Raw genomic sequence first — 112,979 nt, forward strand, 5'->3', positions numbered from 1 at the left:
TTCTGTCGCTCTTATTTCGGCCGCACACTCCAGCCGCGGGCCGTCTGTGGCCGGAGCCTTAACCCCTCTTTCAGCACATGGGGACGCGTGGCTCCGTGACAAAATGATGGAGCTGGGCGGTGAGTGGCTTCCCTTCTGATCAACAGGATCCAAAAGCATCAATCCCTGGACGGATCCTTTGATGAACGGGACGGGCTGCTAGGGTCTTAAAAAGCAAACCATTTCTCGCCAGCTCGATTGCCTCATTGTGTCTTAGTTCGTGCGTTTGGTCCCCCCTTGCTGTCCCCCAAATTTTACTTTAAATGTCCTCTCTCGGCTGTGCTATAAATCGTCACTAGTGCCTGACAGAAAGACCGTTCTTTTCTATCTTTTCTTATTTTGGCTCACAGAGGTTGGGCTGCTCTCTCCTCTTCGTGGAAGAGTGTTGAAGAGAACGTGGCTGGCCTTTCTCTGCCCCCTTCCAGGGTCCTTCCTCCGTGAGGAGTGGTGATCGTGGACTCATCGTGATTCACCATGTTATGAGTTATAAAGTTAAAATGAGATCAATTAAATAATTGGGGTGTTTCTTGCAATGAAAGCCAACTCCCTCCACCCCCAAACCGGTTGGAGGTATTTAGAAGGACATTGTCGGGGCGCCTGGGTGGCTCAGTCGGTTGAGCGTCCGACTTCGGCTCAGGTCACGATCTCACGGTCCGTGAGTTCGAGCCCCGCGTCGGGCTCTGTGTTGACAGCTCGGAGCCTGGAGCCTGTTTCGGATTCTGTGTCTCCTTCTGTCTCTGCCCCTCCCCCGTTCATGCTCTGTCTCTCTGTCTCAAAAATAAATAAACGTTAAAGAAAAAAAACTTTTAGAAGGACATTGTCTGATAGAGTGGAGAAAGGGAATCACCTTCTCTGAGATCACGAGCTTTGAACTTTTCAGATTGCTTACCATTTTTTGGAAAGCAAAGACATACGGTTTTCTACTTTACCTGTCTCTGGAGATACAGAGTTCTGCTTATATCGTTTTCACGAATCATCCAAATATAGGTTCTCCAGGGCACATGAGGTACTGTTCACCTAAATACTTTACTCAGAAATATTCCAAATTTCATTTCTTGATAAATTAGCTTCTGGACCCACACACCCAATGGGAAAACATTTCTTGTTGAAGATTGTAGAAATTAAGATACACTTTAAATGTTTTTTAATGTTTTATCTACTTTTGAGGGAAAGACACAGAGACAGAGCACGAGCAGGGGAGGGGCAGAGAGAGCGACACAGCATCCGAAGCAGGCTCCGGGCTCCGAGTGGTCAGCACAGAGCCCGATGCGGGGCTCGAACCCACGAAACGTGAGATCGTGACCTGAGCTGAAGCCGGACGCCCGGCGGACGGAGCCACCCGGGCACCCCAAGATGTACTTTAAAGTCAACCTGTATTGACTATGTCCATCCTGTACAATGAGGTCTACCTAATTCATTTAAGTGCTTTGTTTTATCTTCTTTACACTTTATGCTGTGTGTTTTCATCTGTCGTTGGTGTTGTTATCGTCGCTCTTCTGTTTTAAATCCTCAGTTCACAAAAAAAGAATCAATGACTCCAAAGTGGTTTGTTAAATAAGAGTGCAATGAGGGGCGCCTGGGTGGCGCAGTCGGTTAAGCGTCCGACTTCAGCTCAGGTCACGATCTCGCGGTCCGTGAGTTCGAGCCCCACGTCGGGCTCTGGGCTGATGGCTCGGAGCCTGGAGCCTGTTTCCGATTCTGTGTCTCCCTCTCTCTCTGCCCCTCCCCTGTTCATGCTCTGTCTCTCTCTGTCCCAAAAATAAATAAAAAACGTTGAAAAAAAAATTTTTTTAAAAAAAAGAGTGCAATGAAAATAGTAATACAAACACTACAGCTCGAAATAAAATTATAAATATAACTAGGAAAGAGGATTCCAGTCTAATTCAAATATAGACTATGAATGTGCATGTGCTAGGAGAAGCGATAGGCAAGGAGATCTCTTGCAAACAACCCCAACTGAAGACCTGAAGGGGAAGTCTGACAAGTTTTAAAATTGGGTTTCACTGGGGGCCCCTGGCTGGCTCAGTCAGTAGAGCATGTGACTCCCAATCTCGGGTTCATGAGCTCAAGCCCCGCGTTGGGAGCGAGATTATTCAGAAATATAAAAAACAATAAATTAAAGTTGGGTTTCACTGGACCAAGGGACTTATTTGTTCTACTCTGCCATGATTTGTCTGTTTAGAAATTTTGTTAGACAGGGGACGGAGATTTTGCATCGTTTTCCAGCAGTGACCTTTTTCGTAAACCTCCTGACAATGAGTTTTTTTTCTGGAACCAGCACAAGATCTTGCTTCCCGGTTGTAAATTGAATATTTTTTTTAATCTAAGGAGCCGAAAAACTTCAAAGCCAACATTCAAAGCCGTCTCCAAAGCATAAACAGGCTCGACTCAAAATATTTTCCCGAGGTTTGGAAAACCAGCTTCATAGCTTTTGACACATTCGGGCTTGGCGAGGAAGTCCAATAAGCATGTGGAAGTCATTAGTGCTGGTCGCTACCTATTTCCCATTCTTCACCTCTGTGTGTCCAACAGCCACGCATCTCTGTGCTGCCTTTGAAGCGAGGCATGGCTGTGGGCCCTGCGTTAGTCAGAGAAAGGGGAGTGGGAACACGACTTTAAAAGCCGGCGTGCAGTCCGCAATGTTCTCTCTCCCCCTACGTCCGTGACACCTCGTCCACATTCCAGGAGCGGCCCTTCCACCAGCCTGAATCCACCAGCCTTCAAGTGACGTGAGCCAGACCTGCAATTCGCCCGATGAGATGTGGGGATCCTTTGTTACCGCAGCGTAACTTAGCCCGTCTTGAGCAATACGTAGTCATGGAATTCTTTAATCAGTGGCCAGAAGTTGAATGAAGCAGAGTAATAGCAGCACACGACATGGAAACACAACGTCACGGGGGGGTGGCAGCAAGGCTCGTGTTTGTTTTTGGCTTGTGGTTGGGTTCAACCACCGATGCGCCAACGTTTGAACTCACTCTTGGAAGATAAGAGACATGTAGTCAAGGAAGAAGAGGCTGGTGACGCCATTCTGTTGGAAACTACGGTGCCGGAGAAGACGTGTTTATTTTAGTTGACAATTATTTTGTGAGTCATGGTGGGGACTGGAAAATGTGTGTTGGGGTCAGGTACACGGAACGCTAGCGAAGGAGGCATCGAGGAAGGGAGTTGCCCTAAAAATAAAAGAAGTTGCTCCGAAAGGGCAGTCTTCTCAGTATTGCGCTCACTGAACACCCCACAATAACACAGGAAATGCACTCAAACTGGAAATTAAAATCCAGTGGGGCCCATTTGAAATGTTTCTTCAGTACGTGGTGTGACAGTAGTAGCAGGAAGTACAAGACTTTATTTCGGGGGCGCCTGGAGGGCTCAGCCCGACTTCAACTCAGGCTGTGATCTCACGGTTCGTGAGTTCGAGCCCTGAGTCGGGATCTCCGCTGTCCGCACGGGGCCCGCTTCGGATCCTCTGTCCCCCTCTCTCTCTGTCCCTCCCCCACTCACGCTTTCTCTCTCCAAACATGAATAAACATTGAAAAACAAAGACTTGATTTTCTACACAGACTGTATTGGAATAAAGGCACTCAAACGAGTATTTGAAATTACAAGTGAGCTCTGTGTGTGTATGTGTGTGTGTGTGTGTGTGTGTGTGTGTGTTTTAAAGAATTACTTCATGGCCTTTCTAATATCAATCAATTCCTTAATTGATCAATTCCTTCAGTGATGTCAAATGACTTGTCCATGTGGCCAGTGGCATACCTTACCTGTATACTTGGCAATTGATGAGGATTCTTTTTTTTTTTTTAACGTTTATTTATTTTTGAGACAGAGAGAGACAGAGCATGAACGGGGGAGGGTCAGAGAGAGGGAGACACAGAATCTGAAACAGGCTCCAGGCTCTGAGCTGTCAGCACAGAGCCCGACGCGGGGCTCGAACTCACGGACCGCGAGATCGTGACCTGAGCCGAAGTCGGCCGCTTAACCGACTGAGCCACCCAGGCGTCCCAATGAGGATTCTTAAAGAGTTGGACGCTCGATGCAAATAACTCAATTGCAAACCATTTGACTCCTCAATATTTGATGATTTTCTCCATTAGTTCTACATCAAATGTTTTCTAACAGAACCACCTAGAATTTGCTTCTAGTTTCGTTGGCCTATAGCTGTGAGTTAGAATTTTATGCTTTTGAGGGATTCCTAGGTAGCTCAATTAAACGTCTGACTCTTGATTTTGGCTGAGGTCACGATCTCACCGTTTGTGAGTTCGAACCACGCATCAGGTTCTGCACTGACGGTCGGAGCCTGCTTGAGATTCTCTCTCTCTCTCTCTCTCTCTCTCTCTCTCTCTCTCCCCCTCCCCCGCTCTCTCTCTCCATCTCAAAATAAATAAACTTAAAAAAAGTTTTATGCTTTTGATATGCTTAGATTAATATTAAATTTACCTACGTTTTCTTTGAGTACTTTCACGGTTTTTAAGACTCCGTGGGGCACCTGGGTGGCTCAGTCGGTTAAGTGTCTGACTTCCACTCAGGTCACGATCTCGCGGTTTGTGGGTTTGAGCCCCACGTCAGGCTCTGTGCTGACAGCACAGAGCCTGCTTGGGATCCTCTGTCTCCCTCTCTCTCTGTCTCTGTCTCTCAAAAATAAATGAACATTAAAAAAAAAAAACAAACCTCTGTAACCAGCTACAATTTGTGTTAGTGTATCACATGAAATTATAACCTAATTTTTTTGCAAATAGCCAGTTGCTGAATAATCCATTTTTTTCTCCCGCTGTTATGACGCATTGATTTTATCAGATCCACATGTATTTGTGGGACTGTTTTTGGGCTTCCTGATTCATTGATCTGTCTGCCTATCCCACTTTCAATTACTACAGCTTAAAAATACTGCTTCAGGAATAATAAACAAGTAAGAAGGGTTGAATGAGTATTGTTTTTAATTTTTTTGAATGTTTATTTTTGAGTGAGAGAGCAAGCACGTGCGAGCGGGGGAGGGGCAGAGAGAGAGGGAGACACAGAATCCGAGGCGGGCTCCAGGCTCCCAGCCGTCAGCACAGAGCCCGACGCGGGGCTCGAACTCATGAACCTCGAGATCATGACCTGAGCGGAAGTCAGACGCTTAACCGACCGAACCACCCAGGTGCCCTGAGAGAGAGTGTTTTGTTTTTTTTTTTTATTTTATTTTAAAGACTGTGGAGTGTGCTTCCTCTAGTCTGTGAAATTTCTCACTCTGTCCTCTGGCTTCTGTCCCTTTGCTTACAAATGTGAACATGTTTTTTTCTGTCTTGAAGAGACTTGTGCTGACCTCCTTGTGTTTTTCTGGTTATTGCTTCTCTGCCCTTCCTTTCACTGCCCATCTGCCCCCGCGACCCATGGAGCATAGTCCTCTTTCCCTTAAATTCCTGTGTTATCTGGCCACGCTGTGCTCCCCAAAGAGAACTATTAAAAGTTATCAGCCACCTCCCTTATGTCCTTCACGTCTATTTCTGATCTTCAACCTCCTGCGACCCCTTGCACAATGTCACAGCAGTCACTACACCGCCCAGACTCACCTCGCTTCTCTCTCGCCTCCGCCTGGTTCTGGAACCCCGCTTTTTTTTTTTTTTTTTTTTTTTTAATTTTTTTTTTCAACGTTTTTTATTTATTTTTGGGACAGAGAGAGACAGAGCATGAATGGGGGAGGGGCAGAGAGAGAGGGAGACACAGAATCGGAAACAGGCTCCAGGCTCCGAGCCATCAGCCCAGAGCCTGACGCGGGGCTCGAACTCACGGACCGCGAGATCGTGACCTGGCTGAAGTCGGACGCTTAACCGACTGCGCCACCCAGGCGCCCCTCCGCTGACTTTTTTGAGGGCAACCTCCCTGCCTCTTCGTTCTTCCTGTACTTTCTGTACACACTTCTCTTCCAAGACTGGCTGGCTGGTGGCCTTGAACGGGTTACTTAACTTTGACTCTCCCTCGATTCCAAAGAACATGGCTGGCGTGGTTTGCTCTGTGTTCATCAGGCGCCAGCGGGAACTTTGTGCAGCTTGGTCCACAGCCCGTTAAGGTCCTCCGGACCTAAAAATGAGCTGCTGACTTTCTGGCGGACTCCTAGAACAGAGCTTGGCTTTGACGTGCCAATGCCACCACTGTCCCCAGTGCCTCTAAGACATCTTCTGGGTATGAGAGAAAGGCCCCCCTAGGTCACAAAACCTTGATACGTGGTTCTCGTTGAAGCCCTCCTATCTCTCCATTCCAACACCACTACTGACCCATTCTTCTTACCTCCCGCTTCTTCTGTAGCTTCCACCGAGAAGTTCATTAAAAGCTTCTCTGGCTGACTGTTGCCAATGGATCGAATCCGAATTTCTTAGCCTGGCACTCAAGACCACCGTGCACAGACTATGTTTATGGCATCGGTACCCACCGCTACCCTAATTAATACTGGGGTCCAAAGGATCTGGATTTCATTTCAGACTCAGACTCTTGGTAGCTGTGTGGGCTTGGACGAGTTACTTAGCCTCACTGTCACCAAACCCAAAGACCTTGGAGTGTCACAGCAGAGGAGACTGACTGCATGTAGCTTGTGTGTGTCAAGCCCCAAAGAACCTCCAGGGATCAAAGAGACTTGTCTGCTGAACACAGAGGCAAGACTCGATCCGTCTTGGGCAACAGCCATAGTAACACCTCTGAACTCTTGAAGGTGAACACAGCGACTGTCCTTCTTCTTCTTTGCTTTTAGAGGTCAACAGAGTGATCCTCTGCCCTTTTTGCTAACCCCTTTTCGACCCAATGAAGCTATCTTATTTCTTGGCATCCCCAAAATACCTAGGGCGCCTAATAGACACTCTATAAACCTTTGCAAATAAATGCTTGTTGAGACCACCCATCACGGTCTAGGGAAAAGATCACCCAGAGTCAGAAGGCCCAGGCTGATTTCTGGAGTTGCCCTACGCTGGCTCCATGACATGGAACAACCAAACTAGCACTCCTGAGCTTCGGTGCCCTACATTTTCACGTGGAACTCTGGTCAGCGTTCAAAAGCCACGCGTGGTTGGTTGCTACCATGTTGGATTGAGAAGCTATGGAACATTTCTATCACTGCAGAAAGTGCTGTTGGACCGGGCTGATAGATAACACATCACAAGGATAGCGTGGCTGGAAATAATGTCATAAAATAGTACTTATCGGAAATGCCCGGAATGGGAGCTTCACTGGCAACAGAAACGCAGCTGCATTAAGTGAAGGAGAGAGCCGAGTGACTCTGGGATGTGCTGCCTGTGTATCTGAGGAATTGGATTAGCGGAGATTCAGATAAACAACCGAGAGACCTCATCATAATCCTCTGGGAGTTATCTGGACTCACCGAACGATAAGGAGGAAGGGAGGAAAGTAGCCCCATCTTATATAGAAGCCTCTAGCATTAAGCTGAAGAAATGAGGCAATCCCAAAAGATATTGTGAAGCTCCAAGTGGGAAATGGCGATTTTCAGGCCTTTGAGCTTCTTCATTGACTTAAGAAACTGAGATTGAGTTGCAGAGGGGAAAAAGTGCTGGGTGGGATTTAGCTCAAAGAAGAGAAGTTTGGGGTGGGGGGAGCCATGGAGGAGGTTACAGCTTTTCCCAACCATGAGACTGTTTTAGAGGACCCTCCCTCAATTGTCCAGGATCCTTTTCAGTATATTTTTATAATGTATTGCTTTTATTTTTTAACGCTTATTTATTTATTTTGAGAGAGAGAGAGAGCGCGCGCGCACAAGCGAGGGAGGGGCAGAGAAAGAGGGAGACAGAGAATTCCACCTCCCTGCAGTGGGGCTTGAACCATGAGATCATGACCTGAGCCGAAACCAAGAGTCGGACACTCAACCAACTGAGCCACCCGGGTGCCCCTATAACGGATTATGTTGGTAATACCCTTCGGCCATATTTGGTTTTGCTAGCCGTACTCTAAGTTCCTAAAGGACAATCAGCGTCCAGTTCCATTCTTCACATCAAAACCAGAGTGGTCTTCCAGAAACTGAGGTATGTCCCTCCTTGCTTAAGACCTTCCCATGCCTGCATATCGCAAGTGAAATCAAGCTCAAACTCCCACAGTCGGGACTGGCTACAGACTTTAGGGGACACGGTAAACAATGAAACTTCAGGGCTCCCTGTTCAAACATCGTTAAGAATTTCAAGACTGTGACAGGAGAGCATTCACTAGGTACGAGCCTTTCTGAGCCCAGGGCCCTGAGTGGCTGACAGGTCTCATGCCCGCGAAGCCAGTCCTGGCCATAAACAACACCTGTATATAGCCCCTGGGTCTTTGGAAGCATATTTTTCCCAAAAAGCCTTCAGTCCCAGATAGGAAATGATTGTGTTCACTGACCACATACACCAGCATTTTGGTGCTAGTCCACTAAAATAGGTTCTTTCCCGCATGTGTGCATTTTGTGTTGTTGTCTGAGCTGGAGTTATAGACACAAAAATAGCTCCCTGACTTCCTCTGGAGGGAAAAGAGAATTCAGAACTCGGTCTCTCCCGTGGTTACCGCGATTTGGATTCTATCTCATCTTGTGGATTTTGAGACCCTTAGTCCACAACATATTTCTTTGCTCATGGGGAGCTCAGGAGACACCGGGACACCTTCACAAAACGAACACTAAGCATTGTGTTGTGACTGCGATAGGGAATGTAGGAAGGAGTCTAATTACGAAATATAGAGAGAAAGAGTCGATGAGTGAACACCTTCATAGTTTTGAGCTGTGTTTACTGTTCATCCTTCAAGAAGAGAAGGACGATGTTTATTTACCTCTTGAGGTGGAGAAGGCTCAGAGGTTCAGGGATGAGACAGAAAGACCCATCAGGGGCGAGATAATGACTGTATGGGGTGGTTTCCTGAGAGAACAATCTCTTCTAACTACATTAGACAGAAAGGGATACAGATCTTCCCTGACTTACGTTGAGGTTGCATCCCGATAAGGGCATCGTAGGTGGAAGATACCATCAGAAAAATGCATTTAGGGGCACCTGGGTGGCTCAGTGGGTTAAGCGTCTGACTCTTTGGTTCAGGTCATGATCTCACGGTTCGTGGGTTCGAGCCCCACATCGGGCTCTGTGCCGACAGCGTGGATTCTGCTTGGGATTCTCTCTCTCGCCTCCCTCTGCCCCTCCCCTGCTCGTTCTCTCTCTCTCTCTCTCCCTCTCTCACAATAAATAAATAAACTTTAAAAAAAGAGAGAGAAGAAAAATAGGAGCTTGGATTGAAGACCATTTAGGGGAACTAAGACCCAGAAAATAACTTTAAAAATACATAGCTACCAATCAAGAGAGATGACCTAACTCAGAGTACAATACACAAATATGCTGCACAAACAGCACGATAACGTAGTTTAACTCCATTTATGAAAACTAAAAGGAGCTTGGCATTCTCTAATGTTAAGTTTGAGATGGCAACGGGGAAACTAGAGGGAGAGGTTCGTGTGGGTTGCACGTAGTTGAAGGACTTTGTACAAGTTCCAAACTGGTCATTTTGAAGGACCCGGTGGCAAATATTCCTGCATGACTATAGAAATGAAACTGGTCGACAAAATCAATCCAGTGACGAAAAGCTAGATAAAGTCACTTATGTGACTGATGTAATCAAGGCGGCTGTTTATTTTTTTCATTTTTTAAAAAAATTTTTTAAATGTTTTTATTTCTTTTTGAGACAGAGAGAGACAGAGCATGAGTGGGGGAGGGGCTGAGAGAGAGGGAGGCACAGAACCTGAAGCGGGCTCCAGGCTCCGAGCTGTCGGCACAGAGCCCGACGCGGGGCTCGAACTCACGGACTGTGAGATCGTGACCTGAGCCGAAGTCGGACGCTCAACCGACTGAGCCACCCAGGCGCCCCAAGGCAGCTGTTTATTTTTAACATTTAAACTATATGTAACAATATATATTGATATTAAAACTATATATAACCATGCTTATAACTACATATATAACCATATCTATCTCTGTATATAGTCACATAGTAACTATAACTATAGCCTCCGTGGCTAAGTCACTTCAGCGTCTGACTCTCGATTTCTGCTCAGGTCATGATCTCACAGCCTTGAGATCAAGCCCGGCATCAGCCTCTGTGTGCCGAGTGGGGAGCCTGCATAAGATTGTCTCTCTCCCGAGGGGCGCCTGGGTGGCTCAGTCGGTTAAGCGTCCGACTTCGGCTCATGTCGTGATCTCACAGTTCGCAGGTTCGAGCCCCGCGTCGGGCTCTGTGCGGACAGCTCGGAGCTTGGAGCCTGCTTTGGATTCTGCATCTCCCTCTTTCTCTGCCCCTACCCTGCTCGCGCCCTGTTTCACTCTCTCAAAAAATAAATAAATGTAATTTTTAAAAAAATTAAAGATTCTCTCTCTCCCTCTTCCTCTCTCCTCTGTTCTCATAAATAAATAAATAGATAAATAAATAAAGCATCAATGCTTCAGTCTCTCATACTGTGGTATGGGTGGTGCTCTTAATTCTTGGCTGTGGCTCTGGCTTATTTTTTTCCTCTCAGGTTGCCTGGCCTCGTCTCTCTCAAAGAGATGTTACATACATCAAAGGGCCTGGGGTTGAAAGGTGAAACCGACCAGCTTGTTGCAAATAAACAGATACTCCCTCACCCCCTCCCAATGTATAAAATGAGTTTCGCTATCAGTAAACACATGGGTGTCCAGAAAGAGCAGGATCTCAGGCAAGCAGAGCACCATTGGGTGGGGGGCTGGGGGATAGGAAAAGCGTCCTTATGTCTGAGTGACTGCGGGGCTGACATACCCAAGACTAGAGTCTTGAAACTTCGTCCAAAGAGATCAACTCACCTTACAGGGAGGGGACGAAAACATAGTAATGGAGAAATACCCGTAATTTGTGCGGTTTCCAAGGCCCTATCCTTCCGTACACAATGAGATACCATTTAGAGCCGTAGTCGAAGCCTCCAGGTCCCCAACAAGCTCCCTCTTCCCTGTGCCATGAGGCCACCGGAGTTGATTTTCAGACTCGGCCAGCTCTTTTAGAAGGTCCTTTGGCTAAAGGGAAGAAGTTGGCCACAGAAAGGGTCTCCTATGAGCCCCTAGCAAAATTAGCAAACAGCAGGTTGCAGAGGGAATGAGCCAGAGATCACAAGACAGAACCTTTGTGATGCCGACAGAGAAAGATTTGAGCTGAGAATTCAGATCGTTGAGAGCAGAGCTGACAGTGTTTGTGCAGATAACTCTTGCCGATGACACTGGCCTATGGCACCTCTAGACGCTTACCTGTCCAGGCTCCCACGGGGCCTCAGAATCCTTCTTAACACTCCATAAGTGCACACTACTCTGATCTAGAGCTGGTCTGCAAGGTGAAACAGATTGTCCATCTCTGGTGAGGAGATTAAGTATTGTCTCTCTTCCCCACGGATGCATGAATATACAGGGTTCCAGAAAGACCATCAGCGAGCGCACTCTGCGTAGAAGGCGGGCCTTGGCCATGATGCCAACCGTGAACCCAGTGCTGCTGGGAACAGTGGAGGAGTCAGGGCCAGCAGAGTGGAGACTGAAGGGGAGCCTGGGGAGGCGACCTTGAGTGGCCACTCTGCCTCCTCCCGGGTGCCTTGGGTCAGCCCTGCCTACGAAGGGAAGGGCTCCGTCCTTGCTTTTGGAGCGAAACAAAAATTATAACCCCCAACTAGACCCCACCTCGGCTATTTACAGCCTGAACTCAGGACTCCAAAAAGTGCCAGGTGAGGCGTTTATGACAACACTTCCCCGGGACACAAATGGAAATTGCTATTTAGGGGGAGTTACGCGCATTTCTAAATCTGAACGATGCCTGGGGAGGTGGAAGCCTGTGGCATTCCAGAAGCCCTTCTTAAAGCCACATACTATGAAAGACACTTCGGGGCCCGAATATATAAAGCTGCATCACGGGTCGATATTTGCAGGCTGGTGATTCTTCAACAGGATCACACTTGGCGATTCTTGGCTGTTCGTGGATTTCAGCGTTCGAATATTTACCCTCGCGAAGTGGCCGCGATATTTAAGACGAGACACCGAATGTTTATTTGTAGAATTTAGCCTTGCCCACGGTTTACCAAAATTAACAAGAAAACCAGCCTTTTTCTGTGTCGGAACTACGTCGTCTTCCCATCACATTCTTGCAATTCCGGGAACATTATGTTTAAGTTAGAAAAAAGAGAAAAACTCCGCAAGCATATATTCCTTAAAAAAGGGAGCAATTCATGGAAAATGTCAGCAAGATTTTCCCCGAAGCATGTAACAAATAAAAGACATGCGGAATTTATGGTCACTATCGTCTAAAACTGATGACCATCCACACCTCATCGCTCGAATTGCCTAAGTGTTCGAGTGGCACTTAGACATCTTTGTTTCCATTAGAGGCGAAGGGAGAGGGTGCAAAGCCTACAGTCTGATTTCTAAAATGATATACTGAGACCACAAAAAGAACCCTGGTCCGAGCTCATCGTGTTTACGTCAACTCTACTAGCCTTTTGAGACATTTCGTGAAGTTGACTGATCCAGGTCTGAGAAAGTTTTAGGAAACGGAGAGAGATGGGGTTTGGGGTTAATCAGCGGTTGGATGAGAGCAGAGAGAACACACAGAGATGCTAGCTAGCTAATGGGAGACACGGGGCTACCCTAAGCGAGAATAAGGAGACCCAGAGAGAAAACCGTTCCCTCCGGTAACCCCACCTTCCGTGTCGGGGCTTCTGCATCAAAGGATTCAAACGCTGTCGACATCCTGTGAGGTTGAATTCCAGATGGTTAAATGCAAGTTCAGGAGGCAGTAAGGGGTGCCTGGGTGGCTCAGTCGGTTGAGCGTCCGACTTGGGCTCAGGTCACGATCTCATACTCTGTGAGTTCGAGCCCCGCGTCGGGCTCTGTGCTGACAGCTCAGAGCCCGGAGCCTGCTTCGGATTCTGTGTCTCCCTCTCTCTCTGCCCCTCCCCCGCTCATGCCCTGTCTCTCTCTCTCTCTCTCTCTCTCTGTCAAAAATAAATAAACATTAAAAAAAAAATTAAAAAAAGCACAGGCAGTAAGATGTTGACAAACCTCCGTGATCACTGCTGGGTGTTATGATAAGGGGTGTGTTTTAGGAGTCTGTGTGTGCCTGTGTTCTCTAGTTTCCAAAATACGGCATGCAAATGTTTTTCATTTACAGTAAAGAAAAAGTTACTTAAGCAAAACAACTCCTGAGATACCACAGGACCTCCTGGAATGCAAGCAATGCCCCATTTTGCAGCTCATCCAGGGTCAACGCCTCTGTCATTCCACACCCCTTGACGCTCAGTTCCCTTGAAAAGAGTTGCCCAGGTCCCTTCGATGGGTTAGAATATGCTTTGCATTTCTCCCTTCTTTGCCTCTACGGCCACCTCTCTGAGTTCATTGCTCAGTCGTGATTTCATCGGGCCATTTCCCCGCTCGGACCTCCCCCGACTCCTTGAGCTGCAGTTGAAGGCCTCCCCACCTCACGTGCCCCGCCATCATGAATCACAGCCTGGTCTCCTTAACTAGGGCTCCCAACGCACTGTGTATTTTTCCGCCCGTGTTTTGGCTCAGACTACCCCCAAGGTACCCCGCATACCCAAGGGTCTTTCTCCTTTTCTGTTTCCTTCGGGGCAGAGCTGAAAATCCACCCTATCTGTGATTCCGGCCCCCACCACCCTCAGAGGAGATACATTTCTACTTCGCAACCCATTCGTGTTACACAGAGAATAACGAGGATAATACAAATAATCCTTTCTCTCTCTCTCTCTTTTTTTTTTTTTTTAATTTCTCCTTTAGATCGGGTGTCTTTATTTCCTTCCCGTAGCTCAGAAGCCTAGTAAATAGTAGAAAATTAAGGTTTGGAAGGAAACATAAGACTTTCCAGGACAGGACGCTCGTACCTTTCTATCAACGCAATCCTTTAATAAGTGAATAGAGGAGCAGCTGATTTCAGTGCTGCCACCAAAGCCCTGGGGCTTTGGTTCTCTTTCCCCGGCTCCTCCTGGGGGGGGTGGGGGGGGTTCCCTAACAGAAGCCCACCAACCGGAGGGTGTTGGGGAAAGTCTTCCGCATGCTCATGCACTTTTCCTGGTCGATGTACAGGGAATTGGCTTTGACGGCCAGGTCGTGCTCCAGGGTGGCTTTGGTGTGGACCAGCGACTGCAAGGTGTCCTCTGCCTCCTTCAGACGCTGCTGCAAGGTCTGGATGGTGTCGTCCACCTCGTATACTTCATTGACAAGGCTGCGGAGGCAGAGAAGCGCCCGGTTAGGTTGGCGGAAGTCACTCCCCCGAGACCGGCTATGTGCCGAATTAAGGGCCTGCATGGTTACTGGATTCCCACTGGAAGGTGGCTGCTGGGCTGAGTTCCCCAGCAGCCCCACGGGGCACCCCGACGTCAGAAAAAAAGGAACCAGTGCTTGGGCTCCCTTGTGGTTGCGGTACCAGGCCGGGGCCACTCCCCTTAACCACACCCAGAATCCAAACAGCAAGGATTTGGTTGGGAGTTCAAGCCCCACGCTGGGCTCCGCGCTGGGAGTGGATTCTACTTTAAAAAAAAATATATTATATTTTTTCTTTAATTTTTTTTTTTTTTTACATTTATTTATGTTTGAGAGACGGAGAGAGACAGAGCACAAGTGGGGGAAGGACAGAGAGAGAAGGAGACACAGAATCCGAAGCAGGCTCCGGGCCCCGAGCTGTCGCACAGAGCCCGAGGCGGGGCCCGAACTCACGGACCGCGAGGTCATGAACCAGCTGAAGTCAAGACGCTTAACCGACTGAGCCACTCAGGCGCCCCCAAAATGTCATATTTTAAAACAGAGGCAAACTTGTAAACCTGTGACAGTGTGCTATTTTTTTAAATAGTAAAAATGGGGGGGGGGGGGAATCAAAGCTCAGCTGGACTTTCTTATATTTATTTCATCATCGAAATTATTTTCATTGGTAGGGACTTTACTCAGTGGCTAAAATGCAGCACAAACTGTCAACATAGCCTGGGGGCGGGGGGGGGGACAGTGGGAGGGGTTAGTTAACGGGACATTCCTCGGATCATAATGCCCCTGCCCCCCAGCAGCGTCCCCAGGTAAGGCCTCAAGTTCCCAGAGTCAACGTACTTGTAAAGGCAGGAAAACATAATAAACAGGAAGCTGATCGTGCTTGAAATCAGCTACAGAACACTGTGGAACAGGCTGTAGTTCCAATTACCTTGTGACGGTAAAAAGAAACATGACACGTTTTTCATTAAGATAAAAGAGAAAAAAAGATTCATTCCATGGAAAAACCTATAGCATCTCCTCAAGTTACATGGGTCAATATTGTTTGAATTGTTTCCTTGAGTATCAGTGAAACTTCCCCCAAACGTCTGTTGACCTTGTCAACGGTGAACTGCCTGGTCTGCTCTGAGCCGCTGCTCTCTTTTGTTCTCTTTTCTACTGGGGTATTACTTTTATCTTATTCATTTGCAAAGAGCTCTTTCAGTATTAGGCATGCTGATTTTTTTTTCTTTTTTTGCTGTTTTTTTTTGTTTGTTTTGTTTTGTTTTTGGTCTGCCTTCCTTCTGGCAAATGTTTTCCCTAAGTTGTTTTTTGCCCCTCTGATTTTGGTTATGATGTTTTTATTATACGTATGATTTCAGTTTTTTACAGTAAGCCAAATCTTTCCCTCTCTCTCTCTTTCGGTGATTCCTTCCACCGTGTTTGTATTTAGAAAGTCTTTCTCTTCCTGAGGAGCAGTTAAGCAGGCGCTCCTTTACCCACGGATTTGGCCAATTACACTGAGGAGAGAGGACTACGTGGTCACTTAAGAGAAAGAATAGGAAACAGTTTATAAAAAGACAATAATAGGGGCGCCTGGGTGGCTCAGGCGGTTAAGCATCTGACTCTTGATTTCAGTTCAGGTCATGATCTCACGGTTCGTGAGTTCAAGCCCCACGTCAGGCTCTGTGCTGGCAGAGCAGAGCCTGCTTGGGATTCTCTCTCTTTTTCCCCCTCTCTCTGCCCGTCCCTCCCCCCCCACTCATGCTGTCTCTGTCTCTCTGAAAATAAATAAATAAACTTAATACAATTTAAAAACCAGGGACGCCTGAGGGGCTCAGTGTGTTAAGCATCTGATTTCAGCTCAGGTCATGATCTCACGGTTCATGAGTTCGAGCCCCGCGTCGGGCTCTGTGCTGACAGCTCGGAGCCTGGAGCCTGTTTCGGATTCTGTGTCTCCCTTTCTCTCTGCCTTTTCCCCTACTCATGCTCTGTCTCTCTCTGTCTCTCAAAAATAAATAAATGTTAAAACGATTTTTTTAATTAAAAAAACAGAATAATAATGATAGCAACACACTTATTAACTACTTTATTATATATAAATATAGTATATAACATGTATATGTGTATTATATACATTCTATACATGTAGTGTATATATATATATATATATATACATATATATATATATTTATATATGCATATGTATACACAGTCCTAAGTACTTTCCATGATCAGACAATTTAATCCCCATAACAACACCACAAAGTAGATACTACGATTATCCCCATTTTACAGATGACAAAACCAAGGCATAGGAATTTAGGTAACTCTCCTAAACTCTCCTAGTTTTGCATGGAACTAGCCATCAGCTGCTTTTATTTTTTTTTTATTTTTTTAATGTTTTTATTTATTTTTGAGACAGAGAGAGACAGAGCATGAGCGGGGAAGGGGCAGAGAGAGAGGGAGACACAGAATCCAAAGCAGGCTCCAGGCTCTGAGCTGTCAGCACAGAGCCCGACGCGGGGCTCAAACTCACGGACTGTGAGATCATGACCTGAGCTGAAGTCAGACGCTTAACCGACTGAGCCACCCAGGTGCCCCTTTCAGCTGCTTTTAATTACCGTGCTGCTCCCCTGTCTGACTCTAGTCTGTTGAAAACACAACTTCAAATTTACCAAATTTTAACTAGTGATTCAATATTAAGGTCTTCTTAAAAAAAAAAAAAAATTTAACGTCGTCTTTATTTGGGAATTCATTTGTCAGCAGACTGGAGGGGCACGGAATTAATCAAAATCTACAGTAATATAGGGGCACCGGACTGGCTCAGTTGGTAGAGCATGTGACTCATAATCCCAGGGTCATGAGTTTGAGCCCCACATTAAGCATGGAGCCTACTTTTAAAAAAATTTTCTTAACGTTTATTTATTATTGAGAGAGCATGAGCAGGGGAGGGGCAGAGAGAGAGGGAGACACAGAATCCGAAGCAGGCTCCAGGCTCCGAGCTGTCAGCACAGAACCCGACGCGGGGCTCGAACTCACAAACCGCGAGATCGTGACCTGAGCCGAAGTCGGACGCTTAACCGACTGAGCCACCCGGGCGCCCCTAAAAACATAAAATAAAATAGACAGTAATATTATAAAGAGAACAGTGACAATGAACAGAATAAAGATACGGTGTCCCTAGAGATAGAAAGGGATTTCTCCATCATAGAAAAACACCCAGGCCATGAGAAAATCATTATACCAAGGCAACCGTATAGCTTCACAGAACCCTGCAGCTGGAAAATAAATGTGAGAGGTCATCAAGCCCGGCTTCCTTGTTTTGCAGGCAAGGAAATTGAGCTGGGGGACTGATGAACTGCCCTCTCCACAGGCAGGCGGCCCACATGAATTTATAAGCTTCACGCGGTTATCCAGGAAACCAAGAAGGAAATAAGGAGCCTCGCTGGCCATAATAAGGAACTGGGTCCTATTTCCTGCCCCTGCCCTCTCCGCTCCCTGCAAGCAAAGCACAGAAGCAGAGACCCGGGGAGCTGGCTTCAGGATACAGGACCCCGTTGGGTAAGACCGTCTCATTCCTATTTGTAATCCCCACGATGTAGGGTTGCCAGGTAATATACGGGATGCCCAGTTAAATTTGAATTCTGGATAAATGTGCAATTTTTTCAGGATACTAGTTTTTTAATTGCAACAGACGACACGCAACATAGAATTTACCATGTTAACCATTAAAAAAAAAATTTTGCAGTTTGTTTATTTGAGATAGAAAGCATGAGTGGGAGAGGGAGGGGCAGAGAGAGAGGGGGAGAGAGAGAATCCCAAGCAAGCTCCACACTGTCAGCACAGAGCCCCGTGCGGGGCTCGAACCCACGAACCGTGAGATCATGACCTGAGCCGAAGTCGGACGCTCAACCGACTGAGCCCCCCAGACGCCCCTTCTCACTCATCTTTCAAGGCCACATCTCACCCCTGGCTTCCTTGTTCTCCGCAGATCACAGAGAGCTGTTCTGCTGAAACCACTCATTTTGGGAGGGGAATTACAGAACTGAAAAAACATTTTGCGTTCAAATACAAATAAAGCTACCGTCATTTTTTTTTTTTTTTTTTTTTTTAACGTACCAAGATTATTTAAGTGAAGCAGAGCCTGGTCTGGCCTCCCACCAAAGATGCCAAAAATGTTTTAGCATTGCTTTTGAAAGAACCCCTTCGGAAAACTTGAAATGAAAACAAAAGTCTGGACACGAAAACGGCAATTTTTCACTCACTCCCCTGAGTCCACGGTCTTTCTCGTTTCTTCGTCTACACGGCCAAAGGGTTCCTCTCCGAAGGATGAGGATGAATAAGGAAAATGATCCCCTCCCTCAGTCGTCATCCCAAATTCCACGGCTGTTCCTCTAGGACCGTATCTTTTGGCAACGACACTTTAACGAGAAATCTTGACGGAAACAAAAGTCGGTTTTGTCCTGAGGTCAGGAAAGGGGCAGGGGCCACAGACATACTGTGGGTTCTACAGGAAGCAAAGGGAGAGTAAATTCTGCGTAGCCCTGAAGGGGGAAGAAGGTAAAAATCACGCAGCCCTGAATGCCTCCTTGTCTGCTTAGCCGACTTAGACGGCTGCTCAGAAACCTTTTAAAAAGCAGCCCCTTGTGTGCGGGTCGAATGGCAGTGTGAACAATTTTTGGATCCCCGTCTCCCCTTCTGGTGCCGCTGCAGAAACTCTCAGAGAAGGAAACTTCGCTCAGCGTCCCCCGATAATATTTTCAGAGAGCCACAACCTGCGAGCAAATCCTAAAGGGGCCGGATGGGCCTTGTTCTCACTCCCGGCGTCCTGGGAAGCAAACGGGCGCTGCAGACTGGCCGTCGGGGGACCTGCCTGGCCTCCAGGGTGGCGGAGGTCAGCTCACCCCGAATAATGCCCGAGCTGTGTGTGGGGAGGGGCTCCCTGGAACCCACTTGGGGAAGCGTGGTGCCAGCCTGGGTGCACTGCTCTGTGATGGCCCGGACGGCCGCCCCACCGGGAAAAAGGCAGCCGCTCCGTTGGCCTATCGGCTGAAGCAAGCTTCTTAGCATCCGACGCACCGGCCGTAGGGGAATGGTACAATCACCACCCCCGTGAGAGGCGGGGAGAGAGATGGTTGATTGGGTTGAATGGGGCTTGCGGTGCGGTGGGCAAGGACTCACTCTGCGTCTCTACCCGCTTGTGCCTCAGTTTCCTTGTTTGTAAAATACGGGTAGTCAGTGAGGTCCTGGAGGGCTGAGGACGGGCCCCGGCACTGAACGAGAGCCAAGCAGCCACTCTATCCCGGCCATCGCCCTCTTTCTTATCTTCACCATCATTGGATTGTTGGCCTCACAGCCATCTCCCTTGGCCTCCGAGGAATCCACACTTGTTTTAGCCCTAGGATAAATCCTTTGTGATGATGAGGGAACCCCATCCGGGAACCAGGCGGGAGACAAGACCAGCGGGCGGCCGTCCCCCCGCCACCCACCACCGGCACCAGAAAGGAATCTGGAAGTTCAAGCGCAGCCCCTTTTGGCCTCCCCTTGCTATAAGTTCGATTTGCTTCCGCACGGGGCCTTTCCTGACCTGAGAAGGGCAATGATGAAATCCAGAAAGAAAAGGCAAACTGGCAGGTGTTGGGAAATTGGACGTGAAGCCAGAATGTGGGGCGGAGCGGAGGGGGTGGGGTGGGGTGGGGGGAAGCTTTGGCCAATTCCCCAGGAACCCATCCCAAAAAGGGATGTTTGAAGTTAAAATCATCATCCTAATCAGATGCATCTAGCGTTCAGCGGCCTCCGAATCTTCCTGTTCCTGTGTATGTGCAGGACGTGACGAGGGCCAGCTGCTTTTGATTTCTACTGAGAACAAAATACACTGAAATGAGCCTAACAAAAAGGGTCCTAGGGGACCACGATGATGGTCCTAATGAGGACAAGAGATATTAAATGCCAAGAGAGGTCAATGAGAACAAGTGAGTGAGAGCAAATAGACAGGGGTCATTGGAACTGGTACCACACGCCCCTTTTCTGATGAGTCCCAGGCGCTGAAATACACACAGGAAACAACACTTACAAGAGAGGTACTTATAAGAGAGGTGTTCTGGAAACCCCAGACCCCAGGAGAGTGCAGAGGAACCCGGACGCCCCACTGGCCCCAATGAATGAGCCTCAGTGTTTATTATCATTTCTTTTTTTTGCATATAGTATTGGTATCATTTCCTTTTTTATTTTTTTGTGGTGGATTGTACATGCAAAAAATTTACCATTTATTTACTATAAAATTTTTTTTAAGTTTATTTTTGACAGAGAGAGAGAGAGAGAGAGAGAGAGACATAGCATGAGCAGGGGAGAGGCAGAGACAGAGGGAGACACAGAATCCGAAGCGGGCTCCGGGCTCTGAGACATCAGCACAGAGCCCGATGCAGGGCTCGAACGCACGGACTGGGAGATCATGACCTGAGCCGAAGTCAGATGCTGAACCCACTGAGCCACCCAGGCGCCCCCATCTCAACTGTTTATAAGCATACAGTTCAGTGGCATTAAATACTTTCAAACTGTGGGGCCTCCGTCACCACTACCCACCCCCAGAATTATCATTCATTCTCCTCAATTGCAACGTCGTGCCCATCGTGAATAATTACGAACACTTTTGAAGGAGGCTCCTACAGAATCAGCATCACTGTGCTCCGCGATCTGACCAGTGTGAAAGCAGGAAGCGCCTTCATGAAGACCACAGAGCCACCGTCGGGCTGGTGGGTTGCCCCCCAGGCGCGTCCCCCCCAGCCTGGCCCTCCTGCCAGGGGCGCTCTCCCGCCTCACCGTAGCTGAGCCATGTCCCGGCAGAGCTCTATGTTGGGTCTCCTGGTGCGCTCGTCCAGTCTGGTCTGAGCCACCTTCAGGAAGGCGGACTTGTCCTTGATGGCCTTCTTGATGGATTCTATGGTCATCTCAGTCTGGAAGATCTCCTGCAGGGTCTGTAGGGAGAGGAGCAAATGCCTGAGGCTTCTTGCATTTGAGGAGAGGGCCCCTTGCCCTCCCGTGGGGAGGGGGTTTCTCTGAGCTCCTTGATCCCTCCCAGCCCCATCCCTTGGGAATCTCCGGAGAGCTGACTGTGGGCATCTCTTCCCAGGGCCAGGTGCCACCTGCCAGGTGGGGAGAGTATTTACACGATAGAGATGAGCAAAGACTGCAAATTGGAGCTTCCTTCCCACCCACAACCGCTGGATCACCTGTTGTTAAATATTTAGCAGCACACGTGTGTGCCTAAGGCGGGAGGTGTGAGTGGCCCTTACTTCCCTCCTCAATCAGGACGTCCTGCCTCTTTGTCTTCTTACTAGCCTCATAGAGGCGTTTTCCTGCTGGTGGACGATTTGCCTTGAAGCTAATCAAGTTCAAGTTTCTGGGTGTCTCACTTGCGTGAGAGGGGCACTGGCAGTTTGGGGGTCCTGACTTTTCTCTTTTCGTAAAGAGGGTTCCCCCCGCCCCGAAACTGCATCACCCTGGATCCCTCCCTGGTCTCTTCTCCTAGACCCTGACAATTCCGCCTTCTGCCACAACCTTGACCTCTGCACTCCCAATTCTCCCCATCAGCCCACCACTCTCCCCTTCCTCGGCCACCTTCCTGTGGCCTGGAGACACATCCCAGGGTCACCCAACCTCTGAGTCTCTCTAAGATACAAGATGGCAGGACCAGTGTGTTGCCCATGTGTGTTTACCCCCCAAAGTGCCCAGCATAGTACTTCGAATGCAGCTGGTAGGGGCTAGGGGCTGAATGCTATTCTCTTCCACAGCCCCCCAAAAGTTCCTGTGTCCAAATCCTAACCCCAGTGTCTCGGAATGTGATTGTATTTGAAGAAAGCGCCTCTCAGAGAGGCAATTATGTTAAAAAGAGGTCATTGGGGGGAGGGGGGGCGCCTGGGGGCTCAGTCGGTTACGCATCTGACTTCTGCTCAGGTCACCATCTCACAGTTTGTGGGTTCGAGCCTCACGTCGGATCCTCTCTCCACGCCCCCCCCCCCCCGCCCCTTCCCCGCTCATGTGCCTTTTCTCTTTCTCTCAAAAATAATTAAAAAAAAATTTTTTTTTAATGAGGTCATGAGGGTAGGTCCTAGTCCAGTACGACTGGTGTCCTCATAAGCAGAGATTAGGACACGAGCAGGCACAGAGGGAAGAGCATGGGACACATAGGGAGAAGATGGCCATCTGTAAGCCAAGGAGAGAGACCTCAGAAGAGACCAACCCTACCCTGCTGACTCTTCAATCTTGGGACTTGCAGCTTCCAGAATTGTGAGAAAATTGATTTGTGGTGTGTAAGCCACCCGGTCTGTCGTGCTTTGTTACGACAGCCTTAGCCAACTAATGCAGAAGTAAATACAGGTTCGTTGAACAAAGGGACTCCGATCACGCGAGCCTTCTAGAGGCCTTTGGAATAGCTTCGGACTGCCCCGTGGACACCTTCCCACTGATGTCTCCTACTGTGTGGCTCCAGCCCGCCTTGGCAAGTTTCTCTTCCCAGGACACACGCCATCCGTTTACAGACCTGACCTCCGCCTCTGACCGGCCACCTCCTGAGGCTTTGCTGGAGACGTCACTCCGCCTGAATGTTCCCTTCCTTCCCCAGACCCCGGTGACACTTTCTGTATTAAGTATCTGGCGACCGCGGTTTATAACTTTCTATCGTTACTGATTGTTCATGAGCTTCCCGTGTGTCGCTGGGAAGCTTCACAAATACAAGCTTCCTGGGGACACGACGGACTATCTTACTTCTCTCTTCTGTAGCGCGCTGCCCGGCTCAACAGATCTCCTGCCCAAAGAAGACACCAGGAGAAGGGGACTTCAACTGCTGCCATCCAGGAGAGCCTGGTGCCCCCAGGGGGATAATATCACCTTCCAGCAACATGGCTGAATGCGTCAGGTTCTTAAAATAAGAAATGAAAACCCATACGCAGCATAATCCACAGAAATCATAACGGCTCCAAGAGAGACGCGAAAGAAAGAGCTCCTTGTTTATCTTGAAACACTCAACTTCTGCTGAAATCCTTCATTTTATTGTCATCGTAAAACGTTTATGCTTAGAGCACTTTAAGAAGTTCAATATCAGAAACACTTTGAACCACCTAATCGTTTCCTGGTTTGGGTTTTGTATGCCAGAAAAAGGGCCTGAAATAATTGAACAGAAAACATCCCTGCCATATGTTCTAATAATACATTTGCTTCCTAGTTACATCCAGCGATCCATTAAACTTTAACCATAATATTTTTGTTTCTATTAACTACTAGGAACCTTTCCATGCACAGTGCATTCTTTGTATTCCAAACACAAGTGGATTCCGATTTCATTTTGACACCTGGCTACGTGGCTAAAATAAACGGCGTGCTTTGTACCGGCTTTAATTTTTCTCAGTCTGGATGGCCAGGAGGTCATGCGTCTTACGGCATCTCGGCGGCAGCGGTGAGAGATTTGTGATCTCAGAGCCCCCTGCCCCATCTATCCGGGTCAGCCAAGGGGTACCACGGGCGCTTGATTTACCTTCGCTAAGTGAATCTGAATCTTATTTTTAGCATCTGCAGTCTCAGCAATACGATTGGTGAAAGACAAGTTCACTTTGTTGAACTGATTCCACATCTCGTTGGCAGTCACAACCAACAGGTTGTGAATGTCGTCCCTTAGCTTGGAAGAGGCCGCTCGCGTACTTTGGGAATGGAGAACATTGTCATCCGTAAATTTGGCCCAGGACTTGGGCACTGAGACCCTGGAGGGAAAAAAAAAAAAAAGTAGAATCATACGTGGGTGACAAGGATGAATCGGCCTAGATGGTCTGCAGGAAATCATTCATTTTGTGAAAGACAGAACCCCATAGCAATGAATCCTGGTTTTATTGCCTAAAATATAAACATCAGAGCAAAGCTTGTCGACACTTTTCTTAATTGTTCCTTATTTTCCTGCTAATGTTTCTGTAAATCCAAAGCATACACTAAGTCCAGTCGGGAGGCCTGGGGGGATTGATGAAGGGTATCAGCGTGTTGAGTCATAAGAAATGTGTCTCACTGGCCCACTAAACATATGAAGAAACATCCAACCTCAGGAGTAATCAAGGAAGTACTAACGAAAACAGTAATATAGTAATAACCCTTTACTGGAATAGCAAAGAGTGAAGAGAATGATAATGTTGTGGTGAGCATGTTTTAAACGTGTTTTAATGTTTATTTATTCATGGGGGGAGGGGCAGAGAGAGAGGGACAGACAGAGAATCCCCAGCAGGATTCCCCGATGCGGGCTCAAGCTCACGAACTGTGAGATCATGACCTGAATCGAAATCAAGAGTCAGATGCTTACCCAATTGAGCCAGCCAGGTGCCCCAAGGCAAGGAAAATATGCTTCATTTCAACTGTGGTCATGGTGATACAGGCATAGAAATTGGTCAAAACCCACCCAAATGTACACCAAATGTATTTCAGTGTAGGTGAATTTCACTTCAATCAAGTTGGGTTTTTTTTTTTTTTTTAAGGGAAGGATTGGAAAAAGACCATGAACCCAAGACTGCATCCAGGGGCCTGGCATGGAAACCACTGATGGAACAAGTTTAATGTTCAACATTTAAAGCAACAAGCAGTGATGGGGCGCCTGGGTGTCTCAGTTGGGTAAGCGTCCGACTTCGGCTCCGGTCGTGACCTCACAGTTTGTGGGTTCAAGCCCCAAGTTGGGCTCTGGGCTGACAGCTCGGAGCCTGGAGCCTGCTTCAGATTCTGTGTCTCCCGCTCTCTCTACCCTTCCCCCACTTGCACTCTGTCTCTGTCTCTCAAAATAAGTAAACGTTAAAAAAAAATTTTTTTTAAGCAACAAGCAGTGATGATAAAACAGGAAGCTGTTTTTTTATCCCACAGTTTCTGCTTCAAGTAGCTGTTATTTTCACAGGTAGAACTATAAACAAATAAAAAATAAATTAATTAATTAATTAAAAAAAAGAACTATAAACAAATATTCTTTTTTTGAGCTTTTAAATATATATATTGTTGAAGTAGAGTGGATTACAACGTCCTAATAGTTTCAGGTGTACAACACAGTGATTTGATGATTCTATACATTACTCAGTGCTCACCACAATAAGTGTAAACAACAAATATTCTTTTACAAAATAATACAGGATGCAAGAGTCAAGGCCTGACGGAGAAATATGCACGCTTACTGAAGATCCATCCAAAGCAGGGAGGATCTTTTCTCTTCCCATGTTTTCCACTTCTAACCTGCATCATTTTGAAGGGAGAGAGAACGAATCAAATGACGTCAAAATCCTAGAAGTGCTTCGTGCCCAACTTACGTCGCATCGACCCTCTCCACTCCGCGAAAGTAGCTGACACCATCCGACGTGTTACGTAGATGGTGGCATTTATCGTCGATTCGGTAAGCTGCCTGTTTGTCACTCAGGTCCTTCTCCAGCTCGTGCTGGGAAGCTCTGTTAGCTCTGTTAACACCGAGTGGGGGAAACGGAACTTCAGGTTTAGGCAACAATTTGATATGAGGAAGAGTAAATACCCTTCTGTGCAGGGACCCATCCACCACTGAGTTCTGGGTCTCTCCTCTCGCCCACAATGTCCAGCTTCCCAATTAACAGGCACCCTCCCCGAAGGTGTCCATACATGCGAGTAATTAGAACCCTGCCCACGCTGCCCCTCCCATGGTGTGTGGTGGGGCTTGGGAGAGAAGAGGTGCAGACAAACAGAAGGTTTGAAGCCCTGAGGCTGGGGCCCATCTTCCTCACACAAGCCCTGTTCCAGGAAGGATACTGGTTTAAAGTAATCTGTCCACACCTGGGCCTCTCTTTCCTTCTTCTTTTCCCTCTTCTATATCCTAATCCCCCCATTCTTTGAGTCTCACTCTGTGAGAAGTTTTGAGACATTTAAAGCCAGCTTCCCTCCATCTAAAAGTGACTTCAGTTTGTGCTCACGGGAGGCTGAAGAAGTTTGCCAGGAGATAGAAACCAAGAGTCAAAATTCAGCTCTGGGGCAGGGGAGAGAGTGCTTGAAAGCAGATCAGGAATTGGTGGCCCCCAGGCTCATATGCTCCAGCAGCCACCCTTCTGGGAAGGAAGAGACTCTCAGATGCATGGTGCTTCCTGCTCTGCCAAACAGAGAAGAGACCCAGCGGTTCACCACCAGAGAGATAGGCCCGTGGGGTGGGCATGGGTGACGGGTGAGCCACATCTTTACTCAGGCAGCAGTCGATTCAACAAATGCCTGAGTGTCCACTACATGTCAGGCATTGTTCTCCAAGCCCGAATGCATCCATGGACAAGGCAAACATCTCTTCTCTAAAGAAGCTGACATTCTAGCAGGAGGAGACAGGCAATACCCCTAAGGAATAAGGAAATCGTGTGGTTCGTTAGCAGAACAAGGCAGAAAACAAAGCAGGGAAAGGGAAACAAGAGTGTGAGTGATTATTTAAGTAAGATGGTCAGAGTAAGACTCCTTAAGGAGGCAGTGTTTGAGCAAAGACTTGCAGGAGGAAGAAATAGATCAGGCAGGACCTTGCTGGGTGTTGGAAGGAGTCAAGTTTTGTCCTGAGTGAAGGGAGAGACTGCTGGTGTACAATTTTAAAGGATCATTTGGTGCTGGGTTGAGAACAGACAGCAGGGGACAGGCAGACCCATTAGCAGATGGGTACAGTTAAGTTACGCAGGAGAAGGATAGTAGTGGCTTTGACCAACGGGGTAGTGGTGAAGGAGGTGACAAGCGTTCGGATTCTGAGTGTTTTAAAGAGAGAGCCAATCTCTCCTAGAAGCTTAAACATCAATGGAGAATAAGGAGGTGACATTGAGTAATTGGAATAGCAGAATTCCATCAACAGAGATGGGTGAGGCTGTGGGTGAGTAGGCTGGGGAGAAAACGGAAGTTCAGCCAATACATTGAGCTCAAGCGTCCATTAGACATCCAAGTGGAGCTACCAAGGAGCTTGTTGGAACTTGGGAGAGAGGTCTGGGATGGAAATAAAAATTGGGGGATCATTGGCATCTAGATAGTATTTGAAAACGCAGGACAACTGGATGGTCTTCATCATTTCGGTATTCCTGGCACACAGAACGGTCTTGGCATATGGAAGCCATTTGGTAGAGCCTGTGTTGAACTGACTAGACTAATCCCAGCTGCCTGTACCTTTAGGTAAGTCAACTGACCTATCAGAGCCGATTCCTTTTCCGTAAAATGGAAATGAGGGTAGCAACATGCCAGTAGTCTGCATTTTGTGAATCCTAAAACAATCTTGGGAACTCTAAAACACATGCAAAAGTTGAAAGATGGGAGAGTTGCCTCCCCTTGCTATTTCTGCGTTCAGTCTCCTGCTTCGGGTTCTTCTGTTGAAACTCTAAGATTAAGGCCTTTCTGACTTGTGGTCTGGGACCAAGATGCCCCATAGCCTTCCTCTCTTGGGCTGACATGCCCTGGACTTCCTCTGACCTGACCTCAGAAACTCCCTTAGGAAGGTGTTAGAAGCAGCATCCCATCAACCTATCTTATAACCCAAGATGGGAAAAATCCTGGCTGCCATATTGCTGCCTAATGACATTCCATTTTCAACTGAGATCCAAATTGAGGCCTTTGTTGTGTGTTCCAAAGCAAATAAAGTTGCAAAACTCTCCTCACATCGCCTTTCCTGGACCAAGCCCAAAGACCATGTAGGCAACCCCACAAATCCTGGAGAAACCCACCCAGGAAATGAGGTAGACATTCTGCCCACTGCGTATGAAATGAAAGCCACGGTCTTTAAAGCATCGCTAACAAAGGTTCCAAACGAGTGCACGTGTGGAGACACAACTTTCTGCAAAGGCCTGAACAGGGCCAGGAATGGCTGGGAATGAGACAATTTATAAATGAGACTGATAGGAAGATGTGGCTGTTCCACAGTAGAACAATCTGGGCAAGAAGCTTGAAGAACATGGAAGATGAGCTGCAAGGTTTTAGGTTATAAAGAAAACAGGATTGGGAACTGGACCTGGAGAAGAGAGAACAGACACGATTCTGTGAACCATGCTAAACTGTGGTTCTGTGATTCCCAGGGAACAGAAGCCAAGAAGTAATATCAGAACTGCACTGCCTTGTGGTTACAGCTCAGGAAAACTGTATATGGTCAACCAAACCATGTACAGTCAGTCATCCTTAACTAATCTTCTACCTCTCCTCAGCATTTCTGTACTAAAGAGCCTTTCCAATCAGACAGAGAGAGAGAGAGAGAGAGAGAGATCTCAGCCATCTAAATCTCGCCAAACTTCAGAGCATCAATCCTGATGGGCACAGTGAGCAAACAATACAGACACTATGGATACCTCTATAACACTTAGGTATACCCTGTAGGCTATCCCACATTATCCTTGATAACATTAATATAAGCAGAAGCAGCCTCTCCTTTGGATGACATATTCGATGCTGCTTTCCATGACCCATAACCAGACGAACATTAATTTTTCTAGTCATGTTAGGGAAGAGGCTCAACCAATGTGTTTTCTATGCTGACAGCTGTTTATCATTGCTTAAGACCTTCCTTTGATTATTATTCTCCCTTGTCCCAACCCCCACCATAAGTAGTAAATACCTCCTATCTGCTATTGCCAAGAAAAGAGGAATTTGTATTCTGGTAGAGAGTAGGATGGGCAAACAATTGTAATGCAATAGGAAGCAGTCAGTGCTGTAACAGCACGACCAGAGCACTGGGGAGCATGTGCCAGGGACCGTGGGAGATCAGGGAAGTCTGGGTCTTTAAGGATTTGTGGAAATCACCATTAAAGTGAACCACAATTCATTACTTCTCCAACTGTTGGGCTGAATATATACCAGTCACTCTCTCATCAAAGAATGAAAGCCTGAGTTGAAAGAAATCTTAGCCATGTCTCCAAATTAGGGCAGAAATCCTTTCTTTAGCATCTTAAAATGATTTCTTTAACTATGAACTTAAAGCAAGCACTCCAGGGCACGTGGGTGGCTCAGTCAGTTCCGGCCCAGGTCATGATCTCACAGTCTGAGTTCAAGCCCTGACTAGGGCTCTGCACTGACAATTCCAAGTCTGAAGCCCTTCCCCCACTGGTGTGCACACTCTCTCTCTCTCTCTCTCTCTCTCTCTCTCTCTCTTTCTCTCAAAAATAAATAGAAATTTAAAAAACCTCATTTCAACCTCCAAATAAAAATGTATATGGGAATGTGAGCTGGTGCAGCCACTCTGGAAAACAGTATAAAGTTTCCTCAAAAAACTAAAAATAGAACTACCCTACGTCCCAGCAATTGCACTGCTAGGTGTTTATCCAAGGGACACAGATGTGCTGTTTTGAAGGGACACATGCACCCCCATGTTTACAGCAGCACTATCAACAACAGGCAAAGTATGGAAAGAGCCCACACGTCCATGGATGGGTGAATGGATAAAGAATGTGGTTGGTATATATACACAATGGAGTATTACTCGGCAATCAAAAAGAATGAAATCTTGCCATTTGCAACTACATGGATGGAACTGAAGGGTATTATGCTAAGTGAAATGAGTCAGTCAGAGAAAGACAAAACTCACATGACTTCACTCATATGAGGACTTTAAGAGACAAAACAGATGAATATAAGGGAAGGAAAACAAAAAGAATATAAAAACAAGGAGGGGGACAAAACAGAAGAGACTCATAACTATGGAGAACAGAGGGTTACAGGAGGGGGTGTAGGAGCGGGGAGAGGCTAGATGGGTCAGGGGCACTAAGGAATCTACTGAAATCATTGTTGCACTAGATGCTAACTAACTTGAATGGAAATTTAAAAAAATTAAATTAAAAAAATTTTTTAAAAATGTAAAAAAAATAAAACTTTTTAAAAATAAAATAAATAAAATTAAAATGTATAGGTGCGCATGCACGTGTGTGTATGTGTATCCATCTACAACAAATCCTTACATAAGACGCTAAGAGAAATTTAAACAGGAGGCACAATAGCACAGTTTGGAGACGTGATTTTACGTTGTATATAGAGTTACAACTTACGCAAGTTGAGCGATGGCCTTATCCAAATGAAGCTTCATCCTTTCTTCACAGCACAGAATAATGTCAACCTCCTATGTGATTAAAAAACAAAACACATTAACGTTTTTCATCATCAGGTACAACATCCAACAACGTGACAACACATCAATAAAGGGCAACTTGGTTCCTGGGGGGAAAAAAAAAGAAAGCGTCAAATAAAAACAAGAGAACAGTTTTTACATCCACTTAATTACCGACATCCCCTCATGATGCTGCAATCTAAACATGAGAATGAGAGTTTCCCTTTTCTGGGGCTACCGGAAAATTACATGAAGGAACTAGTCGGGACGGGGATCAAACTGTCGCATTTTTCTTTATTTTTATCTCTGGTCCTTAATCAAAACAATCAAACGGTATGTAAATACAGACATTCTGGTGAATTTAACGCAGGCTTCTTTTATAACTATTCTTCAGAGACGATAAACTGGGGAGACAGAGGAACAGCCAATAAGGGACTTCCCTCTGGCGGGGCATGTAACCTCCAACAGACCCAGCTCTTTGGTCCAAATGGAAACTTGACCTCCACACCAGGAGGCCAGCCCTCCCTCGGCCCTGCCTGTGCCCTTGCAGTTCAGCTCTCACACTCCTACAAACACCTTTGTAGCCTCTCTCCTTGTCCACGCGCATGGCATTCAGATGCCGCCAGGATACATGCACTATTACATAGCATGTGTTGTATCACAGATGTTTTAAATAAACATTTCTCGCTTCCCTCTGAAGATCGTGTTCACATAAGAAAACCCAGAAACCCAAGACAGCAGCAAGAAGACATTTCAAGGGTGCCTGGGTGGCTCAGTCTGTTAAGCACCCGACTTCGGCTCAGGTCATGATCTCACGGTTTGTGAGTTCAAGCCCCACGTTGGGCTCTGTGCTGATGGCTCAGAGCCCGGAGCCTGCTTCGGATTCTGAGTCTCTCTCTCTCCCTCTCTCTCTCTCTGCCCCTCCCCCACTCAGGCTCTGTCTCTCTCTGTCTCGGAAATAAATTTAAAAAAAAAACATTAAAAAAAAAAGAAGAGAGAGAGAAGACATTTCAAAAGCGCCCATGGTCATTGCTGCCACTACTTCAAGCACAGAATGATCACACTAGACACACTTATTTGTGGCCTGCCTTTTCACTTGAACCTTGAACGTTTCCCCATGACATTAAACAATACCGTGATGAACACCCTTAGTCAATATTTGGACACCACCAAAGGGTATGCCTTTTGTCGAGGTTTTGACAAATACAGCCCAACTGCCCTTCACAGAAGCCGTGCCCCTGTATAACCACAAGTGAGGGTATACCTCATTACCTCACCTGTTATGTGGTCACCACCAGATCTTCTCCATTGTTCCCGGGGCGACAGGACCCCTCCCCCAAACAGCAAACGTGATGAAATTAATAGTTTGACTCATGTTTGCTCATCGTTCGGCTTTCTTCTTTTGTGAACCACCTGTGTCTCCACTTTTTCTGGGGCTTTTTTTCTTATTAATTTATATATTTAAAATGCAATCCTTTCCCATCACAGAAGTCATAACTGTATACATAAATACATATAGTATTAAAATATATGTATATTTTTAACTAGTTTGTCCCTTGCCTTTGTATTTTCGCGTAGTGGTTTCGACACATAGACAGTTGTGATTTCTATAATGTCAAATCTATTAAATATCCCCTTTTGGTATCTGCCTTCATTAATTTGACTATAAAGGCCTTCTTCACTCCAGTATCAGTTACTACTCAACTATATAGTCTTCTCATTCTTTTTTTAATGTTTATTTATTTTTGACCGAAAGAGAGAGAGAGGGAGAGAATGGGCAAGTAGGGGAAGGGCAGAGAGAGAGGGAGAGCCAGAATCCGAAGCAGGCTCCAGGCTCCAGGCTCCAAGCTGTCAGCACAGAGCCCGACGTGGGGTTCGAACTCACGAACCGTGAGATCGTGACCTGAGCCAAAGTCAGACGTTCAGCCGACTGAGCCACCTGGGCGGCCATTTTTTTCCCCTTAGACAGAGAAGACAGCACACAAGCAGGGGAGGGGGCATAAGGAGAAAGAGAGAGGGTGGCCAGCAGGGTGGGGGTTGGAGAAGGGTTCACGGAATAGAGAATGCCTAAAACCAAAGACCTTTGGAACTGTCCCCAGTGTTAGTTTATATATTAATAGGTACTCAAAGGTTCATTTGGCCTTAACTAGGTCAAGGAGTTAGCCTGGCCTGGGAGGACCAAAAAGACGGTACCCTGATCGGTTCCCCAAGAGAAGCCATTCTGGAAGAATTTGATGGCTGTCACTGAACGTGAGTCAGAGTCAACAGAATTCACAAGAAAATATGTCGAGGCACCCGCCTTCGCGAAAAGCAGACCTTTTAAGACTATTTCTTGTCTTTGCCGGTGCTTATTTAATTATTCTAAAAAGGTAGAGTCGTGCTGGTAAAAAGAGAAGATATGCTAATATTACCACTTGGAGTAAGATATGGGTGCCCTCGTTACTCGAATGGCAATGACCAAGGTACCCCTCAACTGATGAACCATTGTTCTAGCTGCAGATTTCGTTATCTGGATATAAAGCAGCCTCTGCTACTGGTCTAGACAACATTATCGTTCTCGAACTGGGAAGGGACTTGTAACTCTACTATATATTCAGGATACTCTATTCCTGATCACTCGTGTGCAGCAGTTGGGGTCTGTGGCTTTTACAAAGTAGATTGTGTGGCCTCTCTGTAGTGGCCAAATTTCCCTGAGTTTCTTATTTCCACTCATATTTCTTTCAGAGAATCGGGCAGTGAAGAAAAGCAGAAGAGCCAGGGACAGTCTTCTGCTTATGACCCTTCACGGCAAGAGATCACTAAAAATAATTTAATACAATGTTAAAAGGAACCCTGATAACTTGCGAGGATACAATTACTGATGGCCAGGCTGTTAGCTAGTCCAATTGCCCTTCTTACCAAGGATTCGTCTTTTACCAAGGACCAGTCACGGACAGGCCAACCGGTGGGACCCAGCCAAGCTGGTTCGGGGATAGTGAACCGATTGGCTGAGGCAGAAATTCAACAGGTCAGAGTAGGAAATGAGAGGGAGAAGGTGTAAGAGCCAGACAATGGAAGGTCCTAGAGATTCGGGAGTCCGGGAAGAGATTTTTAGTGGACAGAACCTCTGGTGATCATGGGTAGTATGGATCCGAGCGAAGGGAAGATATTTGGGGATTCTGCATAAACCAGCTAGGAAGGAGGACCAGTAGGGAGAACGGAATGGGAAGGAGAGGGCTGGGAATCAAATCAGAGGAATAATTTACAGGAGCTACAGACTGACTACCAAGGGTGAAGACGGTCAAGCGATGGCACCGTGCCTGGAGAACTGTGGTGCCGAAACTAGGAAGGGAAAGGCTGGAGGCATCAGGGTAGAAGAAAAGTACACTTTTGAGCTTCATAAATAGGAACCAAAAAAAGAGGTGGGGGAGGGGTGACAGGGTTATAACCCCAACAGAAATACCTTTCTGGGACTTAGGGACACAGGACTAAGGCATAATAGAGAATCTGGCCAAAAAAAAAAAAAAGATGAGGGAGGGCTCGAGGCACATCGTGGCTGACATCTAAAGGAATGGCAGAGATCTTCTGGGGGTAAGTCTGGGAAGTGAAGGCCGAAGAACTCAGAACTAAATCACATTTAATTGGTGGAAGGTTTGGAATATATATATATTATATATATATATGAATATATATATTGAAATATATATAAGGTTTAGAATATATATATTATATATATATGAATATATATATTGAAATATATATATAAGGTTTGGAATATATATATATGTATATATATATATATACTCATATATATATATATATCTATGTATATATATATATACTCATATATATATATATATCTCAGCTTCTAGATGGCAATTTGGTTATATATCAAAACTTCCCAAATGCATATGCCTTTTAACACATCGATTACGTCTCTTGAAATGTGTTCTAAGGAAATAATCAGAAAAAATACAGTTATCAATAATAATATTTTTGTACACTGCAGTGTTATTAAAATAGCAAAAAAAGGGGGGGGGGAGTGAGAAAGGGTGACAGCTTCACTATTGAAAAAGAGAGGACTCATTTTTTTTTTTTTAATGATAGCACCTTGACATTGTGGAACCCAATGCAACCCTTAAAATCACACCTTCATGTATATCTAATGCTATGGGAAAATGACCCCAATAGAATTCTTAATTAAATAAAGCACATTGGGAAGGGAAGGATAACTAGGCAGAGCACACAGGAGTCTTAGGGAAGTGAAAATACCATATACATCAGTGATGGATATGTTATGATACCTTTGTCCAAACCCACGGAATCTACACCACCAAGAGTGAACCCTAAGGGTAAAACTGGACTTTGGATGTTAATGATGGACCAGTGTAGGTTTGTCAATTGTAACAAAGGTACCACTCTGGGGGGGGGGGGGGGGTGCTAGTAATGGGCGAAGGCTGTGCCCGGATGGGGACAGGAGCTAATTGAGATATCTCTATGCCTTGCCCTCAATTTTGCTGTGAACCTCAAACTGCTCTTAAAAAATTAAGTCTTTAAAAAGAACGGTGGTGCCTTCCCTACAACCATATCTAAGAATAAACATCATTGAGCATTTATCCAGAAAAACAACCCACCACAATTCAAATTGTGTACACAGTATCATTCGCATCTTGAAGACCTGTTTGTGTGTCTTTAAGTTGGGTGGTGTCTAAGTACGACTAACAAAAAGAAATTCTCTGAAATTCTCTGGATGAACTGAAATTCTCCAAAATTAAAGGTGATTTCTGTCCAGCTGAACTTCAGATGATTTTTTATCTTTCTTTATCCTATACTGTATCTTTCAAACTCTCTTACATCTATTGAACATATAATGAACATATAATAAACATCTATTACATGTATAACCAAAAAAAAAGGTGTCTTTTGTAAATGCTATATACATTTGGATACTATAACTTCTTACTTATAAATGGCTTCATGTAATATCATTTTTTGTTTGTTTCTATACATTAAGGACATGTTTACAACTACATTTCTCCTTACTGGTGCATTTCCCCCATATTTACAGTCAGTAGTTGGATTTCCACATCGTCATGAACTAGATCAATTCCCATTCTCTTCTCTCGATGAAATAGACATTCTCGGGCTACCTACAGATACACAAAGAACAGAAAGCACTAATCCAAACTGACTAAAATCAGTGACCAGCAGCTCTAAGGACCTATTTCTAAAACAAGTCAATGGATACTCCCAATACCAATTTTTCAAGCCATTTTCTTGGAAATCTAGTATGAGACCCACCGTGACAACTAAGAAACTCCCTACTGCTAGTTAAGAGATAGAGTTAGCTCTTCACATCAGTGTGAAAAAAAACTCTAACTTGGAAAGTTGACAAAATAAAGCACATGACATTTACGTGATTCCCACAAATTAGCATCTGAGAAAACTACTTAGCATTAATTCTTCTACAGAAATAGTTCGACAACCTGAAACATAGTTTTCAAGATATTATTTCCACATATTTTCGACTGAGGGTGAGGAAGAAACAAATTATTACCTTTAAAGACGCCAAAATATTTGTGTAGCCAAAAATCTTAATGATTATTTTTCAAATTCCATTTATTGTTTCCTAATTACGAAAATAACGTGCCTTGTCCATTAAAGAGAAAAAATATAGAAAAGTAGAAAATGATCTAGCTATATTCCTATCCCTGTTTTGTTTGTTGTTTTTAATTTTAAAAAAGAAAGGTTATGGAGCACCTGGGTGGCTCTGTCGGTTAAGCGTCCGACTTCGGCTCAGGTCACAATCTCATCATTTGTGAGTTCGAGCCCCGCATCGGGCTCTGAGCTGACAGCTCAGAGCCTGGAGCCTGCTTCGGATTCTGTCTCCCTCTCTTTCTGCCCCTCCCCCGTTCACAGTCTGTCTCTCTCTGTCTCTGAAAACTGAATAAAAGTTTAAAAACAATTTTTTAAAGAAGGTTATAATGCCCTTACAATTTTAGAGTATGTTTTTTAGGATTGACATTAAATGGTAGGCTCCGGTCATAAAATATTCTTCGAGACAAAGTAGGTTAATGACTCCAGTGGAAAATAGCTTGGATTGCTAACAATAAATTATGTATGAAAGAACATTATGTAAATGTTAAAATACTCTTTTCCAAAGACTATTTCTTGACATGGAACAACTGTATAATCTTAATCTTTTAAGCATAAAATATAATAGCATGTATACTGTAATCTGGACATAGTGTCACTGAACAAAATCTTTCAGTGAATGCATATTTTTTAATAGGAAAAGTCACATTTACTAGAAGATGGATTAAGGGGTTGAGAGGAACGCTGATTACTCTAATGTGTATCACTAACCTGCTTTTCGTAAGTTTCTACTAACCCACAGTCTATTAGGACTCTACTAATCTTACCAGCCACATAGAAAGGTATCGATCTCCCGTACTTTGGCCAACTCTAGATGTCATCAGTTTTCATTGTTGCAGATATGATAGGCCAAAGATGGATACATCATTGATTTAATTTTCATTTTTATCCCTGAATTTTAACTTTTTTTTTTAATGTTTTATTTATTTTTGGGACAAAGAGAGAGACAGCATGAGCAGGGGAGGGGCAGAGAGAGAGGGAGACACAGAATGAGAAGCAGGCTCCAGGCTCTGAGCTGTCAGCACAGAGCCTGACGCGGGGCTCGAACTCACGGACTGTGAGATCATGACCTGAGCCGAAGTCGGATGCTCAACCAACTGAGCCACCCAGGCGCCCCAACTTTTTTGCTCATATTAGTTGATCATCTGTGTTTTCCCTTCTGAGATGTACCTGTTCATGTGACTAACTCTAATCTTAAATTTTTCTTAATGTTTTTTTTTATTTTTGAGAGAGGGACAGAGAGCATGAGCAGGGGAGGGGCAGAGAGACAGGGAGACACAGAATCTGAGGCAGGCTCCAGGCTCTGAGCTGTCAGCACAGAGCCCGACATGGGGCTCAAACCCATGAACTGTGAGATCATGACGTGAGCCCAAGTCGGACGCCCAGCAAACATTAATCTTAATCAAGACCTTCTCACACTGTGCTGATAGTAAACGTTCTAGCACACAGGAACATCCGGACAAAAATTGTATTAAAAAAAATATTCAAATTAGGCCCATCTCACTGAAAGGATTACTACTGAAAGGAAGAAACTGAATGTGCTCTGGAAATTCAAGCATAAGTGGCTGTCACTTCAAGGATACTCTGAAGGTCAGGTGGGATGCAGAACAGACCAGGAATCCTCAAAATGAGCCAGAGCGTGAAGAAAGTATGGAAGGGCTTCCGATCTTCAAAAAACATTTCATGACAAGTAAATTTAAAAGGACATCGTTCGTGCACCGTCACTCTTTCTTGGGATTTCTGGTGGTTGTGCGTGTTTGTGCGTACTTGTGTTTGGTGGGGGTACCGGGGAGGGGGGGGGGCAAGATAAGAAGTAACAATGTGCAGAGGTCTCCAACAAATTCTTCAACCCACTAGACTTCTGGCTCCTTAATTCTCTAAACCCTTCTGCCACAGATGTCATAACAAAGACCTCCTGCAAATGCTCATCACGTGGGAAATGAGTCATACAAGCGTGAAGAAAAATGGTGTTAGCTTCATCAGTATATATACACCTCCAGAAATAATTTCTGTAACTTACGCATCTTCAAATACAGAATGTCTTCTTTCAATGGTTGGGGGGGGGCATAGAATGAGCTTGGAGGGGGGCCCTCCCATCACACATTCGGGGGTGAGAGGTAACCAGAGGCCAGCAACAAATTAAAATGCTGCCCCCACGATCACCAGAACTGGCTTGACCTCAGGCCCATTTCTCTATTCAGTCAAACTCATTCTATCTCCTAAGATGGTCTTGAACGTTTCACTGTGCCCTCAAAAGGAATCAGCATACGCAAGGGAGGCCTTTCACGAGACAGATTAAAAGAACGGTACTTTTTTTCCTCAAATAATGGTACAGCAATGACCAAGCAGCCTATTTAATAGATGGGAAGATGGCATTCTCACCATAAAACGTTGTGTGTCTTAAGAATGTCCCTCAGGGCGCCTGGGTGGCTCAGTCGGTTACGCACCGACTCTTGATTTCGGCTCAGGTCATGATCTCATGGTTCGTGAGTTTGAGTCTTGAGTAGGGCTCTGCACTGATGGTGTAGAGCCTGCTTGGGATTCTCTGTCTCCCTCTGTCTGCCCCTCCCCTGCTCACGTTCACTCTCTCTCCCTCAAAAATTAAAAAAAAAAAGTTTCTAATTAGCCTCCTTTGCTTTGCATTCAGAATTCTTTCTATTTAAATAGTTGTTCTGTATGAAACTCGTAACGGTTTTACCAATGGTGAAATTAATTACAGATGCATTGATAGGAGGTTGGCTTCTACAGGTGAAGGGAAACATAATTCAATAGGCAATAACCTCAGTAATTCAACCAGTGGGTTACAATCATACAAATGCGTAGTGTTTTTTCATCAAAAGGTCTTATATTTACCTGAAGAGGGGCTTCTGTCTCCATCAAGGCCCTCTCCAATTTTTTCTTAACATCAGTGAGTGCATTTGTCTCTCCAATCATTGCATCCAACTCATGAGTGATCTCAGATTTCCAAAATCCTATGTCATTGACTCGTTCTCCCAAATTTTGCGTCGAGTCTGCCTGAGTTTTTCTTGTGTGTTGATACTTGTCTTGAATCAGGCGAGACGTATCTACCCTTAGCCTCTCGGAATTATGTCGGGAAGTGTCGGATTCGAGATAGTTGGTTAGATTGGACCTATACCAGTCATCAGGAGTATACCTTGTGAAGAGAGTGGTCCGGTTGGAAACAAAGGGGAGCATGGTATTGTCGCACACCTTCTGAGATCTGGTGCAGTACGGGCCCAAGGTTGGTGAGTTGGAGGCTACTTTGTAGTACGTGCTTGGTCTCCAAGGAAGGCTCAAGGAATGGGTTACATTGTTGTGGGGGAAGCGGTCCCTGTAGCTGGATGCCAGAGTACTGACGGCTGGTAGAAAATTGGTCGGTGTTGGTTTGGGATGGGCGTAAGTTGCTGTTAACGTGGAACCTAGAGGCTCCATGATGCTCAGACACTGTTTGTAAATCTCTCTGTTTAAAGGGGGGGGGGGGTAACATAAAAATAGACAGTCACATAAACTCATCTTTGGTGAAAATTTAAAAACTAAAAGCCACATTTGACTTAGTTTTAGTAGCAGTGCTCCCTAACATATTAGGTGTCTGTTCTAATTCGACAGCCACCTTTACCGGCGATAATATGCTCCAAAAGGATTTTTTCCCATCTCTGTTTCTAGAATACGCTAAATTCACAGTTTTTAGATGAGCCATCTGAGTTGCTGACTTTTTTTTAATTATGATTTAAATTTATTATCTTGTAACAAATCTACATGAAGAGCCTGAAATACGCATTTTAACAGACAGGGATTCAAATCTTGGGTCTGCTATTTACTAGCTGTGAGGCACTGGGCAAGTTACTTAAACTCTCTGTGCCTCAATTTCCTCATCTCTAAATTGGCAATAATAATAGCGCTTAATTCTCTGGACTGTTAGGAGAGGTGTTAATAAAAACGGGTTGCCTGGCAGAACCCCTCACACCAAGCGATCCTAAATGAGCACACGGTTTGGGTAACAACCGTGTGCTTGGTTTGCAAACACAGCTCAAGGCAGGTGCCTAGCTCCCTTTTCCTGGCAACTTGCCACCTCAAGGCACCTCCAGTATAGACATTCTAGGGCAATTGTGAAGCCCAAGAAAGACAATGGTAAGTATTTGGATTGCTTAGCACAGTTCTGGGCACAAATTCAATGTTCGATAAATGTTAGCTTTTTCAACTACCAATACAAAAGAGTATATAAAGTAAAAGATAAATATCCATCCATCCCCCCAAGTAGACATTGAATGGTTCATTAATTGTTGTTTCTTTCCAGATTTTTCCTATTCATATGCCAACGTATGTATCATTTTTTTTAATGTTTATTTTTGAGAGAGAGAGAGCGCGTGAGCAGGGGAGGGGCAGAGACAGAGAAGGAAACAGAGAATCAGAAGCAGGCTCCAGGCTCCGAGCTGTCAGCACGGAGCCCGACGCGGGGCTCGAACTCACAGCTGGTGAGATCATGACCTGAGCCGAAGTCGGATGCTTAACTGACCAAGCCACCCAGGCGCCCCACCATCTGCATCGTTTTTAAAGCTACTTTAAACCTGCATCTACTTATATCCCATTTGTACATACGAACAGAGCTTTTTAAATTTTTTTTTAACGTTTATTTATTTTTGAGACAGAGAGAGACAGAGCATGAACAGGGGAGGGGCAGAGAGAGAGGGAGACACAGAATCTGAAGCAGGCTCCAGGCTCTGAGCCATCAGCCCAGAGCCCGATGCGGGGCTCGAACTCACGGACCATGAGATAGTGACCTGAGCTGAAGTCAGACGCTTAACCGACTGAGCCACCCAGGCGCCCCTTTTTTAAAAATTTTTTTTTAACATTTATTTATTTTTGAGACAGAGAGAGACAGAGCATGAACGGGGGAGGGGCAGAGAGAGAGGGAGACACAGAATCGGAAGCAGGTTCCAGGCTCTGAGCCATCAGCCCAGAGCCCGATGCTGAACAGAGCTTTTTAAATACAAATATTGAATTACCTTAATCATTTTATGTATCATTTAGAGCACACATTTTTAAAAATATATGTTTCTGACTTCTCTCCCTCTTAGAACATAGAGCTCCACTTCCTCCTGCTTACCCCTTGAAAAGTAGTCTATTGTTTGGAACTTTTGATCGTTATTAGTCCAGAAAGGCAAGATGCCGTAGTCTGTGACATACTTTCCAGCATCTAAATGTCATTCTACTTGGGGGTCAGTGTCTATGGACCCATTTACTGAAAAGGAAAAATAAATCAGATCCAATTCCATACCCGTCTTGGGAAAAAAAAAAAAATATTCGATGATTATTTCAATAGCTATGTCTTGAAGCCTTTGGCCCCCAAACCACAAAATTATCTATTTGTAGAATTGTGGTCAAATCAAAATGCACTCGTTCCACATGTGGTGAAACAGCTGCCCACTGCCAGTGGTGGTGGCCCACACAACCCTACCTTCCTGACTTTTTCCCAATTCTTCCCTCCCTCAGTGCCCAAACACCTTGTACTGGCCAAGCCTAGAAGCATGACGGTGAAAAAGAAACCTTAATAATCAGTCACCTCTCTTCACCTCCGTTTGAAAGCTAAACGCTGTTTTTTGGAAGAGCAAATTCAGAGCTACTCGAGCCCTTCGGGTCCCCATGGCTACTTTCAGTTCTAAACTCTTCTCCAGTCAAATCTAGACATAATCTTGTCATCTTTCCTTCAGCAAGAAGCTTCAAGCAGGCACTGGACCCCTCTTACTTGGATTTTCTTAATTCTTGACAATAAAAGCTAGCGACTCCCTTGGTCCTTCAACCGAGGAATTCCAAGAGTAGAATTACCACATATGTTTGCCCAGCACCTATTATGTTGAGGTCCTGAGGCATCTAAACCCATGTTTGTCAAACCATGAGTCATCTACTCTGAGTGGTGATTTTTGAAATGCTGAGGTTCATAACCCAGAGGAGACGTACGGATGGAGAAATTCAATACAGTTTACAAAAGTTTCCAGTGCTATATTTTTAAATTAGGGACGGGACGTAATTTAAAAATCTGGAATCTGATGCATAAAGCTCAGTTGTTTAATGTTCACAGATGTAGAGCTCCTCGTGGGTGGCAGTAAGTTTCACACGGAGACACAATATTCTACATGATACACAATGTTCTATACAGTCACACAACAGAAGTTCTAGCTCCAGTCAGCCATCTCAAAAGTCATTCAGGAGGACCAACCAAAAGACAACAGCATGGCAACATCTTCTATTTCGAATCATTATTGGTCAAAGAAACTGAGAGTGTCGTGGCCTAAGCGATATTTAAAAATTCAAAATAGACTTTCGCCTCCAACTATGATAGAGTAATAAAGACTAGACTTAGGCTCTTACATCTAAAAAACTAGACCAAATATATGAAACACCTGTTTTCAGACACTGGACAATAAGCAGCATGAGACTCTGATTCCTGAGAGAAGAGAAACAAATAAGGCAAGCCTTCTGATTGTCCTGGCATTCTGCCTGGAGGCAACTTCCAGATTATGGGAAAAACAGATGAAAACGGATCAGAGCCTGTCAACATGTGTGAGTTGAGGAGGAGATCAGAACTTTGAGAAGCTGACACAGCTGGAAGGTGTGAAGCAGGATTCCAGAATAAGTCAAGCTCCCTAAGTCTATGTAGGCATCCGCTTGAGTTTTTGCTGAGCACCAGGCTGTACATACATCAAGGGATGCTCCACCAACTTTGGCAAAGAAGGATGCCAGGGTTGTTACTGAACAATTTCTAGAGATCACAGAGGGTGGAGAGACATTTTGAACTCAGACCAATCAGCGTGGAGAGTTGTTGATGATAATCTGGAGCATTCCATGGAGACCCAGAGGAGTCACACGTTAGAGACGAGGCTGACCCATCTCTGGAATGAAAGTACTGAAGAGTCATTCTAGCAAAGCTTAAAAAGAGGCCTCAAAGGGATCAAATTAATCTGCAAGTAATTTGATGGCCTGATGACATCAAGACATTCATGTATGTAACCTAACAATGTCCAGCATTGAATCAAAATTACCAAACATGCCAAGTAGCAGAAAAATGTGACATATGATTAGGAAAAAAAAAAATCAGTCAACAGGAAAGATGTGGTAGAACAAGGAAACAACATGGAAGTAGTTAAAGGAAAACAAGAACGTAATGAAGAGAGACGTGGAGGATTTTTAAAAGAACCAAATGTAACTTTAGGAATAAAACATAAAATATGTTCTCATACAGTATATACTTGAATAATTCCACTAGATGGGATTAACAGCAAATTAGACATAGTCTAGTCAGTGAGTTCAAATCTAATCAAACCAAAGTACAGGCTTTTTTAACTTAAAAGAGAGAGAGAGACAGAGAGAATCTTCGGGAACCTAGGCATATCATCAAGTGTTAGACTAAACCATGTACTTGGGAATGTCATATTGAAAGGGGAGACAGAAAAATATTTGAAGAAATAATGGCTGTATATTTTCCAAATTTGATGAAAACTATAAATTCCCAGGTCCAAGAAGCTCTAAACACTCCAAGAGGGTAAACACACCCTATACACATGCACACAGATGCACACACAACACTACCATCATCATCGCCACACCCACCCTCACCTCAAAGATCATCATAATCAAATTGCTGAAAATCAACGATAAAGAGAAAAATTTGAATCAGAGCAAAAAGACACACCACAAAGACATGAACAAAGGTAAGAATTAGTGCAAAATTCTTGTCAAAAACTATGCAAGCCAGAAGACGATCGAACAACATCTTTAAGTGGCTGGGAGAAAGTGTAGGCCTACAACTGTATATCCAGTGGAAGCATCCTTCAAAGATGAAGGTGGGGTAAAATTTTTTCATGAAAACAAAAGCCAAGGGCATTGATCATCAGCAGAACTGCACTGAAAGAACTGTTAAAAGAAATTCCTCAGGCAAAAGGAAATGATACCAGATAGAGACTTGGATCTACACAAAGAAATTAAGTATCGGAAATGGTAAGTATGTGTGCTAATATAAAAGATATCCTTTCGTAACTTTTAAATTTCTTTAAAAGACGGTTGTGTAAAGTGAAATAACAAAAAATTACTGTGGGGTTTGTAGCAAAAATAGAAATAAATTATATGGTCATAATAGCACACATGATGGAGAGCTGAAATGGAAATGTCTTACTGCAAGGGTCATAGCTAAAATGGAATAATGTTATTTAAACATGTACTTCAATAAGTTTAAGATACAGATTGTAAAATTTAGAGCATCAGTTCCCAAGATATGACCCAAGAACCCACAGACTTGCTTGAAACTTTCTCAGGGATGACAAGGTCAAAATTGTTTTCATAGTAAATACTCAGGTGCTGTTTTCTTTTCTCACTCTCATTCTCTCACAAGATTTACAATGGAGTTTTCCAGAAGTGATGTGATATGTGATATCACAACAGACTGAATACAGTAGACAGGAGAACCCAGCTTCTAAGACAGAGATCAAAGAACTTTGCCAAAAATGTAAAACAATGCTACTCTTCTCACCAGATGATCTTTGTTCCAGAAACATAGCTTTTTAATAAAACATATTATTTACATTACTCTATAATGAGTTGTATACTTATGTTTTTTAAAAATCATATTTTTAACTTTTCAATTTAATTTCTAATATAGTAAATATAAATAGGTGCGATCCACATAAACTAAAGCTCTTTGAGGTCCTCACCATAAGGTTATTTGAGTATAAAGGGGTCCTGACCTGGAACACTCTCTAAGAAAGAAATAGAACAGAGTTAAAACTAATCAGCTAATAGGATAGGGGGGAAATGGAAGACTTAAAAAGATGCATAATTAATCCAAGAGAAAAGAGACAAAAATAAGACAAAGAGAAAACAAATAGCAAGATAGTAAGCAAAAAACCCCACCACACTGATAATTATATTCACAATAAATAGTTTAAACAATCAAATTAAAAGGCACAGATTCTTAAGCTGGTTTTTATCAAGCAATATTGAACTATATGCTTTCTCAAAAAAAAACCACTTTAAATATAAAACACAGATAAGTTAAAAATAAAAGTATAGAAAAAGATGCAATGTAAACACAAATCAAAAGAATTCTGAAGTGGCTATATTAATAACAAACCAAGCAGACTTCAGAACAGTAGATATTATCACAAATAAAGAGAGAAATAAGGAGACAAGTATTAATCAAAGAGATGTAACAATCTTCAATGTCTATGTAACCATCAATAAAATTTTAAACACATAAAGCAAAAACTGGCAGAACTAAAATGAGAAATAGATCCACAGCTATGGTCAGATATTTCAACACTCAACTGTTAGTAATTGTTAGAAAAAATAGAAAATTGGTTGATAAATAAGTTATTTGGACCATATAACTAACTGGACATAATTTGCCTCTATAGAACACACCATTCAAAGCAGCAGATTCTTTGTACCTATATGAGATGATAGATATTAACCAAATATTGTGGTAATCATTTCACAACACATGTAAGTTAAGACATTATGCTGTATACCTTAAACTTATATAGTGCTATATTTATTTCAATTTGGCTCAATAAAACTGAAAGAAAAAATATCTTTAAACAGCAGATTACATACTATTTCCAACAGCACAGAATATTCACCAAGGTAGACCATATACTGACCATTGAACAAGTTCTCAATAAACATAAAATACTGAGATGATACAGAATATGTTCTCTGACCATATCAAACTAAATTAGAAATCCATAATAGAAAGATATTTGGAAATTTCTCAAATCGTAGGAAATTAACACACTTCTACTTATCCTCTAGGCCAGTGAAGAAATCACATGGGGAACTAGAAAATATTTTGAACTGAATGAGAATAAAAACAGAGCACGTCAAAATTGTGAGATTCAGCTTAAACAGTGTTTAGTGATTTTTCAGTGATTATTCTAGAAAATAAGAATTAGCTAAAATCAGTGCTCTCCACTTTATTCTTAATAGTGGGGTGGGGAGGATGGAAGCAAAGTAAAGCCAAAGTAGAAGGAAAGAAATAATAAGAAGAGAACAATCAATGAACTAGAAACCAGACAAACAGAAAAACAAAAGCAGTGAAATTCTAACAATAAAATGGATAAACCTCTCACCAGACTGATCAGGATAAAAAGGGATGAAAAATTACCAACATCAAGAATGAAAAAGAGGCATTGCCATACACCCTGCCCACATTAGACCATTAATAAAGCAATGTTACTGACAACTTTATGCCAAGGAATTTGGCAACAGAGATGAAATGAACAAAATTCTTTAAACATACAAACAACCAAAACTGACTAAAGAGGAAACTGATCACCTGAATAGCCCTCTGGTAGTTAAAGGAACTCCATCTATAGTTTAAAATCTTTCCTCAAAGGAAACCTCATACCTAGATGGATTTGTTGATGAATTCTACCAAACTTTTAAGGAGGGAATAATACCTCAGTTTTTAAAAAGCCTATAGCTTACTTTGATGATGTGCCTTTGACAACATTTAAATCTCTAAATTCTAACTCAGGCACATCTTAACAGGGCTCGTGCAGCATATACTAAGATAATCAGCTGATGCTATAAATGTCTCCTATTTGCAAGTAAACCGAGCAAATTCTTTGGAAAAATGACCGAAAATAGCTGTGGAAAAATTCAGACCCTAAATTATGCGATTGTTTTTTTTTTTAATTATACTTTTAGGCATGACCGAAAAACATTTTAAGAAATGAAGTCAAATACAGTGTTTGACTATATTTATTTAATGTGGAGGCAATAGTTATTTACCTACTGGGGAAAAAAATGCTATAATTGTCTTCTATAAATATTAACATGCCAAAAATACAATCAATCACACAAAGATTGTTAAGTACTGGGAGGCTCCACTGACAATCCAAAAGATGACCTTCGGTTGGATAAACATATTTTATTAGCATATTTAGGGAAGACTTTAAACTCATAAATATTTTAAGGTATAAAAACCTGTAGATCATCTTCTGCAGAAGATATGACAAGTAGAGTGGGAGTACATGACTTGCTTCACACTCTGCCTCAGATCAGTGACCAAGATAGGCTTGAAATAATCACATACAGTCCCCCTTAGCCCCCTTGGTCATAGCCATCTCATGACTGCCAGTTTCAAACTGGAACAGAAAGAAAACACTGCCCCCAATACATTAATGAGCAGCAGAATTTTAAACAAATTGTATCAGATTTCAGCATTAAAGCAGTTTCTTTTTAAGCAGATGTTAAAGAAGGCAGGAAAAGCGAAATAATCTTTCTTCCAAAAAAAAAAAAAAAAATGTTGAATAAGGCACTCCCGTCACCGAGAGTGGAAATATACGTGAGGATACACTGGAGAGCTATGGGGCAGTCTCTGGTAAAGTTGACAAAGCGCTTTCCCCTGGGGCCTGGGTGGCTCAGCCAGTTAAAGGGTCCAACTCTTGATTTCAGCTCAGGTCATGATCTCACAGTTGGTGAGTTCAAGCTGTATATCAGGCTCTGCACTGTGGAGCCTGCTTGGGATTCTGTCTCCCTCTCTCTCTCTCTCTGCCCTTCCCCCACTCACTCCCTGTCTCTCTCTCTCTCTCTCTCAACATAAATAAAAATATACTTTAAGAAAAAGAAAAAAGAAAAGAAAAGGCACCTTCCCTATGATTCAGCAATTCAACTTTTTGATATATACCTAGAGAAAGTTGAGTGTGTACACAATTAGAATGTACAAGAATATGTTTCTAACAATTTTTAAAAGCAAACGGTCGAAAAGTCTATCAACAGGAGTATGCACACATCATCAGTAGGAAGTTCATAAAGCATTATCACAGGGCAGTTAAAATGCATGACCTAGAGCATGTAAAGCATGACACCATTATATAAACTTGAAAAATAACACCATACGTTCATTTTTGGACAAATACATAAGTAGTAAAGGTATAAAAATACACAGAGTATAAGTAAACACTAAATTCTGGTAGGTACGTCTGCTGGGACGACCCCTCCAGGGTCCCCTTCCCCAGTGAGGCCCCAACCTCTGACCTCAGCATTTGGGAGCAGTGGAAACCAGACAGGAAAGGAAAAGAGGGGACGCGATTCCCAAGGGGGTACATAGGAGGGAGGCCTCATGATGGATGCACGGATGCTTGAATGTTCTACTTACTGCGGAAAATATTTCATTTTAAAAAGAAAAGAGTTGGGGCGCCTGAGTGGCTGGGTCGCTTAAGAGTCCGACTCTTGCTTTCGGCTCAGGTCATGATTTCACCGTTCTTGGGATCGAGCCCCACATCGGGCTCTGCAGTGACAGCACAGAGCCTGCTTGGGATTCTCTCTCTCTCTCCGTCTCTCTCTCTCTGCCCCTCCCCTGCTCATGCTCTCTCTCTCTCAAAATAAACATTTAAACATAAATAAATAAAAAGAAAAAGGAAACAGCAGAATATTTTTATCAGAAACCCAAAACACTTTGCCTAGTAGTGAAACAATTTGCTTGCCTTTTTTCACAGTGACCAGACAACTAATTTTAACCCATTTCTAAAATGCTTACCTGCATCATTATAAGCATCCAGGGGGGAAACATAAAGGGACTTGGTCTAAACGGTCAAAATACAAGAGCTTCATGGTCAGAGCAGGAACACAAATGGCCACAGGCCGCGGGAGAACACCTGCCTCGATGGGAACCTCAGGAACCCTCTCTGAGCGGCCAGGTGTTTGTAGGGCCCTCCCCTTGGTGGCACTTAGAAACCCGGCTAATGAAGCAGGACACAGCGCGACAGTGGAACCGCACAGCACTGAGAAATCACACGAGGGAGCACAGGGGCGGGGGGGGGGGGGGGGGGGGGGGGGTCGGACGCCCCTTTGCTGGTTCCTTATTTAGAAATAACTCCTCAATCCTTGCAGAGCATGGGAAAGGTAAGTTGCAAAGGCACCGGGTAGGGGTTGGGTAGTGGGTACCAGTGGGTTTGGACGGTTTCTATTTTGAGGGGTGGGAGCAGGGAGGTGCAGGTGGGGGAGAGGAATTCCAGGGTTTCCACTTCACCCCCAATTCTGAGGTCAGACGTTGGGGCCTCACTGGGGAAGGGGACCCTGGAGGGGTCGTCCCAGCGGCACTCAGGAGCCAGGGAGACCACTCACCTGTCGGCGCGCAGTCCTGCCTTTGAGGGCTGGGACCCCTACCGGTCCGGCCCTGGCCCCGCCTTGCCCACCTGTGACGTCAGCGCCCGCGGACCACTCAACGGCCGCCCCTGCCGGCTCTCCGGGAGCTGATTGGCCCGTAGGAGGAGGGGCGGGCGGCGGGCGCGGGAGGAACCCTGTGGCTGGTGGTTGCCATGGACGCTCTCGCGCCTAGTAACCACGGCTCCCTGGGAGACCTGCTGGGTCCCGGGGGTGACCGGGTGAAGCGCCACTCAACGGAGAGGCCAAGGTGATTCCCCCGCCTTTCCTGCGGCACCTGAATCGGAACTCTTCAGCTGCAGGGGACTTGGTGGCCCGTTCTACGTGCAGGATACGGGCAGGACTCCACATTCGCACCTGTCCTCTGTCTAGCAGAGCCTTCTCCCTTGGTGGCATTATCTAGTGATCCTCCCCTCCTTCCTCACTCTAAGGAAAAGATTTGGGCTCTCTCTCTCTCTCTCTCCCTCTCGCAAATATTTCCGTAAACAGTAGCCTGCCCTATTTCACCCAGGCACTGGGTCACCTGTCTTCCATATATCACTATTCACCCGTGCAACTTCCTTCCAACCATGCGGTAGGAATTTACGTTTTACACACACACAAAAACTTCAGGCCTGGAGAAGTTATCTGACATAGGCAAGGCCCCCCAAACAGTAAGTGGCAGAAGTCCCACTAAAACTCAGATCTGTCAGACTTCAAGGAGCTCTTTTCTACAAGGCAACCGTCTTAATGGGTGAACAGTGAGGCCAGGGAGTTACTGTTAACGCTAAAGGAAAAAAAAAAAAAAAAAAAAAGCCCCCGGTTAAACATTCTTGGTTGGTCTGGGAATCCCCGCGTGCCATCCCACCAAAGGGTGACACCAGGGGACTTGCTGCCGGGGTAAGGCATCATCAGGCTGGCCCTCGGCAGACCTTAGTGAGGTGACTAAAGGTTAGGGACCTCAGCTCTGCCCCTTCAGAGACGTGAATCTGTCTGTTTTCCAGGTTGATTAGAGGCCAACTCACGTGAACTGAACTAGAAAATCTGTTCCTCCGCCAGTGTCTCCACTAAAGCAACACAGCAGGTCTGACCATGGATACAAACCCAGAATATTATCCCCGAGTAGGAAAACCACAGACGGCATCCAATGATCAAAAGCTGCTCATCAGCCCAGCCACAGAACTAGACAGGACGAGTCTGGGCCCCCAGACCCCACCAGGGCACCAGGGCTCCCCCAACCCTCTCCTGTCCTCCTATGTTCCTTACCAGTGACTCTTTCTCTTTCTTGCCTAACACACATTTTACCCCGAGCTACCTTTTTTTGAAACTACCTTGTCTCACGAATAGTGTGCATTTTGTATTAATTCTCAGAATTCTGGCCTGCGGGCCATAGACTCGGTAAATGCTACATTGACCTTCAACTCATCAACACACCCCTGTGAGGAAGGTACTGCAGCCCAGCACACATCAATACCTGCTGAAGACCTGGGGAGTCGCTTTCTGTAACAACAGGTAAGGCAGGCACGGGGGCGAAGGTCCCCTGTTCGGAGGCTTTAAAGCCATCTTTTATAGGATAACACCTTTAATAAGGCAGTCTGAATAACTTTGACACCATCTAGAAGGGAGGGCGAGTGGCCCACAGATCAGGATTCAATGGCTGGTCCAAGAGAGCTTAAACACAACCTCCTCAAGGTTCTGGGATCAGAGTCTTTGCAGAAGATGCTTGCTTATCAGCACAAAGGCCAACGGAACCACAAGAGAACGGGCTTAGAAAGCTAGTGCCGGGCCACGGCTGCTTTGTGAGATCCTTTCAAAGTCAAAGATCACGAGGGGATCGCGGACAAGCTTCTGTTCATCCTGGAGGGCAGAGCAGGAGACGGGGTGGGAAGCTTGTCAAACATGAGCGGGAGTGAGAAAGTAAGCAGGGACCCCCATCACAGACCGCCGCTTCCGTCCCCAGAGGGGCAGCCCTTGGAGGCTGGGATGGAATCTTAGGGCTCCTTTCCTCAGCCCTTTAGCACGGAAAAAACAAAAGTCTTACTGCATGAGATGGGTGTTTCCCAAAGTGTGTTCCCCAGACCATTAAAGAGGCGATTGGTCAACTCAGAACGCTTGTTACCATCTCCAAGAACACTAGCTGTTCCACGGAACACAGTTTGGGCAACACTGGCTTAACATTAAATGTGTCCCCAAAATACGCTTCAGTGAGAGAAAGAAAAATCCATGTGCATGTCTAGCTAATTGCAGACCTTCTCCAAAGCAGTTGAAAAATACCTGGTTTATCTGTGTATCCAGTGAAAGGTTCTAAGTCAGTTGAGGCTTGAAGGCAGTTCCCCATCTGAGTATACTGTCTAGGAGTGCAGGGGGGGGGATTGGGGGGGGGGGGAGGAGAAGCCAAAGGGTGGCACATGGAAAAAAAGATGGAAGAAGGACCCACAGAGAGGGAGAGAGAGAGTAAGGAAGTGAAAGAGGTGTATGGGGGTGTGAGTGTGTGGGAGTGAGAATATTTAGGAAAATTAAACAGACAAATATACGATTCCACTCATTTGTGGAATTTAAGAAACAAAACAGATGAACGTAGGGGAAGGGAAGGAAAAATCGAAACACAGAAGGAGGCAAACCGGAAGAGACTCTTAAGTACGGAGAACAAACGGAGGGCCGCTGGAGGGGTGTTGGGTGGGGGAGGGGCTAAATGGGGGATGGGCATTAGGCGGGCACCTGTTGGGATGAGCACTGGGTGTTACACGTGAGTGATGAATCCCTGGGTTCTACTCCTGAAACCCATCCTACGCGGTATGTTAACTAACCTGAATTTAAATGTTAAAAACGTAAAAACAAAAAACATTTGCACTCAGGAAAATAAAAGAGAGTATATTGCCTTTATATCCGGCTGTCTCTTTAACCGGCCCGCTCTTTCTAAATTCTTTTCATTCCGTTAGTCCATCTAATGGCTATTTAGTGGGGAAATCGGAAGCATCGCGTTGTAAAAAACGTGAGAGCCGAAGTCCTAGGATAACGTAAGTCCTGAAGTGCGGTCTAAAATTACAGAGTAGTGTAAATCTTGACCTGCGTCCCCCTCCATTCGTTCTCAGGAAGGACGGAGACACAGATTTGCAACATTTTTTTTCAAACTCGCACCGCCCCTATCGACGGCTTGCCTTTATTTTCCTTGAGCGCTGGGCTGACTATGGGTGCTTGTGGAAGATGCACCGTCAACCTGTGAACTGGATAGGAGATCCACGTTGACTCGAGGGCGCAGAACACAGCACTCACACTTACAGAAAAGGGCTTCACAAGGCACTGGTTGGGCCATGTGAGTGTGGGACGCATTCGTTGAGAATTTTATCGTTTACAACCGCAGTAAGGCGAGATCAGCCGCCGCTGTTGTGTTTTGCTTAGTTACTAAGCTATTTGTAGGTAGGGGTGTGTATCATCTAAGCTTTTTCAACCGAATAGACTTTGTCATAGCCTGGAATTTGCAGGGCACGCCCTGTGGGGAGTGGAATACCTGGGGAGAGCCGAAGACACATAGACCCTACCAAGTTTAAACACCATCTTCTACTCCCTTGTGTAGCAGGTGACGAGCTGTGATTCTAGAAGCTACGTGCCTCACCGAGTGTCCCATTTTGGGGTGGCCTCCTGATCCAGTGGGACAGGCTCCCACAGGGCTCTCTTTCCTTGTGTTTCCATCAGAGTCATTGTCGCCTTGTCACATGCTTTTACATATCGTCTCTCCCGTGAGACTGTGAGCCCTTTGGGGACGGGGCTGATGTTCTTCCAGCCGTGGTCCCCAGAACCATTTTTGACGTCACTCTTGTCGTTCAGTGAAGTTCCAACACACATCCCCGTGCTTGTCTTACCTGTTCACATAAATGAAGATGCCGACCGACATTCAGGTTGGAGCTTCCTCGTTCATCAACCGCAGCCGTAGGCTGCCCAGAGACAGAAGAGTTTAGCGAAAAATCAGTGGAAAGCGCTCTGTGAAAATCAGTTGGCTCTACGGAACTTACAACACAGAGTATCGTATATCGTTATCATTTGTAAATTGTGAGCTATACATCCTTTATATCATTCAAGGATACAATAAAGTTGTGTGTATGTGTGTATAGGAATACACTCTACCCCGAGAGCCAACGGTTGAATATTTGTATCCCCGTGAGTGGGTCCCTGTTCGTATCTCTAAAGAGATTACCATCCGATGGGACACGGGAAAGCCCGGATGGTGCGGGCTCCAGTGTGGGGAGAGTCCCCAAAAGAGGGAACGCACAGTCAGCCAGGGACTCCTGAAAGCTTAGCTTCTAGGTGACACAGAATACTGCCGCTCCTCAAACTGAGGAGAGTTTGCGGAAATAAAAATGGAGCCGGCTCTATAGACAGACGTGCTGTGTTTGTATCAGGTATTTGAAGCGGTATTTCTCAGTGATTAATAAGGAAGTTAATTTCTCTTTGCTGACATGGTTGAAAAGAGTTCCTCCTTTCTTCCTACACTGAAAAGAGCCAGAGTCTGGTGAACGTGACCTTATCTGCTGTGTGTCGGCCTTTGATGTATGTTGGCCTCGGTTGGCCATTTCTGCAGGTGCCATACTGTAGACACAGGCCCTAGACACACGACTGCACGTTTTACGACCCGAACCTAAGCTCCCGGCTCGTTGGGTCGTCGTCACAGTCAGGCAATGTGGGGAAGACTTCAGTCAGCTTATGGCGTCAGCCACGACCGCAGCGCTCTGGTGAAGAGAGCCTCTCTAGCACATTCTTCAGCTGGCTGTAGCAGATGATGTCAGTGCTACAGTCCGCAGTCCGTCAGATGCTTTGACCGTTTCGTGAGCACAGCCTGTCAGAGCGCTGTCACTCGCAACACTGGGCTTTACATCTCCCTGAAGAAGGACTGCCTTCTGGCTGCCAGCAGCTACCTTGCCTGCAGAAGAAACGCTAGAAATGTCTAGGAGTTTGTGCCTCAGGCCAACCGTTACCCAAGACTAATGAGTTCACGGGGATGAATGTCCCAGTTGCCTTGCCCTGACTGGGACGACTCTGAGGTGGGACCTACCCTATCTCCAGAGCTCCCCCTGAGGCACTGAACCGAACCCACCTTCCTGGGGACTTGGCTAGATATTGTACCCCTCCTCTCCTGACTTCCCGTCTAGATGTCTAGATCTCACTTCCTCATTTCTCTACTAGTTTTTCCAGGGGAACACTTTCTGAATAAGTCACTTTCACACTAATCCTCAGGGTCGGCTTCTACGGAACCCAACCTATGACAGTGGCCATGGTTCCTATGATGGGCTCTCTACTCCCATCCAGCACTCTCCCTGGCCACAGCTGATTGGACCACAAGTGGGCACCTAGCTCAAAGGTAGCCCATCTGTAGTCTGGCCAGAAGACTGAGGTAGCCTAGCACCAGACCCAATCAAGGCAGAGCCTCTCTCTTGGAAAGTTTGGTTTTGAGTCACGCAGAGAGTATTTGAGTCGGCATGTTTGATGTTGCGAAATTCTGGCTGACGTTCATACATGTGGACTGCCAGGGAGGAACAACACAGTCCTGTCATTGAGGCGCTACCGTATCCTCAGCGACTCTCCAGTTTGCAAACATTTTCCCATTTCCATGAGATTTCTTATTTCTACCTGCCTCTCCTTCCTGCCGCCCTCAGCATTCAAGGTAGTTAGCTATCTCTGTTTCCCAAAGAGCCTACAACCCAAGCTGGAAACCACCTCGTCGGTGGCCCCGATGTTCTGGCCACTCATTGCCAAATCCTTCAGGGAGAGTTTCCTGAGAATTATCCAGAAGGCCATGATGATTTTAAATAGGAGCGACTGGAAGCCAAATCAGTGTCCAAATAAGTTGACTAACGGAGATGGGAGGCAATCTGTTTGAGATATTGAAAAGCTGAAAGGAGGCCGACTAGTGTCCGTGCTTGGGTAGAAAAAGCATCTGAATCGTCTTCCGACTTCCATAGCCACTTGCTATGGAAGTGGCTGTCACTGCAGCAAGTTCTGTCACTTGCAGCAACCAAGATGAGACTCCCAAACTAAGGAGGAGACAGAGAGTGGAAAGTCTACCAACCAGGAGGGTGGAGGGAACTATATATAAACCATAAATGTGGAGCCCTTTTGGCTTAGAGGTGACTCTGGGGGCTTTGGATGCCTTTGGATGCCTTCAGCGATGACAGGACCAGACTAGAATGGAAACTGAGGCACGCCGTCTGGGACTTGCTCCATGTTTGCTCTATGACTAGATTAAAAAGGGCCTTCTGACCTAGCCTGGCTCACCAGGACCCCAAAAAAGAGACAGGAGCACAGAGCAGACATCTTTGTTCACAAGTGGACGTTGAATGATCTTTGAGGGATCAGGCCAGGTAGGGTGTGGAGATGTTGGAATGGAAAGCCAGAATGTTACAGACACGAGCAAATGCAAACAGAATTCAAGCTTCCCGGGAATCAACATCATCCCCCCCCCCTCACCCCACACTTCTCTAGAATGCTCATAAAAATACCAAGTGCTCTTCATAGGCCAATAATTAGCTCATCTGAGTCACAATGCACAGCCATCTTTGCTCTGCTAGAACATTCCCAAGTACAGAGCATGACACATCAGAATTGCCCAGAGAGCTTTTAAAATGCAGACTTCAGGCTCTCATCCCAAGGGGATCGGATTCAGTAAGTCTAGGGTGGGGCCTGGGAATCCCTACAAACTTTATTGCAAAGGAGTCTACTTGGATCTGGGCAGTAATACCTTACTTTAATCTTAGGGATTTTTTTTTTATTGACGTATAATGAACATACAGGGTTATGTTAGTTTCAGGTGTAAAATACAATCAAGGGACGTCTACAGGCAAAGGAGATACTCTGCCTCCTGATTTCTTTTGCTTGGGATGGGTATTTCTAAACTGACATAATCGACATTATAAACAAGTTGTCCTTTCTCCTGCCTGTGAGTGAGATTTTTAAAATAGTTACTTATATTTCGAATTTAAATTAACTTCGTGTTGTTGTTGTTGTCGTCGTTGTCGTTGTTTTTAAGGATCGGAGGAGGAATTTTTGTATCTCTCTTGTATCTCCCTCCCCGGGCCTGGGAGACACATCACCAGCATCCTTCGATGACTCCCCCACACCCCGGAGGCCTGTGAGCATTCACCTCGGAGCTTCATTTCTGCTTCCACACACAGTACTTCTGGGTGAACCCAGCACAGCTCCAAGTTTCCCTGCGGAAGAATCTTCGAGATTAAAAACAAAAACACAAAAGCAGAGGCGCCTGGCTGGTTCAGTCGGTTAAGCGTCCGACTTCAGCTCGGGTCACGATCTCGCGGTCTGTGAGTTCGAGCCCTGCGTCGGGCTCTGTGCTGATGGCTCAGAGCCCGGAGCCTGTTTCCGATTCTGTGTCTCCCTCTCTCTCTGCCCCTCCCCCACATACATGCTGTCTCTCTCTCTTTCTCTCTCTTTCTCAAAAATAAATAAACATTAAAAAAAAAAAGCAAATTTCACCATGCCCCAAGATATTCTAATGTCTTCTCATTTACATAAATACCTGGAGCCTGCTTATACGTATCTGCTGGGAATATATGCCTATATGTTCTCCCTTGTCTCTCTATCTCTCTCTGTCTCTGTCTCTGTGTGTATAAGTACACATACGTATGTGTGTATATATATATGCACATATATATACATATACACCTATATGTATATACCTGTATGTATGTATATGTATATGCATACACCTATATACATATACACATATATGTACATATATGTACATACGCACCTATGTATATATATACATATACATATATATACATATATATACACACACACATACATACACACACATATATATATACATATACAGGTGTGTATGTATGTGTGTGTGTATATATATATATATATATATATATATATAGGTGTATATATATATACACATAAACCTATATAGTCTCTCCTTCCTTAGAAATCATTTGAGTCCAAAGTGAAAACCATAAACTCCACACTGTATTACTTCCTACTTCATTCAGAACAACCTGTGGATTGTCAATTAAAAGACAAAGAGAAAAGACAATGACCTGTGTTATCACCTGCAGGCAACCTCAGGCCACCTCCCCACCCCCAGGGACAAGAGGTCTTACTCATAGCTGCCCACGAAACAGGGTCCTCTCCCCCTCGTCCCCCCTACCTTTCAAAGTCCCCGGTGTTCCGAGGACACTCAGTCTGTCATCGCTGCAATTCTGCAGACGCCCCACCGCCGCAGCGGCTGTTCCTCCAGGAACAGTGTGATGGGCGCTGTGGGTCCCACCGCCCACTCCCCTCGCTCTACCTGGGGCGCAAGCGCGCTGCTGAACTTCAGCGGCTGGGACGGCCTTGGGCCTTTCGCGTCCGGCCTTGGGGAGCGCTGCTCTAGGCACACATCTGCTAGGCGTTTCTGAAGACCACAGTCATCTGCCAACACAGCTTCCCACACCCCCACCCGGGGTACCCGCCGCAGCTAAGGAGGTGTTTTCTGTCTAAGGTGGCCCCGGGCGCGTGGGTGAGGACACACAGCCTCAGTAACAAGACAGACCGAGCCGGTAGTCTTGGGTTTGCCCTCCACCGGTGCAAGGCAATGACCGAGTCATAACCTCTCTGAGACTCGATTTCCTCATCCATGAAGGGGGGATGATGCTACTGCCTTTACAGGTTGTTAGGCAAATTGAGTAGGAGCACAGGGGAAGGGACAGCCCCCCCTTGCCCCGCAGAAGAGCGCATGGCCCTTCTTACAGAACAAGACAGGGGTGACGGTGGAAGGTTTGTGAGACACACACGGCGGTATCTTCTCCCGGCGTCCTCCTCCCACGGCAGCGTAGCAGGAAGGGAAGCCTCGCATCATCTTGCAGCAGAAACACGGCAAGACAGAACTTAATTATATGTGGCTGCGAGTCAGCCACAACATTGGATGAGGTCATCAGTGCTTACAGAAAACGGCCAAGGCTTCTGGAAAGGTGACAACTATTTTTAAATAACTAGACTTAAGGGGAAAAAATTAGATTCGTTGGTTTCTGAGACACACATCCTGGAGGTTTAAATAATTTATTGGGTGCTGCACTGTTTTTTTGGGGGGAGGGGTGGAAGGGGGTGTCTAAGAGAGCCAGCAGGTGGATGGCAGGGGACAGGGGCGCTGTGAGTCTACCATGGCTCTGAGAGAGGTTCTCAGGAAACACCAAAGTGTCTGCTGGGTACAGCACAGAAACTCTGTGCAACCCGGTGGAGACTTCTGGACTGTTAGGCAAGCCTACTGGAGGCACTGGAACATTTTCCAAGGGGCGTGTCGGCCCTCAGATGGTTTCACAGCATCACTCTCCCGTCTTTGCGTCAGTACGTATTCATTCCTACAAGGGATCTGCCTTGAGGGGAGCAAGTTCAAGGGGTCCTCCTGATCCCCTCACCCTTCCACCAAGACCCTTCCTATTCTCAACAGTGTGTTGGCCTCAAGTGTAAAACATTCTGGGGAGCCTCACAGAGGGACAGCCCAAGCACTTGGCGATGGTCCAGAAAGTGAATCACTCCAATAATTAGGCAACGAGTTATTTTGCCAACCTCGCGGTTTTTTAGTTCGTTTCCTCCAAAATTGAAGGAAGACCTACACAGGTGTCCATTCATCAAACAGGTTTTGATGATAGATGATCTTGGGTTTGGGGGGGGCATATCACTCAGAAGGAGTTACATTTTAAATTGAGTAACCCTGAGGGGGGCCTGGGTGGTTCAGTCGGTTAAGCGTCAGACTCCTGATTTCAGCTCAAGTCATGTTCTCATGATTTGTGGGTTTGAGATCGGTGTCAGGCTCTACGCTGACAGCATGAAACCTGCTTGGAATTCTCTCTCCCTCCCTCCCTCTCTGCCCCTCCCCTGCTCTCTCTCAAAATAAATAAACATCAAAAAAAATTAAAAAAGAAAAAAGAAAAAAGGGGCACCTGGGTGGCTTAGTCGGTTAAGCGGCCGACTTCGGCTCAGGTCATGATCTCGCGGTTCGTGAGTTCAAGCCCCGCGTCGGGCTCTGTGCTGACAGCTCAGAGCCTGGAGCCTGTTTCAGATTCTGTGTCTCCCTCTCTCTGACCCTCCCCTGTTCATGCTCTGTCTCTCCTTGTCTCAAAAATAAATTAAAAGAAACGTTAAAAATGTTTTTTAAAAAAATAAATAAACATCAAAAAAATTAAAAAATATGGGTGCCTGCATGGCTCAGTCGATTAAGTGACCAACTCTTGGTTTCTGCTCAAGTCATGATCTCGTGGGTCGTGAGTTCAAGCCCAGCATCAGGCTCCGCACTGCCAGAGCCTCTCTCTCTCTCTCTCTCTCTCTCTCTCTGCCCCTCCCCTGCTCACTCTCTGTCGCTCTTGAAATAAGTAAATAAAACTTTAAAAACTTAAAAAATAAAATAAAATAAGTTGAGTAGCATTGATATAAAGATTCTCCTTCCCGTCCTATCTAATTTGTATGAACAAAGTTTCTCAACACCAGCATCAATAAAAAGGAGACATTGGCACAGAAATAACACTGAAACTCAGCTCAGTTTAACAGTGATCTGTGTACTAATAGTAAAATAAGTAAATCATCTCCCACCCATCTCACCGAGAGGTGCATTGCCAATAAAGTGTTGCTTTGGGAGTTTAATACTAAATAAAATAAAATAAAATAAAATAAAATAAAATAAAATAAAATAAAATAAAGTAAATCTATGTTTGACATTTTTATGCTCGGAGTCTTACGTGATGGAGTTACAAAGAATTTACAAATTGTTAAATTTCATTTATATACACATTTTTACTTTGTTTATATTTTATTTTTGTTTGATTTCTATACAAATTTTGGCAGAGAAGTACAAGAGGGTCATCAGTGGGAGATTTTCAAGCCTAACTGCACATCACATTAAAATGCATTTTCAGGGGTGCCTGGGTGGCTCAGTAAGTGGAGTGTCTGACTCTTGATCTCGGCTCAGGTCATGATCTCATGGTTCGTGGGACTGAGCCCCACATCATGCTCTGTACTGATGGCATGGAGCTTGCTTGGGATTCTCTCTCTCTCTCTCTCTCTCTCTCTCTGTCAGAATAGGTAAATAAACTTTTAAAAAATAAACAAATAAAATGCATTTCTCTAGGGAGGGAATTGGAATGGGAATGAGCTCAAAGAACTGAGGTATAATTTCTGACCATTGAGATAAGCTTGTTCATTTATTTTTAAATGGGTAATGGTGCGGGGTGCCTGGGTGGCTCAATCAGTTAAGCATCCGACTTCGGCTCAGGTCATGATCTCACGGTTTGTGAGTTCAAGCCCTGCCCGCATCGGGCTCTGTGCTGACAGCTCAGAGCCTGGAGCCTGCTTCAGATTCTGTGTCTCCCTCTCTCTCTGCCCCTCCCCCCTTGGACTCTGTCTCTGTCTCTCTCAAAAATAAATAAACATTAAAAAAAAGTTTTTCATGGGTGATGTGGGTATTATTCATTACGGCATGTAACTGGATATGTTACAAAGAACGATATGACAAGTTCACTTTTAAGTATCAATATTGACAGTACATAAAAATTAGTCCTTCAAAACTTCTTAAACATATACTTCTTTTTTAAGACATCAACTTTAAGAAGGGTGTGAGAGTACAAAATTTTTCAAAACCAAATTTTAAATTTACCTAAGCCCCATATTGTGAATTTTTTTAGTGTTTCCTTTTGAAAATAAACGTTAAATATCTTTTCATCATATCTTTCCACAAAAGGTACAAATCATATGAAAGTTTATGGTACTCTTTTCAGGGCATAAAAGGAGCGACAAAAGTGTTATCCAGAGCTAGCTACAATACGTGCAGTTCCTGGGACACACGAACTACATCTGGGATGGGAGAAAAGATGACCTTGGGAGAGGGGAACAGCAAGGCAGCTCCCACTCGTGATTTGGCAGGAACCAGAGGGGAAAGACCAGAGAAAGGATGTGGAGGGGACATGCCAGGACAGATGCTAACCACAAGGCCAATCAGCGTATTCCTCCCCCACGCATGCTCAGGGTCCCCAGCACCTGCAGACGAACCTGCCCTTTAGCAGCATTGCCGTGAGTCAAGCCTGTTATCTCCCACCAAAAAGTGGGTATCGGAGTGAATGCAACTGACTGGTAACAGATTCAATCCCGGTGTTGAGCAATGAGCAGGAAGTAGCCGCAGGAGACGCTGAGCCCCGTGACGTCGGGGAGGGGCCTTATTTTTCCAAAATAGGCCACCAAAAGCAGAAGCTGGACACGCTGTAGGAAAAGCTCATCAGTTGCACGGTGTTGCCAGGGCCTGGCTCTGTTTGCTTTCAACGGGGTAGAAGAAGCAAGTCGAATTGTACACACAGATGGCTTAGATCCCGTGCACGTCACCAGTTGACCATGTTAACAAAGTCTTGGCTCTTCCTGCACGGACATACACGCACATTCGTGTTCCTTGAGCACCTCTGGAAGCATTCTTGTTTGAACGTGGCTGCCTTCACGATCGGAGAGTTTTGTTGCCAAAGTAATGAGTAGTCAGAGCAAGAATGGGCCCAGCCCCACCTAACCCACGGCCGCGAACTTGCCTCGCCAAGTGTGGCCCATAGACCAGCAGCAACAGTGTCCCGGGGGAGCTTATAAGCAATGCAGAACCTGAGATCCTGCCTTTATGACAGAACTGCAGAATCCGACGTTTTACGGCACGTCGAGGGGTATGTACACAGAAGTGTGCAAAGCACTGGACAACATGGCACATAGTTCAGTAGATGAGGGTTGGCCGCTTGGTGTAAGTTGCAGAGACCTGTATCTTTCTCGAGAACCTCCACCGAGAAACAACAACGCTAAGGAAAACTACATCTTCTTGGTTATTATCCTTCCTGGCATATTGCATAATAATATACTTATTTGGGCAAACACGTTGTCTCGGGTGTTTGGAGCAGCTTGGATTTTTGGTGAATCATAAATGTGTGTGTGCATGCACGCAAACCCGCATAGCGTAAAATGGACGTGCACAGCACAAGGAAAGAAAACTACAGACCAATATCCCTTAGAAATACAGATGCAAAACTCCTCAACGCAATGCCAGCAAACCAAATCCAGCAGTATATTCCAAGGATTGTACAGCACGGTCAAGAGCGATTCATTCCTGAAATTCAAGGGTGATTCAACACGTAAGAAGCAGTCGAGGTAATACGCTGCATTCAGGGAACAAAGGGGAAGAAACACATGATCGTCTCGGTTGGCGCATAAAAATATTTAACAAAATCTAACACCCTGTACTGATTAAAAAAAAAAAAAAAAAAAAAAAAAACACAGAGAAAACTGGTACTAGAAGGTAACTTTCTCAATGCGATAAAGGGCATTTATGAAAAACCCATAGCTAGTATCACACTCAGTGGTGACAGAACACACATTTTCTTCCTAATATCAAGAACAAGACAGGATGCCCATTTTCACTCCTGCTACTTAGCATTGTACCAGAAGCTCTAACCAGAGCAAGCAGGCGATACAACGCATCCAGATGGGAAAGGAAGAAGTGAAACTGTCTCTGTTCACAAATGACATGACGTTATATAGAGAAAATCCCCAAGACTCCGAAGGAAACCTTCTAGAGCAACAAATGAAGTCAGCAGAGTTGCAGGATACAAGACCAATGCACAAAAGGCAGTCGTGATTTTATACAGCAGCAATGAACAATCTGAAAAGCTAATTAGGAAAACAATTCCAGTGATAATATCATCCCCAAACATAAAACACATGGGAATAAACTGAACCAAGGAGGTGAAATACTTGCGAGTTGAAAACGGCAACACATTGCTGAAAGAAATTAAACAAGACCTAAATAAAGAGAAAGCAACCATGTTCATGGATTGGTTATTGTTAAGATGGCAGCACTACCCAAAGTGATCCACAGAGTCTATGCAATCCCCTTCAAAATTCCAATGTCCTTTTTTGCAGAAATGGAAAAGCTGGTCCTCAAATTCATATGGAATTCTAAGGAGCCCTGAAGAGCCAAAACAAATGGAGAATGCAGTTGAAAGCTGCAAGACTCACACTTCTCGATTTCAAAACTTACTGCACAGCAACAGCAATCAAGACAGCGTGCTATTGGCGGAAGAGTAGGCACACTCAATGAAATAGAACTGTGAGTCCGGAAATAATCCCGGAGATCTCCGGTCAATTGATTTTCAACAAGGGTGCCAAGACCATCCGATGGGAAAAGAACAGTCTCTTCCACAAACTGTCCTGGGGCAACTGGGTATCTACCGGCAAAAGAATGAGGTTGGACACCTCCCTCATGCCATATGACAAAAATTAACCAAAATGGTCCATCGACCTAAAAGAGCTGAAACCATAGCCTCTTAGAAGAAAGCACAGTAGAAAATCTTCACGGCCTTGGATTTGGCACTGGATGAAAGAACTACATTGTTTGCACAGTGATTGCCAAGATTTCCACATCTATAAAATTTTACCGAGTACCTTAAGAAACTTGAATTTGCTTACGACAAGTGCTACAAAATAGCAAGTGTATGTTGAGCGCTCCATGTGTCCCAGATAGGACAGTGTGCTTCGCATGTATTATGTCACTGAAATTCAAAACCCCTGTACAAAGGGGTAGTGTTATCAGCCCCATTTTACAGGAGAAAAAAACAAGATTTTAGAGAACTCAATTAGTCCACTGTGTCACGGTGCTAGAATTTAAATCTACATCTCTGACATTTATCATTGTTTGCTTTCTCAGAAGAAACTTGATTTTATGGGGGTTTTTGGGGGGGCGGTGGTGTTTGTTTATTTATTTTGAGAGAGTGCATGGAAGGGGCAGAGAGAGGGAATCACAAGCAGGCTTCGCACGGTCAACGTGGAGCCTGATGTGGGGCTCGAACTCATGAACCATGAGATTGGACTGGAGTCGAAATCGAGAGTCGGCCACCCAACTGACTGAGCCACCCTGACGCCCCAGAAAAAAAAACTTGATTTTTACTCAGTGTCTGGGGATGCTTGGCTCTTAAATCTTGGTGGATTCCATCAGGCATGCCATTGGGCATGGTAGGAGAAAGCACGCCATCATCCCCTTGTCTGGAACCCAGAGAAGACAGCGTTGATTATTCTGTGACTCCTTCTTACATGGGATTTCAAGTGGTGACACCAGTCAACGGGGACTAGGGTGTGTTATAAAATATCACATGACCCAGAGCTTGAGGATGTTGGGTCAAAGTGGGGGGGGGGGGGGAGGGGTTACCTGTGTTTCCGCTCAGATGTTTGTTTGGTTAAAAATAACCGTAAGATTTAAGAACACGTTCTTGGATCTAAACATGGGCTAATATTTAACAAATAGTGTGTATGTTTGGTTGAGATGCCTCAGCCTCGACTAGGTCCATCAGAAGGGGCTCGGGCCAACACAAGACCTCAAGAAAGATGACACTGAGTGCATTTTTACTTGGCTTAGTTCAGTTTCACAATAGCTGCACGCACACAGACCACCCCAAATTGAACTCTGATGGTCACGCAAACGAAGGAGTAGTCGGCTTTTAGAACTAGAAGGAACGTCAAGCGGCTTTGTTTTTCTTTCCATCTTTTTCTGGTACCAACACTTCGTTCCACAGGAAGTGAAAAGTAGATATACCTGCACTCTCCTTCTGGAAAAAGTTAATCACTGACCTCTTCCTCTTGCTCTGCAAAGAATATTAGAAATCTAAGGACACTAAAAATTTATACAGTTTCGTCTCATTTCTTTGCAAACAAAGAAACCCAGGTGAAGCCCGGGGAGTTTCAGTGAGTGGCCCAAAGTCACACTGTTGCCAGAATCTGGACCAAAAACTGAGGCACCCTGACCCCAGGGAACATTTCCCTACTCAGTGGAATGTTTTTCTCAGATCACATGTGAGTTTCACTTCACAGAGCTGACATCTTGAGACTTGCAGGTGCCTTCTTTTCTTTTCCCCCTCTCCCTCTCTCTATTAAATATTCTCTTTCTTGGCTCCTTGGCTTTTTTTTTTTTTTTTTTTTCATTTCTAGTTTTCTCTTTCACTTCGGTGGAATAAAGATTGCTTCCTATGCGAAAGTTCACGGTCAGTAAAATGTGCAGTTCCTTGTCTATCTGAAAATGGCATCATCCTCCCCTCACTCTTCATTCACAGGTTGGCTCAGTAATAAAGTTCAGGTTGAAAAAAAATTTTCCTTCAGGATTTTGTCATCTGCCTTCCCGGTTTGCGTGATACCACTGTGATTCTTCATCCTTTCGTTTTCCCTCTTCTTCCCTCTTCTTCATCCCTACTGTTCTGGAATTTTATGAAGATAGATTTCTTAGGCAGTCGGCATTCGCTTGTTTGATCTGCCGTAATGCTGGGCACGTGGCTGGCCCTCACGATGTAGGCTGTCATGTCCATCAGTTCCAGAAAATCTTCCTACGCTATTTCTTGGACAATTTTCTCCTTTCTGTTTCCTCCGGAACCGGTATAAGGTGGATTTTGCTTCTCCTGAATCGAGCCTCTAACGTTCTTATCGTTTCTCTCCTGCTTGCCATGACTTTGCCGTTTAGTTTCTCCGCTGTCGGAAGACCTCCTCGACCCTATCCCCAGGTTTCCTGCCACATTTATTTTAGTGATACTTTTCATCTCTAAGAGCCTTTCGTTGCGATCCAGTTTTTCTTTTCTTTTCTTTTTTTTATGAGAAAGGTGTTCTTGTGTGGATGCAGTGGTCATCTCCCACCTCTTTGGAAACATTAACTGTGCAGTATTTTCAGTTGCCTTCTCTTCCCAGCATAATATCCTTCCTCTTCTTCTTTTTTCAAAGGTTATTTTTATTATTTATTTTGAGGGGGGAGGGGCGGGGGGGGGGGTAGAGAGAGAGAATCCCAAGCAGGCTTCATGCTGTCAGTGCTGAGCCCGACCCGGGGCTCGATCTCACAAACTGCGAGATCACGACCTGAGCCAAAATCAAGAGCCCAATGCTCAACTGACCGAGCCACCCAGGCGCCCCTCTTTCCTCTTTTCTTGTGTTGGCTTTGAGCACTTGTGTCACTGGTGATCCTTGACTGTCCATTTATGTTTCAGAGCAAGGTGCCAAGATGGCGACCGGGAGCTCTATGTGAACAAGTCCCATGAGCCGGTGGCCTCCGTACCTGGACACCTCCAGATTTCACCGGGTGCACCTGTTTTCTCTGGGGAAGAGTCCCCAAACCCTGACCCTTGTGAAGCTGCTGACACTGTGTGAGCAGAGCATCATGCCTTAAATGTCCAAGACCAGGGCTCCTTCTGTCTTATCTTTCCAGAATATAAACGCTCAGCTTTTTGTGTGGAGCAAGGGAGGCGACGTAGGCCAGCTGCTCTGAAGGAAGGTGATGGCCCTCTTGCCTATTTGCAGCCCCCAGCCTGCCTCCAACTTTCCAAGGTACCTAATGCCTCTGAGTCTAGGGTCTTCAGGGGACTTTACGGAATTAAATAGTTTTCTTTTTCCTTCAGTATTCCCTGCTTATATCACCCGAAAAGTTTCTTCTTTCCTAAGTCAGCTCCTCCCTCCCATCTGTTTTCCATCTGCCAGAACTGTGTTTAACTCTCTTGTCCGTGGGTGGCTTCTGCCTTCCCTCTTTAGCCTTATGAACATGTACATTGTTTTCCCTCCTATAATGTTATTTCAGAGTGGTCTTGGATGGAAAGATGGGAGAGAGAAAAGACATACACGTACATTTAGTCTGCCACCTTTCACCAGCTCTTTTTTTTTCCTTCTGTTCTTTTCCAGTTTCAACATTCAGATCATCGCACGCATTGGGAAGGTCTATATAGTTTTCTGTGTTCTGGGAGCGTTACTGTATTTCTTGGGAGAATTTGTCCAGAAAAGTACCTGGGCCTTGTATCCTTTTAAAGGCTAGATTTTTCATAGCCTTTTCGATCTTTCTATGCTTATTGGTTTCTTTGGGTTTTCTACTTCTTCTCAAACCTTCTCAGAATTTGGTGTTTGGAGCTTTGGGTCTCCAGATCTCTTACCTTTTGTCTTATTCTTTCTTCTGATCGTTTGTATAAAAATCCAGAACATGGCATGTTATTCACAATAGACAAAAAGTGGACACAACCCAAGGGTTCATCGGTGGAAGGGCGTATGTGCTATATACATACAATGGAGTATTATTCAGCCTTTCCTGAGAAGGAAATTTTGACACGGGCTACAACATGGATGAACCATGGAGACATTATCTAAGGGGGAAAAAAAGCCAGTCACAAAAGGACAAATACTGTATGAGTCCACTTGTACGAAGTCCCTAAAGGAGTCTACTTCACACAGATGGAAAACAGAATAGTGGCTTCTAGGGGCTGGAGGGAAGGGGAAAGGGGAAGTTGACGTTGAACAAGGACAGAGTTTCAGTTTAAAATTTTTTTTTAATCTTTATTTATTTTTGAGAGAGAGACAGAGCATGAGCAGGGGAGGGGCAGAGAGAGAGGGAGACACAGAATCGGAAGCAGGCTCCAGGTTCCGAGCTGTCAGCACAGAGCCCGACGTGGGGTTCGAACTCACAAACCGTGAGATCGTGACCTGAGCCGAAGTCAGACGCTCAACCGACTGGGCCACCCAGGGCACCCCAGCTCATAGGATTTCTACTTGGCTCTTTTTTTCACATCAGCTATTCTTATCTCATGGTGATTATCCAATGAACCCATTATAAGATATTAACTACCTTTATTTTACAGTATTTTTCTGTTTTTATTATTTCCTTGGAGGATGATTTTCCCCCACAAACACACCCTGTTATGCTCGGTGGTTCTCTTTCTGGTGTCTGTTCTTCTGGAATGGTCACTCTTACGCTTCCTTTTGTATTGAGAATTCCCTCCCTGTCTGGCTGTGGATGGGGTGTGTTTTCACTGCGCTTTGCTCTTAGTGATTGCAAGGTGGGGTTTTCTGGCTGTGGACGGGTCTCCATCCTTCTTGGGGTTCAGTAGCCTCTGAGGGCGCTTCCTTCCCTCTCAGTGCCAAGAGCTCACTTTCGCTACCCAAGCCAGCAGGCAAAAACCATTGCTTCTGGAAGTAGGAGCTGGGGGAAGCAGTTGCCTGGCCTTCCGAATGCAGCCCTCGTTACTGCCCCCAAAGAAAGTCCTGGAGTCCTAGCTGCGCCTGTGTTTTTAGCTGAAGACCACACATGGGTCTCCCTCCCGTCACTATATCTGCATCTCAGCCTTTCAAAACGACGTCCTCTGGGCGGCTTGCCTGCTGTTCTGCGTTGCCCTCCGTATTCAAGAACCACCCTCACTCATCCTTATTGTCTACGGGAATGCAATCTTATCTTTTCGAGCTCTTAATGGATTTCTGACTTCAAGAAACTTTCCCACAGGAGTTCTGTCCGCCCCCTTCGTCGTGCCCTCCATTTTGTTCTTGTTTTAATTTTTTCTTTTATTTTCTTTCTTATTGGAGAGAGAGAGCACGCGAGTGGGGGAGAGGGGCAGAGGGAAGGAGAGAGAGCATCTTACGCAGACTCCACGCTCAACGGGGAGCCAGACGCGGGGCTCCATCCCACGACCCTGGGATCGCGAGCTGAGCCGAAATCGAGAGTCGGACACTCAACCGACTGAGCCACCCAGGTTCCCCTGTGCTTTTAAAAAACCATTCTGGGTAGGACCACGTTTCTTCTGAGGCCCACACCCAGCTGGTGGATTTCATATGTTTGAATGGTTCTAATAGATTGGAATAGACTCTTGCGACCAGCCGAAGGTGTTTTCCTCCACAGGCTGCTACGTAAAGGGAGCCGGTCGTTTCTTGCATACCACAGCCTCGCACGCACTTCCCTAGGAGACCAAGGTGCTGTGTTCGGCCGCTGCAAAATGACCACAGAGTAGAAACACTGGCTGTTTTGCTGCCAACACCATAAAGAATCAATGCACAGCCATGGAGTAGCGAGGGACATAGGCGTCCTTTTGTTCAGCAGCAATTAGGACATTCCAGGAGAGCCAGTTCTGGGCAGGGGGCAGAGGGAGTAGCCACAAAATGGCCTTTGTCCGAACTCCCGGAAAAAATTCCAGCCAGTGGGAGTGAACACAGGCACAGTCCAGAGAGCGGATCGTAGATGTCCCGGATCTTGGCTTTTACGGCGAAACTATTCCAGGAATTCGCGGACCGTGGTCTATCAAAGGAAAGCAAACAGCCTCTCAAGAAAGGGTGCCACTTTCAGAAGAGTTGACTCCAGGATGAAGGACTTCGTAAGCACTCGATCTCTAGAAAGCTGGGTGGGTTATTTTGTGAAGCGCGTGTAGACCCAGCCATCCAAAGACACCTTTCCCCCACACCCCCGCTTCGCTCAACCCCGCGCCAGCCCCCAGTTCCCTCATCCACACGTAGAAATAAGTGGCCATTTTGATTTCCCTCTAGGTAAGCCTTCTAATTAGAGACATTCATGGTACAGTTTTGCTCACTAGGTAGGTATTACTATTGCCGAGTTAGAAGCGGGGAAACCAAAGATCGAGGAGGTTAAGAATCTGGATGAAGGTTAATTGGAGGGGCTGAAATTTTAATCCACATCTGTTGGCCTGCATTCCCTGGGTAGATTCCCACATCTACCACACAGAAGACCGTGCCGCTGGAGGGAAATATTGGCACACCAGTAGGTAACCTGTCTCCCATTCTTCCCTCTTTATTCGCCCATAAGCCACAAGATGAACACAGCTCTGTGCTTTGCTCTCCTCAACTTTACATCGGGCACGCTGACCGTGCCTCCATCATAGGCCTTCAGTAGCACTGAATGATGGGAAATGTGGCGTACTTAGGAGAGTACCCGGCACTCAGTGATCAGTAAATGGACCTACTGTAATCATGTCAAGGGCCGTAGCGTAAGTACCTACCCAGGATCAGTGAGATATGCTTTGAAAGATCCTTCCGGCTTGGCAGGACTTGCGCTGATGCACAAATTTTTAGCCTCATTTGGGACTAATCGTATGCGTTGAGAAGGTGGCTGGCCGGATGAATGGTGCACTTTTTGACCACTCAGGCATTAACTGAGCTCAGGTGTCTTAAAAGCTGACCACCACTGGGCAGAGTGGAGAGACGGCTGGAAGACAGCTTAATGTTTTAGTGTCCGCCCTAGCTGGGACCCCCTAGCTTTCCTTTTTGCCAAGAAGATGGGACTTGTTCCGTCCGCTCTAGGGAGAAAGTGTGCTGACAAGAATTCTGAATGGGAGTCATGGGGTCTAGACCTGAGGCTGTCTCTTTCACCAGCTGGTGGGGCCGGGTGGGAGACAGGACCCGAATTCCTTCATCTGCATAAATATGGGCAGGAAACTCATTCACGTCTGAGTTTTTCTCCTCGCCCTCAAAAGACACAGTTCTGCAGCTTTATTTCTTTGTGAAAATTAACCCCGGTTTGTCCCAAGGTCAGTCGCCAGCCAGCCACCACAAAAACCAGCAAATCCCAATCTTTGAATGATAGGCGGCAATTTCAACTGAAGCGAACCAACTCTGAGTGGTCAACCCTAAAGCAGTAGGAGAAAGTCGTTTGCAAAATAATCATCATAAGACACACTTGGGCCCTACGTAGGTGGCAGATTCACCTTCGTGCCTGGTGCAGGACATGTTTTCAGCGTTTCTCCTCCAGTGAGTCATTCCCATTGGACTTGGGCATATAATTTAATTTTTATGAAGTTTGGACTTGTTATTAGTGGAAGGGTGGGAGCAGGGTGTGGGTTTAATGCCTACACTGGGAGCCACTTTGCTGGTCTGTCCCAACCTACCTGAAGTGACTCAGAACGCTCTCCTTCACTGGTCACTGTGTCCCAAGGGCTTACGGTAGCCTCGCACGGCACTCAACTCTTCAAGGGAGCAGGACGGTTCCAGTGGAGCAATCATTTTCCCACATTGCTGGAGAGACTTCGCTCTAATGACACATTTTAACACCATGGAAGCTTAGTTGTTTTGATAGGTGTAGAAATCACCGATGTAAATACAGTTGGTTCTCATTTTTCCTAGCAGTTGTAGTCCGTAAAGTCACCAAGGACGCTGAATCAGTAAATACTGAACCGTGGCTCGTGCGGGAAATACGAGGCCGGGTTCCCGTGAGTCTTTGACCACAATATTTTCATCAACCAATCAATAGATAGCCCCGTCTTATGCGTGCTTCTGTTTAAAGCCAGTCTATTGGATATCTATTGTTGATTCACTAACGCTGAATTCACAGCCGACAGCGCCGTAACTCGTGCTCCGCAGGGCCTCCCTGCTCACGTATTTTTCTCCATAAGGCACATCACACACAGCCTTCTCGCACTTGGGAACACCAAACGGCATTTCAGCACTCCCTCTGGAAGCCACTTCCAGCAACAAAATCACCAATAAAAAAATTTTTTTTAATTAAAAAACGCAAACATGTGAAAAATATGGCACTAAATATACCAGGGAAAGGACGCTTGCTTGCCTCACGGCGATCCAGAGCAGGAAGGTGGAGGTGACCCTGGCGCTCACTTCGGACACCTCACGTGTTTTTGCCACCTTGTGGGGTTTTCCTTTTTTTTTTTTTTTTTTTTAGTTTTTTTAACATTTATTTATTTTGAGACAGAGCACGAGCGGGGGAGGGGCAGAGAGAGAGAGAGGGAGACACAGAACGTGAAGCAGGCTCCAGGCTCTGAGCTGTCAGCACGGAGCCCGACGCGGGGTTCGAACCCACAAACCGTGAGATCATGACCTGAGCCAAAGCTGGACACCCGACTGAGCCACCCAGGCACCCCTGTTGTGCATGCACATGTCTGAGAAGGACCAGGACAGCGATGAGTACTGGCGAGTAGATGAATTCACCAACAGGGAATCCACAAGTCGTGATGGGCAGATTATAGCTTAAAATGGTAGGGGTGCAACTGAAGGGGCAGAACAAATCATACAGGTTGAGAGCCAGGTTTTAGAGTCAGATCACATATGTTTAAATTCTGGCCCCGCCACAGACTCTCTCGTGTGTGCAAATTCTCCTTTATACCTTACCCTTGCCATCTGTGACATCAGACTAATAAAAGCATGTACCACAAACAAGTTAAAACGTATTAAAGTTCTCAGGGGCGCCTGGGTGGCGCAGTCGGTTAAGCGGCCGACTTCGGCTCAGGTCACGATCTCGCGGTCCGGGAGTTCGAGCCCCGCGTCGGGCTCTGTGCTGACAGCTCAGAGCCTGGAGCCTGTTTCAGATTCTGTGTCTCCCTCTCTCTGACCCTCCCCCGTTCATGCTCTGTCTCTCTCTGTCTCAAAAATAAATAAACGTTAAAAAAAAATTTTTTTTTTTTAAATAAATAAAACGTATTAAAGTTCTCAGACTCAGAACAGTGTCTAACATGTGATAAGTGCTCGGTTAACGTTAGCTGGTCTTTCTTACCCTTTGCCCCCCTGACCCACCTTCTTTGGGGAGAAGTGGGAAAACTAGTTCCCCCCACAACAGGAAGGACCCCCATCCTGGGCTTCCATCCTCAAAGAAGTAGAAACAATGCCACCAAGTTTTCCATCCGACAAGGAAAAAAACTGAATGAAACCCTGAAAACACTGGGAGTATTCACATTAGGATAATTAATCCACATACTTGTGAGTCCTGGATGTTTCTGCGACTACTGCCCTTTCACTTTGGCCATAACTTATTTCCACTGGATTTTAACATATAATTTTCTTGTTACGAAGCTTAATATTCTTCCCACTGGCAGACTAGGAAACTGGATGGAGGCTAATGTTTACACAGCATGTGGCAACGTCCGTGTGACCCAGAGCCAGAAGGTATGATTCACTGTGTCGAACACGGCTGCGTAATCTCTAGATAACTCCTAAATAACACACCTGCCTTACGGACGGGATCGTGTAGCTGGAGAACTGCCGTCCGGTGAGGGCTCATCCCCATCACAATTCCGTTTTCTGGGAGAGCAAGACACTTCCTTTTGCAGGTTGAATTTGCCCACGAAAATGTCTGGGGGAGGAAAAAAATCTGTCACTGCGGGCGGTGCCAGGGGACTGGAGTTAATAATACCGTCACGCATCCCCGGGGCAGGGGGAAAACAATTGTAACTCTGAAATGTACGGGCAGACAGCAGCTGAGAATGAGGAACGTGAAAGGACCACAAGCACCCAGAGTTTGCGTTTTCGTTGTTTGATATCATCAGAACATCTAGGAAGTGATAGCACAAAGAGCTCAAGGAAGGGCCCTGGTTTCTTGGGGTGCTCCCTTGGATCCCTGCTGGGAGGGGTTCTGCCGATAGAGCTCGGTGGGTAACGGTGCCGGAACAAATCGTCTGCAGATACTACTCCATCCGGGCACCAGGATAAGTGCCTTTTGTGCAGGAGTTCATGGGCTCCTCACAACGAGCCCCGTTAATATCGCCATTTTGTTGGTGAAGAAGCTTGCACAAGATATCGTTGACTAATGAGGGTCCTTGGGTGTCGTCAAGGTGTCTCGTTGGTCAAAATTCTCTAGCTGGGAGGCAATACATTTGAATATCGCAGTTCCTGGTCATAGCACCTAGAAAGCTGAAACGCCATGAAAGCGTGGGCATTTTTTTTAAACCTATGTTGAAAATACTATGCTAAACATATTTTTAACTTATGTTAAGATCATCCGTGGTTCCAAGGGCACCGGGGTGGCTCAGTTGGTTGAGCATCCGACTCTTGATTTCGGCTCGGGTCACGATCCCAGGGTCATGGGATCAAGGCCCACGTCAGGCTCCACACTAAGTGTGAGATTCTCTCTTGAGATTCTCTCGCGCACGCGCGCTCTCTCTCCCTCTGCCCCTCTCCTCCACTCACACTCTCTCCCTCCCTCTCTAAAATAAAAATAAACTAAAAGATAATCCGTAGTTCCACTGCCTAGCCCATATAATACAGGTAAAAAGAGCTCCATATTACAGGGTTGTTATGGCTGGACGGCCCATGGGAAGTGTTTAGCATATGCCTGCAGACAGTAAGTGCTCAATAAATGTTAGTTATTGTTGTTGCCCTTATAGACCTCCCAAGGAACACTACAGGTGGAGACCCCAATGCTGCATTCTTAACCACACCCAATGAGTTAGTATCCAAAGTCCCTTGATGGGACTATAATGTAAGGTCATCGAAAATGGATGGAGCTGACTCTTATCTGATAAACCTTGATCAGACTAAATAAAGCTGCCCATCAGGTAATCTCTTTTTTTTTAAAGCATCAAATTGTACCAAACAGTACAAAACTTCTTTCCCAGATACTCTAGAAATTACGTAATATGTATATGTACATACACATACATATACACATTCGAATGTGTCTTTTGCAGAAATGATCGTATTACACAGCAGAAAATAGAATAAAGCACATGAACGAAAAGAAACCTAAAACCCGTCCACAGCACCCCCTCTGAAACACCACAATCAACGGGTTTGCCTGCATCTTTCCAGACTTTTTCTATACATTCCACCCAGAGATGCATTTATTGCTCACAAAAATGTGATCCTACGGGTTTTTTAGCTTACATTATTTCACCTGCTATCTTCCAACTTTTCATGTGAATTGCTCATTCTTGCCATTTCGGGGGCCCCGGCGGCCCACCAGCAGCTGTCCTAAGCATTTGTCAAGTTTTTTTCTGACCCGATGGGATTGGCATCATTATAACAACTTTACACATGGAAAAATTAATGTTTTACGAACTTCAAGTAAACTTGCCAAAGTCCACAGAACTAGCAAGCATCTGGCCAGCCTTCATCACAGGCAAGGGGGCCTGTTTTCAAAACCAAATGTTCTTCTAGAACACCATTTGCACGGCTACGTGTATCCACTGGGGGTGAAGCCAGTCCCCCATTATTGTGCATCTAGAGTATTGTTGGTTTTTTTCACTGTTATAAACACTGTGGCACCAAATATCCTTATATAGTCTTTGCTTGGATAATTTTCTTACAAAAAAATACTAGAATTGCCAGATTAAAAGACTTGCATTTTTTTTTTTTAAAGAGAGAGAGTGAGTGGGGGAGAGAGAGAATCTTAAGTGGCGTGGAGCCCAACACGGGGCTCGATCCCACAACCCTGGGATCATGACCTCAGCCGAAATCAAGAGTCGGACGCTCAACCAACTGAGCCACCCAGGTGTCCCAAAGGACTTGCCAATCTTAAAGCTCTTGATAAATAGTGCGAGGTTGGCCTCTAAAACCAGTATACTATTTGAAACAATAAACCCCACAAACGATAAACGGGAGTGTTCATTTCTTCTCCTACATTGTATATCCCTTTAATCAACAAGTGCTTGGTGGCTCAGTCGACTAAGCGTCTGGGTCTTGATTTCAGCTCAGGTCATAATCTCACAGTTTGTGCGTTAAAGCCCTACATAGGGCTCTACTCTGACAGTGCAGCGCCTACCTGGGATAGTCTCTCTCTCTCCTTCTCTGTCTCCGCCTCTCCTCTGCTCATGCGTTTGCTCTCTCTCTCAAAATAAATAAACCTAAAACTAAAATGTAAAAACAAAAGCATCTATGAATGCATAGCGTGCTCATCGTCACTGAGTTTTCATTATTATAACAGGTGGAAGAGTGTATGTTTGTTTGGTATCGATCGTCACAATAATCCAGGAGAAAGGCAGACAACGAAATTCTGCAGAAAAGGAAACAGACACCCAGCGAGCTTCAGAAGCCCGTGCAAAGCCCTGCAGCTGGTGAGGGACGGAGCTAGGATCAGAGCCAAGCCCATCGGGCTCCAAGAGCCAAGCTCTTGCTTTTCTGCCTTTCTGCCAACCCCAGACACCCAGGATCATCTGAGGGTTTTGTGCAATTTCCTGTCCCTTCCCCACAAGCTGTGTATTTTGAGCCAAGGCCATTAAACGGAACCGACAGGAGCGCTGACCAGAGAGAAAGCTACAAATGGAGTGATAGATCCCCAGCTTCTGGGCTGACCCGCCTGGGGTGGATATTTGGTTCTGTCTGAAGAAACCCAGCAGCAGATTCGTGTCAATGAGATGGTGACACAGGCCAATTGCAAATAGTATTGAAACGGGAAGAGACACTAGAAACCATCGGGACCAAATCCTTTCTTTTAGCACTGTCACAGTGGAGGCTTCGAGGGAATGGCTGCCTTATCCAATGTCAGGTTGCTGGGTGTTAGCAGCGTGGGGATTAGAACCCAGGGCTCTGTAACCAGCAGGTCCGCTTTCTTGCCATAAATCTGTTCTGAACAAGCCCAGATGGCACCTGATCCTTCTCCCTACAAAACAGAGCCTCTTCTCATCCCAGTGAGCCACCAGTACCAAAGAAAAGGAGCGATTCCTGTCAAGTCTCTGTCCCTGTCCCAAGTCCCTGTCAAGCTTTACCTCCATTTCTCGCCATTTACAACCCTGCTTATGAAATGTCTCTGTCCCTGTCTCAAGTCCCTGTCAAGCTTTACCTCCATTTCTCGCCATTTACAACCCTGCTTATGAAATGTCTAACTCTTGGGGCACCTGGGTGGCTCAGTCAGTTGAGCGTCCAACTTCAGCTCAGGTCACGATCTCTCGGTCCGTGAGTTCGAGCCCTGCGTCGGGCTCTGTGCAGAGAGCTCAGAGCCTGGAGCCTGCTTCGGATTCTGTGTCTCCCTCTCTCTCTGCACCTCCCCTGCCTACGCTCTGTCTCTCTCTCTCTTTCACAAAAATAAAATAAACATTTAAAAAATATTTAAATTTTTTTAACATTTATTTATTTTTGAGACAGAGAGAGACAGAGCATGAACGGGGGAGGGGCAGAGAGAGAGGGAGACACAGAAACGGAAGCAGGCTCCAAGCTCTGAGCCATCAGCCCAGAGCCTGACGCGGGGCTCGAACTCACGGACCACGAGATCGTGACCTGAGCTGAAGTCGGATGCTCAACCGACTGAGCCACCCAGGCGCCCCTAAAAAATATTTAAAAAAATAAAATAAAATGTTTAACTCCTATGTGAAAAAAACCACCGACAAAACATCAAACTGGCCCCCGAAAAAATATTCGCAAGTCATATGCAAACATATATACAAATATTAATTAACAAACAGGTCAGACGCACCAACTTCAACAACAGCAAAACACAAACCATCCCACAGAAAAATATGAATGGAGATGAATAGGCATTTCTGAGAAAAAAACACAGATGGTCAATCCACTATAAATATGTTAGATCTCACTCATCAATAAAGCCAAATCCAAATAACAGCAGCTATTCAGTGATAATATAGCCAAAAACATGAAAAATAACTGATTGGTGAAATACTAAATAACTAATTAACTAAAATCAGGGAATATTTCAGAAACATTCACCCATCTTTGGCTTGTCCTTGCTTCCTTTCCTTGATAGTCCAGTAACATGGAAAGAAATTTCTTCCATCACTTGCCACACTAATCATTTTAACCTCCCAAGTCTTAATTCCAGCCAAATGAAAAAAAATATTTGCTTTTTGTCCTGAGGAAAAAAGATGAAATCTAGTTCTTTTAGAGAAAAGATGTTTCTTCAGACACAGCCCTCCTAGCCACAGAGGAGGAGAAAATATTTGTGAAACGCATCCAATCAATGATTTATACCAAGATATCTAAAGGACTCTCACAACAAACAACCCAACAGGAGACAAACAACCCAATAAAAATGGGCGAAATACTTAGGCAAACAGTTGACCAAAGAAGATGCACAGATAGCGAAGGAACCCATGGAAAGGCGTTCAACGTCACTAGCCATGAGAGAAAAGCAAATTAAAACAGTGCTTGCTGATATGTCGCACTACGTCTTCAACACAATATCTGCAATGAAAGAGATTGACTATTCCAGGCACTGGTGAAGATATAGGGTAACTGGAACTCTAGTATTCTGTTGGTAGGAATGCTAAATGGCCCCGCCATTTTGGAAACTGGTTTGGCTCTTACAAAGTTAAATATACATTAAGAAGATGAAAAACTAAGCTAGAGACTGGGAGAAAATATTTGCAACTCCCACATCTGACAAAGGACTGCTATCTAGAATACATAATTTTAAAAAACATCTTGGGATGCCTGGGTGGCTCAGTCGGTTAAGCATCTGACTTTGGCTGAGGTCAAGATCTCACGGTTTGTGAGTTCGAGCCCCGCGTCGAGCTCAGCGCTGAGGCTGCTTCGGATTCTGTGTCTCCCTCTCCCTCTGCCCCTCTCCTGCTCGCTCTCACTCTCTCTCAAAAATAAATAAACATTAAAAAAATGTTTTAAATCTTTTAAAACTCAAGATTAAGAAAGCAATCTAATTAGAAAACGGCAAAAGACACGAACGGACACTTTTTCGCTGGAGAGGATACACAAATAGCAAATCCACAACAGTAAGATGTTCAAAGGCGTCAGCCATCAGAGAAACGCAATTTAAAACCACAGTGAGAAATCCCCACACACCTCTCAGAAGAGCAAAAATTAAAAAAAAAATAAATAAATAACATCAATCCCAAAAAGCTGACTGGAATACGGAGAACGTGGGTGACTTACACATTGCTGGGGGGGAGTGGAAAAAGGTACCGCCATTCTGGGAAACAGCGTGGCAGTTTCTAGGCATACAGCTACCAAACAACCCCGTCGTCGCACCCCTGGGCACTAATCCCTGAAAACTGAGAACTTGGATGTGTACCAGAGCCTCTACCAAAATTTTCATAACAGCTGAATTCATAACAGACAAAACCGGAAAGGCCCAAAATGTCCCTCAGCAGGTGAATGGTTCAACAAACAGCAGTACTCCCATACCGTGGAGTACGAGGCAGCAATAAAAAGAAACGCACGGCTTAGATGAATCTCAAGGACATTCTGCTGAGTGAGAAAAGTCAATCCCCAAAGCGACATACCATCTCATTCCAGTGGGAAAATTTGAGCAAAATCAGTGCATTATAGCACTGCGACTATCCTGGTGGTGGTACTGTACCATTGTTTTGCAAAATGTCACCGCTGGAGGAAATTGAGTACAGATGTTACTTCTTACAACTGCACGGGAATCTACAATTTTCTCCAAATTAAAAGCTTAACTTCTTTTAAAAACGTAACTATATCCTTACCCTAAGACCCAACCCTTCCATTTCTAGGTATTTGGTCCCGGACCAATCCAAGCCTTGTCCACATAAAGCCTTGTACCCAAATTTTTGTAATATCTTTATTTCTAAAAGCCCCAAGTTGAAAACAACCCACATGTTCATCAACAGGTGAATGGATAAACAAATTCTAGTATCGATACAATGGAATACCATTCAGAAATAAAAGGGGACCAATTATGGGGCGCCCGGGTGGCTCAGTCGGTTAAGCGTCCGGCTTCGGCTCAGGTCATGATCCCATAGACCGTGAGCTCGAGCCCCGCTTCGAGCTCTGTGCTGACAGGTCAGAGCCTGGAGCCGGCTTCGGATTCTGTCTCCCTCTCTCTGCCCCTCCCCCACTCAAACTCTGTCTCTCTTTCAAAAATAAATAAACATCAAAAATTTTTTTTCAAAAAAGGGGACAAACTGTTGTCATATGCAACAGCATGGATGAACCTGAAAATAATTATGCCAGACACACACGGAAAGACTACAGACTGTACTGTACGGTTCCCTTTGTAGAAAATTCTAGATAATGTAAACAAATCTATAGTGACCAAAGGCGGGGGAGGGCCGGGGGGGGGGGGGGGAACCGGGAACTGGGGACAGGATAAGGGCAAGGAGGAGTAAGAAGGAAGGAGACAAAAAAGGGACAAGGAAATTTTGGTAGATGACAAATACATTCACATTCATTATCTTGATTTTATTAATTATTTCATGGATATATATATGTATATATGTTTGCTTATATAAAAGGTGTCCATTTTACGTCAGTTATACCTCTATAAAGCTGGTAAACGATAACAATATAACTTCTCTTTAAGTGTGTCTGATGTACCAGTGCACCTCACATTTACCTATTCTTTCTATCTCCTGCCTTAATTCTTGGGGATTCTATATTTTTACAGCTGTTTGTACTTCTTTATTTGTGAAATATTCACCGTGTGAATTTTCTTTGTATTCCTGTATCTTCCCGTCAGATTCTCTTTCTTAGAAATGTGAACCCCCAAAACCCATGATAAATAATGGTAAGATCATCCCAGCAAACTCAAGGTAGGGAGAGTAGAAGGCTACTATCATCTGGGAAGGAGGAAACTCAAGTTCAGGCCAATCTCCTGCCATCCACCCTCTTACTCAGATGTTAGGAACAGGGGACAATATTTTCCCTTTGTCCCCATACTTCAGTGTCAGCCTGAGGTTAAGGAGTGATTGAAACCTCCAGCCTAGCACTAGATCATTCCCAAGGGGGTAAAGGTTGACCATCTGATCAGTGAGAGTCTGAGACAGTCACTGGGTCATGATCAGATAAGGGAGGAGGATCACTTCTTAAAAGGTGGGGAAGGTGGATTGCCAGACTCTCACAATCCCCAATTCTCTGCATCCCGGGCCGGATGAGTCAGTCCAGCCTTATCTGCTCTCCAATCACCACCCTAGATTCCAGAGGGCAGGAGTCAATGAGGACTCCTGGCCAAGGCTACATGCACCCGTTCAGTTTTGGGGAGCTCTCCTTTGGGAGTGAGGATGTCTGGCATGTTCTCATGTGTTTCCTTCCATCTCAGAGGGGAAAGGGATAGGCATCAGAACTCAAGCACCGAAACCAGTTTGCAAATCCCTAACCGCACATCGCCATCACTCTCCCACAGCCCTCAACATTCTAGATCTCAAGTCTCGACACTGTCCAGCTCATGCACTCCTCCCCTCACAGGAGTGGTATGTAGAATTTTAAGTAATTAGTCTACTTTATAATACATGGAGACTCCCCAGGATGCCTCAAATGGGGTTAGTACCTCAAAACCTACTGGCTGATTGCATTAACATCCATTTTCCCTTCCCTCCATTGTGATAGAATCCCAACTTTTAGTTGGGAGTGTTGCTGACTGTTCCCCCCCAAAAAAGACTATTTCCAGCCACCTTTACAGCCAAGTATGGCCAAGAGACTAAGTTCATTTTTTAGGTGCCAGAGCAATAAACCTCTACCTTATGTAAGCCACTCTTACTTTGAACGTTTCTGTCGTATACATGTGTTCCTGACCTTAACTAACGCAGTTGGTCTCTCTTTGTTCCCAATGCATTTGGGAGCCCATTGCATTTTGTTGGAATGGTCTTTCTATATCCACATTCCTCCACGAGACGGAAGTGTAGCAGTCTCCAGATGCCCTCCCCTCCTGCCCGGCACACAGCAAGTACCTGTTGAGTATTTTTAAATCTTTGAAAACACGAATTTCCCAGGTAAAATTCAAAAAGTGTCTGCAGTTAGTTGGCCTGCCCTGTAATATTTGCCCCTGGGGTAACTCTTTCTCCTCTACAGATGACTCACGATGTCTGGCCCCAGGGTTTCCATTGCTGGCAAACCAGATTAGCCGGAGGCCAGAAATATGGGTGTAAAAAAAGCCATTGTTGGCCCTCCTCCCCCTCACCCGGGATCTTCCCCCTCACTGGCAGATGACAAACCGAGGCTTTGTTTAGGAAAAGTGCAGTGTTACATTTCTGACCTCTCAGACCCCAAAACTCCAGGAATGGAGGGAAAAAAAAAGCCCTCAATTTACCACTACTCCCTGCACATCCAAGCCAACATTTATTTAAAACACCCAAACACTACTGTTTTAGTATATTTCTCTCTCTCTCTCAGCTTTCTAGCCGGTCATGGAAACTTCCATCTACCCTTCCACCCGCGGCACGGCCAACCTCTCCACCTCTTGATTTACTACTCTCCTGTTTGTCTCTATGAACTAACTTTAAAAAAAGATTTGTCGGGCACCCACTAAATGCTAAAGCACTATGCAAGGCGCTGGGATGGTGATGATATGAATTTGATCACAGGTTGGGTTTCTCCACTGGACGTCAACAGATGATACAGTTTGGCGGTTGTTCCGGGGAAGATACGTGCCAGACACGGCGGTAGCCTTGAGGAAGGACCACCTCAGTTTCTCCAACATAGTTGGGAGAGGCTTTGGGAGACAGCAGGGATGGGGCAGACCCTGAAGGACGGGCAGTGCTTCCGCAGGAGAATAGGGGAGAGGGCGAGTATTTTGTGCAAATATGAGTCAAGGGAGAAATATCCTAGAAAGCCGGGGACCCGTGACGAATGAGGCAGATTGTGCCATGGCAGGTGGTTGGACATGAGGCTGAACTGATGGTCAAGGGCCAGGCCAAGCAGGACCCAGAAAGCATTGTCTTCCCATTGGACCACCGCTTGGAGGCACTGGAGAGAAATGGAAGGGATTCGTGCAGTGGAGTCGTCCTTCCAACAGTCCTACTTTCAACGGATCTGTCTGGCAGGGATGTGGCCAGAGTGGACCGCCATTGCAACACTTCGAGTGAGAGGGGCGAGTGGGTGGGGATTAGAGAAAAGCATATTTGAGAGATGTTAAGGTCTTAGAGACGATACGACTTGGTGCCCACTAAACGTGGGGTGATCGTTCTGATTTTGTGACAGGCTGCACGGCTGGTAAATTCGAGATGGAAAACAGTCCATTATTTCTCCTTCTCTTTGATATTAACTCATCTAGGAGAAGAGATTATGGGTAGAGGGAGGGTTCTCCCCGGGCAGAGGCACCACTCAGCCGAGGCCGAGATTTTACCCTCACTCATATTGATCTCTACCTGCCTTGACTTCTGTTTTTGTTGCCCCTGCCATGCTAATCCCTCATTTCCAGTAGCTTTCATTTCTGGGGGAGAACGCACAGTAGATGATGGTCTGGGTTCATCACGTGAGCACCTCTGAAGTGGAGGAACTGGGCCTTCTTTATTGTCTGAGGGCCCGACACATGATGGCCAGCACTCTTTGAATACCAGAAGGGGCCATATCTGGCTTGAACACCAGCCCAGGAGAAGAAGGCATGAGAAATGTATCACACCAGTGAGCTGGAGGAGACCAGCCGCTAGCTAGCCTACCGCCGTTGGCCAGAGACAAGCTGAGAGTGGGAGAACATGTGCCATGTGGGAAACCATGGGTCTTGGGAATTGTGGCTTGGGGGATGGGCAACAAAGAGAGTTAGCTGAGCCAGGCGCATGCTTCCACCAGACCATTCTCTTCACAGTCTCCTCTCACACGCCCCAGTGGTAGGAGATAGTCATTCTGCCTAGGGAAGAAAAGATAACGTGGAGACAAGTGGAGTCCCTTTTAGGTGCCCAGGCAGCAAAAATGGGAAGGATACATTTGCATACTAATGCAACTTGGACATTCATATCTTGCTTCATGAAGATATGGTGAGGTGTCCAGGCATACAACGTTTTAGGCTTCTTTCAGCCTCTTCTATCCACGCATTTCTGGAAAGTTCCAGCCAAAGCATGGTAACCGTGAAGAAGCCTGATCAGGAATCAGTGGGGCCCTCCAAATTCACCAGACCGGTCCGATTACCCAGAGTCAAGGCGAATTAGAGTGTATGGGGCCGCTGTGGGTAAAACACTGTCATGACTCCAAGAAAACTGTCAAAGCAACTATTGCCAAGGATGTCTCTCGGCTGCTGTGTCCTTGAGCTCCAGCTAGGAGTGGCTTAACTCTGTGACTCTGGTTCCTGAATCAGTCTTTTGATTTCCCTTGGGCACTCCCTTGGATTGAGGACTGGGCATCATGCTCTTTACCCTGATGCCCCCAACATCGTGTTCACAGCAACCCGGAGCCTTGGGGCTGGAATTGCCCTCATCATGACCTGGTCAGGCCCTTTATCTTATAGAGGAGGAATGTGTAGCCCAGAGAAGTGATGTGACTCATGCTGGGAGCTAAGAACTATGTCCTGGCCAAGTAACACTGCCATCAAAGATGGGAGGTCCAAACAATCTAGAGAAAGATATGCTTATATGTGTATATGCTTCTCCATCCCTATACTGTGCAAGAGGCAGGAAGGGGGTGCACCTTATAAATGCAAGTGCCCCAAGCCCTACACCGGCGTAGCCCATGGAACAACGTAGCCCACAGCCTAGGCCAGGCAATCTCTAAGACAAATCCCCATCGCCCTGAGTTCATGTTCACAAACCACTCTTTTCTGATAGATCCCGAGCTACCTTGACATTGGAGCAGAAGTCCCTTGGGAGAAAATATGAACTCCCAGATGTAGGTCTCCCATTATAAATCTTATCTGTCGGCACATCAGACTCCTGTGAGTTGGGTAAACTTCACTTGCCCCAGGGCGGGATGACCCCTGTTCTCATCTTTCTGCAAGGGTGACGCCACAGGCTCTGCTGGGAGGAGCCAATCGTATCTTCTTACTCTGCTACTTTCTCGACAAGCAGCAGATAACTTCCTTCCCCTACTGAAGTGTCAGGGATTATGGTTAGTGCTGTCTCAAATTTTTTGAAGTAGCAAGTAAGTATCTATGCCTCATGGGCGCCCAATACAAAGGTTGATCATACATAAGACATCCAATAGTAGCGTCCTATTTTGGTCCTCGGTTGCCCCCAACGCTCCATTCTGTGCCCCACCTTCTCCCATGTGACATCCCCTTCCCCTCTTCTTCCTGTGCTCAAGCTCCCGTCTGCATCCTTAGTCTCCCTTCCCAAATAAAACTCCTCTCAGCAAGAATTTCCTGGAGAGCATTCGGTGGGGGGACAATATCTGAGGATCTTGGCTCTCCTCTCCATTCCCTCTGCCCCTGCCATGATTGAGCCCACCCTTTCTCCTGCCCAGATATCACAAGAGCCCTGAAGTTGGTTTTGCTGCCTTCACTCTGATTCATTTTCTTAAAGCTCTGTTCCTATCTGGACACTTCCTCACCCAAAAATATTCAATGGCACTCCATTGCACACAGAATAAAGTTCAGACTCCCCATCCTTTGTTCGAAGTCTTGCATTACCTGGACCCAGTGATTTTTTTTTTCTGATCATACCTCTTCCTCTTCCCCTTCACTGGCCTTAACTGCCCAGCAGACCCTCATGGTTCTTCCCATTTTTCTTTGCACACCTCTCATATTGCCTTCTTGCCATCATTCTGCCTGGAATATTCTTTCCCTGAACCCCAGTCCCATGTATCTAAATTCTGCCCATCTATATCCGGTTAGCATTGTTGTTAAGAACAACAGACACCAGGGGCATCTGGGTGGCCCAGTTGGTTAAGCATCTGACTTCAGTTCAGGTCATGATCTCAGAATTCATGGGTTGAAACCCCGCATTGGGCTCTGTGCTGACAGCTAGGAGTCTGGGGCCTGCTTTGGATTCTGTGTCTCCCTCTCTCTCTGCCCCTCCCCTGCTCACACCCTTCCTCTCTCTGTCTCTCAAAAATGAATAAAAATGTTTAAAAAATTTTTTAAAGAAAAGAACAACAGACACGAGAAACAACAGACTTAAACCAGATCGGATTCTATTTCTCTTCGTATAGAAGAGAACCAGGCTCTTTCCTGCTTATTGCTCCATCATCCAAATGGTCCAAGGCAGAACCAAGAGTTCTGTTCATCATATCCATATTCCATGAATCAGGGCGCAGGAAGGGACAAAGACAAAGAAGGCCAAGTATGCATACGAGCTGTCTTTCATGGACTATTCCTGGAAAGTACCACATAACAGTTCACTAACATCTCTCTGAACTCAGTCATGTGGTCACATCGAGCTGCAGGGGCATCTGGGAAATGCCTTTACTTGCGAGGGGCCATGTTCTCAATTAAAAATTGGGAGTTATTGGGGCACCTGGGTGGCTGAGTCGGTTAAGCGTCCGACTTCGGCTCAGGTCATGATCTCACTATGTCAGCAATTCCATTGCTCAGGGCTACCTGTGCTGCCCAAACTATGCTCCCACCCACACCTTGTCTGTAAGCCATCTTTCCATTCCCTGAATGTCTAGAGTAGTTTATCTGACCCTCCTTCCTAGCACATGGTAGTACCCACCCTCTAATGGCCATTTATGATATTATTTTATCCCTTGCTGAACTCTGGCCACCCATTAGGGAGTACTCTGTGTTGAATTCATTTCGATTTCTCCTGTCCTCACCAAGAGTGAGTACCGATGGGGTAACATTTACCACAATAATCCACAGTTCCCTGGCTCTTGGCCAACCTCGTCATTCTAACCCACTGCCTATAAGCATTCTTGGTAGTAATATAGATCCATTTTTACTTTAAGATCCTCTCTTTTCTTGGACCCAGATGTATGTCTACATGCTGTCCTGGGGGTGGATTTGAGTGACACTCACCCAGAATGAGTGTAATGAGTGCAAAGAGCTTTATCACACCTGACTCCCCATGCCTGAGGATGGTCACCCTCCCAGGAGGCCCTGAGCCTCTTGTGAAAAGACACTCGTCAGGGCCTGACACATCCCCCTTGCACAGACACGTCTGTCTGGATTCCGTCTCAGGCTCGTAAGCTGTTACATAATCATGAGCTGTTACATAAATAATCACAGACTGTTGTATAAACAATGCCCAAAGCCTCTACTTCTTCTGCGCAAATACACGGTGTTATAAACACTGGATGGGTGGATGATTATGGCCTCCAATTGGCCAACTCTCTGGACCATTTCATTGGGCTGAAGTGCCAACTTGGTTTTGAAATGCAAATAAGATACCACAGACTCTTAATGGAATGTACCTCTAATGACCGTGGAGGGAATCAGTTCTAGATCAACAGAAACCTTGTCACATGAAGTAAAGTGAGGAGGGGTGCCGGCGGTGTGCTGTCAGAGAAGTCTTTTCTGCCTTTCAACGAAAATAATTCCCAGAGCTTCTTGAGTTCCGTGAATGACGTGGGGTGTTTCTTACGCAGTATTTCTTAGCCTCACAGCAATGTGAGGGTAGGATCCCCACTTTGCAGAAGAGGAAACGGAGCCTCAAAGAAGTGATTTGCCCCGGGACACACCAATGGATTTTATTTATTTATTTTTTACATATATATATATTTTTTTAATATGAAATTTATTGTCAAATTGGTTTACCAATAGATTTTAGACTTGAACTCAGCTCTGTCTGGCTACAGAGATCTGGGTTTGTGCTACCGCACGACCTTTTGGATGTTTGACGAACTCTCCTGCAGCCCAGATAAGAACCTTCTGGAATGTCCAGGCTGAGCAGGAGCTGGTGGGCAACCGTACAGAGAGGCCAGTGGGGCTTGGTGGAGTAAGAGTGTCCCATGAGGGAAACGGTCTAGCTCGCTGAGGAGTGACTTCCCATCCGGGGCAGGTTTGAGAAGTATCGGAAGGCTGCAGAGAGGATTGCGTCTGGTTGGGGGTTAGAACAACACAATTTCTAAGGTGCCACCGACTCCAAGACTGCAAGCGGGATCAGAGGAGCAGGAGAAAACAGGCTTTTCACAAAGATTTCTTAGTGTCCTAGATTTAAGTGTCCTGAATTGTACACTTAAAAAATGACTAGGGGCGCCGGGGTGGCTCAGCCGGTTGAGCACTCGACTTCACTTCGCGTCATGATCTCGAGGTTCATGAGTTCGAGCCCCGCGTCGGGCTCTGTGCTGACAGCTCGGAGCCTGGAGCCTCCTTCCGATTCTGGGTCTCCCCCTCTCTCGGCCCCTCCCCCGCTCATGCTCTGTCTCTCTCAAAAATAAACTTTAAGAAAAAAAGGACTAAAATCGTAAATTTTATGTTGTGCATATTTTGCGCACGCACACACACGCAAGTGAGTAGAAGAAGAAAAAAAAAAAGACAGATCTATGTTTAGACCAAACAATATACCCACGCACAGGAGACGTCCAATGTTATCAGAGGGCAGGACATTTGGTTTCACCCTTTAGACTCCGGGCAAAAGAAGCATCTTTGCTCCAAGACTGGACGTGTGTTGGAATTCGAATAGAGGAGGATGACCAAAAAAATAGTAGTCAAGAGCATCCTTTGCCCACCCACTGTGCTCATGGAACCAGGTCTATGACGTCAGGCCGCTCTGTGTCCCTCTTGCCTTGTAAGTCAGAGATTGAGCCATCAACCCACCGAGGTCTAGTCATGATTCTTAAAATCAACGGACTTCACTGGGCATTTTCTATCTGCAAGGTGCCTCGTGCTCAGGGTGAGCGTGAGGAAGGGGAGATCTGGGCCCTGCAGGAAGGGTGGGGAAAAGGTGGGTGGAGAGGCCCTGGGGGGGGGGGGGGGGCGAGGCTTCAGGAGTGACTACCGGGCATGATTTCACTGCTTTCCTGGATGGTGTCTCTACGGGAACAGTACCTCCAGGGCCCTGCGGGTGGCCAGAGATTGATAACAGATCACGAAATCTCTTGAGAGAATATATTTTTTTCTCTCCTGTTTCTGGCTTGGACTGCGACTTTGTTCTCATAAATCCTGTTGTTCTTACCTGCCAAAAATGTTTGCACTGATGACGAGCGGCAGGGTCATAGAGGAGCAAAGGAACGGACGGCATTGGCCGGGGGAAGAGTCTGTGCTCGTTTCTCCTACTTCCTTCCTACCCCTGTCCTCCCCTCCGCACCTTCCTAACCCTTGGCTACCGTCAAAGGCTTTTTCCTGGACTCCCAGCTTCTCCAGACCTCAAGCTAGACATTCAGTTGCAGAAAAGTCTTCCTGAGATCCCGGTTTCCATCATCTCATGCTTTAGATTGCGACCCTCTCCTCCCGAACGTGAGCCCCCCACATTGGGTATCACCATGTGCCTGAGAGCTCACAGCACCTCCTTTCTCAGTCCTGTCCCCTCCCCATTCACTCCAGCCAAGCCCTTCTCCTCAACAACTGACCCTTCCCTGCCTCTGTGCTTTCTCATGAGTCATCTGAAAACTGCCGTCCTCCTCATCAATTCAGGGCCACCACCTCCTCCAGGCAAGACCCAGCTCCCTGCCTTTAGGAAGCATTCCAAAATGGCCATTTGCGGATTGGTTCACTGTGCCCGGCGTCCCCCGGTCCAGAGACCTTCTGTTTAACCATCTCCGGGGGGGGGGGGGGGCAGTGGGGGCCATTTCTGGTTTTCCGTCAGCATGGGGGCCACGTACTCACCTGGCTGTGCAAAAGGGGACACAGAAAATTGTGACGGTGGGGTGGGGGCAGGGGGGCGCCTCTAACTTCTTCCTCAACAGCTTTTCAAAGGCTACTGTCTCTGAACTCTGCTTGTCCAGGTGCATGGGGCTGTCCGTTCTGAGCCTTTGGAGGGTTTTCTGTGGGACAAGTTGGATTGCCTTTCATCCCTCCTGGCTCAGGGTTAGCGAAGAGCTGCTAAATCACTTACTACCTGTCCCTCAACTGTCTTCCAACATGGCGCTGCGACCGACTCCTCCCTCATCTTCTTTACCCCTTAGAGTATCCGCTTTTCTTTCCCCGGCCCTCTCCCGTAACGTTGATGGGGTGTCATGAACAGGCACGCAAACTGCCTTCTTTCACCAGGAGTCTCCAGGGATTCTCTCCCTTTTGTCGCTCAGTTCTCTCCACCCTGAAGGTCTCTCCAGCTACGGTACAGACCTCTGGTCCCCACAGTGGCCACTACAGAATGTGCCTCTCTAGGCAGCCACAGAAATGGGTTTTAACGCGTGACCTGAGTTGCCTTTGTTGACTTCGGGAGGTGGAAATGCTTTACGTGTGAGCTGTCCCTGTGCCCTGAAGACCCCTGAGCTTCCTCTGGCATCTTGTTCCGGGCGGTCACGCTAGCTGAGGCCCTGGGGAGGGCACCGTCCTCTGTCATCGCTTGCCAGTAGGAAGCTATGGCATCCGTTGAGTTGTGTCCTCTGGCATGTCACGGGCTTCCCACCGGGTCTGAACCCCCCTGCTGGGAGACGGAGACAGAAAGTTAACGAGGCAGACGTAGCCTTCAGTCTACATGTTCTCATCTCCCAGAGGGGAAAGCAGAGGATGTCCCAGGTTTACGGCAGATGCACAATAAAAAAACACCCTGTGCCCCTGGGCCTACCCTGACTGATCACACTCTTAGTACAGGAGCTATTTCGGAACAACAGAGGAACTTCCCAACTCCATCTCGGTTCTGGGTTCCCTCCATCCCACACTCCCATCCTGCACAAGGTTCTGACCGACCAGGTACCCCAGGGAGAGAGAAAAAAAAGAGCCAACCCGGGTTATTTCTTCCTTCTTACCTGCGTTGTCGGAGTTCTTGGAGAGTTTGAGCCTTATCTCCAACCACCAGAACGGAGCACCCTAACTGTAACGAGGTCCTAGAAGTTTGGACCCGGCCAAGCAGAAAGCGGGTGGCTGTGGTCACACACACAGGAATACGCGACCTGTTCGCCAATGGGTAAGTGTGTGTGGAGTCCCTTCTCCGTGCAGACCCTGGGTTAGGCCCCGGAGGTACAAGGACAGCGAGCAGACGTTGCCATATCCTGAAGGAGTTTAACATCTGTGGCAGATGCAGCCAGACACATGGGTTCCTTCCTTGCGGTGAATGTTATGCCAGGCGAGAGCCGCGTGGGATCCCAGAGGAAGCATCAAGGATGGGTTCCATGAAAGGTGGCATCTGATGTGAATGACGAGTCAGGTTCAAGCAGTCAAAGGAAGCAGGGAGGGGTTGAGCTGAGCACGGAGCTCTCACAATGTTCCATGAGGCCAACAGCTGGAGGGCTAGGGTAGAGGACACAGGGGCTGGGGGCTTACCCAGGATGAGACTTAACCCAAAGCACAGCCAAGGGCCACCAGAAAGCTCCAAGCAGGGGAACGACTCACACTTTAGGTAGATGGCTCTGACGGCTGAGGGCAAAAGACATCGGGGTCGGGAGCAGAGGAGGTGGGAGGGTGTCTATGCAGGAAGCCCAGAGCCCAGCGGGTGGGGGGCAGTTCAACAGGATCTACTGTCTGCTTCTTACTTAAAAAAAGCAACCATGAGAACTGAAGAAGCCCCTTCCTGGAGATTCCATGCCACAGGCCTGAGGACGGGGTCAGGTCAGGCGTAGCCAGGTCGCTGCCCGGCTCCTCATAACTGGAATTCATGCGCAACCCAAAGCCAAGAAAACCCAGCTCCTTGGGCCAATGTCCGTAGTATCCCAAAGCCAACCCCATCCAAACGTGGTGACTTCAGCTGTCACTCTCCAGCCCCCACATACTGTCCTGCACTTACAAGCATAACCCAGGCATCGTGCCCCCTTGGCTTCTGAGACATGACGCATGCTGTCACCCCCACCTGGAGCTCGGCCGCTGACCCTAGACCTCACCCAAAGCGCCCCCCCCCCCAGCTCCTCAGGCTTCCTGAGATCCCCCTCTGGCTGAGACAGAGCCACTGGCTGTGCTCCTCTGTTTCATGACACGAAGGAAGCATTTGGGTGAGCAAAAACATGGCACTCATCTTCCCCATACACAGGGTGACCACTTGGCTACCTCGGCTTTAAGGTCTGGACTTGCCCAGAAGTGGGCACGTCCCCTTAAAAGTGCTGAGCTGGACACAGGGCTGAACTGGACACAGTCTCTGTTCGCCTCGTGAAGCAACAAAGCACTCACCTAAGTCGCTATGGTATGACGTTGACTGTGGTCTTTGCTGCCAGGGGATGCGTTGTGTCCCACAAAATTCACACGTTGAAGTCCTAACCCCACCGCCCCCAGCACCTAAGAATGTGGGAAGACACAGGGAGAAGATGGCCAACTCCGAGACAACGGGAGAGCCTCCAAGAAACCAGCCCTTTCTGGGACCGCCCAGCCTCCAGAACTGGGAGACAATGAATTTCTGTTCTTCCAGCCCCCCGGGCTCTGTGGTACTTTGTTAGGACTGCCTGAGCACACCCATAGAAGTGCCGTCATAGAGGAAAGCAGGTGTGCAACCAGATTGCCAAGAAGAGAGAAATCGATGCCGACAAGGAAGGAAGTCAGCCTAGGGGTTATCGGTGTGGGCTCCAGGATGGACTGGCTGGGTTCAGACACCCCCGATCCGCCCGTCCCTGGGGCGACAGTCCCCACTGGGTATGGTCATGGAGAGGATGATGTACGATAGAGCAGGTGAATCGAGTAAGCCCACCGTAAAGGGTAGTTATTGCTTTATTAATTATTGCGGAGGAACCCCTCATCATGTAAGCTGAGAACACAAAGACAGTGGGCCAGGGAGCACTCAGCAAGCCAAGGACTGGTCAGAGGACAGGGGAGTCACCTAGAAGAGCCCCGGGGGGACCCGGGCAGGGGAAAGGGGGCAAGAGCAAGGGAACGCTGGAATTCCTTGCTGGACTTTGTTCCCAAGGAGAGGACAGAACCGCTCAAGTTCCGCAAAGCAAGTGACAAGCAGGGAAGGGAGGCTGACCGGCTGGTGGAAAGGGGATGTGATGAGAGAAAGACAAAAATACGGGCAGACCAGATGCGGGCTTCTTTGATGCGAAGGAGAGAGCCTCGGGAGTGACTGCGGCTCTTCTATTCGTTTGTCTGAAATATTTATGTCAATGTTTGCATGCATAAACAAGGCAAGAGCCCAGAGGCAGACACTCCCCGCAGCTCTTAAAAGATTTGTGCAGAAGTATTCCTGGAAAAGACAGTTAATGCCTCTGCTCCCTTGCCCTGAAATTGATTGCTGAGAAGCAAGCTCTGCATTTGTGAGCTGGCTGCAAATGGCATTTCGTAGGCCCATCGCACCTGCCGGGTAGGGATGTGATGAGACTCGGGAGCTCGGGTTTCCATAGAGAGAACAGTCCTTAGAGAATTCAGCCTGGGGTGTCCAATGAATAAATAAAAGGCTGTTCACCGTGCTCCATCCATTCACCAATATTCTGCTCTGGAACCATCTATCGGAATGACGGGAGCCCTTCCTTTCGGCAAGAATGCAGGCCGGCTTTGCCAAGCATCACATCTTTCCAGTTTACCCCTGTCGTCCGGGTAGCAGAGAAGCTGAAAGTTGTAGGTAGCTTGGATATTATCTAGTCCCACGCTCCTATTTTGCGGATGAGGACACCGAGGCCCGGAGAAGGGATTTGCTCAGTCTCCCCCAGTTCGCTAGTGCCCGCAGAAGATACTGGAAGTCGGACACCGTGACTCCCAGCACAGGGTTTCCTACCGGCCAGCACAAACTGGAGAAGCACGGCCCCACGGAAATATAATGCAAGCCGCAGACGTAGCTTCAGACTTTCAAGTAGCCACATTTAAAAAGTTAAAAGAAACAGGTGAAGTCAACCTTAATAATGTTTTATCCAGCGTAAAGAAGATGTGGCACGCATATAGAGCGGAATATTACTCAGCCGTCAAAAAAAATGAAACAGTGCCATTCGCGACGACGTGGGTGGAGCGAGAGTGTGTTACGCTAAGCGGAGTAAGTCCATCGGAGAAAGACAAGTACAGTATGATTTCACCAGTACGTGGAATTTAAGAAATAAAACAGATGAGGATATGGGAGCGGGGGCGGGAAGAGAAGAGAGGGAAACAAACCACAAGAGACTCTTAATGACAGAGTACAAACGGAGGGTTGATGGAGGGGGGCAGGTGGGAGGGGGCGGCGCCAGACGGGGGATGGGCATTAAGGAGGGCACTTCTTGGGATGAGCACTGGGTGTTGTAGGTAAGTGACGAATCACTGAATTCTACTCCTGAAGCCAGTATGGCTCTGTATGTCAAGTAACTAAAATAGAAATGAAATAAAGGGAAAGAAAAAATATAAAATAAAATAATAAAATAACATAACATAACATAACAACATAACATAACATAACATAACACAAAACAAAATGCATTACGAGCCAAAGAATATTTTATCCAGCCTATGCAAGACAGACAGACTGTGCACGGACCAAAGACACCTCTCGTTCCAGGATCTCGAAGCTCGTTGTGCGCCTGCTTGGGCTTGGCAGGGACAAGAGGCGGTGGGGGGGGGGGGGGGGTGGTCAGACTCTGAATAGCAGCCTTTCCAAGAAAAGCAGTCAGTGTGCAAGCCCACTAAGCCATACATTTTGCAGAAAGTCTGCCCTTCTCTCGGGAGCATTGAGCATATAGACAAATATCCCCATAATGAAAGCGTGGGCTGTGGCAGACATTGTCCCGGCCTACAACACACAGAGAACTTTTCATCCAGCCACCCATTCCCAGGGTGCTTTTCGCTGACGAAGGACGCCTGTGGGCTGCTGGCATTCCAGCTATCTCCTGAGGTGGCTGAAAGTGGGTGGGGGTGCCAGCTCCTGGAAAGAATGCTGTGCCCGAGGAGAGAGAGAGAGAGGCTCGGCCCCTCCTACTGGAGCCCATGTCAGGTCAGCCCAGATGACTGATGTCTCATTCCCTGGCCCCCTCGGGTGTGAGGACTATACCAACTTCTAGAGCTCTATCCGGAGCTGCACCAAACGTCCCGAGTTCCACGCGTGTCCGACGGTCGGGAATCTCAATTCCTTTAAAAGCTGCTGCCGACTGGCTTTGCCTCCACCTTGTCCAACAGTGTCAGCGTCCAAAGGGCCCAAGTGCCTCTCTGCCCCAGTCGACGAGTTCCGATGTTGGGGCCACTGAACAGGTGAACCAACCCGGGCTGACGAGAGAGAACAGATTCCCAAGGGAATAAAACCCTTAAGAGCAAGGCCGGGCTGCTCTCCACCACCCGCTGGCCCAAGGCGCGACTTACCTAAACGCCATCAAGGCAGATGCTCAGATTGATGGAATTAACCAGCCCCTCGGACAGCAGGTGACCTCGGAGTCTGGCTGCAGGGTCGTGCTGACCAATACGCATACGTGGCTGTTGAGCCCTGGAAAGGTAGCTGGTCCAAACGGAGACGTGCTTTCAGTGCAAAACACACACCGGTGATCAAAGACAGGATGTAAAATCCCTCATCGACAATGTTTGTGCCGATCCCACGTTGAAAGTATTACATTTTACGTACGTTGGATTAGCTACGTATTATCACAATTAATCTCAGGTGTTTTTTTCTTAAATTTACAATTACACACACGGCCCACGTTGCAATGCTGTTGGACAGCAAGGGTCTAATGGAGGCATTGCATCTGAAAGGCCTCTTCCTGGGATTTAATTCCGGTGACACTGGATGGTATTTGACTAGCGGTGTGGTGATGGAGGGACTCAGGTCTCCGTGTTGCTGTCACCGTGGCATCCACCAGGAATCTGCAGTAGGACGTCTCCAGACGAGAGTCGACTTATGTGATTGCCTCGCACCCTTTGGAAACGGAGCATGAAATCTAGCACCGAACATTGGCCTCGTCAACCCAAGACATCCTCATAACGACGTAGTGACGGAATTGATCTTTACGTTGATTTTGGTGGGTGGGTGTATGTATGAACCTATGCACGTGATAAAATTACGTAGAATTAAACACACACACACACACATCTGTATTATTTCTTATGAGTGCACGTGAATCTGTAATCACCCCTAGGTAAAAATGTTTAATTAAAAAAAAAGAAAAATCGGGACACCTGGGTGGCTCAGTCAGTTAAGCATCTGACTTCAGGTCAGGTCATGATCTCATGGTTCGTGGGTTCGAGGCCCGAGTAGGGCTCTGGGCAGACAGCTCGGAACCTGCTCTGGATTCTCTGTCTGCCTCTCTCTCTCTGCCCCTCCCCTGCTCACACTCGTTCTCTCTCTCTCTCAAGAATAAATAAATAAATAAACATTTTTTAAAAATAAATAAAATAAATCAAGGCTGGGGCACCTGGGTGGCTCAGTCGGTTAAGTAACCCACTCCATTTCAGCTTAGGTCATGATCTCATGGTCCGTGAGTTCGAGCCCCACATCAGGCTCCGCACTATCAGTGTGTGGTCTCTATCTCCCTCACTCTCTCTCTCTCAAAATAAGTAAAATAAACTTTAAAATTTTATTTAAAAAACCAAGGCCCTATTTGCATGCCCGTGTTTCACAGTAGCCAACAGAAGCAGCCCAAATGTCCACAGACACAGGAATGGACGAACAAAATGTAATATGCACATACATACAACGAAATATTAAAAAAGAAGGAGATTCTAACACGTGCTGCCACATGGATGAACCTTGAAGATATCACGCTGAGTGAAAGAAACCCATCCCCAAAGGGCAAATACTGTATGATTCCACTTGTTTGAGGTACTTAGAGTCACTGAATTCATAGATACAGAAGGTGGGAAGGTGTGGCCGGGGGGCTCTGCGGGAGGAAGGAGCAGGGGACTAGTGTTGAATGGGGACAGAGTTCCAGTTGTGCAAGAGGAAAATTGTTCTGCGGGCGGGTGGAAGTTGCCGGCCGCACAATAGTGTGGTTGTGCTTAACGTCACTGAACTGTGCTCTCAAAAACAGTTATGGGGCGCCTGGGTGGCTCAGTCGGTTAAGCATGACCGACTTCGGCTCAGGTCGTGATCTCCCAGTTCGTGAGTTCAAACTCCACACCGGACTCTGTGCTGACAGCTCCGAGCCTGGAGCCGGCTTCGGATGCTGAGTCTCCCTCTCTCTCTGTTCCTTCCCCTCTCGTGCTCTCTCTCCTTCTCTGTCTCAAAAATAAACATTCAAAATTTTTTTACTTAAACAATGGTTAAGATGGGACATTTTGTTGTGCGCACTTTGCCACAATTTTTAAAAATTAAAAACTCAGGGACTTAGACCTCAAGATCAATGACTCTCTTTCCCAAGTGACCCTGTTCAAGAAGGTAGAACCAGTAAGCTATGGGCTTTGTTAGTAGGGAAGCCAAGGTCTAGCTTCTGGGTGACTGACCTATAAGAGAAGCAGAAGGGCATGTCCCTGGCAAACGTGTTGGGCAAGACGCGGGCCAGCTCAGTCTTCCGGTGCCCAGAGCTCACCTCAAACACGTCCCATACTCGGATGGATCTCTTATGCCACCCAAAGGTGGACCTCAACCTATTAGCACAGAGGTAGCCTTGATCCAAAATGTTAATCAATGAACGTGTCAGGGAGCTGGAAATCTGGGTGGTCGTATCCACGCCTAGAGCTCCAAGGGGCCGGGGAGGCAAGGACCGTTCCCGGTAAAAGCAAATCGGATCCACTTTGGCATCTGGGGATGTATTTCTCAAGATCACCTCACTCAACTTGCAAGGTGTTTCTTGCACAAACTAAGGGGGCTTGACTTCACAGGCCACCCCAACTGTATAGCTGAAGCAGCCCCAAGTTTCTTCCTTAGGTGTAGCTGAGCCCACTGAGTAGAGCGGGACAGGGGGCCTATGTTTACCGACAAGAAATAGGCCACCCAGAGGAGATGACTCCAGTGTGCCTGAGGTGAGTCACCCTCAGACATCAGTGAGCGGGAGGAGGGAGCTGTCCAGGTCAGGGGGTTCTCTCTTATCCCATCACCAGAGACACAAGATAACACGCGTCCAATGTTGGTAATGGGGTCATTCCAGAAAATAATTATTTCTTTCCCCTTAAATTCACATCAGGCTGGCCAGAAGCCCCCGGGCTGCCTGGAATATTTATTAAGAATGCCCAACATCTTGGCCATCCTTTTTAGCCACCGGGGCATTTATTTAGACTCTGCTCTTGACCTCCACCATGGACCGTCACCCAGACTGCAGCGTCGGTGGTTCTGCCTCTGACCTTGACAAAAACCCGCGGATATCTCTAAGACTCTGCTCCACTTATGATGTCTCCTCGGCCCCTGTTCCCTGAGCCAAGAGATTCAACTGTTTATGAAACACAGTATTGTATTCCCTCTCGGTCATCTCAGTCATGGGAAATTTTTGTGTGGTGATGCATAAATCCCAGAAAGTTGGGTTTAAAAAGTTCTCTAAAGTGTGGGTGGTTCCTCAAGTTTGTCCAGATTTACTGAATATCCTATGTCCAAAAAAAAAAAAAAAAAAAATGAGTCTCCAAGCCCCCGAGCTAGCAGAGTGTGGCTGGAGAATATTAGGTTTTGACTCAGTTAAGGACAAGCCTCCTATGATCCAAAATCCCTCTAATAAAGTCCTTATAAAACATCCCCAGATAAGTTAACTATTCTCTTTGAGAAGTCTTTCTTTGATGCTTTACTCACTCCATCAACAATCATTTCACGAGTGCCTGTGTATCGGAATGTGACAATTCGCCTGGTTCCAGTACCTTCTCCCATCTCCCCGTCTCCTCATCAGGAAGACTTTCAGGGCACCTGGGGGGCTCAGTGGGTTAGGCATCGATTTCAGCTCAGGTCATGATCCCGCGGTTTGCGGGTTCGAGCCCCGCATCGGGCTTTGCGCTCACAGCCCAGAGCCTGGAGGCTGCTTTGGATTCCGTGCCCCCCTCGCTCTCTCTCTCTCTGCCCCTCCCCCACTCATGCTCTGTCTCTCTCTCTCTCTCTCTCTCTCTCTCTCTCTCAAAAATAAACATTTCAAAATAAAGACTTTCCATCATGACTAGGCAGCCCTTGCAGATGATGAGCGCAGATACGTGTATTGATACGGAAATGATGAAGGAGCTTTCAAAATGGTACCTACTCGATGCCGTTTTTTGTAAATACCTAAACGGTGTGTGTTTAACCCCACTTTTGTAAATACATATTTAGAGATAGACAATAAGCAGATCGATAGCCGTGTGTGTATTTCAATACAACTCTGAACGGACATATACAAAACTGTTCACAGCCATATCTAACAGCTTTAATTTTCTTTTCTTTTGGCTGCCTTTTCCTGTTCTTTTCTAGAGTTAAACACATACTACACGCGAAACCAAAAACTCCGAATGAGTTTTAAAGGAAACACAAGCACGAGAGGGGATGGTTAGTGGATGTGATGGCCGTTTAAAGATGTTTCTGTGTGTGTGTGTGTGTGTGTGTGTGTGTGTGTGTGCAGTTTGAGGAGGGGGTGTTCTGAGTTCTGGCTGAGTTTCTGAGTTTCTCTGCAGAAGCATCTTATTTTTTTTTTAAGTTTATTATTTATTTTGAGAGAGACAGAGAGAGTGAGCAGGGGAGGAGCAGAGAGAGAGAGAGAGGAAATCACAAGCAGTCTCCACAGGGTCAGCACTGAGCCCGACGTGGAGCTTGAACTCATGAAACTGAGATCATGACGTGAACCGAAATTGAGACTCAGACGTTTGACCGACGGAGCCACCCAGGCGCCCCACTGCGCCAACTTTAGGCCTAGACAGAGAGAAAGGTCCGTTTTGTATTTTTCCTGCGTGACTGGGGTTAAATTATATATGCAATACCTATACATTATGTTTAGTTCTCAGAGAGCCTTGACAACCATTAACATTGCCAATGCCTGTATCTATTATTGCATAAATCTTATCCCTTGGGCTAACCGGCCTTGGTAACATGAACTCTATCACCAAACCCACTAATTAGCATACATTCAGGCGTGTTATTCATATTCGCCGTGCCAAACTTGCCTGGCTATTCTATTCCCTGCTCTGGATGAACTTCAGATTCAAAACTGGTCTTTTTCTGTTTTTCAATTTTTTTTTTTAACGTTTCTTCATTTTTGAGAGACAGAGCACAAGCGGGGGAGGAGCAGAGAGAGAGAGGGAGACGCAGAATCCGAGAGGAACGCCACGTCCAGGGACGATGCTGTAGCCGTCCAAAACAAGAAATCTCTTGGAGGCGAATCAGCTTGTCTTAGGTGCTCGTGACGGCTCCTGTGGGCACCAAATCAGCATTTCAAAATTAAGCCAGCTGGGAGGACCGGCCATTCGTCCCCCAAAGGGGTCACGAGAGCCAAGGCCCGGAAGTCCCCTGGATCTGGCTGCTTCCTTGGGACACCACCTTCCGGGAAAGGAAGGTTTGAGCTCGAAGGACTGGGCATCTCCCCAGAAGCTGCTTGTCCCTTTCTGCCCCAAAGCCTGTGCTTCCCCAGGAAGCCTGCCAGGTCATGGGGGCCATTTTCCTAATGTCCATGGTCCTGGGGCACAAAGTTCTTACATTGGGGTGTAGGACCCTGTATGCAGGCAGACACATGAGGTGCCTACCTACTTTCCTTCTACTCCCCAACCTTTAGCGGGGCGCATCCTGCATGGAAAGCCCTGTGCTCAGCGCTGGGGTTCAAAGGGGAGAGGGGGGCAGTCCTTGCCTCACGGAGTGGGGGCGGGAGGAGAGGGGCTTCCGGGGTGGGGCTGGCGGGAGGGAGCTTCACGCACAGATGATCAAATGTCCTGTGGAAAGTGCTAGCCACCTGGTGCGATCCTCTAGCCCAGGGAGCACCAAGGTGAAGCAGGGCCAGGTCTGAAAGTGCTGGGAAGCTTCCCGGGGCAAGTTCACGTGCATTCCATCACAGGACTTGCTTTATGGCGTCTTGGTCTATAAATACCTCCGGCCAGCACAAATACACTTCCGCAGGAGGATAGAATTTCAGCACTAGAAGCCGCGTCACGTTCATTAACCCCGCCGCCGGTCTGATGCTAGAAGCCCCTCCAGGATACGGCCCGGAAGCGTGGTTTTTTTGATTCCTCTCAAGACAGCGTGCTCACTACCACCCGGGGAGGGGTCAGGACTACCGGGGCACCCGCGCAGAGGCCCCGCTTTGCAGAGCCTGCTTCCAGCTTTAGGAGAGCATGAGGCCTGTGGAATAATGTCCCCTGTGTGTCTGGCCTGTCCGGCATGCCCAGGGCCCCAAGCACAAGGATCCGGGGGCCTGGGGCTGCATCTCAAGTGTCGGAATGGAACTGCCAGCTGCCGGCGGTCGCTCTGAACGCACGCGGCGACTCAGGACACGGCAGGTGCCTCTCAGGGCAACCGGCACAGCCTGGCACCCGGTGCCCCCCACCCCACAGTGTGCACCCCTCCCCTGCCGTGGGGCCTGCGGTAACCAGAGCTTTGGCAGGGCCTCCGCTGGCCTCTCAGCTCAGCCTTGGGGGCATCCTGCTTTATTTAGACGCGCTGTTCACCTTGCTTTGGAGAGTCCTAAGCTCTCGTCATTTTATTTCTCTCTCTGTTTTTTAACGTTTATTTATTTTTAAGAGAGAGACAGAGCACTCGCAAGGGAGGGGCAGAGAGAGGGAGACACAGAATCCAAAGCAGGCTCCAGGCCCCAAGCTGTCAGCACAGAGCCCCAAGCGGGGCTTGAACCCATGAACTGAGCCGAAGTTGGACGCTCAACCGACTGAGCCACCCAGGCGCCCCTCGCATGGTTTTATTTCTGCCACTGCCCAGGGATCTTCAGCGTCCCCCTGCCTTCCCTGCTGACCTCTTCTGTTCTGAGCACCTATGATACCTTCAGCCTGGGCCTTCCTAGCACATGCACCATCCCGTCCTGCCTGCTATTTTCCACCTGCCCTCTCGGCTACCCTCCTCCCACTAAGCCCCGAATAGAGAAGAATCTCGCTCCAACCACCTGAGAGCCTTCGAAGCGCGAAGTAGGTTTTCAACAAATGTTTGGTGAGCGGAGACATGAATGCAGTTTGAACCCTGCTCTCCCTCAACGCACCCAGATCTCACAGGTCCCCGGGGACAGGGAAATGAAAACAAATCACTGCAAAGGAGCGGGAAGGGGTGGGGGGGGGGGGGGCGGCGGGTGTTGGAGACACTGAGTCCGCAACCACGAGTCCTCGGTAAACATTTGCTGGCTTGGTAAACAAAATGTGCACACAGTCTGTTTCTCCTCTCTCTGCGCGTTGGCCATTCCGTCCAAACATGGAGCCGGCTGCCTTCCTGACAGCATGCGTCTTGGTTTTACGCTCAAATAAGGAGAAATGTTGTCCTGAAAACCAAGGCATCTGTGAACGAAGCATCTGTGTGTGCCGTGATGGGCTAGATGGCTTTTGGAGATTTTCCTTTTGGCTTTTTTTTTTTTCTTTTTTCGTGGAGCAGGCTCCACGATCTCACCACCATGAGATCATGACCTGAGCCACCCAGGTGCCCCTGGAGCTTTTTCTGATCGCATCCCCGTGTTTTATGGAAAAGAAGAGAGATTCCAAGTGACTTCCCAGAGTTCCTGCAGCAAGGTGGACACAGGGTTGGAGCTGCAGATGACCCCATCACCTAGCGCCAAACCCGCCCTGCCCAGCTCCCTCTCCTAAAGACCCCCTCTTTTTACAGCCCCCCTCAAGTGATCTCCTGGACAACGTCCTTGCTTTCCCGGGCCTATTCAGAAAAAAATGTGGCGCGAGGCCCCGTGGGACTCAGCTTTCCCGGTGATGACAGATCCGTGGCTCTCCAACCTGTCCCTGGAGGTTCTCCAAATCATGTGCTCCTGATCGCAGCCCCCCCCCACCCCCGCCCACCCCACGTAAGGCTTTCTCCTGCATCCACAGTGGAAGCTCACAGAAGTGAAACTCTTCCCTGATCGGATTGTATTATCAGGCTGGTGAAGATATTTCCTCCATTGAAGGAGTTTGGGGGGGGGGGGGGAGGGGGGGAGGGGGAGGCGCCTGCATGGCTCAGTCGGTTAAGCGTCCGACTTCGGCTCAGGTCGTGATCTCGCGGTCCGTGAGTTCGAGCCCCGTGTAGTTAGAGGTGAGAGTACAGACAGCTGGTCTACCGGGGAAGGCGATGCCAAGCATTCGTTTCATGCCACCAACACCCAATTTTTACCAGGCCCTCCTGGGGATGACTGTGATGGTTCATTTCTCTGTGTCAATCCGACTAGGCTGCAGGAGGCCCAGAGAGCTGGTAAAACGTAATTTCCGAGTGTGTCTCCGGAAGAGATCACCGTCCTAATGGGTAGGCTGAGTGCGGGAAGACCTGTCCTCACCAGGGCAGGGGGGTTTCAGCCAACGTTCCAAGAGAACAAAACAGTGAAGGAAGGGTGAATTCTCTCCCTCTGCCCGAGCTGAGACAACCACCACCTCCTGCCCTTGGAGCCATCGGTCCCATTGGTTCTCTGGCTTTCGGACCCACACCAGGGCTTACAGGGTCGGACTCCCCATTCTCGAGCCTGCAGGCTCAGGCTGAATTGTACGTGGTTTTTCAGCTCGCAGAGGGCAGATGATGGGAGCTCTCGGCCTCCATAAGCACACGAGCCAATTCCTATAATAAATGTCTCCATATGTCCTACTGGTTCTGCTTCTCTAGAGAACGCTGGATAATTCTACGATAAGGAGGAGAATCCTGGGAAGGAAGAAGAGAGACCTTTTTCAACAGAGAAGAACACTTAACTGAAAAGACAAGACCGAGCGAGAGAGCAAGGCAGGAGTGGCTTCCCATGGCCCAGTAGGGCCCCCTAGATAGTCCCTGGAGCCCTGGGGTGCTTCTGCACCGGCGCCCTCGAGGGCGTCCCACAGGCCAGGCCACTTACGGGTGTTTCGGTCCCTCTTGCCTCACCCCCGGGGCAGGTTCTGCAAAATACCTGTTAGTTGAGCTCGACACTGAAGTGCCAGGGAGGGCTGAAGGCTCGGTCACTCCTCACCCGCCCTTGTCCCTTTCAGACACTTATCAACGTGGTCTTCAAGAAAGGGGTGAAGGATTGCCCGGCGCTCGGCTCACAAGCGCCAGGCTCTGGGCACCTCTATTCCTGTTCATGAGGTCTGGATGGTTCTGCGGCTCTAGATACCTGGGGGAGGGGAGCGGAAGGCAGACTCGTGCCTGCTCAGTCCAGATCAGGGTCGGGCCAGGTTGGGGTGAGTCCGGGGCTGTCCTGTGTCTGCTCCCCGGGGGTCCTCACACACCCTCCAAGATGGTCTCTCAAGAGGCCGCAGACAGCGCCCCTGGTGCCAAGCGGCCCGGGGTAGGGGTGCACAATGGGGGCCTGTTCCTGTGGACGCCAGGAATATTCTAGGAGAAAAAAAAGCAGAGGGGAGAAAAATGTCTAAATATCTGCTTTTGCTTCCAACGCCTCACCCACTCAAAACATTAACTTCATACCAAGCTCCCACTGAGTCAGTGTCCAGGGACTTTGGGCAGGCCCTCGGGCAGGCCAGGAAGGAGCCGAGGAAAACCAGCCGGGTCTACAGTAGCTCCGTTGGGCGTTAGCCCCACAGCCTTGACCCCATGCTCCGTGCTTTGGGGTTGTTGCTGTTGTTGTTGTTTTGGGGGTTGGTTGGGTGGTTTTTTTTTTGGTGTTTTTTTTTTTTTTTGGTTTGGTTAGTTCATTTTTTTCTTTTTTCTTTTTTTTTCCTTTTTAAGTATTTGATGGAATTGTTTGTAGCAGTCATATTTCAAGAGTGCCAAGGATGGGATATTTGCGTTCTTCTATTTTTTTTTCTTTCCAGTGAAAAAGGCAGAACTTCAGACAGCTGCAGGACTTGGTAAATTCAAGTTTGGACCCTCCCTATCACACCTGCTAGAAATAACGTCAGCCACGGCACCCAGCTCAACAGATTTGGTTGCAGACAGGGTTACGAGTTCAGGGGAAGGGAAGGAATAGGGCTTTTAGGCTGCAATCACCTGGTTATGAAATTCAACCTTTGGGAGGGAAGACAGGCCTGTCAGTTAACACAAGAAAGGAGTCTATATTCCACGCGCCCGTCTGGTCATCTAAGGAAGAAAAAGGGCGATTTTACTACCTAAAAATCACGTTCGTTCTTGCCAAAAGGCTCGGTGACAGAAAAACATTACAACAAAGCCCTCTGGGCTTCCTCTTATCGGCTGGTAAGAGAGATTTTAAAGTTGCGTCAATGAAAACAATTTGATTCTGGCACATAAACAGGCAGACAGATCAATGCACCAAAATCGAGAGTCCCGAAAGATACTGGAAAACACAAAATAATTTAATGTGTAAAAAAAGGGCAAATATCCAGCCACCGAGGGAAAAGTGGATCATTCAGTAATATTGTTGGAAAAACCGACTCACCATGGGTGGGGGGGGGGGGGGGAATCATTCACCTGAGTTCTCTTTCATGTCCATATGCTAAATGTTCTTGTGATATGCGTTTAAAAATGAGAAAAGTTATGGAAGTACCAGGAAAGAACAGGAGATCGTTTTTTATGTAACCTTGAAAGAGGAGACAGCCTTTCTAATTAAGAAAAAACCCAGGGGAAGGGACACCTGGGTGGCTCGTCAATTGGGCCTCCAACTCTGGATTTCATCTCAGGTCATGATCTCATGGTCATGGCATTGAGCCAGGCATGGGGCTCTGTGCTGGGCACAGAGCCTGCTTGAGATTCTCTCTCTCTCTCCCTCTGCCCCTTCCCCTGCTTGTACTTTTTCTCTCTCTCTAAAAAAACAAAAAACAAACAAGCAAAAAAACTCAGAAGGCATAAATAAAAATATCGATGATGTTGACTGTATAAATATTTAAAGTTTCATCCCTCCCAAAAACACCAAAATGATGTCAGAATACAAATGGAAAGATGGGGAAAACATTTGAAAGACAGGTTATGGATAAAGGACCAATATATGAAGGGCTTACTATGAAAACAGGACTCATAAACCACAAGTCAAAGGCCAACAACTCAATTTTTTTTTTAATGAGCAAAACATAGAAACGAGATGTTCACACACACACACACACACAGAGAGAGGAAAATAGAAATGACATATTTTAAAAATGCAAAGAGGGGCAGCTGGGTGGCTCAGGCAGTTAAACATCTGACTTCGGCTCAGGTCATGATCTCGCGGTCTGTGAGTTCGAGCCCCCCGTCGGGCTCTGTGCTGACAGCCCAGAGCCTGGAGCCTGCTTAGGATTCTGTGTCTCATCTCATGTGCTCTCTGCCCCTCCCCCACTTGTGCTCTGTCTCTCAAAAATAAATAAATGTAAAAAAAATTTTTTTTAAATGCAAAGAAAAAAGAGAAGGCAAGTTAAGATCTGTAAAATTTTGCCCCCACACTGTGAAAAGAAAATGTTTTGTTACAAATTAGGTCGACAAAGATGAAAACTCTTTTTTGTAACGTTTTTATATGTTATTGAGAGACAGAGCGTGAGCAGGGGAGGGGTAGAGAGAGAGAGAGGGAGACACAGAATCCCAAGCAGCCTCCAGGCTCTGAGCTGTCAGCACAGAGCCCGACGCGGGGCTCTAACTCACGGACCGCGAGATCATGACCTGAGCCGAAGTCAGACACTTAACCGACTGAGCCCCACGAAACTTTGCTAATTCATACACGCTGCTGCTTAAGATGTGCCGAAGTCAACATTCTCATCGACGGTGGAGGGAAGCGTAGACAGCTGTGACCCGTTCCGAATGTCCAAATAAGACGCACGTTTACGCCAGCTGCACTTCCAGGATCCCGTCTCGCAGATGTCCTCGCTCACGTGAGCTGAGACACAGGGCCACTCTGCAGCTCGGTCTGCCATAGCTGGAGACTGGACTCCGTCCAGATGTCCACCCAGGGGTTTAACCGGCTAAATACCGGCGACGCACAGTATGAAGTTTCACACAACAGTATACTCCGCGGGGGCACCTGGGTGGCCCAGTGGGTTAAGCCTCCAACCCTGGATCTCGGTTCTGGTCTTGATCGCAGGGTTGCGAGATCAAGCCCCACATCGGGCTCTGCGCTGACACCGCGGACCCTGCTTGAGGGACTCCGGCTTTATACCGAGAGGAGATGTGACACGATCTGACCCCGGGTTTTAAGGACAAACTGAGAAAATTTCCAAACAGATGCACGCCAAGCCGTAATGGGGGTCGCCTCCAAGAAGGGGAAGAGTGGGGGGCGGGCAGGGAGGTGTGAGAGAGAATTCATCTGTATTATATTTGGTTTCTTGGTTTCACGGTGCACAAATTGCTTTTTTCCGTTAAGAGCCCCTTTGCCCTGTGTGACATGCAAAATCAAAGAACATCCCCCAGGAAGGGACCCCCTCATTCCCAGATGGCTCAATAATCGAGGGGTTGCCTGGGTGGGTTGCAGTCCACGGCATCAGGAGAAGGCTCCCAGGTGGAGGGTTGCAGGGGCCTGGGGTGGGACGCGGGAATCCGAGGGGGCACAAACTTCCTTCTACCATGGATGCTGCCATTCGATGCCTTGCACACAAAGATGGAAAACAACAGAAGGAAGCAGGGTGGGCTAAGAGATGAGCTCAAGGAGTTGCACCAAACCCACGTCCTACCTCTCCTGGAGCCCGCTTCGGACGTATTGAACTCGAATGCTTGAATAAATCACTGGGCCTCTCTGACCCTCTGTCTCTTCGTCTTCGAAACGATTGCATGAGAGTAAAGGATCTCTATAAAATCATCTCAAGCGAATCTGTTCACTCGATCATTCTACGCTTCTAAAGCAACTGGCGGTTGGCATAGCCCATGACCCCACTCAGGAAAGGATTACCAGAAATGGAGTTCTGAAAGGCTCTGAGCAGGCCCAGCTTTGTTGCAATAAGGGCACAACCTTTCACACTGATGACTTTTTAAAATTACCTGTGAGTTCCTCAAAGACAGGCCTTATGCCCCGCTTTCCCTCACCGACCCTATCTTTAAGGTTCAGCGTTGAGTTATTGATAAGCCAGGTCAACGAGAGAAGAAATCCAAACAGGTCTCAGCCTCTGCTTACGGATTTAGCTGTTGCTTTGCCCCAAACTCTGCTGTGGCCATCCGTCGTTCTAGGAAAGAGGTTTGCCTTTTGGTTTTGTTTTTTCCAAGGTGACCCACCTTTACCCTCTACCTGCCCCCACCCCCAGCCTCCACTGGGGTCCCTCAGCCTACCGACCTTTGCTTCTCAAAGTGCTTTCCAGGGAACCTGCATTGGAATTATCTGAGAAACTTGTTGAAAATGCAGATCTCTGGGGGCACCTGGGCGGTGCAATCAGTTAAGGGTCCAACTCTTGATTTTCGCTCAAGCCATGTTCTCATGGTGGTGAGATCGAGCTGGGGGTGGAGCCTGCTTAAGATTCTCTCTCTCCGTCTCCCTCTCGGTAAATAAACAAACAAGCAAATAAAACGCAGACCTCTGGGCCCCATCCAGACCTACTAAGTCATGCTCTCTCCACATGGGTCCCGGGACTCTGCATTTTTGGCACATGCATAAGGCACCTTGTAAGAACTCTGAGGTGTGAAAAACACCGCTTCTGCCCAGCCACCCTGACCTTCGTTGAATGGCGCGAATGGGCTAAATTCCTTCCCACTAAATGATCGAAGGGTCTGTGAAACATTACTCCAAAATATAGCAGCTTAACGCAACCGACACGTATTACGTCACAGCGTTTCTAGTGGTGAAGGACCTGGGGAGCAGCGTGGCTAGGTGGTTCGAGCGTAAAGTCTCTCATGAGATTTCAGAGGGGTTGGCCAAGGCCGCCGTCCCTTGAGGGGGCCAGGGGATCCGCCTTCGAGCTCTCTCACCCGGCTGTTGGCACAAGTCTTCACGGACTTCTCCACAGGGCTGGTCACACCATGTGAGAGTTTGTTTCCCCCACAAGCAAGGGATCTGAGGCAGAGAGTGGGCCACCCAAGACCAAAGTCATGGTCTTTTCATAACCTAATCTTCCCTTCGGCCACATTCTACTCGTTAAAGTAGGCCACTAAGTCCGGCCCCCCACTCAAGAGGAGAGAAATCAAGCTCCGTGGCTTGAAGGGAAGGGTGTCAAAGGATCTGTGAATGTTTTATTTTTTTATGCTTATTTATTTATTTTGAGAGAGAGTGAGAGCAGGGAGGGAGCGAGACAGAGGATCCCAAGCAGGCTCTGCACCGTCAGCTCTGAGCCCAGCTCGGGGCTCGATCCCACGAACCGCGAGATCATGACCTGAGCCCAAGTCAAGAGTTGGACGCTTAACTGACTGAGCCACCCAAGCGCCCCTGTGGACGTATTTCTAAAAACACTGTTCTACTTCAGTGTCTTCACCAATGCGGTTAGTTAAGTGAAAGGCCTCCTCCTCCCCTGCACACACACACACACACACACACACACACACAGCTTTCCAGGCTAAATCCTACTTGCCCTTCAAGTGTCGAGTCAGGCATCCCTTCCCTCCTGGGCCTCCCTGTGTGGTCACACGGTTGCGGTGTAATTGCACAACCCCAGGTGACGCTGTTCGCCCGGGAGTCGTTGTAGATTTGTGTGTTCGTTAAAACAACTTTTCAGCAGGTGGTTGAAACCATAAGAGGCCTATACTCTCGAACGTCTCTCCCGATTTTCAGAGACGTCTTTGTCTGGCTACAGGCCAGTGAAGAGCCATCTCAGGAACCTCGCAGCTCCACCCCGTATGGCCCACTGCCAGGCCCCAGACTCACAGCAGAGCTCCTACCTCGTGCGTCCCCCACGGGGAACCACCGGCCCAAACCCAACAGGCTGGCTGAGGTCGTGGCCCTGTGGGGGCTTACCAGCAGTGATGATGTTAGCTCTGGTTCTACAGGGCGGAATTCCATGACCGTTTGCTGGGCACACGCGTCCCCAGGTGGGCGGTTGCCCCATGCCCTCACTGGAGGAGCTGTGAGCCACCAAATCAGAGATGACCCAGGGCAGGTACTGTGAATCAGGCGGGGCTCGTGGATGCCTGGGTGGAGAGGCCACGCTGTCTGGTGAGGACAACTGAGGCCTGGGAGTTAGATGCAATGTCTGTGCTCGCGTGAGCCTAGGACATTCTCTTAACCTGGGTCCTCCCCCTCTCGGGGTGCTTGAAGCATGAAGTAACATGCGTGAACACGCTTGAGAATTCATGGGTTTCCTACAAACGTAAGGTGTTACCACACTGAGCCAAATCTGAGGGCAGGTTGGAGAGAAAGGAAATCCAGAGCCCCAAGACTTTGCAGAAATCAAACCAGCAAATCGAATCGGGAAGGATTGATTACGGTGGGAAGTCACCCAGCTGTTGAGAAAAGTGAGTTAGATCTCTACGTGTCGACTTCAAAGACGTCCATGAGGCAACATCTCACTGTTACGCGAGAAAAGCCAAGGAAATGTATTTTGTGGGGTGCCTGGCTGAGTCAGTCGGTAGTGCGGACAACTCGTGATCTCAGGGTTGGAAGTTCAAGCCCCACATTAGGTGTAGAGATTACTTAAAAACAAAACCTTCCATTAAGAGAGGTATTTTGTAAGATCCCGTCTTTATAAAAACAATGATTTTTTTTTTTAAAGGAAACATTTATTCAGCCATTTCTACCCATAAGGCCAGGGTTGTCGTGTCACACACTACTCAGGGAGTTTCATTCTCATTAGAGTCGATGTGAAACTGCATCCCTACACCCATCATTGTGAAGTGGTGCAGTTCTCAGCCTGCGCAACTGTACAAGGATCCCTGAATAAGACGCTGTGCAGGGACTTAGACGTCATAAAAAGAAGGGCGAAGTGGCCACCAACCCTGCCTTGCTTCATCATTATCCTCTTTTGTGATCACTTGAGCACCAGGATCTCTGGTCATCCCGTTTGAGCATTCAGGAGGGCAGAATTCTCCCACCAACAGACACATAGATGTCTCAAGAGCCTACGGGAAAAGCAGCTTCAATCTGGGGCTCCCATACGTGAGAGCCGACCCACCTCAATTTCCTCAGGAGCAGCCCCTCAAAAGTGGCCAGGACATTCAAGGATGTGGTCAAGAGAAGACAAGGGGAAGGAACCCTCAGGAAAGACTTGGCGATCCATGGCAGCCCTAGTCAGAAGAGGGAAAAATTGGGATCAACCTGTTTCTCCATCAGGAACAGATGAAGGAAATCTGGCACCTCAAAGCGATCCCAAAGGATGGGGGCAACTTACGTACCTCAACAGGGATGGTTGTCGAGTGAAAAAAGCAAGTTGCAGAATATGTAGAGCGATCCCATTAAAAAATAACCGTGTGTATTATGATATGCATATATTTTGTATATCCACATACTAAATAAAACTGTATCTGCATCGAAGAAAGAGTCTGCAAGGAGATATGCCAGCTGTAAATAGTGGTTGCTTGGTGGAGTGGACAGAGAGAGAGAGAGAGAATGAGCAGGGGAGAGGTAGAGAGAGCAAGGAGGGAGACTCCCAAGCAGGCTCCCCGTGGTCAGTGCACAGAACCCGATGTGGGGCTCGAACTCACGAAACCGTGAGATCATGACCTGAGCCAAAATCAAGAGTCGGACACTTAACTGACTGAGCCACGCAGGTGTCCCTCAAAGCGTTTTTTTAAAATAGATCTTTCTGGGAGCGCCTGGGTGGCTCAGTCGGTTAAGCGTCCGACTTCGGCTCAGGGCATGATCTCACAGTTCGTGAGTTCGAGCCCCGCATCAGGCTCTGCGCTGACAGCTCGGAGCCCGGAGCCTGCTTCAAATTCTATGTCTCCCTCTCTCTCCGCTCCTCCCCAGCTCATGCTCTGTGTCTCTCTCCTTCAAAAATAAATAAAAACATTTAAAAAAATAAAATAAAATAAAAATAAAGTAGATCTTTCTGAAGTGGACTGTGGGTTGTATTAATGCATTAAATAACAAGATGTAGCAGCAAGTCTCATGCCTACCATCATTTCAAAAAAGCAGTGAGCATACACAGTACCTCAAGGTGTCCACAACCATCCTGTGCTCTGAAAATGTCCATGATTCCTGCCAGTGACAAAGTCACAGTTATCGCGAACACGTCACTGTTCTGTTGAATATTGTGATTGTCTTTTCCAGGCCAGGAAAACTAAACCCTATCTCCTGAATGAGGCAGTTGGCATTCTTGGTGGCAATTTTGTTTGCGATGAAGAACAGAGGGCTGGGGCGCCTGGGTGGCTCAGTCAGTCAAGCGTCCAACTCTTTTTTTTTTTTTTTTTTTTTTTTGATGTTTTTACTTATTTTCGAGACAGAGAGAGACAGAGCATGAGCAGGGGAGGGGGAGGGACAGAGAAAGGGGGAGACACAGAATCGGAAGCAGGCTCCAGGCTCTGAGCTGTCAGCACAGAGCCCGACGCGGGGCTTGAACTCACGGAGTGTGAGATGATGACCTGAGCTGAAGCCGGACACTCAACCGACTGAGCCACCCAGGCGCCCCAAGCGTCCAACTCTTGATTTCGGCTCAGGTCATGATCTCACCGTTGTAAGATCGAGCCCCGCGTCAGGCTCCATATTCGGTGTGGAGCCTGCTTGGGATTCTCTCTCTTCTCTCTCTGCCCCTCTCTGACTCTGTCTCAAAAAGGAGGAGGAAGAGGAGGAGGAGGGGGAGAGGAAGAAGAAAAGAACAGAAGGCAGCTATTGACTGCAGAAAGTAAGGTGTAGGTGGTTCCAGTATCTCCAGGAATAAGGTCGAATTGGGTCTGGATTCTGACTCAATGGAGAGGCACTGAGATCCGTGCTGGAGGTCGAGGGGGCCCTCACCAGGGAACAAAAATCGGATCGAGGCTTGTAGGCCTCCCAAAGTAGACGCTCCTCGTAGCAATTATTACTTATTTGGTTGTGCTTCTGGGATCCTGAGTCTTCAGAGAAGTTACAGGCTGGGCCTCAGGAGGTTTCAGGGGTCCCCAAAGGCTCGGCTGGGGAGAAGCAAGACAGCAGGGACGCAGGACCTTGAAGCAGTACTTCTGGGGGGAGATGGATGGCCAGGGTGACAGGTGGCCATGAGGAAGTTCTTGTGGAATATGCAAGCATTCCTCCGGGCTGCCCTCAGAGTACCTGGGAACCTCCCACTGTCCTCGGGTTGGAGGCTCAGACTCTCGGTGTCTGAACGTGAAAGGGACGTGCCTCTCCTGAAGTTTACAAGGTCAAGGTCATCTTGGGCACTCACACCTCCAGGAGTCCGAACCACTGCAAACAAGCCTCATCTGACTTTGAAATGACAACAAACTATTAAATAGATAACGAGGTCAAAAGGAAGGGAAGAAAGAGGGAGGAAGAGGTGGAGAGGGGGAGGCGCTCCGCGGGTGCGACAGATGCAGGAAGGAGATAGAGGAAGGCCAATGTCGAGCAGGGGGACCCATGAGACCGCACACGGCTTTCTCCCCGGCTCCAAATGCACCCTTTGCCCCAAGTCCACAAAGGGGCCTACAAACGCCTGGAAACGCTGGTGGGAAGCAGGGCCGTCTGTCAGGGACAAGAAGCAGAAAGGCAGAATTCATCTTCTTGCTCTGGAGACCTGGGGAAGTTGCATTCGGGCTCAGCGGGCCGGGGGCCAACGCCGGAGGCCTGCCCGAGGTCTGGTGGGGACAGCAAGGGGGCCCCGAGGTCTCCTTTGAAGCTGCCCAGCCCAGGCCTCCAGGACAGAAAGGCGGGCAGGCAGGGAGTGTCGTAGAACGAGCAGTGTGCAAGTGAGACACTGCCCCGTGCTGTTGTAAGGGGTCGCGAGGGAGAGGCCCTAACCCAAAGCACGCCCGAGCTAGAGGACGGCTCCATGGTGCGACAAAAACAAACACAAAAGTCGGGGCCAAGCGTAAACTAAAGGCAGATCTGCAAAGTTCGAGAAACTCACCAGGCCACTAAAAAAATTTCAGCTTGGCCCCAAATTTGCCATGACCTCACTTTTTTTTTTTTTTTTTTTTTTTATGAGCAGCTGTCCTGATATTAATCCTGCCTCTTGCCGTAATCCCTTTTCCATGACACCGGAGAGAACACATCGGGAGCCTCAGTGTGAACCATGCTATCGGGACTAGAAA

The 112,979-nt window shown here is 46.9% G+C and overlaps 1 protein-coding gene and 1 long non-coding RNA gene across 3 annotated transcripts; one reads left to right on the plus strand and one right to left on the minus strand.

The window, feature by feature from the left end:
- Positions 1 to 13,898: 13,898 nt before the first annotated feature.
- On the minus strand, positions 13,899 to 49,140 carry TEKT3 (tektin 3). 2 transcript variants are annotated; one of them, XM_060647237.3, is made up of 8 exons: positions 49,069 to 49,140; positions 38,803 to 39,409; positions 35,361 to 35,444; positions 30,257 to 30,327; positions 25,571 to 25,714; positions 23,782 to 24,004; positions 21,072 to 21,226; positions 13,899 to 14,238 (listed from the first exon to the last, which is right to left on the minus strand). In XM_060647237.3, the coding sequence occupies exons 2-8, from the start codon at positions 39,379 to 39,381 to the stop codon at positions 14,022 to 14,024; spliced, it is 1,473 nt and encodes a 490-aa protein (XP_060503220.2). In that variant the 5' UTR covers positions 39,382 to 39,409; positions 49,069 to 49,140; the 3' UTR covers positions 13,899 to 14,021. The 2 variants fall into 2 exon arrangements, with proteins under 2 accessions (XP_060503220.2, XP_060503219.2); XM_060647236.3 differs by lacking the exon at positions 49,069 to 49,140 and adding an exon at positions 48,482 to 48,727.
- Positions 49,141 to 49,286: 146 nt separating this feature from the next.
- Positions 49,287 to 56,509, plus strand: LOC132688649 (uncharacterized). The gene is made up of 3 exons (XR_009614632.3): positions 49,287 to 49,357; positions 50,458 to 50,598; positions 56,105 to 56,509. It is a non-coding gene; the product is annotated as an uncharacterized LOC132688649 (long non-coding RNA).
- The last annotated feature ends 56,470 nt before the right edge of the window (positions 56,510 to 112,979 follow it).

The sequence above is a fragment of the Panthera onca genome, chromosome E1 (genome assembly GCF_046562875.1).
Source record: "Panthera onca isolate mPanOnc1 chromosome E1, mPanOnc1 haplotype 2, whole genome shotgun sequence".
Taxonomy (NCBI): Eukaryota; Metazoa; Chordata; class Mammalia; order Carnivora; family Felidae; genus Panthera; species Panthera onca.

Bases quoted from the DNA above. Each gene is read 5' to 3' on its own strand.
- TEKT3 (XM_060647237.3), bottom strand. From the start codon at position 39,381: ATGGAGCCTCTAGGTTCCACGTTAACAGCAACTTACGCCCATCCCAAA. The intron at 30,328-35,360 runs GTAAATATGGGG...TTAATCACATAG, and splicing joins TGGAAATCCAACTACTGACT to GAGGTTGACATTATTCTGTG. The intron at 25,715-30,256 runs GTAAGTTGTAAC...CGGTGTTAACAG, and splicing joins AAGGCCATCGCTCAACTTGC to AGCTAACAGAGCTTCCCAGC.